Source organism: Podarcis gaigeae, assembly GCF_964106915.1.
Source record: "Podarcis gaigeae genome assembly, chromosome: 7".
Taxonomy (NCBI): domain Eukaryota; kingdom Metazoa; phylum Chordata; class Lepidosauria; order Squamata; family Lacertidae; genus Podarcis; species Podarcis gaigeae.
The window spans coordinates 66,680,394-66,823,629 of record NC_139683.1 but is presented as its reverse complement, the minus strand read 5'-3'; the positions used below and the strand labels follow the sequence as shown (position 1 = coordinate 66,823,629).

At 42.9% G+C, this 143,236-nt stretch overlaps 6 protein-coding genes across 6 annotated transcripts; all 6 read left to right on the top strand.

Moving 5' to 3' along the window:
* The first annotated feature begins 7,877 nt into the window (after positions 1-7,877).
* Positions 7,878-14,360, top strand: LOC310848350 (serpin B3-like). Its single transcript, XM_083747366.1, has 9 exons — positions 7,878-7,926; positions 8,113-8,297; positions 9,191-9,271; positions 9,661-9,786; positions 10,235-10,381; positions 11,710-11,827; positions 12,201-12,352; positions 12,846-13,013; positions 13,235-14,360. Exons 2-9 carry the CDS (start codon positions 8,130-8,132, stop codon positions 13,625-13,627), a joined length of 1,353 nt encoding a protein of 450 aa, XP_083603492.1. The 5' UTR covers positions 7,878-7,926; positions 8,113-8,129; the 3' UTR covers positions 13,628-14,360.
* A 12,703-nt stretch (positions 14,361-27,063) lies between these two features.
* Positions 27,064-34,874, top strand: LOC310848359 (serpin B3-like). The gene is given in 8 exon segments (XM_083747381.1): positions 27,064-27,234; positions 28,751-28,858; positions 30,551-30,697; positions 32,196-32,313; positions 32,728-32,756; positions 32,758-32,880; positions 33,624-33,791; positions 34,442-34,874. Coding segments are annotated over 8 exon segments (1,233 nt in total). The 5' UTR covers positions 27,064-27,066; the 3' UTR covers positions 34,814-34,874.
* Positions 34,875-38,980: 4,106 nt separating this feature from the next.
* On the top strand, positions 38,981-54,849 carry LOC310848361 (serpin B11-like). The gene is made up of 8 exons (XM_083747386.1): positions 38,981-39,293; positions 43,379-43,557; positions 46,412-46,468; positions 48,332-48,469; positions 50,286-50,403; positions 51,030-51,172; positions 52,376-52,531; positions 54,082-54,849. The coding sequence occupies exons 2-8, from the start codon at positions 43,396-43,398 to the stop codon at positions 54,478-54,480; spliced, it is 1,173 nt and encodes a 390-aa protein (XP_083603512.1). The 5' UTR covers positions 38,981-39,293; positions 43,379-43,395; the 3' UTR covers positions 54,481-54,849.
* A 9,757-nt stretch (positions 54,850-64,606) lies between these two features.
* On the top strand, positions 64,607-102,060 carry LOC310849404 (uncharacterized protein). Its single transcript, XM_083749564.1, has 23 exons — positions 64,607-64,656; positions 68,987-69,166; positions 70,411-70,524; positions 70,959-71,201; positions 71,827-71,961; positions 72,179-72,296; positions 73,389-73,531; positions 73,757-73,924; positions 75,118-75,516; positions 80,890-81,063; positions 82,099-82,146; positions 84,040-84,177; positions 85,336-85,453; positions 86,949-87,091; positions 88,249-88,416; positions 89,007-89,409; positions 92,296-92,772; positions 94,640-94,812; positions 95,035-95,172; positions 96,772-96,889; positions 97,002-97,144; positions 99,596-99,763; positions 100,965-102,060. Exons 2-23 carry the CDS (start codon positions 68,999-69,001, stop codon positions 101,367-101,369), a joined length of 4,302 nt encoding a protein of 1,433 aa, XP_083605690.1. The 5' UTR covers positions 64,607-64,656; positions 68,987-68,998; the 3' UTR covers positions 101,370-102,060.
* A 2,029-nt stretch (positions 102,061-104,089) lies between these two features.
* Positions 104,090-127,884, top strand: LOC310849403 (uncharacterized protein). The gene is made up of 13 exons (XM_083749563.1): positions 104,090-104,330; positions 109,886-110,063; positions 113,455-113,592; positions 114,096-114,213; positions 114,326-114,468; positions 114,731-114,898; positions 115,982-116,384; positions 122,536-122,711; positions 123,167-123,304; positions 124,342-124,459; positions 124,870-125,012; positions 125,967-126,134; positions 127,216-127,884. Exons 2-13 carry the CDS (start codon positions 109,896-109,898, stop codon positions 127,621-127,623), a joined length of 2,289 nt encoding a protein of 762 aa, XP_083605689.1. The 5' UTR covers positions 104,090-104,330; positions 109,886-109,895; the 3' UTR covers positions 127,624-127,884.
* Positions 127,885-135,323: 7,439 nt separating this feature from the next.
* On the top strand, positions 135,324-142,836 carry LOC310849506 (leukocyte elastase inhibitor-like). The gene is made up of 6 exons (XM_083749733.1): positions 135,324-135,603; positions 137,550-137,687; positions 139,240-139,357; positions 140,898-141,040; positions 142,014-142,181; positions 142,355-142,836. Exons 1-6 carry the CDS (start codon positions 135,436-135,438, stop codon positions 142,766-142,768), a joined length of 1,149 nt encoding a protein of 382 aa, XP_083605859.1. The 5' UTR covers positions 135,324-135,435; the 3' UTR covers positions 142,769-142,836.
* Positions 142,837-143,236: the final 400 nt, after the last annotated feature.

The following is a 143,236-nucleotide window of genomic DNA, read 5'->3' as shown; positions in this document are numbered from 1 at the left end:
CAAACATCATTTCCCTAATAAAATTCATTTTTGTATGTTGTTTCCACTAATATACACATTTTTGTATACACTAGTTGCCTGGTTAACTGCATTGCAAAATTCAGAGAAATGCAAATTTCAAAGAGTACCTGTGTTTTGGTTCAAATGTTGTTTCAGAAAGTTGGTAGGTTTATGTTTAAATGAGAAGCTTATCAAATTTCTCCTCCATTCCAACAGCTTAGCAAAATACAATAGGAACATTCCAAGTCAATTCATAATCTGGGCAACGTGTATCAAGCTAGTAAGAAATTTTCAGTCATGGCCGGGCGTGCAGTACTTTGATGTGGCAGAGGTTGGATCTGAGATCCAAATGCCAAGCTACATATTTGACTCAACATAGCACACAAAGTATCCATTTCCTAGAAGAAGGAACATTTTGTCATATGTGGTGGGAATGTAAAAAGATGAAAAGCTTCTGGGAGATGATATATAATGAAATGGAAAAAATGTTGAAATATACATTTATAAAGAAACCAGAAGCATTATTACTGGGCATTGCAGGAAGTGATATAAATAGAAAGGACTGTAAGTTGTTTTTATATGCAACAATGGCAGCAAGATTGTTATTGGCCCAAAAATGGAAGCAAGAGGAACTACCGGCGAAAGAAGAATGGAGGATGAAACTAATGGACTATGCAGAATTGGATAAACTCACAGGAAGGATTCGAAACCGGCGGGACCAGAAATTCACAGAAGACTGGAGTAAATTTACAGACTATTTGAAAAGTATTTGTGATGATCAGAGTATGCTTGTAGGTCTGCAAGTAGTTTTGTGAGGATTATTATTGGAATTATTGCAAAAATGGATAAGGGGAAGGATGATTAGTTAAAACAATTACAGGCAATATGAATTTAAGAAATGTGTAAAAGGTGGTCAAAACGGTGGATCATAAGAGGTCTGATGGAAGTCCAAAAAAAAAAACAAAAAACGAAAAAGATTATATAAGTGATGAAGTTCTGTGGTATGTATTGTAATTTATATGCTAAAATTAATAAAAATTATTATATAAAAAAGTATCCATTTCCCAGAAGTAAAAGTTTGTACAGAAACCCATCAACACCACCCTCCTCCATAGCAAACATTGCCAGACACCTGCCCCCAAATACATAAACAAACACAACCAGGCAACACTCCCAGACCCCTCACACAAAAGCTGTCATGTAACACCTCCCCTCTGCACAGAAATACCCCACACAACACAACTTGATAAAAATCACTCTGATCCACCCACAAATATAGCCAGCAACACCCACACCCACCCACAACACAAACAGATGCATGCAATACACACATTCAGACTCCCCAAATAACACACCCATGCAAATATGCATGCAATGAGAGACTCAGGCAGATTGAAGGGATGAGGCTAATAGTGGGGCCAACAGTCCAGAGGGCAGTTTCTGCATGTGCTGTAGAGGGAAGTGAGGGGCAGATGAGGCTCTTCAACCTGGGAAGGTAGTCAATCTAAGAGAAGAAGGAAAACTCTGGTTGTTTTGGAGGACATCTCTGGAAGGAGGAAAGGCTAAGGGGTAAACCCTACACAGATCTGGGGTGGAGTTCCTAAGGTGGTTGGATGGCACCTTGTAGGAACTGCTCCTGGGAACTGCTGCAGCCAAGCTGGTGCCAAATGCATTGCTCTGCTTTTCTTTGGCCCACATCAGCGAGGCCAAGAGGGGCAGCCCAGGACCTCCATACATTGCCCAGGCTTGTGCACCAGGAAGGGCACTTTGGTGCTGCTACCTCAGCGGTCTAACTTCACTCCCAGAGGCACACTCGAATGTCTCTCGAGACAGATGGATGCCAACAATGACAAACTGGTGAGCAATCTGGCCATTGCATTTTGCACCAGCTGAAGTTTCCAAACCATCTTCAGAGGTGGTCCCACGTACTGTGCAACACATTACAGTAATCCAGCTTGGATGTTACCAGACCGTAGGCCACAGAAGTTAGGCTATCCCTGTACTGATAGAGGAATAGCTGGACCACCAAATGAAGCTGACAGAAGGCCACCTGAGCCTCCAGTGACAGCAATGGCTAGGAGAGCACCCCCAAGCTGTGTACTCGCTCCTTCAGAGGGAGTGTAACCCCTCAAGAGCAGGCAGTTTTCTACCCATCTGGTCTAGGGAACCAACCACTAACAGTACCTCTGTCTTATCTGGATTGAGCTTCAGTTTATTGACTCTCATCCAGTCCATTACGAAAGCATGACACCCACTCATCCACTGCCACACCTGTAGATGTAAAAGAGAAATAGAGCCGTATGTCATCAGCATACTGCTGACAACACACTCTGAAACTGAATGGCTCCATTCAGCAGCTTCATGTAGATGTTAAACAACACAGGGGATAAAATTGAGCCCTGAGAGACCCCACATGGAAGGTCCCGTGGTGCCAAGAAACACTCCCCAAGCATCACCTGAAGACAACCATCCAAGTAGGACCAGAACCGCTGCAAGGCACTCACAACTCAGATAGCCTCTCCAGGGGGATACATTGGTTGATGGTATTGAAAGCTACTGAGAGGTCAAGGAGGATTTACAGGGACATATTGCCCATGTCTGTCTCCCAATAGAGCTCAGCATATAAGGTGACCAGGACAGTTTCTGTGCCAAAGCCAGGCCAAAACCCTGGTTGAAATGGATCTAGAAAATCCAAGAGCACCTGGGATCTGGTCAGTGCCCACCTGCTGAAGAACCTTGCCCAGAGGAGGGAGGTTGGCAACTGACTGGTAATTGGGTTCTTAGAATCTAGGGATGGTTTCTTAAGAAGTGGTCTTGTCTTCTTCAAACAAGCAGGAACCACCCCCTCTTGGCACTGACCACCTCCATGGCCTAGGCAGCTGTCTCCTCTTCCAAGAGGAGCAAGGGTCCAATCCAAGCACCTTGTCTGCACCTTCCAGCCTCATCTATTGAAATTTGCCCAACGAAACAGGATTAGATTTTGCATTACCCAGCAGTTTGTCCATTTGAATACAGAGGTACAGGGTTCGTCAATAAGGGCGGAGGTGTATCTACACCTGCACCACGTCATTGTGGGTGGCTATATGCCAGTATCGCAATCGCCACTTCCTTCTTCCTTCATCTGGGGCATAAACAGGAAGGAAAAGGCATGAATAAGGGGAGGGTTTTCAAACCTGCAATAAGCTACCACTCACTCTTGTGGAGGGTGGGATCTAGAATCATTCTAGACTGAAAGCAGCTGTTGAGGATGAGTATAAATGATTCTGGATTGAGAAAAAACTATGTTTTTGTACTACAAACTGGTCAGTGTGAATGCAGTCCGTATCTGAGAAAGAACAAAGCCGTGGGTAGGGGCAATTTTGATCACAAAAAAAATGTAAACCACCCATTTCCTAGTTATCACTGTCACCATCCACCGAGACTTTGTTGTTTTTTTATAATAAATTTTTATTAAGATTTTAAAGGTTACAAAAAATACAAAACACAATAAACAATCAAAGAAGGAAAAGAAAAAACAGTGCATATAAGCAAAAAACAAAAAAGATATTATTTCCTTGACTTCCTCATGCCTCCCATTTTTGTATTCTAATTCAATTAAATATTCCAGCAAATCCTTCCAACTTTGTTTTTATCCTAATAATTTATCTTAACATATTGTAATTTTACATTCTCTCATTCAACAATTCATTTTTACTTAATCCTTTATATCTTTTCTGCTAAAACCACATAGTTTTCTTTTCCCAACATCTCTCTAACAGTCCTTAATTTTACAATATTTTTGAAGATAAACTCTAAATTTTTTCCAATCTTCTTCCACCAACTCCATCCACCGAGACTTTGATGTGCCAATATAATATTTTTCTAAGTAAAACGAATTTCCAGTCATAGCTATGCTTCCAATCGTTTGCAAGAGGAGGAGGCTGAGACATCTTGGTGGTGCCAAGATATTGAGGGGAGTGGGTGTCAGGGCTTTTTCAGCCAGAACTCGCCCTCTCAGGTGGCAGCCATTACTATTATAAGAGAACAAGGGGTTTTCCCAGAACCTCTTTTTCTTGCAAAATAGCACTGGTGGATGTAGTTGAGATTTGGTGTCATTGCTCAGTGGCTTCTCGAAGTCCACAAACCATTTTCCTGAGATATTTTTAAAACCCCTCTTGGTGTGGCAGCGTTGCAGGATGGCAGAGGCTTCACTGGGGGCCTCGATGAGGGAACTTGAACTTCAGTACCCTTCCTGATAGGCAGTGGGGGCTTAAGCCCCTGTCCCCTATCAGGAACTAGAACCTAGCCTGCACCCTGCTTTGGCAAATGGGGATGCAGGCTGGGCCTTGGGCCATGCCAGGGGGTGGAGCCGATGGAGCAGGTAGGCTTCCCTCAGATCTGCCCCTTGCCCTATTTAAGCAGCCTACACCTGGGGCACTACCTGTTCGTTAAAAGTGATCTGGTCTGCAAATTTATAGAGGGGGGGGGGGAGCTGTTCAATGGTGGTCCAGGATATTTTGCCGTCAGATTTTCCCCCTTCTAGGTCAACACTGTAAAAAGGCTTGCTGTGTTTTTGTAGACCAATTCCTGCCTTCTGTTATCCCCTCCACCAGCGGCGGCTAGTGCTCAGTGGAACTGGTGGAGAAGTCACCAGGGGCGGAGAACTTTAAAGTATTAAGATCAGAAAGCGGAAAACATGAAAACAACGAGAAGAGGCAGGAACAAAGATTTGGAGATATGCTTCAGAGGTCCAGACTATGGGGAGCCCGGAAAAAATAATAATTACATTTTGGATTATAATTTGGTTGTTTTTTTATTTTTATTTTTTATTTTTAATTGGATTATGATTCGGATATCGGGATTGGCTGTTTTTATTCGAAAATCAATAAAAATGATTTTTTAAAAAGAGGAACTGGTGGAGAAGACAGGTAGGCAATTGGTTGATGGAGCCAGATCCAATGGTGAACAAAGCCAACTCATTTCTCATTCCCCCCACCCCCGTCCTCCTGGCTAAGTTGTACACAGGAAAGACTGGGACTAAAGAGGAAGAGCCTGGCAGGGCGTGCCACACCTGCACTGGTTGTACAAAAGACAGGTGAGAGCTGAGTGAAGGTAGACTGATTTTCTTGGAGCAGTACCCCGCTAGCCCTAGTAGGTGACCTCTCCACTGCCCTCCTTATGAGACCTACTTAAAAAGATTGCATTTAAGAAGTAACCCTGTTACAGCTGGCCAAGCTTACAGGCTAATAAAGACCTATATCAACATCAATATAGATGTCCCTACCTGCTCTCTCTATATCTCAAATACTACCATTTACATCAATAAAGAATGTAAAAACGGTGCAAGAAAACATAAGCTGGATATGATAAAAAGCAATTCAAAAACCGTAAGAATGGTAGAAGAGGGCAGGACTTGATTTCTATGCACACAGTGGTGTAGCATGGGGGGCAGAGTGCAAAATTCTGAGAGAGGGGCAACCAGGCAAACAGGCTCACTCATCAAAGCTCCATGGCTGAGCTCCTGCCACCCCCTGGAGCTGCATGGAGGCAAGCCGTGCCCAGGCCAGGCCTTTGGGGTTGGAGTTGCGCATCCTTCTCCTCATGGCCAGTGAAGGGATGCCTGTGTGCTCCACCCTTGGGCTGGCTGAGCCGGGAGGCAGCAGAGCCGCCAAGCCTAGAAGCCACATGGTCATGGCCACCAGCAGCGGCAGCAGCCGCAGCAGCCATGTGCCTCACAGGTTCGGTGCACATCCCCCAGCACATGCCTCCACCCCAACTGCCCAGTTCAACACTTGCCCTGTCCCGGGCACCAGCAACCCATGCTACACCACTGCATCCACACCCAACTGCTAGAGATCAAGTAATCTTTAAATTCAGCAATTCCTAATTCTTAAGTATAGGAACAGCATGAATTGAAAGCAGGCTGGGGCATCCAGTTCTTTGAAGCCTCCTTCAGAAATAATAGGGGAGGGAGCACACCTCCCGCTGGTGGTCCCCTGCTCGTGCTTTCGCTTGGTGGCAGTGGCAGAAACGAGTACATTTCCCACACTGCCCAGCCTGCCATGGAAGGCTTAGAGGACATCTTACTTAACGAAGTGCTTGCCTAGCAGCTTGTCTCTCTTAAACAAGAACTGAAGTGTAAGGAGAAATTTCTGACTCCCAGCTAGATATCAATAACTCCATTGCCACCTAGTGACTAAATCATATAATGACACCGTCCGAACAATTCAGGAAGTTAAGAGGGCGCTTGCTGACATAGACATGAGTTAACACTCGCTGTGCCCAAACTCCCTCCAACACTGTGCAAAGGTGTAGAATTAATCTGTTTTCAGTCAATTCCCATCTAAGTCAAGTGATTTCTTCCTTGATATAGATGTCCTTTTCCTTCCATAAAATGGGAAATGCTTCCAACTGCACTGTCACTGTCACTGACTAGTGATAAGTGATTGGTTATATTGGAAACTTCAATTTTTGACATTGTAGTTTTGCTTTTTTACCTTATAACATCATCTGTTGTTTGCTTATTGGACCTGTTTATATGAATTTGTAGTATTTGTATCTTGTTATTCTTCTCTTTACTTTTATTACTTTGTGCCCAGAATTGGGATTGAAAATATTAAATGAGGATCTTCAGAGCAGAAACATAAATGCTCCTCAGAGCTCCATATGTATTAAATAGTTCATGGCACAATGGATTATCTGGATGAATTCTAGCAGATCACAGAACAGCCTATTTATCCTAGTCCTGCCTGCTTCTCCTGACTGCTCTTTGGGACATTGGTCATATTTTAGATTTTTTTTTGTTCTAAGCCATGTGAATAACACACTACCCCAGGATGGATTGTAGTTTGTGAACCCTAAAAGCACATAGCAAGTGATGGCTCTCCAGATGTTACAACTTACAAAGAACCTAGATAGGTAGAACTACAGTTACATCTGATGCAGCCTTCTGTTTTGAACAATGTTCAGTCTGGTGTTTCTTGAAAGGTGGCATATATGTCAGTGTGGTGCATTGGTTAAGAGCGGTAGTCTCGTAATCTGGGGAACCGGGTTCGCGTCTCCGCTCCTCCACATGCAGCTGCTGGGTGACCTTGGGCTAGACACACTTCTCTGAAGTCTCTCAGCCCCACTCACCTCACAGAGTGTTTGTTGTGGGGAAGGAAGGGAAAGGAGAATGTTAGCTGCTTTGAGACTCCTTAAGGGGAGTGAAAGGTGGGATATCAAATCCAAACTCTTCTTCTTCTTCTCTTCTTCAAAAACAACAGCTCTCCTCTGCCACTCACGCTCAGCATCTTGAATTGTATTTGGAACTATAGTGCCTTTGGACTCGAACATTTCACTGAGCCGTTTTGACTGATAGAAACATTTTCCACGAATATGCCCAATCTATTTTTTAAAACATCTAATCGAGTGATCCTCACCATTTCCTCCAGTGGTGAATTCATACCCACTCTCCTGCTGTGTCATTTTCAATTTCTTACACTTTTTTTTTCAAGCAAGAAAGGAACCCTCTGCCTTTTCTGCCTCTAGGGACACACATTCTTTCAATGGAGTCTCTTGGGGGGGAAACTTGGTTTTAAGGGACAGTTTCAAGGGGATATTTGGAGTGCTTTGGGACACGCTGACAATACACCAATGCTGACAGGGTGTGTCACATTGTGCCTGCACTTTGCACTAGATGAAGTATACATAATTAAGCAAAGTCATATAGGGAGTATATGTGGCAATCCAAGATAATTACCTCTGATCATTAGAAATGTCCAGTTTTTGCATCGTACTGGTTTCATTATGTAAATTTGAATTAATCTAATTTTTTGCAGATTCAGAAAATACAAAGCAGTTTAATGGTTGTGGGGGTGTGAGATGATCAGTATAAATACCAGCATCTCACAGGAGGAGAGCATCACACTCACCTGCCAGACTCCTATCATCACAGCTGAAGCCAAGGTAAGCAGCTCTCCTTTCAAGCATCCATGAAGCCTTGTGTTGGGTGATGTGCATCTTTACAGCAGTTCTTTTATCATGGGTAGTTCTTCAGAACTGTGGGTTTGGTATTGCAGTGCAGAAGTAGGAACAAGTATATCTGTATTCTGAAGGATCCTGAAATGATGAGCTGTTTTGGTCTTCCCTCAGAGCTTTTGAATTCCATCATGACCACCCTGCCTGAAGCCAATGCTAAATGCGCTGTTGACGTTTTCAAAGTGTTGACCACTGAACACCCATGTGACAACGTCGTGTTCTCCCCTGCAAACCTCACCGCAGGCCTGGGCCTCCTCGCTTATGCATCTGGTTGTGAACAAGCAGCTCAGATTGAGAAGGTGGGTCTAACCAAGCAGTAGAGATGCAGCCTTCAGACTGGGCTCCTCATTAGCAGATACATTTCCATCACCGGTCATATTTGATACAAGTTGAGAAAAAGAATGACCTCACTGTGGCTTGATCCAGTAATAAGCCCAGTCAACGTCTCTGCACAAAATCCCATAAATGTGCAGAGATCAAAGAATATTGCATCACTAAGCATGGAGGAGAAATTTGGTTGAATAGAATGGAAATCTTCCAAATGGAATCTTCCAAATTTGTAGTTTTCAAAACAATGTATGAGCCAAAAACAGCTCTTTTTAAATAGATTTGTACTTACCTGTACTTGTTTTGTAAAAGTAATATTTACAAAAAATCATATCTTAGGGGGAAATGTGCATAAAAATGAAGATATTAGCGAAAGTAGCATAACATGCATTGTATTGGAGAAACTGCTTGCAAAAATGTGTACATTAGTAAAAGAAAATGCATCTGAAATGGGTTTGTTGGGAGAATTTCACACTAAAATGCTTGTGAATTTTCATGTGGATCTTTTTTAAAAAAATAAATAAAAAATAGCAAACTGTTGCAAAATGTGGAGAACTAGATTTAAGATTGGATTCCTTTAATTCTCATCCTATATGAGATTTGTTTCTATCATCTCAAGGCAGAACCATAGATTGCCTGAAGTTTGTATGTATGTTTGGATCATTAATTTAGCATGATTCAGATATCATGGGCCAAACATGTTGAATCATTTTGAAGAGTAGTATGCAGGAAGATATCCATCCTGCAAATGTCACATAGGATCTAAGAGTCATGTGAATCGTCACTAATATACATATCAGGATAATAAGTGCTGCTGTTATAATATTGCCTGTGCAACTGAAGCAATGTTCCAATTTCATTCAAGGTCCTGCATTGGGATGAAGTGAAAGAGTCTGACAAACCCAGAAGCAGGAGCCTGGGACATTCAACAACCAGACTAAGAAGGGTATGTAGAAGAACGCTTGGATAAAGGTGTATCCCTCCCCTGCCCAAAGAACCCAGCTTGCATATTAGTATTATCTCCTGTTATCTCAACATCAACTCCATGCCTGTTGGGCAAAAACATCTCTAAAGGAAGAAAAGGGGCCTTGAGCACTGAATCAGCTCTTAAAAGTGCAAATGTCATTTTCGTAAATATATTTGCAACAAAATATTTGGATGAAGGAGGATTAAAGCATCAATATATGTGTCTGATATCAGTGCAACATCAGAACAAGGATTGGCTGATGTTTGGAAAACTAATTTGGTTTCATGCCAACATTTCTTATTCCTTTATTGTAAATGGGCCGGAAATGAACTACCTATGGATGCAGACATTTTATAACTTCATTGCAGACCCAAGGTGCTGGTGTTGCCAAACCGAGACCACGTCCTGAACCTAAACCTTGTGACAAGAGACGAGTCATTCACCGCCCAGCTCCTTGCCCCGAGCCCGAGCCCGAGCCACGTTGTCCTAGACGCGTAAGTTGTGAAACATTTGGAGAGTTTCATCAAAATAATAATAATAATCACACACACACAAATAGACATTTAGGGGGTTATCTCTAAGTATTCTAAATGATACCACACAACTTGTGATAAAATCCACAGGAAAGTAGGAATGAAACCGCTAAATTCTTACTTAGATGTGAAGCTCACTGGGTGATGTTGAGTCAGTCACCAGTAACCCACATCTAACGTTGCTGTGAGCATAAAATTGAGTAAATCACAAGAAAGATGAGCTGGGCTGCCTGGAGGGATTCAGATGTGATAAATGTTTACTTCAAAGTAGGCATACCTGAGGTCGACTTTCAAGCAAGCTTTGTTGCTTAAGATAAGTTTGTAAGTTTTCTTTCTCACAAGATATACCCTTAAGAAGATAAGTAGCCAGGTGTTGTGAGAATTAACCTCCTTCTTTTTGAATCCTTAGGATGTTCCTTGCTATGAGTGTGAGAAGCCTGAAGGAATCCATACGGCATTCAGCAAAATCCTTGCGACTCTTAATGAGCCCAGCGCCAACTATACCCTGAGTTTTGCCAACAAGCTCTATGGAAACAAGGATATTGCTTTCATCCAGGTAACTCTAATTTTGGCCCCTATGGGTGCTCCACTGTACTGTGAGAACCAAGTGCACATTGCAACCTGCTATTGACTGTATTCTACCATTAATAATAATAATAATAATAATAATAATAATAATAATAATTTATTTATTATTTATACCCTGCCCATCTGGCTGGGCCTCCCCAGCCACTCTGGGCGGCTTCCATAGAAACCAAAAATACACTAAAATATCATATGTTAAAAACTTCCCTGAACACGGCTGCCTTAAGATGTCTTCTGAATGTCAGGTAGTTGTTTATCGCTTTGACATCTTCTGGAAGGGCGTTCCACAGGGTGGGCGCCACTACCGAGAAGGCCCTCTGCCTGGTTCCCTGTAGCTTTGCTTCTTGCAATGAGGGAACCGCCAGAAGGCCCTCGGCGCTGGACCTCAGCATCCGGGCAGAACGATGGGGGTGGAGACGCTCCTTCAGGTATACTGGACCGAGGCCATTTAGGGCTTTAAAGGTCAGCAGCAACACTTTGAATTGTGCTCAGAAACGTACTGGGAGCCACTGTAGGTCTTTCAAGACCGGTGTTATATGGTCTCGGTGGCCGCCCCCAGTCACCAGTCTAGCTGCTGCATTCTGGATTAGTTGTAGTTTCCGAGTCACCTTCAAAGGTAGCCCCACACAGAGCGCATTGCAGTAGTCCAAGCGGGAGATAACCAGAGCATGCACCACTCTGGTGAGACAGTCTGCAGGCAGATAGGGTCTAGACACAGATTTGACCTGTGCCTCCATGGACAGCTGTGAGTCCAAAATGACTCCCAGGTTGCGCACCTGGTCCTTCAGGGGCACAGTTACCCCATTCAAGACCAGGGAATCCTCGACACCTGCCCGCCTCCTGTCCCCCCAAAACAGTATTTCTGTCTTGTCAGAATTCAACCTCAATTTGTTAGCCGCCATCTATCCTCCAACCGCCTCCAGACACTCACACAGGACCTTCACCGCCTTCACTGGTTCTGATTTAAAAGAGAGGTAGAGCTGGGTATCATCCACATACTGATGAACACCCAGCCCAAACCTCCTGATGATCTCTCCCAGCGGCTGCATGAATGGATTCATCATCTACTGGTGTCTGTCAAACTTGTGCCTCATTCCCAGGCAACCAGAGAGATCTACTATGGTAATGATTATCTGCTCTATGAAAGTCTCCACCTGCAAAATTTAGTGTTCTGAAACTACAAAGAGGCACTGAATCTTTAAGGGAATTAGGCAGTACTCAAATGCGAGAGAATACTCTGGACATTTTCTGTTTTGTTATATATTTACTGATACATGGATCCAATGTTTTCTTGTTCAGAAATTCGTTTTCTGTGCTCTCAAACTGTACTTGACTGAAGTGGATGGTGTGGATTTCCATAATGCCCCTGAGGAAGTGAGGAGACTCATCAACCTTTGGGTTGAAACCCGTACACATGGTAAGACCACAGAATGCACTAATGACCTCTTCCTGACAGAACTTTCATGATAGGGAGGTCTCCGGTCTTTGTTCTTCTCATGCTGGTTCAAAAAACCAGTTAAATCTTTCTTACTCTCCAAGAATAAGCTAAGAGCCCACTGCTTTCCTTCAAACATGAGGAAAGGTAGGATTGATTTGTTGTAATAAACTGGTGCCCATACTATTTTATTTGCTTATAAAAACAGTTAAATGCTCCCATTCTGTTGCAAAGGACTACTTAGGGTATAATTAAGTACTTTATTCAAGCTGTTCCATTTATTCTCCATTAACCGCGAACTACAAATTGTATGCCCCCATTCCCCAAAAACCCATTGTAACAATTTCTTTGCCAGGTAAAATCAAGGACCTTCTCCCCAAGGACAGCTTTGACTGCCTTGTTCAGCTCCTGCTGGTGAATGCTCTCTTCTTCAAAGGACAATGGGAAGTGAAATTTGACAAAGAGCTCACAGAAGAAGCTCCCTTTTACCCTCATCATGCAGATGAAGTGAGTTAGAAACATATTCCTAGCTTCCTTGCTTCTTTTGTGCAGAGACAATGTACCTTGTAACTTCCAGAATACACGTTTAGTGTTGGAGTTGAGTTGCCCCAATGAGGTCTTGATGGAGGTCACTTGAAACTCTTGGTGCAAGGAAGGCTCTGCAATGCTGGACAGTCATCACCCCTTTTAGTTGAAGATGACGGCCCAAAACTAGAGTTAGCTGTCCTAGAGCCCCACTGCTAAGAATGGGGTTTAACTTGGCCACTTGATGCCAGTCCAATTGATTTCAATTTAGTAGGATTGTTGCTGAAATTACAAAAGAGAAGAATCTGCTGTCTCCCTTTTCTTTTTCTCTGGGAGGTGTTTTTGTTTTGTATTGTTTTTTGCAATGCCGAATCTCATGATATCTGAGAAAGAAAGGAAGAAAGAAAGAACTTCCCAAAGCAAACTAAGTTCCTTCTCTCTTTTTAAATATTTCCTTTTTTCCTTTTCTTCACAGAAGGAATGCCACAGTGTGCAGCTGATGCACAGGAGGGGTGTCTACAATGCAGGGACAATTGACCTATGCAATGTTCAAGTCCAAGTTCTTGAGATCCCCTACAAGAACAATGAACTGACCTTTGTTCTGCTGCTGCCAGTAGACTGCAGTGCAGAAGCTCTTGAACAGGTAAATGGTCTTTCCATCCCTATGATATTATACCCTATGATATATCATCCCTATAATATATCCCTATTATAGCTATTCACCTTATCCATGCCAGGCCCTTAATTTCAATAATACTGGTGTGGAAAAAGTCTGTTGATATATTTTTCTTATTGTATTCTCCCTTGTTTTGATTCAATCTGGGATTGGAATGATATCACTGTAACTTCTATGTGTTCCTCTAGCTAGAAGATGGACTTAGCCACGAGCATCTGCTTGACCTGTCCTGTCATCTGAAGGCCATTGAGGTGGATGTGGCCATTCCCAAATTCAGCTCAGAGAAGAGCATTGAAGCCACCGAATACCTGAATCTGCCGGATCTGACTGACCACGAAAAGGCCGATTTCTCCGGAGCAACCACAACAGAAGGCGTGGCTCTGACTCAGCTGGTCCATGATGCTGCTATCGAGATTGATGAGGAGGGTGGTGAAGAACCAGAGCCAGTCCCTTCCCCCAAGGATAGGCGTCCACGTCGGGAACCTGTGGAGATTCGGGCTGACCGTCCTTTCCTCTATTTCGTCCGGCACAATTGCACCCAGAGCATCATTGCTCTCGGTAGATTTGCTAAGCCAGAATAAAGGAAGAGTTCATGCAACAAAATCAATGGAAAATGGATACGGAAAATATTTTATAGAAGAATATTGTTTTCCCCTCTCCTCTTTACTCAGCAAGGCCAACCTTTGCATAGCTTTGGGCAAAGAGAACTTTCATTGGGTGGCGGGCCTAATTTTCATGGTATGACAACAATGTTTTATAGGATTGTTGCTCTACCTGCCTTCTTCTGTCATTTTACATCTTTTCAATAAGATGTTTGATAAATGACAATATTTGGTAAGTGCATTTTTCCCTGCACTATAGCACTGCGATGGAAGAAGCTACACTTCTTTGGGCCACAACTAAATTTTTCTAAACGGAACACCTGGCTGGAGACTGAAGTCAGGAAAATGTCACTATTCCGGAATCTGCTTCTTTATGAAAGTTGTCTTGTTCTTTCCTGATTCAAATCTGCCTAACTAACTGAAGCAAAATTGTATGCCTTCTACTGAATTATCTTGCCTGAAGTCAGCAGCATGAGGCTGCCATCCTAGATCTACTTACTTGGAAGTAAGCCCTGCTGAATTCAGTGGGATTTCTGAGTAGACATGTATTGGACCACACTATGAAACAGGAAACTGCAGTCTGGCTCTTTGAAATGAAAATCTTTCCATGTTGCTTGTGAGATTATAGCTTTTCTTTGAAACTTATGAAACCTTCTTGCATCTTTTGTGCTGAAGCTGCACAATATCTGAATAAACAAAGCATTTAATAAAACTTGTTTTGCAGTTTTCACTCCTGTGAGATATATTGTAGAGTACGAGTTCCCAAGGATTGCGATGACAAATCTTCCCCAGGCACCCAGACAACAATTTTTATGACTAAAGTCAACCCATAAGATAAGGATCCCCTCTTTTGCATTTCAAAAATTGAAGAATTGGTGTGCACAACATCACAAGATGAGTGGTATTTGGAGGTGGCTGCACAGAAATCAGTAACTTTCCCCCAAACATAGAATAAGGTAGAGGTTGAGTCTGAAACCCAAATGCCAAACCACGTATTTGACCCCACATAATGCAACAAAATATTCATTTCCTAGGAGGAAAACTTCTCACAGAAATACAGACAGGCAGCTCCAGTTGCCCCAGACTTTTCCTTTCCTTTCCTAAGAATGCCTCTGAAGGAAAGAAAGATGTCTGGAAGCTAGCCATTGCCTCTGGAAGAGTTTAAACAAGTGGGGCAGGGTTAGACTTCCTGATACACTGGATCAGGCGCAGGGAACTTTTCTGGACCCCAGTGCCTCTGAATCTAAACCACCAGACTCTCCCCAGCCCAGCTCTTAATGCTACATGTTATCCCTATTGTCACAGCAGTGTGAGATCCCAGGGGTTCAGGCGCTTACCCAGGGTTTGCATTTGCTTCAGAAATGAGGCACAGTGGACACTGTAGTGTCAATATGGTTTTATTTACACACACATATATAACCTTGGTTTACTGTGGAGGGAATTCCAGCATTACACTCTGCAGGTTCTGAAGCTTCAACAGGCAGCTTGGCAGAGACTTTGAAAGGCCCCAGCAGCCAAGAGATTGGTATGTGTGTTGTGCTCTATGTATTCCAGCAGCTCATGTATGTATTCTTGTGCTCTCTGCACTGTCTGGTGGGTCTGGGCCAGGAGGGTGCTGGAGAAGCTCCTGGAAGTATCTAACAACGGAGAAGGTCCTTTGCTCCTTTCATAGGTGCAGCAGGCTTTGGTCTAAAGGCAGAAAAATCCACGGTTCCATCTCAGTCTCTTTGTTCCAGCCTGTCATCCTCAGCTCACAGAGTGAGCTCCCTTCTCCCTCTCGCTGCTAACAGGCTCCATAGATCTCTCCCCTGTAGCGAAAACACAGCTAAGAAGCTCAAATCATATATGTGACTGACATTCTCCTTTGGAAATAAAACCAATATCCAGACTTTAACATTCAAAAAATTTACTTGCAGAAACTTATAGATGAATGAAAACATAATATTTAGAATCACATGCTTATCCAAGCATGGGCTTACAGTCTTTTATTCTAACTTCCAAACAACGGTATTTTTCCTCTCAGTTAGGCCATGCCTTGCAGCTCCTATGAGAGATTTCCACTTTTACCTTCTCCTGCAGCTTTGATCTCTTTCTTTCAAGCAGAGAAGAAGCACTCCAACACTCGATTCAACTTAGCAGTGTTCACAGTGGATTCTAAAATGGAGTCTCTCCTTCACTGGATACCCCCCCATGTGACCAGCGTTAGCCAATCACGTGCGAACTACCAGAAATCTCTCTAGAATTCACATACCAATCATTCAAATTTAAACTCATAATAATGCATACAAGCGTTTACAATTTCAGTGAATTAAATTACTACATTCAACACCCCCAGCCTACGCCATCCAAACCTGAAGCTCTGGACCTGGCTTTTGCCTCTGTTCACCATTCCCTGATGGGAGAAGAGGCTCACACTCCTCTGCTGTCCAGCCCAGAGTAACCGCTTCGTTAATTACTTATTGCTTTCTTTTATACTACATGATGGCTCTTCTCTCCAGGTGATTCCTGAGCAGGAAACTGATACTGCCTGCATTTTAACACTGCTAAATCTAACATTTGTCAACCAGGTTAATACTCCAAGCATTTTTTTTTTATTATTTCTAACATTTATTAACCCTATAAATTAGTGGTGTCTTGCACCCACAAACCCTGGCACCCAAAACCTGTAGCATTACCCTCCTCTAAGAAAAGCACATCTGCACCAGATGTGTAAAAGAATTACAGAAAAGTTAGTAAAGTCACTTAGAGTTGTTGTTGTTGTTGTAGTAGTAGTAGTAGTAGTAGTAGTAATAATAATAAAGCAAATCATAACACCATAACATTGTCGCAGCCTTTCCTACAGTTCCCTCTGTCGAGATGCCTCACCAGGCCTTCTTATTTCTTTTGCTTTCCTGCAGCGCAGGAGAACTTCTAAAAACACACAGCGCCCACAGAACAATTCCTAAAAATCATTTATCAGTTCAGTTTCTAAAAATTATCAATGGGTTCCCATCACATTTAAAGCAAAAAACAAAAACCCCCCACACAGTCCACAGTGTTTAAAAGAAACCTATTGCTAAGATTTGCTGGAAGGATGATTGTAGTAAACCAAGGGTCAGCAACCTTTTTCAGCCGTGGGCCGGTCCACCATCTCTCAGACCATGTGGTGGGCCGGACTATATTTTGGGGAAAAAAAATATATGAATGAATTCCTATGCCCCACAAATAACCCAGAGATGCATTTTAAATAAAAGCACACATTCTACTCATATAAAAACACGCTGATTCCCGGATCATCCATGGGCCGGATTGAGAAGGCAATTGGGCCGCATCCAGCCCACGGGCCTTAGGTTGCCTACCCCTGTAGTAAACAGTCTCCGAAAGCAGAACACAAACGCCTGCCCATCCCCCACACTGAGCAGCTTCCTCCATGGTGCTTTGCTTGGGATTTACACATAGTTCTCTGTTCAAGTAGCTATTCAAGGGGCAAACTCCCTGGTGATTTCAACCTCACCTGATTCTGCAGGGACACAAGCCTTGCTCTGTTCCTGGGTTTTTCCCACACTAAGAAAGGCACCACCATTTTCTCAAGCACACAGGGAAACACTCTCAGCACAATTTCTTTTTCCATCGCAAATTGATCAGGAGCCTGATGTTAGTATTTTCATTCTCCATTGCTGTTGGATTTCATGATCCACTGTTTACAGTCCTTTGTGATAGGAGTGTGGGAATGAAACTAGACACTGTACTTCCGTCCTATGGGCTTTTGTACTTTCTCTTTGCTCGCTGCTTTCGGACAGAACAGATGGGTGATGTTGCTGCTCATACTAGCCATGTTTGTTGTTTTGATTTGTAAATAAAGGAAGCTTTCGTGATGCCAATGCCTTCACAGCCTTGCTTCTTGCTGTTACTCTGCTGATGCATTAGTGTGCCCACAGCTGCACCGGAGGTGGGTCGCTGGACACCTATGTGAGCTCCCAGACCCAGACCTGCTGCTCCTCTGGCTTCTCCTGGCCATACAGGAAACCGCTGCCTTTCTCACAGGCACTAGCTTCCCCCCCTAATTCCTGAAGAACGAATTCCCATTCAGCAGGAGCTGAATGTTCCTTGTGCATGCTCTCACGGACCTCAAATTCCTCCTGCTCCCCAATCCCAGGGAGCCCGGTCCTTCTCTGAGTCATCGTCTTCCACTACAGCTTGCATCTCTTTGCAGTCTCAGCCCCTCTGCTGCTCGGCCATGCTCCGGACTTCCAGCAGGGCTCCTGGGTCACTTCCAACCCCTTGCAGCACTTCATAAGGCAGGGATCTCACCTCGCATGTAGTCACTTTCCCCTCTTCACTAGGCTTCTTCCCCATTCTGTCAGCAGTTAGCCTGTTTTATCAAACTACTGTAGCTGTTGCTGGCTTTGCTGCTGGAATATTTGCTCAAACCTCTGGCTCTGCCTTTTCTCCATTCTCTCAAGCTGCTCACTCTCTTGCTCCCTCATCCGTTTTATCTGTGTGGCTATTCTTGCTCCCATTTTTGTACTTCAGGCACACCTAGCTGATGTTGTATTGTGCTTTTACTATTTTTTTTGTTGGGAGCCACCCAGGGTGGCTGGGGCAACCTAGTCAGATGGGCAACATATCAATAATAAATACTCCTTCTTCTTAGCTCTCAGGTCTTTCCTCCAGGAACCACAGATCCCACTTCTAACACCAGTGTTGCACACCACCCCTTTCTCTACAGTGGTGCAAGATCTCAGGGGTCCAGGTGCTTATCCAGGGTTTGTGTTTCCTTCAGAAATGAGGCACAGTGGAGATTTTATTATATATGCCTTTATTTACCACGCACGCACACACACATATTTATATATGCAAAGAGAAAGAAAAAGAGAGAGCACATATTTTTGGTTAAAAAAATTAGGTGCCCATACTAATCTTTTGATAAAATTGCCATGTGTGCCAGAAATAAGTGGCTATCATGGGAAACAAAGAAAAAGTGATGGTACTCCTTACCAGTGAGTACTAGCACTAAAAATCACTGACTCTATACTTGTTATTATTAAATACAATAGCCACATGATTTAAAAGCAGACGGGAACATCCAGTTCTTTTAAGCTCACTTTAGAAACAGTAGTTCCCTGTGGTCCCCTGCTCATGTTTTCACTCGGTGGCAGTGGCAGGAGTGGGGATGTGGGAGCACAGGAAGCTGGCTGGGTGGCTGGAAGCTGATATTTACATTTCCCCCAACGCCCAGCCTGCCATGGAAAGCTTACATTACATAATGAAGTTCTTGCCTAGCAACTTGTCTCTCTTAAACAACAACTGGAAAAGAACAAGAAGACATTTCTGGCTCCCATCTAGACATGAATAACTCCATTGCCACCTAGTGACCAAACCATACAATGACACTGTCCATACATTGTAGGAAGTAAAATGGCAGCTGACTTAGAGTTGCCATATGTTGAGAATTTCCTGGACATATGCGGAATACTGCAGCTGCAAGCAGTGTCCAGTAACCAAACAATTTAACCCCTGTGTTGCAAAAAATAGTCAGTAACATCCAAGCAACACGATGACCAAATACAATGATACGATATCAATATACACTCTTTATATAATATGAAATATATGAAATCGCATAAACAGAAAACTTATGAATCTCTGAAAGTCACAAAATATGCACTCTTAATGGATTCTCTTGAAAACATAAAACCAAAAAAGCATAAGTCTTATAAGTCTCTGAAAGTCTTTGAAGACTATGCAAGTCTCTGAAAGAAGCAATAACAGTGATTCCGGATAGCAGTGTCCAGGCAGAAATTGTCGAAATGTCCAAGGAAATCTGGATGTATGGCAGGTGATGTTAGTGATTTTGCAAAACTTTTTGAAATATGGCAACCCTGAGCTGACTGGCACAGAAAAAAACTAACACTGGATGTGTCCAAACACTCTCCAGCAGTGTGTGGGATGTATAATGAACGCTTTACCAGTCAATTCCCATCTAGGTCAAGTATTTTCTTCCTTGATATAAATGTTGTCTTCCTTGTTCCATGAAATGGGGCTGCATCTTATCTTCAGAGGAGATGCCTAGTGTCATTCTGGGGCATTATCTAGAGTTGCAATACATCCAGGAATTCCCAGACATGTCCCCTTTTAGGGGCGCCCATCCAGGACGTGGGTGGCGCTGTGGGTTAAACCACTGAGCCTAGGGCTTGCCAATTGGAAGGTCGGCTGTTCAAATCCCCGTGACGGGGTGAGCTCCCGTTGCTCTATCCCAGCTCCTGCTCACCTAGCAGTTCAAAAGCACGAAGTGCAAGTAGATAAATAGGTACCACTCCGGTGGGAAGGTAAATGGCGTTTCCGTGTGCTGTTCTGGTTTGCCAAAAGCGGCTTAGTCATGCTGGCCACATGACCCAGAAGCTGTATGCCGGCTCCCTCGGCCAATAAAGCGAGATGAGTGCTTCAACCCCAGAGTTGGCCACAACTGGACCTAACAGTTAAGGGTCCCTTTACCATTCTACATGCCCATCCAGGAGGGATTTTACATTTTAAAGCAGATGTCCTAGATTTGGTTCAGACTCGGGCTTTCATGCAGGGGACCTGGGCACAGTTTCAGGCTCTGGCCCTCCGGGTGGGCAGAGGGGCGATTGGGCAATTGCCTTAAAAAAGCTCAACAACTTTTTGTGTCCAGATTTTTACCTCTTGAAATATGGCAACCCTAGCCACCACAATAAAGACTGGATAATTTACATGTTTCCGACTGTGCTGTCTAGTGCTAGGTGGATGGTTAAATTGGAAATCTTAATTTTTGGCACTGTGGTTTGGTTTACATTATGACAGAATTTTTAATTTGTTGTTTACTGGACCTATTTAGATGATGTTATATCTGCATATTGTTCGCCTTCTCTTTATTTTTATTATTTTGTTCCCAAGATTTACACTCACGTAGACCTAACTATGCAGACATTATTTCTGCCCCACCCTCCTTTAGGTAGCGCAAAACAAAATCAACAAATTGCAAACGAATCAAAACAGCTGAATAGCAACTAAAAATAATGTACAAATAGAGCAAACAAGGAATCCTGGCCAAATATACCCGAGTCCTCCTCGTCCAAAGGTCTTGGGGGAGGGGCAAGTCCCATTGTGCAAGTGGAAATCCTTTTGCTGACCAAACACATTAACTGAATACTGTCCAGTGTGTACAAAGCCCTGTCATTTTTCACAGCACCAGAAGGCATTCAAAGGGAATTTGGGGGAAGAGGAAGCAACCCTCTGCATTTCTAGCCTAAAGGGACACCTATTCTTTCAATGGATTCCCATGGTAAAATAATATTGGCTTTAAGGGATAGTTTTATAATGGGGATGTTTTCAAGAGTCATTATTTGGAGTTCCGTGAGCACACTGACAATCCACAAACATCTTCATTGCTGAAAGGGTGTGTTGTAATCCACTTGTTTGCAGCAGCTGAAATATATGTAATTATACAAAGTCATATCTGCAGCATATGTAGTCATCTGTGATGATTAGGTTTGATTATTACAAATGACCAGGTTTTGCCTCACACTGTTTTCATTATGTAAATTTGTTTTAATCAATTTTTTTGCTGATTTAGAAATGCAAATCTGTTTAATGGTTGCGTGGGTGTAAGGAGATCTGTATAAATGCCAGCAGCTCAGTGGAGGAGAGCATCACACTCACCTGCCAGCCTCTTATCATCGCAACTGAATCCAAGGTAAGTAGCTCTCCTTTTTACCCCAAGGCCAAATTAAAGTGGCAGGGAGGCTCTGTTGCAGTTCTCAAAACAGGGGTCCCCCTCCCCCCTCAAAAAAGGAATACATAAAATAAGGAACCAATATTATGCCCTTAAAGTCTAACAAATTTTTTATTAATAAGCTTCAATGGACTACAAAAAACAAAACAAAACAAAACAAAAATACTCTGAGCATGCTTAATTTAACACCAGCAACCAAGTACCGAAAAAAAACAACAACAACCATTTTGGCAGCCCCCCAAACAGAAATAAAATACTCCGAGCATTTGCAGGGGCGGTGCCAGGCTTTGGGGAATTTAATCCCTCCCATGGTGGCAGCCAAGAATCAGATAGACAATAAAAGTTCTTACCAATTAATTTATTCAATATTCACAGTGAGAGACAAAGGACTGCAGTCTCCCCTAGATAATGGCGTTGCTCCAAGTAAAATCCCACCCCCTAGGTCTCTCCTGTTCTACTTCACCCCTGCATTGGCCAATCTGAGCTTTCTGCCTCTGAGCTTTCTGTTCTACTACTCTCAATGCTTGCTTGGTCCTGGGGTGGTGGTGGTCAGGAATGCTCTCCAAACACAACGAGTCTGTCAGCTGTCTCTCCCCTGTTGCTTCTTCTTCTTCCTGCTGTCCCTCTTCCAATATTTCCCAGCTTCTCCCCTCTGCAGTCTTTGAACTATGCCCTTCTGCAAACCACTGTTCTAAATCTATACTGTCCTCCTGTTTTCAGGAAGGTTCGGGGGGCAGGGTGGCCTCCCACCATTCCTCCTCAGTCCAGCCCCTGACAGGCGGACTCTGGTCTTTCAAATTTTAGCAGTGCTTTGTATGAGGTCAAAATTTGGCACGCTCTGCCTCTTGCCTTCCATTCTGTGCGTGCTCCACATTATAGTTGTGGCGTCCCCCTCAGCTTGGGAAACTGCTTGCACTGCCCTAAATCTGCCTCTGTTAAACTTACTTCCCATTATATTTTTTCATTACCTAATTTGGGGTTGCCATAAGTCCGGGTTTTCCTGGACATGTCAAATCAAATATCTTTAATACGGTCAATGACCAGAAAGCAATTTATAAAAATGACATTATAAGTAGTATTGTGCTACAAATAGCAGTGGAGATATGGCCAATTCACAGAATTGGTGCTTATATTTATAACCAGGTTTCGGCTTTTAAGGTTTTAAAAATTCAGTTCAAATGTCACTACTGTTTATTATCGTTCCTTCGGTGTTTACAATTTGGACTCCGTTGCTGACATCATTGCTCGTCTTATTCTTGTTGCAATGTAACAGTACTTTGCCACAGGCCTGGTGGTTTCGGGTTCTTTGTCGGCTAAGAGGTGTCTGATATAGGTGTCGTCTGTACTATGAGGTATTTTCCTCAGAATCGGCTCGATCAGCTCTCTTCTTGAGTCTCGATAAAATGGGCAGTATAAGATGACATGCCCGATGGTTTCGATTTCGTTGCTGTTACAGGGGCATAATCTTTGTTCAATCGGTATTTTGTTGTATCTTCCCTCTAGGAGAGCTGAAGGTAGAGCGTTAAAGCGGGCCCTGGAAAATGCCCATCGGTGTTTAGCGTTGTATAGAACTTTGAGATAGTTTGCTAGATGGGGCCTTTGGGAATTGAATAGGAGTTTGTAAGTTATCGGAAGTTGATTAAAGTCATTTTGGGCTTCAATGTCCTTGAGTCTTTCTTTGATTATGTTCTTGGCCCTTCCCCTTTCTAAACTTAATAAATATTCTGGGGAGAGACCATATGTGGCCAATTTCCTGAGAGTGCCCTTCAACCAACTAGATTGGAATTTGTCAAGAAGCATCAGGGGAAGTAGTCCAACCGGCGAGTTGTTAAGTCTTAGCCAAGTGCATAAGGTTCTTATCCATACATCCATACTTTGGCTTTGATGCTGTATAAGCCCGCTTCTAGTCGTAGGGCGGCGTTAGGGACGCATTTAGGTGTTTGCAGGAGTGATCTAAGGAAACCTGATTGTATCCTTTCGTATGGTTCTAGATTAGAGAGGGAGACGAGTGGAGCGCCGTATAGTATTTGTGCTATTGGTTTTGCAGCGAATAGTTTGATTGTAGCAGGGATGAAATTTCCTCCCGTTGTACGATGGTATCTTAAAATTGCTGTTGTACTTTTTTGTGCTGTGGAGGAGCTGTAATTTATGTGGGCAGTCTTCTTCCTAGATGCTTGGAATATAACTCCTAGATATAACTCCTAGATATTTAAAGCATGTCACTTGTTCAATCTCCTGATTGTCTAATTTCCATTTGTATATTTTTCTTTTGTTAGAGAAAATCATGATTTTTGTTTTTTGGTAGTTCACTGCTAGTTTCTCATCTCTACAGTATTGGGATAAGCTGTTAAGGGCTCTTTTGAGGCCCTTCTGAGTCTGGGACAGAATAACCGCATCGTCTGCATAGAGTAGGATAGACAGTTTTTTGTCTGCTAATTTTGGGGCGTGTATATCCGCTCCTTGTAGGTGGTCTATTAGGGAGTTTATATAGATGTTGAACAAATAGGGGGCCAAGATGCATCCTTGTTTAACTCCCTTTGCTGCTCTAATAAAATTAGAGAGTTGACCTTCTTGGCTACATCTTATGCGTAGTCGTGTGTTGTTGTACAGTTTGAATATTAGTAGCAGCAGACGTCGGTCTATAGATGATTTGTTGAGTTTGTCCCAGAGTCGGGTTCTTGAGATGGAGTCAAAGGCTGCTTTAAAATCAACAAATGCTGCGAATAGGTGGTGATTATGATGCAACGTGTATTTCTCCGCTAGGTGCTGTAAGATGAGGCAGTGATCTATTGTGGATCTCCCCTGTCTAAATCCTGCCTGTGCATCGTCAAGAATCTTCGCTCTTTCTATCCATTCACACAGTTTCTCGCTGAGGTGTTTAGCATATAATTTACTTATTATGTTCAGGAGGCTTATAGGTCTATAGTTGGAGGGATCATCCCTCGAGCCTTTTTTGTAAATGGGAATAATGATGGAAATCCCCCAGTCGTATGGAATCTGTGCGGTTCTATCTATATATGTGAACAGAGAGGCTAGCAAGGGGGCCCACCAGGGCGCATTGGTTTTAAAAAGTTCTGCTGGTATACAGTCAATTCCGGGAGCTTTCCCGTTCTTTAGTTGGTCAATCAGCAGATGAGTCTCTGTTGTTGAGACTGCTGGCCATGGCTGTATCTGGTCTTCCGGTATGTCTAATGCACAGGACTCATCGCTAAATTCCTCGTAGAGATTATGGAAGTGTGTTTCCCAGGCTTTCATTGATATGCAGCAGGATAGTTGTGATAGGCCCCTATCCAGTTGTACAGCAACGATTCTCCAGAATAATGATGGGTTATTGGAATTGGAGGCCTCTATCAGTTGCTGCCATAATAACTTCATTGCGTACCTTTTCTTTTGTGTCAGGAGTTTTTTGTAACTCCTTTTGGCTTCAAGCATCTTTTGTCTGTTATCCTCTGTGGGATTATCCTTATGACATATAAAGGAATGGATCAATGATTTCCTGGAGGCTATGCACTCATGATCGAACCACTCCCTAGAGGTTTTCCTATGGTAGGGAGACTTGGAATTCGATTTTACAACAAACTCTTGAATTTTTTGTATAAGCATTTCATATGTTGTCATCATGTTCGGGGTGCTCTCCTCTATATCTAGGCACCCTTCCATGATTGCTTTTGAGAGACGGTAGCTCTCCTCAGATTTGTGCCAGTTAGATATCTGCTCGCTCACTTGTCCATTCCATCTGATTTTCTTGAGGCCTGTTCCAGGAGTTAAATCTGGTTGATATCTGTATTGTGGTTTGGGCAGATCAAAGGGTAGATCACACACGAGGGATAAAGGTAGGTGGTCACTTTCAGGTCTTGCTGCAATAGTGAATTTTGATATCCTAGGGATCAAATCCTGGGAAACAATGCAGTAGTCTATCGCTGACAATTTGTGTCCTGACCAATATGTATATTGACCAGGGTAATCTCCTTGTATAGCCCCGTTCAGTATATGTAGGTTCTGTCTGTAGGCCATCTGTGCTAGGTGTAAGCCTCCAATGTTGCATGTCTTGTCGTAGGATGATCTTATCATTAGGGGTGGGATAGTTTCCGTTTCTGGAGGCCATTGGTGAAAATGTGTATATAGGGCATTGTCGTTGGGGCCTACTCTTGCGTTTAAGTCACCAGCTAGTAATATCGTGGCTGACGGATGTTGTCTCCTCCATTGCACCACGTGGGCTTCCACTTCTTTCCATAGTTGTTCTACTTGAGCCTGCCGTCGATGTGTGGGTAAGTATAAGTTTATGCATAGCAGTTTGGTTTGTCCAAAGTCTAAGACTGCTGCTACAGACCATTCATCATTGGAGGGTAATTGGGTAATATTAGCTTGTATCTGCGTTGAGAAGAGTAAGGCTAAGCCTCCTTTGGGTCTGCCCCCTCTTTGGCTGGGTGTTGCTCTTTTTGTACACGAATGGTAATTATCCAGGTAGAGCTCGTCGATCGACCAGGTTTCCTGGATGAACAGGATGTCAAATTTAGTGAGGAAGTCCATTAGATTGGGATCTTTACTTTTAACTCCCCACCCTGCGATGTTCCACGAACAGGTGGCCAGCTTGTGTTTTTTGATTGGCAGGCATCTCAAGGGACAATCAAACCTATGTTTGTGGCCAGATTGAGATTTGTCATTCATTATGTCCCTTTTGGGGTGTGTAATAGGACAATTTGGCACCGTGTGTACTTGGTCATATTTTATTGTCCTGGAGGGGCGTCCTTCCCCCATGGCCTTACTTCAGTCATCCGTGTGAATAGTGTCTAGGGTTCCTAGGTTGTCCACAAAGATTGAACCGTTCTTGCCTGGTGGAACCGCTATTTCAGCTTGATGTGTTATTGTTTTCTTTGTTATAGATGGTTCCGTAGGTCCCAGTTCCTCTGGCGATAGGAATAGTCTTTGTATCCACTCACTATTGGATAAAGGTTTTGTGGAATAAGTTGCAAAGTTAAATTCCCTGGTGGCAGGTGTGACTAGAAGGGTAATAGATTTCCTTATGGATGCTAGTCTTTCAATTAGCACATCCTGAGCTTTATTTATTTGTTCAATAGTTGCTATGAAGCGGTTTTCATTCACTATACTGGAGCTTTCATCTGGGACGTGGTTTGGAGATAGGGTTTTTGGTCTTTTAACCAGCTGGTTTGGGGCTTTATCTGCCTCTAATTGAAGCATCTTACAGTTCTTGTCCATCATAGACTTTGTCGGCTTTATTTTCATCTTTTCAGTCTTGATTGTTTCGATGAGAGGAGTGGGAGTACCGGAGTCTTCGAATAGGCGAGTCACCTGCAATCCAACCGTTTGCAGTTTGTCCTTATTGTCTGAAACATGTCCTCTTTTTGGACATGTCCTGGACATGTCCTCTTTTTGGCGCCCAATGTGGCCCCTGGGCAGATTTTTTGATTTTACATGAATTGTCTGGGTTTTTTAGTTTGTTGAGCTGGGGGGGGGCATGCGCATACTCAGGAGGGCGCTGTGCCACAGCGGGGTCTTGCATGAGGAGTGCAGCCAGACCCCTTCACAATAATTCTTTTATCCTAGGTAGTTCTTCAAAATTGTTTTTGATGAACGGGTATAGTAGCAGGAACAAAACATACACAGTATGACAGAGCTTGTAAAAATTGACTCATTCTGGTCTTCCCTTAGGGCTTCTAATTCCATCATGACCACCTTGCCTGAAGCCAGTGCTAAATTTGCTGTTGACTTTTTCCACCGTGTGGCCCAAGAGCTCACAGATAACAATGTCTTGCTGTCCCCTGTGAACCTCATCCAGGCTCTAGGCCTGAGTGCTTATGCATCTGGAAATGAACAGGCAGCTGAGATCGAGAAGGTGAGAATAATCAAACAGAAGAGCTGCAGCCTTCAAACTAGGTTCGCTGGCAAATAGCTTCCCATCACTGGTCCACACCAATTATTACAGTTACAGTGGATCCTTGGGTTAATTGCCTTTGGGTAACGTAACTTTCGGGTTGTGAACACGGCAAACCTGGAAGTGTATACTTCCAGGTTTTGCCGCATGTCCATGCGCAGAAACAGTGCCTCTTCTTTCAGGGTGCACACAGACCCCCGGAACGAATTAAACTCATATCCGGAGGGTCCACTGTATTGTTATAATCACAATTCATTTGAATTTCCCCTCCCCATTTTCTTTTTCTTAATTAAACAAAAATTAGTATTAAACAAACCACCATCCACACATACAGAGGCACCAGATATCTATTTAATTACATTTAACTTTTAAGTCATTTCAGTTCTTAAACTGAATTATAGTGATTATAACAAATTATAGTGAATTATGGTGTTTATAACAAGTTTCCATGTGCACTTAGAGGCCCATAACTACTCTTGATGCTGCATATGTAATAAAACTATCCCAGGTTGATTGAAAAGCAGTGATTTTCTTGTCTGTTCAACTCTCTCAGACATGGGTTGTGTCAGTTTGTCCATTAATATTAGGCCCCATAGTTGTGAGATCCAGATCTAAACTGCATTTAGAGTCTTCCAGTCTTGCAATAGTAGGTAAGCAACTAGATCGTTCTGGGAAAGTTGTTGATCAGTTTCTGAAAATTATTCTAGAAATGCTGTTTCTGAATCCAAAGGGATTCCTCATATGTACTGAGCCTATTTGATTATTTTTTCAATCTGAACATTTACTTTCTCATTACAATCCTAAAGTAGCATCTTAAACAAGGATGCCTTAGAATGTGCATGCCTGGAAGAAAGGCTGTGTACAAATGCTGATAAATGTGTAGAAATGTAATCGCTTCATAGACGATATATGTAGGGCTGCCATACATCTGGAAAATCCTGGACATAGCCAGGATTCGTCCATTGAAAATGGTGTGCATGCAATCTGTTTCTCAAATAGGTCAAAATGTCTGGGAAAACCAGATTTTTGGGGGCCGAATTTCCCCCACCCAAAATAGCTAACAAACTTCTTTTTCTTTGGAGATTTTGCAGAAAAGAAAAAGGAAAGGAAACGTTTTGTGTCCGGATTTTGAAATATCGCAACCCGAAATATATGTATATGTAGAAAATATCCCTTTCCTCTGTTTCTCAATCCCAATGTGACTTGTTCCTATCAAGTGAATGTAATATTAACTCAAACTTCAGGTTGCCTGAAGCTCAATGGATGTTTGCATCATTAATTTGGCATGGTTCAGATATGATGTTCCAAACATGTCAAATCATTCACAAGTTTGAGATACAAGCAGAGATCTACCCTGTGTTTGATTGACAGTGACACCTTGTGGTGTATGAGACCTAGGAAACCATATATTTTAAGTTCTTAAGTGCTGCTGTTATTTTGCCTATGCAACTGAAGCCATGTTACCATTTCATTCAAGGTCCTTCACTGGGATGAAGTGAAGGAGAGTGACAAAACCAGAAAGAGTAGATATCTGGAAGCAGCCAAAAGTCTCAGACGTTCATCAACCAGATTAAGAACATCAAATGTACGTACAAGATTGCTTAAATAAAGTTTAGGAGTATTCTCCCTATCCCCTAAATCCAAGTGGCTTATTAGCATCTTCTCCTGTTTAAACTCAACATCAAATTCCGTGCCTTTTGGGGGGAAATATATTTGAAGGAAGAGTATTCAATCAATCCTTCGCATGAGAGTGCAGACATCATTTCCACAAATGCACTTGCGGCAAAATAGTCAAATGTAAAACTCAAGTGAAACAGGCACAAGAATATACAAATATCTGCATCTTCCTCTGCAGTATTAGTGCAATCTTGGGCAGTATTTAACTAAATAATTCCAGAAATGAAACGATCTTTGCTTGTGCACTGGGATTGCCACCCTCCTCCCCAGGCATATCCCAAATATGCCACCCGCAAACCTGCTCCAGAGGGTTAAAGCGGGGACCAGAACAGATTTGGTGGGCACAGGTGAAAAGAGGGAGGAAAGTTCCATGTGCAAGTGGAAGTTTTTCCGCTCATACAAGGAGATAATTAGCACTAAGTTGAATGCAGCCCTCGGTTTACGGGACGTTTTGAAAGGTTCATGTGTTTTTATGCCAATGAAGATTTCTTTTTAATCATTTTTATTGATTTTCCAGTAAAAAAACATCCAATTAATATATCCAATCACAATACTCCAATTAAAATAAAAAACTAAAATAAAAAGACCAAATTATAGTCCAAATTATAATTATTAATTTTTCGGAGCTCCTCACGGTCTGGATCTCTGAAGCATATCGCCACATCTCAGTCCTGCCTCTCCTCATTGTTTCAATATTTTCCACATCTCGATTTTGATGCTTTATAATTCTCTGTCCCTGAGTCCACGATTCTCAATCTTCTGCCAGTGAAGATATCTTATTCCTTTCCTCTAACTCAGCGATGTCCAACAGGTTGACCGCGATCGACAGGTGGATCACCTGCATGATCCTTGTCAATCACGGTTGATCGCGGGCAAGTAATGTCCCTGCCCCCGTCCCATATAAACCTCAGAAACTCTACAACTGTCCACTCCCCTCCCAAAAGAAGCTCAACAACTCTGGCCACCCCCCCCCCATGCCCACTCCTTCCTGCTCCAATGACAATGGGTAGATCACGGCCAGTTAATTTATACTGGGAGTAGATCACAGTTTCTTAGGAGTTGGATGTGCCTGCTATAACAGAACTGGAATTGAAGAACCTACTGACGGAGATGTTTCATTGCAGGCACAGAATAAAGATGCTAGCTGTCCGAATCTGAAAACCCATCCTAAACCATCACATTTAAAACCTTGTGACAACAGATGAGACATATGCCACACACCTCCTTGCTCTGAGCCTCAGCCACCTTGCCATAATGCCTAAGTTGTGGAATACTTGGGAAGTCTGATCTAGATCAATGTTACAGATATAGTGACCGACCCGAGGTCATCCGGTGAATTTCACTGCTGCGCAGGGATTTTAAATCTGGATTTGTGTATTTCCTTCCAACTTTTCACTGGATCTTATAGTAATACATTGTGTGAAATCATGTGAAACTCGTGCACATTAGGAGCTGATGACACTGAGCGCTTTGCCAATAAAGAATTAAAAATCCGGTCACTTGGCTTTGTTGGTTTGCATGTATTCAGGACACAGAGAAGTTAATAATGAGATTAGCAGCCAAGTGTCATGAGAATTAACCTTCTATTTCAAATCCTTAGGATGTTCCCTGCTATGAGTGTGAGGAGCCTGAAGGAATCCATACGGCATTCAGCAAAATCCTTGTGACTCTTAATGAGCCCAGCGCTAACTATACCCTGAGCTTTGCCAACAAGCTCTATGGAAACAAGGACATTGCCTTCATCCAGGTAACTCTAAATTTGGTCCCTGTGGGTGCTCCACTGCACTGTGAGAACCAAGTGCACATTGCAACCTGCTATTGACTGTATTCTACCATAAATGGGTTCATCATCTATTGCTGTCTGTCAAAGCTGTGCCTCATTGCGTGGACAGGCAGAGTCCCCAGATCCTGCGCGGTCCCCCCATCATGTGGAATAACGACTCAAGACAACGTGCTATGGGATTAAATTGGCCACAACTTTATTAAATTTCAAATGTGGGTAGACCTTGGCTCAGGCATTGGGCGTTCTTCCTCCCCAGTCCGCAGCCAGGGACCTAGGGAGCATCAGGGTTATCCAGTGTGTGGGGGGGGGATGGGCCGGCTCTGGAGAACATATGTTCAAGCAGAGATAGCCGCCCCTGTTACGCCGCCGCCGCAGGGGAGAGCAATGACGACCTTTCGGCGTACGGTCAAAGCCTCCCTTCAGAAACCCTTTTAACGGGGAACCCTGGTATTGCCGCCGCAAGGAGGAAGATGGACTAAAGGATTCCGCCCAAGGCCTAATACCGCCAAAGTTGTGACGTTTTGCTACGGGAAAGGCGAAACCTGCCAATGCAGGGAAATTCCTTTCCGGCCCTTTAACAGCGACCTTAACGTAGCACTGCCCGCATACCTGTGAAGAAAAGTTAACCTGCAAAACCTGTGAAGAAAAGTTAACCTGCAAAATAAGACATTAACTGAGGGTGGGTAGGGTGGGAGAAGCTCTGGAGCCAAGTGAGGATTCCCAGGTAAGATCCTCCCTCTATTGTGTGGGCAGGTAATCCCTCCCCTACCTGGCCTGGTCTCCTTGGCAACGCTTCCCCCAGGTGGGATTGGACAACTGACTGAGGTAGGCGGAGACCTCCAGGTATCCCACCTGAGGGAAGGCAAAGCCAAGCCTATGCTGTTGGGGCCGCTCCAGATCTAGGGGCTGCACGCGTCCACGCAAAGGGCGCCCCCCGTTTTAAGCGGGGAGCGGTCATTCCCAGGCCACCAGAGGGAACTATTACAGTAATGATTACCTGTTGCATGAAGTACTCCACAACTAAAACCCTATCAATAAAAATCTCTGCTGGCTTCCAGAAGGCTATCAATAATAACATTTCTATTATGCAAAACCTTTGAGGTCATGAAGCTGTACTTCTAATACAGTGGTACCTCGGGTTACATACGCTTCAGGTTACATACGCTTCAGGTTACAGACTCCACTAACCAAGAAATAGTGCATCAAGTTAAAAACTTTGCTTCAGGATGAGAACAGAAATCATGCTCTGGCAGCATGGCAGCAGCAGGAGGCCCCATTAGCTAAAGTTATGCTTCAGGTTAAGAACAGTTTCAGGTGAAGTACAGACCTCCGGAACAAATTAAGTACTTCACCTGAGGGACCACTGTAATCTCAAATCAGAGACCAACCTGGATGTTATAACCGATTTGTTATTCTTTTAAATTTACTGATACATGGATTCAGTTTTTCTAATTCTGTCTAGAAATTCATATTCTGTGCTCTGAAACTGTACCTGACTGAAGTGGATGGAGTTGATTTGCACAATGCCCCCGAGGAAGTGAGGAGACTCATCAACCTTTGGGTTGAAATCCGTACACATGGTAAGACCACACAATGTACTAACAAATTCTTCCTGACAACTTTTGTGAAAGGAAAGCTTCTACCTGTTGTTCCTCACTTGAGTGATCTAAAAATCAGCATCTAAATCTAAAATCTATTTTACTCTCCAAGAATAACCTAAGAAACCATTGTCGCCTCTGCTGTCCTCCAAACATGGTAAAAGGAAAACTGGTGCTCATGATATTTTATTTGCTTCTTAAAGCACCCCAAAGGACCACTCAGGGTATAATTAAGTACTTAATCTAATTAATCTACTCAAGCTGCTCCAGTTACCCTCCATAAATAGCTAGCATACATGTTGTACACTCCTTTTTATTTGAAGTCATACTATGGAATATAATATTTCAAAAACCTGGATATTTTTCTTAACCCTATTATATCCATTTCTTTGCTAGGTAAAATGAAGGATCTTCTCCCCAAGGAAATCTTTTGATTGCTTTGCTCAGCTCCTGTTGGTGAATGCTCTCTACTTCAAAGGACAATGGGAAGTGAAATTTGACAAAGAGCTCACAGAAGAAGCCCCATTTTATCCACATCATGCAGATGAGGTGAGTTGTAAATATATGTCTAGCTTCCTTGCTTCTGTTGTGCAGAGACAATGAGAGCAAGTAGGTGGGTCACCTTGCAACTTCCAAATTGCCTGATTTTCATGGGAGTTCAGTTGCCCCAATAGCGTCTTGATGGAAGTCACGTGAAATACTTGATGCAAGGAAGGCTCTGCAGTGATGAACTGAACGCTTTTTAGATGATGGCTCCCACACAACTAGGCTTAGATGTCTTAAAGCCCCATGAGTAACAACAGAGTTTCACTTGTCCACTAGCCACCAGTCTCATTATTTCAATGAAGGAAGAGGATAACTTATTTTAGCAGGATTGATGCTGAAATCTTGGAAGAGAAAAATCTGCTCTCTTCATTCTGGGAGTTTGATGGAATCATGTAGCCTTGCAAAGAACTAGAAGGCTCACTACTTCTTGCATTTTAGAGGGGCGATCCTAACCATTATATTTCTTCCAGATTTATTCATTCAGGATAAACAGAAGATATTGGGCCTCTCCCCTCAATCTTGCATATCTTCTTCCAAGGGGGTTTCTAAAAAAAAAGATGCGCTTGACAGATGGTGCCCATTTTATCCATCTCTCCCTTTTTCAGCAAACCAGAGGCAGTCTCTTGGGTTGTCAATCTCACCTTTATAACTTGGATATTCAAAATCAGGGGAAGGAAGGAACCTCCTAAAGCAAAATAAGTTCCTTTGCTCTTTTTAAATATTTGCTCCTTTTCTTTTCTTTACAGAAGGATTGCCATACCGTGCAGCTGATGCACAGGAAAGGTGTCTACAATGCAGGGACAATTGACCTATGCAATGTTCAAGTCCAGGTTCTTGAGATTCCCTACAAAAACAATGAAATGAGCTTGTTTGTATTGCTCCCAGTAGACTGCAGTGCGGAAGCTCTTCAACAGGTAAATCATATTCCTGCTCCTGTGCCGACAACAACAACAATTTATTATTTATACCCTGCTCATCTGGCTGGGTTTCCCCAGCCACTCTGGGTGGCTCCCAACAGAACATTAAAAACATGATAAAACACCAAACACTAAAAACTTCTCTAAACAGGGCTGCCTTCAGATGTCTTCTAAAAGTCAGATGGTTGTTTATTTCCTCGACATCTGATGGGAGGGCATTCTACAGGGCGGTGCCACTACCGAGAAGGCCCTCTGCCTGGTTCTCTGTAACCTCACTTCTTGCAGTGAGAGAACCACCAGAAGGCCTTCAGTGCTGGACCTCAGTGTTCGGGCGGAACTATGGGGGTGGAGACACTCCTTCAGGTATACTGGGATGAGGCCATTTAGGGCTTTAAAGGTCAGCACCAACACTTTGAATTGTGCTTGGAAGTGTACAGGGAGCCAATGTAGGTCTTTCAGGACCGGTGTTATATGGTCTCGGCGGCCACTAATATCCATGATGCTCTTCTCCATAACACTTATATGGATTTAATAATATTGTTGTGAAAGGACGTACTATTACCTACTTATCTATTGTGGTCACCATTGCTTTGATTCAACCTGGGACTGAAATGATATCACTGCCATTTCTGTGTTTGTTCCTCTAGCTGGAAGGTGGACTAAGCCATGAGCATCTTCTTGACTTATCCTGTGATCTGAAGCCCGTAGAGGTGGAAGTGGCTCTTCCCAAGTTCAGCTCTGAGAAGAGAACTGAAATCGACCTGGTTGATCGAAAAAAGGGAGATTTCTCTGGAGCAACCACAACAGAGAATGTGGTTCTGACTCAGTTTATCCACAATGCTCTATTTGAGGTTGATGAGGAAGGTGGTGAAGAAGCAGAGGCAGCCCATTGCCCCAAGGATAGGCGTCCACGTCGGGAACCTGTGAAGATTCTGGCTAACCATCCTTTCCTCTTTTATGTCCTTCACAAATGCACCCAAAGCATACTTGTTTTCGGCAGATTTGCAAAACCACAATAAAGGAAGATTTCTGATTCGTGGAACAAAGTCAATGGAAAACAGATATAGGAAATGCTTTATGTGCCTCATATTCTTTGGTCAGAGAAAACTCTTTTTGGTGGTGGGCCTACTTTTCATGGTATGTTAATGGTTTTTTAAAGGATTGCTACCCTGCCTCTTTGCAATACCTTCTTCAGTCATTTTACATCTTTTTGAAGAATATCTTTCCACCCAGGACTCAGCAAGACTGCTAGAGAAAAGGTGATATATATGTGTTGTGTGTGCGATATAGCATTGTGCCACCAGATGGAGGCCCGTGTTTCTCTAGCTATTTTCCCTTTTTAAAATTTACAACGCTTTAAACTGAAAGCCTTCTTTGGTGTTTCTAGATCCAGCCCTGAGCTCTGAATATTGCCCTAGCATTTGAACAGATGTCCAAGACTTCAGAGCAACCACCTAAACAGAAATGCCTATGTTCTGAAAGGAATTTTTTAAACAATGTGTTCGAATTTTTGCACAAAATACACTAAGAACTTAAAATATAAAACGTAAAAAATGTAAAAAAGAGATAATATATATTCTTTTCTTCTTTCACATATATATATATATATAGATTTGTGTGGCTATCACTGAATTGGAAAGGCCAAAGTTGGCATGAGGCTTCTGTCCTCGGCTCACTTGCCTGGAAGTAAGCTCTTTTGAACTCAGTGAGACTTACTTCTGAGTAGACAATGTATAAAAGTAACTCTGGGGCCAACTCTGGCCAATTCTGGGGTTGCGGCGCTCATCTCGCTTTATTGGCCGAGGGAGCCGGCGTACATGTGGCCAGCATGACTAAGCCGCTTCTGGCGAACCAGAGCAGTGCACAGAAACACTGTTTACCTTCCCGCCGGAGTGGTACCTATTTATCTACTTGCACTTTGACATGCTTTTGAACTGCTAGGTTGGCAGGAGCAGGGACCGAGCAATGGGAGCTCACCCCATCATGGTGATTCGAACTGCTGACCTTCTGATCGGCAAGCCCTAGGCTCTATGGTTTAACCCACAGCGCCACCCGCATCTCCTAGACAATGTATAGGATCACACAAATCAACATGGAACTGTAGCCTAGCTGCTTCACATGAAAACCTTTTCATATAGCTTTTGAGACATTCTCTGGCCATGTTTCAATAAACAAAGCATTTAATAAAATTGTTCTGCAGTGTTCATTTGCAAGGGAGTTCACTGTAGAGCATGATTTCTTAAGTACCCTTAGCTCAGGGAACTTAAATGGGCTAAGTGCTCTAAGGGTACTGAAGTAGACCAAGAGGATTAAAGTGAGCTAAGTTGGCTAAGAGGACTGAAGTGGGCCAAGTGTTCTAAGGGGCAAAGGGGAATTTAATGGTCTAAGGGGAATTAAGGGGACTGGGGTGGGCTAAGGAGACTTAGGGGGCTAATTGGGCTAAAGTGATTGAAGTGGCCTACGTCAGTCCACTTAGCCCACTTATGTCCCCAGTTAGACCACTTTTGACCACTTTAGCCAACTGAAACTTAGCCACTCACTTTTAGCATTAACTTTTTTCAAAGATATTTCTTCCAATGGAGAGAGCCACCAAGGTGTTTTCTGTTCCAATAAATTTTTATATTTCCCCCACGCTGAGTAAATTGATTTTCTCACCAAGTTGTTTAGGAAACCTTTATGCACTTTTGTTTTTTCTTACCGTAGATATGCATCCCAAACAAATCTATTATCATGACCTTCCAAGTCTAAGATATCCACATGCTTTAAGACAATTCACTCCCAGAACCAGCAAAGACAGGACACCTCATAATATAATCTCAAATCTGGCATGGAGAACTTTCCTTAGTCTGGCATGGAGACTTTCCTTAGTCCCCGTTAACAATTTATATTTTATCCTCGGTTTCTTCCTCTGCATGATTTGATTTTAAATGAGGCATACCAAATTCCCCCTCCCTAATCCCGTGATACCGAGTCAATTTACAGAGTGACCTGCCCCTCTGACGTTATCAAACATTTTTTTGGCCAGCATTGAAAATTCTGCAAGGGGATGCTGTTGAGAAGGGTCTGGAACAGAGAAGAAAAAATCTAGGCAGAATCATCGTTTTAAGAGTGGCGATTCAACCCAACCTTGAAAACTCAAGACATTTCCATTTCTTTCAGTCTTCCTTCATAGTCCTCAAAAGAGGACCAAAATTCCTCTTACAAAATGGGGGTGGTTTCTTTAGTGCTGAAAGCCCCAAAGAATTTACAACTTCCAGGTTTAAGTGTCACTCCTGGCAATTGTTGCAGGCTCTTTTAAGTTGCTTTCTCAAAGGAGGTGCCTCTCATCAGCTGTCACAAGAACAGGTTTCCCTTAGAGCCTCAAACCATGATTCATTGTAAACATGAAAAGTGCTTTGCAGTTCACCGCACCCTTCTCTGAGCTAGAAGCTGATGCAGCCCCAAAAAGTTTGGCTTGTGGGGCAGTGTGCCGAGTGCTCCCTGAAATCTGGGGTCAACCCTGCTGTGCAGCATGAACCCACAGCAAAAGCATAAGCCAGCTCACATTCTCCCCCATCCCTGCATCCCTTCGAAAGGATAAAATTTGAAGCAAACTGTTGGAAGCATCTGAAATCTTTCCGAACCTGGAATCTTGTTTAAAATCGTTTTTATTGGTTTTGGACAAGAGGAATATCAAACAAGAAAGAGACCAATGAAAAAGCCATAAACAATATTAGGTTTTGTGTAAAATTACTATGTGAGTGAGCACACTGGAGGGAAAGGGAAGCAGGGTCACCTAGAATTTGGCGAGTAAATAAAGCCTCTTTAGTGTATACAGTCTCTCCAGACAGAGGACTGTTTGGCACATGTTGCCTGCCAGTTCATTGATAAACAAGATGAAGGAGAACCGAACCAAACTTGTTAGGCTTGGCCATTCCATGGATCCATCTGTACTATAAAGTTAAAACAGTACCATACAACTTTATGTAGACTTGGTGTCCCCCAAAGACATCTGGGAATGTCACCAGTGGGCATCAGCAACGAGCAGTGATATTCTTCAGCTTGGGGAGAGGCAGTTGCTTGCTTAGATGGCTCCTATGTTTCCTCATGAAGTAATTCTGGCTTCTCTGACCTCAGGCTGCAAACATCCTGGCCCAACTAATTGAGCTTACTGTTCATTAAGACTTCTGGTATTGTGTCAGAGAGTAAATAAAGTGCTGGCACCATATTTCACCAGACAGTAGACGCCTTGGAGCTGGTGCATTCCAGCTACTTTTTGGACTACACCTACACAGCCCCAGTCAACAAAGCCATACTTCTAGAGACTTCTGGTATTCACCACACATTTGCCATGCTTTAGTGTGCGTCTCTGTGGTACACTTACTTGATAGAAATTAGATTTAGGATGGGAGTGCTAAGGGGGCCAGGCCTGCACAGAGCCAAGATGGCGGCCTAGTTTCCAGTCTCATGGCCCTGTAGCACCGTATACAAGCCAAAAGCCCTCTTGTCCATTCATTCAACATTATACACAAATAAAATGATACAGACATCTGATTTGAGATCAGCAAACCCCTTTCCCTGCCACCTCCCAGTTTGAATGATTGAATGGGGTTGGAGATATTTTAAAAAATCATTTAAAAATTGTTATATGTACATTTTTTCATTACTTTTGTATAAGTTAAGTTTGTTTTTAAGGGGAGAGGGTCAGGGCTTCCTCAGGAGTGGACCCTAGCCAATATAATGGCTGGGACAGGAACCACTGGGGCAGAGACAATGGAACACTCAATCTCAGTGATTATGGGCAGGAGGAAGAGCTACCCTAGGATCAGATTATGTTTTTACTGAGGAGTCAGGTTTAGTCACTATCTGAAGACTACCCTTGCCTCTGTGTCAGGTCTTGGCCAGGCAGATACAGGTATCAGCAAGGGTGTCCCACATGAGCTTAAGGTAGTGCTGTGCAAAGCCAGGTCAATGACTAGTAAGACCAACACCATCCATGATTTGATAATGGATGAGGGAATTGACCTGGCAGAATGCCTTCTCAGTCTTATTTTCCAAACCTTCCTATTTTCATGAGCCTTCTGGTCTGTTTCAACTTCTTCTGCAATTGATGTGCCAAGTAAGCTGAAATCTAAACCCAAATTGCAACACAAGTAGATTATTAACTGAGGAAGGGTTTTCTGTTTTGTTTTGGAAATGCTTCTCAAATGACCTTTTCGTGACAAGCTACACCTTCTGAAATTCTATTGAAGGCGCAGGAGCACCTGCCCCACCTCTATTCCCAAATTGCAACACTAATAGATCCAGGATTGCTGCTCTAGACAACCTGGCTTGCTATTGCAGATTCATTTGCAATTTCTGGCACCACAAACTCATTCTCCAGGAAGTTCCCAAATTGCACCTGTGCATAACAAAAACAATTCTTTGATTGATTTCCAGCTTTAAATAGTGGTGCCTCGTAAGAAGATGCATCAGCTGCATCAGCTGTAAAGCATTGGAATCACTCCCACAGAGGAAAAGGTAAGCTTGGTACAGAATTTTCTCTCTTCTGTTAACTGAGGAAGGGTTTTCAATCTTAGGACATCCATATTTACCTCTAAGGGACACAGGCTTGGGGTGGTGGTGGTACAATGCTAGGTTTCCATGGAGAGGAACCAGATTCAAGAAATGTATTTTAAGAGCACTTATTCTGGTTACCTCTCCATACATACTTTATAAGTCAATTTTAAAAATTATCAACACAGGACCCCAAAAAAGGTGGACATCACTTTAGCACAGATATTTTATACATAGGCTCAGCTATCTGCTTATTTGTATGGGGGAAGGGGGCAACATATGTAGCTCCCAAACAAGCTAACTACCCATTGCTCCTTAAAAAGGATCTCTCTTTTGGCAAACAGGCATTTCAGGGGCAATCCTATGCATTTCTGTTCAGAACAAATTCTTACTGAGTTCCCAGGTAAGTCTAATTAGGGTTGATTGCAGCCTTAGACCTTAGACGTACTTGGGGGAGTCGTTGAATTCAGTGGAGATATGTATAGGATTACACCAGGGTTGAGGGTAGAACAGCAGCAGTGTCTTCTTTGTGGTGGTGACACTGTGTTCCCCGGGAAGGGAATCAGGTGGGGTAATATGACAGTGAGGTCAGGGGGTCTCATTCACTTGTTCCTAAGCTCCAGGAAACCTATCTGAACTCTGTTTTTTTTGTGGTGAAAAATCGAGCCTGCCAGCCTGTTGTGATAAGATTTAAGGGGTTGTGATTAGTCCTTTCTAACCTCAGATTGTCAGTTAGCAGGCTCAACAAAATCCGATTCCTAGGCTGGATAGCAAACAGGCACTGAATACAATGGAGTGTAGGAGCAGGTCTGTCCCTTAGCCCGGGCATTCCCAAATTCGGCCTTCCAGATGTTTTGGGACTACAACTCCCATCATCTCTAGCTAACAGGACCAGTGGTCAGGGATGATGGGAATTGTAGTCCCAAAACAGCTGGAGGGCTGAGTTTTGGGATGCCTGCCTTAGTCTATGCTATATGTATGCTTTTGTTGTTGTTTAGTCGTTTAGTCGTGTCCGACTCTTCATGACCCCATGGATCAGAGCACGCCAGGCACTCCTGTCTTCCACTGCCTCCCTCAGTGGTCAAACTCATGTTTGTAGCTTCGAGAACACTGTCCAACCATCTTGTCCTCTGTCGCCCCCTTCTCCTTGTGCCCTCAAACTTTCCCAACATCAGGGTCTTTTCCAGGGAGTCTTCTCTTCTCATGAGGTGGCCAAAGTATTGGAGCCTCAGCTTCAGTATCTGTCCTTCCGGTGAGCACTCAGGGCTGATTTCCTTAAGAATGGATAGGTTTGATCTTCTTGCAGTCCATGGGACTCTAAGAGTCTCCTCCAGCACCATAATTCAAAAGGATCAATTCTTCGGTGATCAGCCTTCTTTATGGTCCAGCTCTCACTTCCATACATCACTACTTGGAAAACCATAGCTTTAACTATACGGACCATTGTTGGCAAGGTGATGTCTCTGCTTTTTAAGATGCTGTCTAGGTTTGTCATTGTTTTTCTCCAAGAAGCAGGTGTCTTTTAATTTCGTGGCTGCTGTCACAATCTGCAGTGAACATGGAGCCCAAGAAAGTAAAATCTCTCACTGCCTCCATTTCCTCCACTTCTATTTGCCAGGAGGTGATGGGACCAGTGGCCATGATCTTCGTTTTTTTGATGTTGAGCTTCAGACTATATTTTGCGCTCTCTTCTTTCACCCTCATTAAAAGGTTCTTTAATTCCTCCTCACTTTCTGCCATCAAGGTTGTATCATCTGCATATCTGAGACTGTTGATATTTCTTCTGGCAATCTTAATTCCAGTTTGGGATTCATCCAGCCCAGCCTTTCGCATGATGAATTCTGCATATAAGTTAAATAAACAGGGAGGCAGTATACAGCCTTGTCGTACTCCTTTCCCAATTTTGAACCAATCAGTTGTTCCATATTCAGTTCTACCTGTAGCTTCTTGTCCCACATAGAGATTTCTCAGGAGACAGATGAGGTAATCAGGCACTCCCATTTCTTTAAGAACTTGCCATAGTTTGCTGTGGTCAACACAGAAAAAGGCTTTTGCATAGTCAATGAAGCAGAAGTAGATGTTTTTTCTGAACTCTCTAGCTTTCTCCATAATCCAGCACATGTTTGCAATTTGGTCTCTGGTTCCTCTGCCCCTTCGAAATCCAGCTTGCACTTCTGGGAGTTCTCAGTCCACATATTGCTTAAGCCTGCTTTGTAGAATTTTAAACATAAGTTTGTTAGCGTGTGAAAAGAGTGCAATTGTGCGGTAGTTGGAGCATTCTTTGGCACTGCCCTTCTTTGGGAATGGGATGTAGACTGATCTTCTCCAATCCTCTGGCCACTGCTGAGTTTTCCAAACTTGCTGGCATATTGAGTGTAGCACCTTAACAGCATCATCTTTTAAAATTTTAAATAGTTCAGCTGGAATATCATCACTTCCACTGGCCTTGTTATTAGCAATGCTTTCTAAGGCCCATTTGACTTCACTCTCCAGGATGTCTGGCTAGATGTATGCTAGATGTATGCCAGAGTCCCAAATTAGCACCCATTGTATTTGCTTGTTAAACAGGGGAGGGGAACCCCTTTGACTTGACAGGCCAGCTCCTTTTAAGAATTTAGCTCGTGAGTCAAATTTGGCAGGTGAAGGAATCTGCTCACCTGTCACTCACCAGATGTCAAAATGGCATCAAGTGCTTTGAGTCTAAAGCCTTGAAGTTGGGATTTCAATGCAAGTTGCTGCTAAAACAAAGTCCCCATCCCCGCTACCGTTTTAGCAGGACTTTCAACGCCAGTCAAGTTTCAGTCAACAGTTCCAGTCATAAGACTCATATTATTTCCTATAGGTTAGTGTGAATGTTGGTGATTGCAGATAATCTGCATGGCAAACTTTAGGTGATATTGAATGCCAAAAGGGGGAGATACTGCTGTTGTCTGTGCATATGCAATGGCAGGGAAAAACTCATCTCTTCCACCTCTTTCAAAGTAGCTTTGTTTAGAGTTATATCTCTTGGTTCTAAGCAAGGCCAGCTCAAACCAAGAGAAGATCATTTCCACTTAAGTGTGCAAGCACGATGTTTGATTGGGTTGCCTAATAAGGACACAATTTAAAACTGATAGCCCTAATCATCAGGTGTGGTCAAGGCATACCAACTGTTTCACAACTCACTGTTGGAGCTGCTGGGTGGAGATGGAGCCAGGCAGAAGGCAAACAATTGCTTTTGCTTCGTTATCAGTCTTAATAACCAACAGAGTTGGTTAAAAAGTCTTAATAACCAACAGAGAATCCACTGGATGGGGGAGGACTTAAATAAATGTTCAATACATGGTAAAAACTTTAGCTAGAACTTTTGTTTGAAGGCTTTTACTTGTTAGTGATTTCAGTGGAACTTGGTTGATTTTCTTTTTTTTTTTTTACTGTTATGTTTCCGTTTTCTAGTTTTTGCAGTTCTGTTTTAAGTAATGAGATGCATTAGTACCTTGGTTATATTCTCTATCTTGTCAGCGCAGTTTGCCAGTCATTTGGGGTACCTCCTCCAGTCAGCAGTGCCACCCAGAAAATCTTCTCGATCCTTCTTCACAGTTTAGCTCTTCTCTAAACTCCTCACCCTTCTTAGAGTATTTGTTGTCAAGTTAACACTACAGCTTATCTAACTTATGTAACTACTGGTCTAATAAAGTAAAATAAAACTATATACAGAGAATCATTCTATCTCGCCCTGCTCTTCAGCCATCTTGGCCAGAGCAACAGCCTGTCCACCACACACAAACCTCCCCTCCAGAGCCTGCCTTATAAAGAAGCCTGTTGTTAAGGGCAAAACTTTTTCAAGGAACATTTCAAGTCAGTGTTTAGAACCTACACTGACATCAAGATTGTATTCTCTATCTTGAACTTTTTAGAAAGGTGGGGTGTAGGTGTTTTAAATAAAATTGAAGTAATGTGAATACCTTTCTATGGAGATATTCATCCTTTAGACAAAAATAAGACCAATAAAAAGGGATTATATACAAAGGAGTCCACCGGAAGAATTAACCTGACGATGTTTGTCCCAGATATCACAATCAGCACCATGTCTACCCTTGTGGATGCTATCAACAAATTTGCCTTTGATTTACACAAGAAGATTGACAGCACTTCAGGGAACATCTTCTTCTCTCCCATGAACATTGCAGCCGCTTTGGGCATGGTCTCTCTTGGAGCCAGAGGAGACACTGCTAAGCAGATGGAGAAGGTAGGAAACACCCCACCACCACCACTGTGTGTATGCCAATTGTCATATTATGCAATTGCCTACTGTTATGTACTGAAGTTCTCTCCCTGGGCCAGCAGGGGGATACTGTAGATAGTTTTCACTCAGCTAAAATGAAGTTTTCACTTCATTCCTTATTTGCACATATGCAATCAGTGATTGGATAGTTACAGAAAGTTGTTACTGTTGCTTTGTAGTTGAGCTCTATATAAGCAGGTTGGCTGAACCCTTCAGCTCAGTTCTGTTCGGGGCCTGTGAATAACCAAGAACTGTTTGAAGAATCGCTGTGTTGTCTGATATGTTCAACCACAACTTAACACCTCCTGTTTCAAAAGTCAGATAATACAATGGGTGGTAGCTGACTGAGGAGACCCATTTAAAGAAGTTAGGGAAAAGATGCCACCTGATTCTCCTGAACCATGTGGAATCTTCTCCTGCTAGTCATTCTTCCTCCTTGATGGCTTCAATTAGATTCCTTTGTGATAAAAAAAGAAATGTGTTAGTTTTGACTCAGAGAAAGAGTCTTCCCCCCCCCCCAAAAAAAATCTGAGGTGGGGTGAAGGACCAACTATTAGTTACCGTATTTTTCGCTCTATAACACGCACCTGACCATAACACGCACATCGTTTTTAGAGGAGGAAAACAAGGGAAAAAACATTCTGAATGAAACAGTGGATGTATCATTTTTGTGCTTCATGCTGTGGCCACAGACATGTGATCTGATGGTGAATTTGGGCTGACCCAATGCAAAGATCCTGAGGATCCATGTGGATCCATGCTTTGTAACCACGTTTTTTTGCACCATTGCAGCCCCAGGCAACAGTGGGTGCGTGATTTTTTTGATGCAGGCTGTAGCCATGGACATGCTATGTGATCTGATGGTGAATTTGGGGTGACCCAATGCAAAGATCCTGAGGATCCATGTAGATCCATGCTTTGTAACCACATTTTTGCACCATTGCAGCCCCAGGCAACAGTGGGTGCGTGATTTTTGGGGGGCAGGCTGTAGCCATGGACATGCTATGTGCTCTGATGGTGAATTTGGGCTGACCCAATGCAAAGATCCTGAGGATCCATGTGGATCCATGCTTTGTAACCACGTTTTTGCACCATTGCAGCCCCAGGCAACAGTGGGTGCGTGATTTTTGGGGGGCAGGCTGTAGCCATGGACATGCTATGTGCTCTGATGGTGAATTTGAGGTGACCCAATGCAAAGATCCTGAGGATCCATGTGGATCCGTGCTTTGTAACCACGTTTTAAGTGGGGAGGGAAGGAAAAATATAGAAGGGACAAGGAGCACGAGAGGGGTGTGCGGAGAAGCAGCTGGCTAAGAATGCAGGAGAGGGGTTTAAAGGGGGGGGAAGGAAGGCAAAAGTCCACCCACCCACTCAAGCCAGCCCTCTCTCTCTCTCATCTGCATGTTTTCCGCTGCCTGCCGAGTCCCCAGACGCAGCAGCAGCAGCACCAGAGCGGACGCTCTGCTTTCCTCTCTACTTGCCTGGAGGGGAGGGGTTGCCTGGAGGGGAGGGGATTTCACTGCTCTTTGTTCCGTCTGAGCAAACAGCAACCGAAACAGAACAGGGTGGGCAGTAAGACCCTGAGGCAGAATGCAGGAAAGCAGCAGCCTCCTCTCCTCCGTGACGGCACGATATGATTTTTGCCTGATTTTTGCCATGCACTTGGGACAAACGGCTCCAGGGACCACACATTCGCTCTATAACACGCACAGACATTTCCCCTTACTTTTTAGGAGAAAAAATCTGAGTGTTATAGAGGGAAAAATACGGTATATGGTCCCCATTGGCAGTTGTGGGAAGTGGTTTTCAGTCCAAGTGCAGCATTCCCTTGAGGGAAACTTTCTGAGGGGTTGCATGCCAGTGCTGGGTGTGGCCAGAGACAAAAGTGGGCGGGACCAGAGGGAAAAGTGGGCAGGGTAATAGATACGACTCTGTCCTCTGTGTTAGGATATTTCCGTTCCACCTTAAAAGAGTCAGGCATGATTGTTTTGTGTCACATGCCTGTTTACTCCCAGCACTGTTCTCGCTGGGAACTTCCATTTTGTATATAGCTTTTGTTCCGGCTGTTTTCCTGGACACGGAGGCAAGCAGTCATGTTTTTCCTTTGTTCTGATCTACGTTGAATAAAGCTGTAAATATGTATGCTCTCCTGTCTGCATCCTTTCGTTGTGGAGACTCTGCTGAAAGGGTGTGCACGGGCCTTGGAATGTCTCTGAGGCTCGTGTCGCTAATTGACTGATTCTGTTCCACGGGAGACCGGTGATCGTCTGGAGACAACTTGGAGGCCTTCCAGATGCCTCTGTCTCCCTGGCAGTATCCCAACACTCTGTGCTGTAGGCGATACTCCAGCCCCACAAAAGCCAGAGATTTCTACACAAACACACACATTTCTCCATGAAGCTAAGCAGGAGGTGTTATCACAGCTCAGGGAAACGTGGTTCCCAACCCCTGCCCTAAACTTCAATAAGCCCCCTGCTCAAATGAAGTGCTTTTGAAATATACTCAGAGTCTAGTGTGAATTTCATGCTCTTTATTCAGCTCATAGTAGCAATGAATAAAACTTTCCCCAAAACGTCTAGCTATATATACATTATTTACACAATGGGCCCCACGTGATTGGCTAATTCCAGGCTGCTTCTGCAGACCAATCGGGTTGCTGATTCATCCAGGAGCTGGATTGGGTGACCAATCAAGCTGTTGCATTCTAGGATTCAGCTCAGTACATAACAGTTTTCACAGTACTGGAGGAGGATGAAAAGAAGATGCAAAGTGACGTGGAGTAGATCTGCGGTTTCTCATTCCACATTTTGTGTTGCAGGTCCTTCACTTCAACGAGGTCACTGGATCTGGAAGCTCTCCAGGCTCGGCTGAAAAAGTACTGGCATATCATTTCTGTTTCACTAGGGTTGTTTTTTTTTGGGGGGGGGGGGAATAATATGGATCTAGCTTATTATCCTTTCAAAATGTGAGGCAATCTGAAATGATAAACAGCTACAGCCATAGCAGCCAACTCCTAGGGGCCGAGTGGGCTTCAGCCCCCCAATAAAATATTTGAGGGGGCACCAAAATTTACAGAGAAATGGTGTGCATGCACCATACCTTTCTCCCACCCCCCACCCCCAATATTTTATTCAAGTTGGCACCCCTGGGTGCAGCTGTGAGGCTCAGCTTTCTTGGAAGTCAAGCTGGTGTAATGTAGTGACTAAGAATTCAAGCTGCAAAGGCTTGTTCCAAATCTCACCTTAGCCAAGAACCATGGTTTAGCTCTTAGGTATGGTTCTTCCCATCTCCAGGCCCTACCCTCATCTGCAATGCAGAGATTATAACGCAGTTGAAATGGCTTCGGTTTGGATAACCAAAGTCATATATGAAAAGCAATTGTGGTCAGCCACATGCTGTTCCTGTTCACCAGATTGCTACTATATACCGAGAGTTAGAGGAGGGAAGGGAAGGAAGCGAGGAGGTGGGTGCTGTGCACCCAATAGTCTCCCCTCCCCCTCCTACCTAGAATCATAGAATCATAGAGTTGGAAGAGACCACAAGGGCCATCAAGACCAACCCCCTGCCAAACAGGAAACACCATCAGAGCACTCCTGACATATGGTTGTCAAGCCTCTGCTTAAAGACCTTCAAAGAAGGAGACTCCACCACACTCCTTGGCAGCAAATTCCACTGTCGAACAGCTCTTACTGTCAGGAAGTTCTTCCTAATGTTTAGGTGGAATCTTCTCTCTTGTAGTTTGGAACCATTGCTCCGTGTCCGCTTCTCTGGAGCAGCAGAAAACAACCTTTCTCCCTCCTCTATGTGACATCCTTTTATATATTTGAACATGGCTATCATATCACCCCTTAACCTCCTCTTCTCCAGGCTAAACATGCCCAGCTCCCTTAGCCGTTCCTCATAAGGCATCATTTCCAGGCCTTTGACCATTTTGGTTGCCCTCCTCTGGACACGTTCCAGTTTGTCAGTGTCCTTCTTGAACTGTGGTGCCCAGAACTGGACACAGTACTCCAGGTGAGGTCTGACCAGAGCAGAATACAGTGGCACTATTACTTCCCTTGATCTAGATGCTATACTCCTATTGATGCAGCCCAGAATTGCATTGGCTTTTTTAGCTGCCGCGTCACAGTTGGCTCATGTCAAGTTTGTGGTCAACCAAGACTCCTAGGTCCTTTTCACATGTACTGCTCTCAAGCCAGGTGTCACCCATCTTGTATTTGTGCCTCTAACCTTCTGGTTAGCAGGCAGCGATTCAGGAGACATCTGAAGGCAGCCCTCTTTAGGGAAGGTTTTAATGTTTAATAGACTATTGTATTTTAATATTCTGTTGGAAGCCGCCCAGAGTGGCTGGGGAAACCCAGCCAGATGGGCGGGGTATAAATAATAATAATAATAATAATAATAATAATAATAATAATAATAATAATTGGAGCTCAGGGATATACTGCCCTGCCAATCCCTACTGAAGGAAAGCACTTTGAACATTATTCCCCAACAGAAATATATACGCTTTCAAAGACTGCTCCAAGGCAGTCCTGGAGTTTTGGGAGAATTCAGTTTGGTTCAGGATGCCTTGGAGGGGGGCACGTGCTTCCACTCAGAAGAGCCCCCAATTTCTCCATTATCTGCTCACTTTGACTCCGGATTTGGGATTGGTCCACATAATGGTTTGGAGGGCGTTGGGAGCCATATTTACGAGAATGCCGATGTACTGTTAAACAGCCTTTGCTATTTAAAGGATACACAGTGTGACAGACCGGGAGGACCACACATCCAGTTCAAAGCACTCTTAGCAGCTATCAACCATCATGACAAAAATTTCGAACTGAGCATTGCCAATAGGCTTTATGGAGAAGAGAAATACACGTTTCTACAGGTAAGGAAGAACACTTTCTATGCTCCTCCCTGTGTAGACACATTGCTGTTGGATGAGCAGCAGAGAGCACATGAAATTGATAGCAATGCTTCCGCTTCCTTTTACTGATGCCTATTTAGGATCTCTTTTCTTGACAGTGGAGAGTGTTTTAAATGGTACATGGGAGCAGTTGTAGGGCCTTTGAAGTTTGGCCTTTAGTCAGTCAGTCAGTCAGTTTTATTGCACATAGCCAAAGGCTGCCGCAATGTACACAGAATCATTCAACAATTAAAAGAAAATACACTGAATTGATACAAAAAACTTAAAACATTTACATTATCAAGACATTACCTACTCTAAACAGAGCTATAAAAGTACCTTAATATACAAATTAAGACATTAAACAATAAAATTTATAGGCTAAAATTATCACATGGCCACTAATATATTAAACAATGTTAAATAATACAACGTGCAATTATATTCGGAGTTTGGTAATAAAGATAGAATATAGCTTGCTGTAGATAGGGTCAAATAAATTCATCTCCTTTACAGTTGGTGGCTACCTTGGCTATATAATTTGCTCTAATTTTCCTAGCGGCAGTTGCAAAGAGTGCTGCACGCCAGGTCACATACTTATCTGTGTCTGTGAGGAGATATAAAATCATGTCAGAGGGGTTCTGGCCAGGGGACCTTGCAGTTTGGTCTTTAATGTTTTATGTTTTATTTTGTTTTTAATATTCTGTTGGGAGCCACCCAGAGTGGCTGGGGCAACCCAGTCCGATGGACAACATTTGAAGCACTGTGGGGTAAACACAGCAGGGAGAGGAGACACAGGGGAAGTTATATTGTACAAATGAAACTTGTTGAGCCCATGCTCAACAGGTTTCTACCCTTGGGGAGAAAGGTGGGGCACAAATATAATAAATCAATAAATGAGTTCAGCTCCATCTTTGTCTGACATTTGACGTAAGGGGGGGAAGTATCATGAAAGAAAATGAAGGCTGACATAAGTCAGGAAGAGCACAGTAGCGTTTAATGGGGTGGCTCAGGTAGGGCAGCATTGCTCACCTGGCTTCTGAACACTGAGCAACATTGCTGGTTCCTGAGAGGGAGGGGAAGGCACAGAGAGCTTTGTGTGCAGCAGAAGAAGCAGAATGGACCTATGGCTTCACCACAGTGATCTCCATGTGTCTCACCTCCAGACTGTTAGTTACCAGAAGATCTGAGCAACGCTCAGTGTCCAGAAGGCACCTCCTTGAGGAACATTCTGGAAAAGCAAAGGAACCATCTACTGCTTCTGAATAGGGAAGTGGCTCCATAAATCCCACAGTATTAATCGTACCTTGGAAGTTGAACAGCTTAGTTTCCAAAAGTTTTGGCTCCCGAATGTCACAAACCCAGAAGTGTGTGTTCCGGTTTGTGAACTATAATTGGAAGCCAAACATTCGGAGGGGCTTCCATTGCTTCCGTTTGGCTGCAGGAGCTTCCTGCAGCCAATCACAAGCCACGCTTTTTTTTTCAAACGTTTTGTAAGTCGAACAGACTTCCGGAACAGATTCCGTTCGACGTCCAAAGTATGACTGTATTCTATATTTCTTTTTAACTAAGCTTTCTACTTCTCTTCAACAGCAGGCACTAAACAACTAGTAGTAGGAGAGCAACATGGGGAAATTCATATGCCATACCAAACAATAAATTCCCGTTTATTACATATATATGACAGCCATAGCTTCTGCTGCCCTGGGCTGATTTGGAGGAAGGGATGTCATACAAATTCAATGAAATTGTTTAAATAATAATAATTGCATTATTTTTTTATTATTATTCTATACAGCAATTCTTACATTGCACAAAGGAGATGTACCATGCTGAGTTGCAAAAAGTGGACTTTGAGAAAAAACCAGAGGAAGCTAGAAATGAGATTAACACTTGGGTTGAAAAGCAAACAAATGGTAAAGGAACAGAAGTTATGTCTCACTTATTTGGAAATGGATCAGCTAAGGAAAGGGATATGGGAGAAATTTGTTCACTTTACATTTTAATGTGAATTTACCTAATTCATACTTCGGACGCAAACATGTGGACCAGAAATGCATCTAACACTTGAAATCCACACATCTACAATTTTTTTGATTGCAGTTTTCCATTCCAAAAAATGCATACAAAAAAAAATATATTTTGAGGAAAGGTGGGCAAAAAAAAAAAAAGCATGTTAGTGAAAATGACATACAAGAATGTGTTCTATTGAAGAAAATTGCTTGCAAAAAAGTGTTTGAGGCAAAATTCCAAGCAAAAAATGTATACAAATGTTCATGCGGTCTTTTAAAAAAATAAATAAATCACAAGCTAAATGCTAAAATGGTGGGAAAGTAATTGAAGATTGAGAAACTGAATGGCATTGAAAGATTTGTTTCCCAGAAGAACTGAGCAGCCCACAGAATTCTAAAATATACAAAAGTAATGAAGCCTTTAATGGTGGATAAGCTTCATGTTTTAGATGTTACACACTAACACGGTTGAAAATTTCATTGTCATTTTGACTATTAAATATTTTACCTTGAATCTGTCTTTTAAAAAGGTAAAATCAAGGACCTGATGGCCAGTGGATCTATTGACGAAACAACTAGCTTGGTCTTAGCGAATGCTATATATTTTAAAGGAAACTGGAAGTCCCAATTTGATAAGAAACTCACCAAGGAAGCACCTTTCTGGATTAATGAGGTACAGTATGCCGAAAAGCTGGTGGAGATGGGAACACCATTTATTATGGCCAGCTATCTGTCCAAAAGGGACGCAGGTGGCGCTGTGGGTTAAAGCCTCAGCGCCTAGGACTTGCCGATCGAAAGGTCGGCGGTTCGAATCCCTGCGGCAGGGTGCGCTCCCGCTGCTCGGTCCCAGCGCCTGCCAACCTAGCAGTTCGAAAGCACCTCCGGGTGCAAGTAGATAAATAGGGACCGCTTACCAGCGGGAAGGTAAACGGCGTTTCCGTGTGCGGCTCTGGCTCGCCAGATGCAGCTTTGTCACGCTGGCCACGTGACCCGGAAGTGTCTCCGGACAGCGCTGGCCCCTGGCCTCTTAAGTGAGATGGGCGCACAACCCCAGAGTCTGTCAAGACTGGCCCGTACGGGCAGGGGTACCTTTACCTTTACCTTTATCTGTCCAAAGCTGTGGTTGCGGCGCTCATCTTGCTTCATTGGCCGGGGAAGCCGGCGTACAGTTTCCGGGTCATGTGGCAAGCATGACTAAGCCGCTTCTGGCGAACCAGAGCAGAGCATGGAAATGCCGTTTACCTTCCCGCCGGAGCGGTACTTATTTATCTACTTGCACTTTGACGTGCTTTCGAACTGCTAGGTTGGCAGGAGCAGGGACCGAGCAACGGGAGCTCACCCCATCGCGGGGATTCGAACCGCCAACCTTCTGATCGGCAAGTCCTAGGCTCTGTGGTCTAACCCACAGCGCCACCCGCATCCCCTATACACCTTTAGGCGCCAGGAAAGACATTCCTTTTTAACCAGGCCTTTGGTTGATCTGATTGACATCCTATGCCCTTTTAACATGTGGCTCTTTTTGGGGGGGGGAGTATTATTGCTTTTATTTTTATTTTATACACTGTGATCTTTTTATGCGAACTGCCCTGAGACCTCTGGGCATAGGGCAGTATAAAATTCAATAAATAATAATAATAATCCTGCCTCATTGGTGGGCCAGCTCTGACTATTGCATTGTACGTTGGGGATACAGAATACATTTGTGTTTTATACCAGAGTGGTCCGATGTTCGAAGGTGCTAAACAAAAAAGGTACAACACTGGAAATCATTGCAGCTATCCTACTATACTCAGTACTTCATATGGCTTATAGCCACCTCTTTTACACACACGAAAAATGACATTTTATGCTTAACTACTTGCTTTATTCACTACAGAATCAGAGCAAAAATGTGCCAATGATGAATAAGGAAGGTGAATTCAATGTGGCCTATATACAAAATCCATCACTGCAAATACTTGAGCTTCCCTATGATAAGAATGAGATGAGTATGTTCATTCTACTGCCAGACAAGAAAGGAGGTGCACACCAGGTAATTTGCTTTGATTTCTGAAAAGGATCAAGGAATTGAAGTCAACTTTGAAAACTTTGTAGCAGGCATACATACATACATACATTGCTTTTAAAAAAACCTGATCAATGAGAATAAATTGTTCAACTGATTAGTCAACTGAAGAAATCTTGGAGAAATATAGAGATATATGAACTGTAGCTTTTGTCCTGTCAGTTGCCAATTCTGTTTTATTTTGTAATTTTAACAGACATAGAGCAGGGCAATCCAGTAGGCCTGCATTGTCAATGTCTGCTAATACTAGTGTATCTTTGCATGTGCCCAGGGACACAGGTGGTGCTGTGGTCTAAACCACTAAGCCTCCTGGGCTTGCAGATTATAAGGTCAGATGTCCTGTATACCTGAAGGAGCGTCTCCACCCCCATGAGATCCAGCGCCGAGGGCCTTCTGGCGGTTCCCTCATTGCGAGAAGTGAGGTTACAGGGAACTAGACAGAGGGCCTTCTCAGTAGTGGCACCCACCCTGTGGAACACCCTCTCTTCAGATGTGAAGGAAATAAGCAGCTATCCTATCTTTGAAAGACATCTGAAGGCTGTCCTGTTTAGGGAAGTTTTTAATATTTAATGCTGTATTGTTTTGAACACTTGATTGGGGGCCACCCAGAGTGGCTGGGGAGACCCAGCCAGATGGGCAGAGTATAAATAATAAATGATTATTATATTCGAATCCACATGGCGGGGTGAGCTCCCGTTGCTTTGTCTCAGCTCCTGCCAACCTAGGAGTTTGAAAGCATACCAGTGCTTCAGTGGGAAGGTAAACAGTGTTTCTGTGCACTCTGGTTTCCATCATAGTGTCTCGTTGTGCCAGAAGCGCTTTAGTCCTGCTGGCCACATGACCCGGAAAGCTGTCTGGAGACAAACACCGGCTCCCTCGGCCTGAAAGCAGATACGAGCACTACACCCCATAGCCGAATTCAACTGGATTTCACAGTCCAGAAGTCCTTTACCCCTTTACCTTTACCATCTTTGTATGGGGCTGCAACAAGGGGACTTATTAACAACCATATTCTTGATTACTCTGCAACTTCTGTCTGATAGGTGGGACAGAGGGACACCACACCGTTGGCACAAAAGAGGTTTGGACTGTTATGTTTATAGTGCAATTTCATAGAATCCCATTGTTCTCCTTGGGGCTTTATGCCCTGGGAAATGTGTATAGGATTAGTACACTTTTCAATGACCCAGAATGTGCCCATTGTGTCTTTTAAAACAGAAGTTAAATCAAGGACTCTAAAGCAGAGACAATACATGCTGCTGAACTTAAGGATTCTCCTCTTCTCATTTGTGAAAACATTTCCACCGATATTTTTTTAAAGAAACCACAATTTTCACAGACAAATGTAATGGTTTTCCAAAAGATTTTTTGGGGGGAGGGTGTAAACAATATTGGAGCTTTTAGACATATTCTTTGCCTACGCTTTAATAAATAAACATTTGTCTTTCTCTTTTTTCCCACGTCTTTTTCTGGGGGCAGATATTTAATTGGCATTGATTATTATTTTTACTTGACAGGTTGAAAAGGAACTCAGCTACGCAAAATTTCAAGAATGGACCAGTTCGAAAAACATGCAAAAGCAAAGGATAAACGTTTATGTGCCGAAGTTCAAGCTGGAAGAAACTTATGAGCTCAACAAACTTTTGGTAGCTTTAGGAATGACAGATGTGTTCACACGAGGAAAGGCTGATTTGTCTGGCATGTCAGGAAGCAAAAACCTGTTTGTGTCCAAGGCCATTCATAAATCTTATATCGTGGTCAATGAAGAAGGCACTGAGGCAGCAGCTGCCACTGGAGTGGGCTTATCTACCACAAGCATGCCAATTCAATTAATAGCTGATCACCCCTTCATTTTCCTTTTGAGAAACAAGAAAAACCAGAGCATCCAATTTATGGGCATGTATAATTCACCTTAACAGGTGCTTAAATGATCACATGCATGCCCTTTGCATTTGTTGCAAGCCCAGGGTGTTAGAAGTGCCGAAACAAAAATCATATATTCTACTTTCTGTTTAGCTAATATTTCCGGGTTTTCATCTCCTAAAAAAAGTACAAATACCTAAGATGGACCTCTTTCAGCTTATGTAGGCAGACTCACTTTAATGTACAACATGGGGCTTTAAACAGAGGAAATGGGGAGAGGGAGATAAGGAGGGAGCAGCCTCGCTTCAAAAAATAAAAATAAAACACATATCCAAAAACCAAAAGAGAAGAATCTCAAAGTGTCGAAGAAGGAAAAACGAAACCCAAAGCAACAATCTAAATAAAGTGAGCTATTCAAAATATTTGGTTTTGTTGTGTGATTCCGGGTCCTTAATGAGTGGTGAGGTGTACAGAAATCCAGTGCTACCTACAGATTATTTTCAGTGCTGATTCTTTAATGTTTGCAGAAATGGTTTTCAATGGAAGAATACACCAAAAATATGCCAATTCCCTCTCAATGTTCCTCACTTTAAGATCTGTCTCCCAGAGCCAATGTTTTCACACGACTTTTCAAATATAGTGAGGGACTGTAGCACACACTGAACCATAAGCCACTGTGAGGAAAAAGAAGTCATCTTGATCTTCTGAAGCCATGTAGGTTTTGATTCCTTTACTTGGATTATTGTTGCATGGTCAGGATTTTTCTTCTGTTTACGGAGGTCCTGGACCCTGTAGAGACCCTTTGCTTCTCAGTCCTCATATTGCTGGTGTTTAAACGAATGCAGAAACCACAGGTGATCTCAAAAGGGAACCAAGAGGGAAGAGTGAGCTGTTTAGACTATTGTGCCCAGATTTCAAGTCCAGAAATGGATATTTTCTTGAGATTCTGTTTTGTGAGGGAGGAAAGGGAGGGCATTAGTGGAAAATATCCCTGAACTGAGTCCCAGTTCAACTGATGGGGTGGATTAATTGCTTGAGTTGGAATGCCTCATGATTTGGTTTTAAAAGAGGCATGCCAAATTCCCCCTCCTTAATCCCGTGATACAAAATCAATTTACAGAGTGACCTGCCCCACTGACAGTATCAAATATTTTTTGCCAGCATTGAAAATTATGCAAGGGGATACTCTTGAGAAGAGTCTGGAACAGAGAAGGAAATCTATGAAGGATCATCATTTTAAGAGTGGCGATTCAACCCAACCTGGAAAACCCAAGACGTTTCCATTTCTTTCAGTCCTCCTTCATAGTCCTCAAAAGAGGACCAAAATTCCTCTTACAAAATGGGGTGGTTTCTTTAGTGCTGAAAGCTCCAAAGAATTTACAACTTCCAGGTTTAAGTGTCACTCCTGGCAATTGTTGCAGGCTCTTTTAAGTTGCTTTCTCAAAGGAGGTGCCTCTCATTGGCTGTCACAAGAACAAGCTTCCCTTAGAGCCTCAAACCATGATTCATCGTAAACATGCAAAGTGCTTTGCAGTGCATTTCACCCTTCCCTGAGCTAAAAGCTGATGTAGCCCCAAAAAGTTTGGCTTGCGGGGCACTGTGCCGAGTGCTCCCTGAAATCTGAGGTCAACCCTGCTGTGCAGCATGACCCACAGTAAAGCATAAAGGTAAAGGTAAAGGGACCCCTGACCATTAGGTCCAGTCGTGGCCGACTCTGGGGTTGCGGCGCTCATCTCGCTTTATTGGCCGAGGGAGCCGGCGTACAGCTTCCAGGTCATGTGGCCAGCATGACTAAGCCGCTTCTGGTGAACCAGAGCAGTGCACGGAGCTTCCTGCAGCCAATCAGAAGCCACAATTTGGTTTTGGAACGTTTTGGAACGGATTCCGTTCAACTTCCAAGGTATGACTGCTCACAAAAGGCACTCATTCCTTCCATCCAATCTGCAGGGCCATAAATAAAAGAATTAGCCAACTCCACCCCCCACCCCCCAGACACATCACATGGGAAACGCTTGCTCCAAATCTGACACGGATGTCGCAAACGTATTCCACAACTGTCCTTGGACAGGCCCTGCCAGAAAGAATTGCATTGTTCCTTCCAGTTGGGAGTCAGTTACACCTAATCTTCTGCGAAGACCATCCCTTAGGCTGTGTGGGATTTATATTATTATTATTTAATAATATATCGAAATAAAGACATGGGTTCCTCCCTCAGGGTTACAAGAACAGGAACAAAAGGGAAGGGCAGTGGAAAGGAAAAGTAGATGAGGACTCCTCTGAATATTATGAGAGATAGACTAGTTGGAGCCAGATTGCTTTGAAGGGGAGATGGCCTTTCTGTAGCCACTAGTTCTCTGGCCAGTGATTGGGGCTGCGGGGTCCTTCCCCTCCCCTCAGCAGCCCCAGGACCAGTGAGAAACGGAACCAGATTTGTCTCTACAATGGAGAGAAAAGAATATGGTGGTCTGTTCTGTATTTCTCTGTGTCCATATAGACTAGGAGCAGTCAGTTCCATGAAAAGTGCTTGGCAGAGACTGGATGGCCAGTCCTTTCAATGCAAATCATCATCATCATCCCACCCATCTGGGCGCCTCCCAACAGAATATTAAAAACACAATAAAACATCAAAGATTAAAAACTTCCCTAAACAGGGCAGCCTTTAGATGTCTTCTAAAAGTCAGGTATATTTCCTTGACATCCGATGGGAGGGCATTCCACAGGGCGGGCGCCACTACCGAGAAGGCCTTCTGCCTGGTTCTCTGTAACTTCACTTCTCACAGCGAGGGAACCTCCAGAAGGCCCTCGGAGATGGACCGGGCTGAACAATGGGGGTGGAGACGCACCTTCAGGTATACTGGGCTGCATTGGCAGAGATAGCTGCTCTGCCACCTGTAGCAGCGTGCACCTGGGGTGTGGCTAGCCATCTGTGGGGGCGGGGCTAGCATCCCAGGGGCGGGGCGAGCGTCCCAGGGGGTGCGCATCTCAGGGGTGAGCCGCCCGCGATGAGCGTCCCAGGGGGTGGGGCAGCGATGTCACCCCCCTAAGGGATGACACCTGGGGCGGACCGCACCCACCTTGCTCTGCTGGGCCGAGGCTTTAGTCATATCCTACTTCACACACAAAAATGGACTATGGGGCAGAGTTTGACTGGACTATCAATGGCTACCAGCCAAAATGGGTATGTTCTACCCCTAGTATGCCTCTGAATACTAGTTGCTGAAAACCACAGGAGGGGAAAGTGCTGTTTGCTCAGCTCCTGCTTTCGTGCTGGTTGGTCACTTTGGGAATAACAAGTTAGACTAAGTGAGCTATCGGCTTGATCTAGCAGACTTTATTATGTTCTTATGTAGAGCCATGTTGAACTGAGCTCCAAATTCAGTTCTGGTAGTAAATGTACAAAGGCAGGAAATAATTCCTTGATGTGAACCTATCATGGCCTATTTTGATGCTAGAGTGGGGGAGGCAATACATAGGCAGACGTGGAAGAATTATGACGAGGGTTTCCTACCTTACTTTATTTTGTTACTAATCAGCAGATCTTCACAGCTGCTTTGAAGGCTAAAGGTGGCATTAGGGTTACGTCCTCAATGATACGCCCTCACTAGTTGCTATAAATTGCACCGAGCAAAGCAGGGGTCAGAAAACTTTTTCAGCAGGGGGCCGGTCCATTGTCCCTCAGACCTTGTGGGGGGCAGGACTATATTTTGGGGGGGGAAATGAACTAATTCCTATGCCCCACAAATAACCCAGAGATGCATTTTAAATAAAAATTCACATTCTACTCAGGTAAAAACACCAGGCAGGCCCCACAAATAACCCAGAGATGCATTTTAAATAAAAACACACATTCTACTTGTGTAAAAACACACTGATTCCTGGACTATCCCCGAGCTGGATTTAGAAGGCGATTGGGCCGGATCCAGCCCCCAGGCCTTAGTTTGCCTACCCATGGAGTAAAGCAGCTTTCATTGCAATCATATACATGTAGGGGTGTTGGAAAATACCAGTGTAAATGGAAAAGAAAAAGGAAATTTTGCAGTTTGCCCGCTTGCCTGTGATCAGGAATGGAAATCGGTCAAGCGAGTATGATTGGTTTTCATTCACATTGTCACTGTGTGCATTTCTTAAAGCCTGCAAATAAGATATAATTAATTGAATGGAAGTTATATGAATAATTATGGTGAGGTGAATAGCATAGAATTTGGCGGAAACCAAATTGCAGTGAAACAGAATCAGCGCTGCCTTGATTTTTTAAAAATTAATTCCCTCATTGATTTCCTTTAGTGTGGGGCTTGGAGAATGTTTAACATGCCTCCAGAATAAGCCCATCACCGAGACTTTTCACACACACCATTGCCTGGCTAAAGGGAGAGACAGAGAGAAAGAGAAAGCAAACTGCTTGCTCCACAGCGATGAGGTTCAGGTGGGAAATGAGAGACACGGGCTGCATCTACACTCACCTTTTGAACATTGTTCTAAAACATCCGGACATTTGGCTTCTTTTCCTTTTTCACAAGGTGAAACTACCCAGTTTCTGGAATGGGATAGCTCTGCAGCACCCTCTATTTTTTATTTTTTCAATTTTTTCAATTAATTTTCCACATTTATAACAAATAGAACATAGAAAAGACACAAAACGAAACACATTACAATACTAAAAGAAAAAAGGAAAAAAATAAAAAAAAACTAAAAGAAAAAAGGAAAAAAGGAAAAAAATAAAAATAAAAACACTTGTTACTTCTAAAATCCAAATTAACTTTCATTGTTATCTGACTTCCTCAAATCTCCTCTAACTGAATTGCATTGTGACACCTTTGTAGCAGTTCTCCAAGATCATCTTTCTAATATAAGTAACTCCTTCAATTAACTGTCTTCATCTCTTTTCTTATTGGCTTAACTCCATACAGTGGTACCTCGGGTTACATACGCTTCAGGTTACATATACTTCAGGTTACAGGCTCCGCTAACCCAGAAATAGTACCTCGGGTTAAGAACTTTGCTTCAGGATGAGAACAGAAATCGTGATCTGGCGGTGCAGCGGCAGTGGGAGGCCCCATTAGCTAAAGTGGTGCTTCAGGTTAAGAACAGTTTCAGGCTAAGAACGGACCTCCGGAACGAATTAAGTACTTAACCTGAGGTACCACTGTATTACTATACCACATTCTTATTCTAATCCTAGGCCTATTTGATACTTTCAGGTACCTTCTAATTATCTTATATTACAATGTTTAGCTAGATAATCTTTAAATTTCTTACAATCTTCTTGGTGTTCCACTTCTTTCTGATGGCAGATTCTCCCAGTCAGGACGGCCAGCTCCAAAAACACCAACATCTTCATCTGCCATTCTTCTACCGTTGGTATTTCTTGAGATTTCCAATTTTTAGCTAGTAGCAGTCTTGTCGCTGTAGTGGCATACAAAAATAATCTAACATCTTTTTTGGGCAATTCCAATCCTAGGTGTCACGTTTTAACAATGTATCGTTAACCTTGTAAGCGAAACATAATACTTATAACCCTTACATTTTGAAACGCTTTCATAACCCTTTCCTAGCGTTATAAACTACAAGTGTAGATTAGCCCATGGTGTCTCACGCTTTCCCCCTTACACATCCACCCTCTCTGTTAAGTTGTGGGTGAACATATCAGACGACACAGCGATTCTTCAAACAGCTCTTCTTTATTCACAGGCCAGAAAAGAACTGAACTGAAGGCTTCAGCCAGCCTGCTTATATAGAGCTCCACTAGAATGCAACAGTAACCATTTTCTGTAACTATCCAATCACTGAACGTCACTTTCAATCCCTTATTTGCATATGTGGACCTGAACTATCTACAGTATCCCCCTGCTGGCCCAGGGTGAGAACTTCAGTACATAACACTCTCCTTCTTTGAGCCTTCTCCTTAAGCATTGTGCACCTCTCACCTCCCCACCGTGTGTGTGGGGGGGGGGTATCCTCCCCCTCCCAGCAAATCTCCCACGTGAAGCAATGGTGGGGCTGCCAGTTTGGAAGACCCACTCCAAGGTCACTTGCAGAGAGCCAGAGAACAAGGTAGCTCCTGGGTCTGTCTCTCGCTCTCCATACCTTTTCTTTTTATTTCACCTTCAGAACTTGCCTGTGTGGCTTAACTTTGTCCTCTCTCCTCTCATGCTTCCATTAAACTCCCCCCCCCCGCTCCCTCCCACATTTCCTCTTCTCCCCATTTAACTCTTTCCTGCCTCCTTTTAAATCCTTTCGCACCTTGGAAAGACAATTTAAGTTATAATTAGAAAAATCTTAATACAGTGGTACCTCAGGTTACATACGCTTCAGGTTACATACGCTTCAGGTTACAGGCTCCACTAACCCAGAAATAGTGCTTCAGGTTAAGAACTTTGCTTCAGGATAAGAACAGAAATCATGCTCCAGTGGCGCAGTGGCAGCAGGAGGTCCCATTAGCTAAAGTGGTGTTTCAGGTTAAGAACAGTTTCAGGTTAAGAACGGACCTCCGGAACTTATTAAGTACTTAACCTGAGGCACCACTGTAATTATTCATAAAGGAAACAGTTTATAAGAAGTAAATAAGGAGGCCAGATACAGGATAAAGGAAGTCTTTTATTTCATTGTTTGTCTTGTTGTATGTTATGCTCACTGTATGTTATGTTCACGTTTAATGAGGGTGGATTGTGTATTGGGGTAGGTGGGGGTTTATGTTGTAAATAAAATTCCAATAACAATTATTTTAAAAAGAGAGAGAGAGAAAGAGGAACTTGCAGCACAATGCATGAACCACATGGAACTTGAGTTTAAAAGGTCGTAGTTAGGTTTTCTTCACTTTCCTGTTGATTTGGCCCATCATCAGATTGAGAAACAGTGAAGAGTTCAAAAGTAGCAGGGGTATGGTCAGCGAAAGGAGAAAAGGATTGAGGCATATCAGCTGAGTTCTTGGTGGGTGATTGCTTCCTGCTGAAGTAGCGTCTCTTTGCATCCTATGTGATCTGCTGATGTATTTGTAAATAAAGCAATTTCACAAATTTCCACTGTTGCAACATCTAATAAAAGCAGAACTTCTCCCCCACTTATTTATTTTATTTATAAATTTATATACTGCCCTTCACCCAAGGGTCACTTGGTGGTTTATAGTTTAAAAACACACAAAAATCATAACTTAATAACAAACAAAACAATAACCCCTCTGTCACAGCACACAGTTTAAAAGGTTATAGATTTTTTAAATAGCCAAAGACCTGGGAGAAGAGGAATGTTTTTGCCTGGTGCCTAAAGATATGTAATGAAGGTGCCAGGTGAGTCTCACCTGGGAAAATGAGGAGCATTTGCAACAGCAAACTCGGTCCATAGTGAAAACTGCATATGGACTGGTTCTCTCCATGTAAGCTCCCGACAGTTGTTGTTTTTTAAAATGGACCAGTCACACACTCAGTGAATCAACTCTGAGAAATCAAAATTAAATCTTATTCACACAACACGTAGGTTTCTGAAGCAGCATAGAGGCAGCTCTCACGAAGCCACACCTACAGAAATATTTGCTCAGGATTAGGAATGAGGTTTTGGTGCGTAAATCCTGCCTTTCTGTGTATGTATGAATCACAGAAAGCCGCTCAGAAAGCATATTAACAACATAGCGTGTGCATACTTTTAGTACTGAGGTGTTCAAAGTGAAAGTCAACCGGGCTCTGTCATGTTTCTTAGAGATGAAGAGGGTGCGATTTGGCCGAGACAAGCAAGGTGTGTTATATATGGAATGGAATGTGTCTTTCATGCCTGCTTGTTACCTAGCAACAAGGGAACAAATACTCTTCACATGAAAATCTGATTCTAAGAACCATTGAAACACATGTAAAATTACAGTATCATACCCAGATTTGAAACTCATAAAGATCGGGTTTGACTGATTGGCAGGTGTGTCAACTCTAGGTGGTTGAAGGCGCCTTGGGTCCCTCAGTATTTGATTTAAGGGGGCTGGACCCCCCTCAATCTTTTTTTTAAATAAATTTTTATTACATTTTCCACAGTGATAACACAAACCACAAAGCAAAAAGATACACAAAAACAGAAAAAGAAAAAGAAAAAAGAAGAAAGAAAAAAAGGGGGAACAATAAACAGATAAACAATAACAACAAACTTAATTCTTCACAAATCCAACCTTTTAAACATCTTGGTTGACTTCCTCAAATCCCTCCCTTCTGAGTTTCCTTGTAATTAAAAGTAACAGCTTTCCAATATCATTATTAAACTAAAACAATTTCCAATTATAATCCATCTTATTCACTTTTCTTAACATTCTAAATCCCATTTATTTAATTATAACTTAATTTAATCCTAGGCCTATTTGTTTCTTTCAAGTAATTTCTAATTTTTTATATTACAATATTTATTCAAATAGTCCTTGAATTTCCTCCAGTCCTCTTGAAACTCCTCTTCTTTCTGGTCGCGGATTCTTCCAGTCAGGTCAGCTAGCTCCTAAAAGTCCATCATCTTCATCTGCCAATCTTCCACTGTTGGTAGTTCTTGTGTTTTCCAACTTTTAGCAAGTAATATTCGGGCGGCCGTTGTGGCATACAAAAACAATTTAACATCTTTCTGGAACCCCTCAATCTTGAGGCAGCCCAGAGTGCATCATGTACACGACATCATGGGTGCTATGCATAACACACGTCACAGGTCCTCCAGAACGCTCCGCCTCCTCCATCCCATGCGCACCGTGTGTGATGTGCGATGGGCCCCCTCAATCTTGGGGGCAACTTGGCACCTCTGTTGAATGGATATTTGGGGGGCTTACCTCTGCAGGATTTATATCAGAAGTCAGGTAGGGTAGAGCTGCTAAGCTAGCTTCTCAGCAGGAGGTGATTTCTGTTTCCTGGGAGAGGGGAAGCAGGAAAGGGAGGTGGTCGGTGGCGAGGAGGCCAGCACAGAACAAGCACACTGACAGAGACAGCCCAATGCTACAGCTGTACCAGCTTTGCCCCTCCCCTTCCTATGAAGATGCAGAGACTCACCTGTTGGGAGGTCAGGTGAGCGCCGCCATCCCATCAAACTGCCTGCTACTGACTAGCCTTCAAAACATGTCCTACTCAGTCCATGGATTTCTCTCTTTAGTATGTCTAATTTATTTTCAGTTTTCTTTTTTATGTGAGCATAAGATCATAAAGATGGCTGATTGCCGAAGAATTGATGCTTTTGAATTACAGTGGTACCTTGGGTTAAGAACTTAATTCGTTCTGCAGGTCTGTTCTTAACCTGAAACGGTTCTTAACCTGAAGCACCACATTAGCTAATGGAGCCTCCTGCTGCCGCTGTGCTGCCACTGCACAATTTCTATTCTCATCCTGAAGCAAAGTTCTTAACCCGAGGCACTATTTCTGGGTTAGCGGAGTCTGTAACCTGAAGCGTATGAAACCTGAAGTGTATGTAATCCGAGGTACCACTGTATGGTCCTAGAGGAGACTCTTGAGAGTCTCATGGACTGCAAGAAGATCAAGCCTATCCATTCTGAAGGAAATCAGCTCTGAGTGCTCACTGGAAGGACAGATTGTGAAGCTGAGGCTCCAATACTTTGGCCACCTCATGAGAAGAGAAGACTCCCTGGGAAAGACCCTGATGTTGGGAAAGATGGAGGGCACAACGAGAAGGGGACGACAGAGGACGAGATGGTTGGACAGTGTTCTTGAAGCTATGAACATGAGTTTGACTAAACTGCGGGAGGTAGTAGAAGACAGGAGTGCCTGGCGTGCTCTGGTCCATGGGGTCACAAAGAGTCGGACACCACTGAATGACTAAACAACAATGACCTGTGAGAAATGTTCATATTTGTTGCATGTATTGACATATCCGTGTGTATTTGAGGACTGCCATCTCAATATTTAATAGGTGACAAATTCAAGAGATTTTCCACATTTCACAGAGGGGAAAAACTGCTTTGAAAGCTCTTGCTCAAAGACCCGGTGATACATTGTGTATCAGCCCCACAGCATAGCAGCAGGAAAACACTGATATTTCTATGACAGTGATGTCATGCTTGCATTTATTTTTTTTTAAGGTCACCGACTCTTGCCTAAGATGCTTCAATCATTCCATAGGATCACAGCCTTAGGACAAATGTATATTGCATCACACCTACTGAGGAAAGTTTCACTGGGAGTGGTGAGAAATCCTATATAATCAGCCTGACTTGCACTTAGATTTACACTTGAGTGAAGAGAGTGCCTGCTTTAACAGCTGGATTAAACGAGGTATGTAAAACTACAATTCTCATCTTTTCTCTGTTTTTGCTGAGGTTTATGCATGTCTTAAGATCAATCTGCGTCAGAGACAGAGTTTACAATCGAATCCAGTGCATATTTATCCAGAAGTAAACCCCACAGTGTTCAAAGGGACTTACTCCCAAGTAAATATGCTTAAGATTGCGGCAGTTCAACAGGGAACTTTCACAAAAACCACATCAAAATGTGATCTATTAGAGGTGAATATGACTTAGAAGGCAGGACTAGATCTAATGAGATTACACTGCAACAGGGGAGAGTTAAGTGGTGTTAATATGAGGAGAAAGTTCTTGATGGTAAGAGTGATATGACAAGGGAACCAATGGCACAGAGGGATAGTGAGCTTTCCCTCCACGAGCCTTTTTAATATTTGGTGGAAGCCGGCCAGAGTGGCTGGGGAAAGCCAGCCAGATGGGTGGAGTATAAATAAATTATTATTATTATTATTATTATTATTATTATTATTATTATTATTATTAAGTAGAGGGTGTGTATGGTCCATTTTCAGTCAGAAAAAGGCAGCAAGCCAAAGGTAACCTGCCTTTAGAAAGAGAAAATAGAAAATATATTATACAGTTGGGACCTTCAGCACAATGTACTCACTGACTTCTCCAGTCATGCCTTCCTCCATACTTTTCTTCCTTCTGCCTCTCACCTGGTTCTCCTCCCAGATAGTGAATATTCCATGCCTACTGAGCAATCTCAGTCCCCGTTGGGATGTTCTGGGATTCCTACACCTGTAGGGATTTCCACTAAATAAGCTTTGCACTTCTGCAAGCTTGGGTTTTCTGCCAAGCCTCCTAGTACTTATCTCTTGTATGTGGATGGTGTTTCATTTTGTTCTAGATAAGGTTTCATAGATACCTCAGATCTTTGGGGTTATGAAGCCTCTGTGCCCAGAGTCCTGAAGAAATGAACACACAGAGATGTCTAGGTGCAAAGGCTTCCCCACTCAGAGGTCCACACATGGATCATAGAATCATAAGAGTTGGAAGGCACCTAAGGGTCATCTAGTCCAACCCCCTGGATGTTGGGGTTCAGGGTGAGGGGGTCATATAGGAAAGTGTGTGGGTCAGTATTGCCAGTTTTGCCTATGCAGACTGGCAGCAGCTCTCAAGGGATTCAGGGCAGAAATCATATAATTGCAGAGTTGGAAGGGACCACAAGTATCATCTAGTCCAACCCCCTTCCATGCAGAAATATTTGCCTACGTGGGACTCAAACCCACAACTCTGAGATTAAGAGTCTCATGCTTGACTGATGGAACTATCAGGAGCTTTTCCTAGCCCTGCCTGGAGATTGTGGGGATTGAACCTGTGTCCTCCTCCATGCAAAGCAGATGCTCTACCACTGAGCCACACCCTAAACCTCATACAACCTCAGAAGCAGGGCCAACTGCACGTGGGCCTCCTTCATGCCATTAGCCAATAACAGGGGCTATTCCCACAACCATCTTACAAGACATAACCTGTGAAAGGTTGGGCAGAGTGCAATACAGTACATAGCTAGCTTAGTTGGGTGGAACTGAATTGTGAATGGCAAGACCTGTTGTTAGAAAACTATAAGGAGCGTGAGAGGCAAAACTAGACCTGACAGGACAAGAACAAGATGCTTCAAATGGATAGATAAGCCGTGAAACAAAGGAATCTGCCAAGCACTATGGATGGCAACACTTCTCCCAAAGCGGCCCAGCCCAAAGTTCTCCAGGGCAAATTCTGCTGAGAGCTTGGGACAACCTTTCTGGTGTGCCTGAGTTAAGTGTTTGTCAAAGGAAGGAACAGTGGCAAGCCGCCTGATATTTACAAAAGTGCTAGGTTCAAGAAGACATGTGTCCCAAGATGATTAAACCTAGGAAATGCTATCTTACATTAACAGGAAGTGTGTGGTAAGCAATTCTTTGCTTGATATAGTCATACAAAGGATACAGTTTCCTGTGGGCTATGGTCAGAGGCAGATTTAGGGGAGCATGACTGGTTCGGTCACACTGGGTGCAGTCTCAAGGGCATTGCAGCAGGTGCCACAACTATGATGCATAGCGGAAGGTGAGAGGCAGGCAGGTGCTAGATTTTGGCATTGTACAGGGTGCCACCAAAATTTGAGACCCCAAGGTCTGCCACTGCTGTGATTTCCTAACCCTGTGGCACAATTGCATACCCTGCCTCACAATCAGAGAAACACACATGGTGAGTAACCCCATCATTCTAGTCGTGATGGCCTTCTTCTGACCCCACTGTCTAAGGCAGTCTGCATCTGTACACTAGTTGTGGGAATCGGAGGAGTGCTGTTGCACTCAGGGGCTGTCAGGAACGTAGCCCCCCCCCCCCCAGAGCACAACATCGAGATGTCAGCCTCAGAAATTGAGCTAAGCGAGCAAGGGGCCGACTCTGCAGAGGAGAGCCGTCTGTAAGAGTTTAGAGAGGACAGCCCGGCCCTCCTCATTCCCAGGGAAGAAGCTACTAGCTACCAAGGAGAGGAAGAGTTGGATGTCGGCCTGAGCGTTGCCAGGCAACTAGCAGATAAGCCAGAGTCTGAGGCTGTGTCTTCTGGGAGTGAGGAGGAGACAGACCAGCCATTCAGTCCCCGTACTAGGAGGCAGAAGAAGCTCAGAGAATGACATAAAGGAAGGAGACGAAAGGAGGGATTTTGGCGTTCTTCCTGTGAGCCAGTGTGGTGTAGTGGTTAAGAGCGGTAGTATCGTAATCTGGTGAACCGGGTTCGCATCTCCGCTCCTCCACATGCAGCTGTTGGGTGACCTTGGGCCAGTCACACTTCTCTGAAGTCTCTCAGCCTCACTCACCTCACAGAGTGTTGGTTGTGGGGGAGGAAGGGAAAGGAGAATATTAGTTGCTTTGAGACTCCTTCGGGTAGTGATAAAGCAGGATATCAAATCCAAACTCTTGTTGTTGTTGTTGTTGTTGTTGTTGGGAGAGAGATGGTGAGTCAGACTGAGCAACTACTGTTAATGAGAGCACCCAGGAGGCCATGCTCTGAATGTGTGTTTTTCTTGTAAACAAACTTGCATAAAACTGACGAAGAATCGTTACTGCTTATCAGGCTGCTTGCTTGCCAGAGATTGTTATAGGTTCTGCTTGTGGGGTTCCCATAGGCACCTGGCTGGCTACTGTGAGAACAGAATGTGGGACTAAGCTGGCAGGCCCAGAGGAACTCCAGAAACATCACCACTGTCTGGAAAGCATGATCCTACCTTGAAACCTGACTTGACTGAGGAAAGGGAAGGGCCATCATTGAAAGGAGAATGTGTACCCAGTTGTTCAGGGAGATGACTGAGAATAATAATGCCATGAGCTTTCATTCATTATGCAGGAAAAGAACTGTGCCCTGGGGTTTTAAAAGTTTTTGAAACACTGGTCCATCTCTTCTTGCAGAGAGAATATGAACTTTCTAGCCAATGTATATTTTTCTCACCAAGATGGAATATTGGTAGGGTCATGATAGGGTTGCCATATTTCAAACAGTGAAAATCCAGACGGATAAATTGTTGAGCTCTTTTTTTGGGGGGGGGGGCAGGAATTGTTGAGCTTATTTTGTTTGCATTTTTAAGCAAAGTTGTTGAGCTATTTTGGAGACTTTGCAAAAGAAGGCATTTAGGACCTATTTTTAAGGGAAAGTGGCAAAAACGACACTCCCGACATGGGTTGCCATACGTTAGGATTTTCCAGGACATTTTTGCAATTTCTGCCTGGACACTGCTTCCAACTGTAGTATTCCAGATATGTCCGGGAAATATCTGCATATCCAGGTAGGGTTAAAATTCTGGAGAGCCACTGCCAGCATAGAGTACATAATACTGTGTTAGAGGGGTTCTATATTGCTAGCACTTGCTTGTGTAAGCAGTCCGTCACCAAGACATGTGGCAACAGCCCTTGACAAAATGTGCAGGAACATCTGGCATGCATTGTTCAAGTTGCATCCACATATATGATGTAATTAAGAACTGAACAGACAAATGAACTATTTGCGACTCTCCTAAATAGAAAGCATGGTCTTTTTAATTTCTCAAGTCAGGATCAATGTGCCATAATGAAAGACTTTTGGCACAAGAAAGACTTCAAACCACATTACTAGTATCTACTGCTACAAAACTAACGCAAGACAGGCAGGAAGACAGTTTCTGTGGTCCTAATGACTGATGGCTTTTTCCGGATTGCTTATCTTTCAGGCCAGTTGCCTGATCATCAAAAGCTTCCAGAATTTCTTCAGTAGGAAAGAGGCATGCACAACAGTCCCTGGTGAACATGTAAACAGTTTTAAAGCTTATTCTCTCTCTCTCTGTAACTAGGTTTAAATAGCAATGGAGGAACTGAGTACAGCCAATGGTGGTTTTGCCATTGATTTTTTCAAACACGTGTGCAAGGCTCAAAGCAACAAAAACATCCTATTCTCACCATGGAGCATCTCGTCTGTTATGGCCACACTGTACCTTGGAGCTAAAGGCCATACTGCAGAGCAGATAGCAGAGGTAAGCTTTGTGCTATTAATAACTTAAATCAGGGTTAGGGAACTGGGTGTGGTCAGTGAGCTAGAGTCTTATCTCTGTAGATAAGTTTGGGTCAAGTTTGACAGTGGGTGAGATTATCTCCACCTGCCATCCACTTGATCTCACAATGACATCAGGTGACCCATTGTGCAATGAATGGATAAGAGCCAAGTCCTACCCACCCCTCTAAAAAAGATGGGCACCTCCATTAAGCAAAGGGCTGGGTAAACAGAAAAATCTTAGCCCAGTGCCTAAAAACTGACAGAGATGGCACCAGGTAGATCTCCCATTTCATAGATGGGGGCCACCACTGAAAAGACCTGTTCTCATGTGGTCACCTTCCACACTTTTCTCATGTGGAGTGCACAGATTAAGACTGTAGGAAATGGGCTGGTTCATATGGGGTGAAGTGGTATATATAAATTACACACAAGAGAAATAGCTGCTCAACCTTGCTCCTGGTCCCCAGGGTGTAATGTCATTTTCTCTATGTACTCTCAAGACCAGAGGCCTAACTCAATCTGCTTGCATAGTTTCTGGAGCTTGTAAATCCTACCAGCAATGTTGGATCCCACTGTGCCTGGAATTGCATTGTCCTGCTTTGCACAGATTGCTAAGCCGTAGTTAACGTTTGAGGCTGGGGAGAAATTAGATTCAGTTTGCATGTACTGTACAGGCAAATGTATCCATTTCAACTTTCCATAGTAATGCGAGAGCCAATATGAGAACACAATGATCCTTTAAAATTTGCACTCATCTGAATTTTGTAGTCAACTAATTAAACTATAGTGTTTACAGAAATGCACATTCTAGGTTAAGGTCTGCTTTAAAATGCATATATTAGTGAAAACAATACAGAAATATTCTTTATACAGTATTAAGAAAATTGCTTTACAAAAATGTGTATATTCAGCAAAATTGCATACAAGAATGGGTATACTGGAAGAAATTTCACACAAAAATTCTGGGGAATTTTCAGGCAAACCCTGTGTTTAAAAATGCAAACCAATACAGAAATGTGAACAGCTTAATTTGGAAAAAGGAGACAATTGGAGATAAATAAAGCTGAGACATATTTAGCTTTTGGGAGGTGAACATCAACTAACGTTTATAAATCAACTTACAAACCACGGTTAATGAGTGCAATTGTAAGTACATGACTTCATACGCCTCACGTAACAACTTCTTATTGCTTATGTTTTTATTGGGTTTGTTTTAAATTGCAGGTGCTTCACTTTAACAAATCTGGGAGAAGTGAGGCTGCCCATGCTATGAGACACCCACGCGTGTACTCCAAAATGGAGGAGCTGTTGAATAACCCCTGCATCGCTATTCGGAAGGTAACTTTTGGAAAAACCAAAGTTCATCTCAGACAAATGTATGCAGGCCAGGTTTTTTGTTTGTTTTTTAAAACAGACTTTGGTGTTCACTTCTTTTCCAGCCTACTTTGTCCTAGTTCACTTGGCGATTTGGAAAGAATGTCCTTGTTGATACAAAGTTTTAGCTTTCAAAAAAACCAACACTTTAAACCATCAAGTATGTGGACAAGCACAGAGAGAATACTTATCACTCTTACGTGACAGAGCAACCATGACACATCTCCCCTCCCTTTAAAAATACCCTGCAATGTACATTCATTGGCAATTAAGTTACATGCACCTTGAATATATGGATGTTCACTGGCAAGCAAGATTGTAAGAATTTACTCCCAGCTAAATGTGCATAGGGAAGCAGCTATAGTCTCTTTTAACAACACTGCTTTGTTACTTGACAGAAATCTGGATGTCTTAGAGTCAACAGAAATATAAGCTGCAATAAAAGAACAGTGGAACTTAAGCATATATTCCCATTTACATCCATTGCAATGAATATGACTTGGGCATGCTTAAGTCTCTCCGGATGTATCTTGTCATGGAGAAACCTAGATATGGGTATCTGGGTATGCTTTTCTAGGATATATTCCAAGGGAAATAACTGGCGCAGACCACACCCCAGTTCCACGTGGAAACTTAAAAAGGTATTAACCTCCCCAAACAAACTTTGGAGAATTGTTTGCTTCATCTTGTAGCTAACGAGGAAAATATTAAGAGCCTTCACACAAGTGGAGCTGTTTGCATGTTAACACCCAACTCCAGCAGTGGTTCCTTATTGCATGTGTTGTGCAAACAGGAGAATCTATCAATTTTGGTTTCTAATTTTTTTCCAGTTTTTGATAAAGTTCTCCACACTTCTGCACCTGTTTGAGATTTTCGTGTCTGCCTCATCAGCATTCTCATAACATACATCTTTTTAGGTGCAGTTTTGCCTCTCACGTGCTTTTTTTGCAGGCAATTTCCCCTCATCCAATGCATCTTATATTATTTTTTACTAATATATGCATTTTAGGCAAATTTACCGCTGCTATGAACACTTCTTTGGTTGGAGAGGTGCATAACAAAATCCAGGGAAGTGTGAATTTCAAATTCTGACCACGGGAAAAGAAGGGGAAAGGGGAAAGGAGGCAAGATGTGTTGACAATGCGGGTTAACATAAATGTGTGGCCTAAGGGGGATAAATGAGAGGTAATGGGGGGACAAAACAAACTGCAATAAGAGGTAATGGCTGAATGTGGGATTAATCAGTGTTGCAATTCTCTGTTTAAGCCCCCTCCTGAAACATCAAGCAACATACATTCAAGATTCCTGGAACTTAGTCAAGAAATCAGCAAACCTACAAAGCATTTTCTGCTTCGAAGTGTCAACCAGCTATATGCAGACAAATCGGTGCCTCTCCAAAAAGTGAGTGGAGCCTGTAGATGTGACCCTGGAATCAGAGTTGATAATTTAATAAAAACATGGAATAACTGCCTATTACAACAATAGGAGTGTATTCATAGTTTTAATTTGCTTCTATGGGTGTAGTATCCTGTAGTGTAGTATCTTAGTATCCTGTAACTTTTGTTTCACTCTCATTGGCATGGCTGCAATGCCTTAAGAGTATTTTTTTACCTTTAAGGAATTCATATTGTCAATGAAGAAATACTATAACGCAGAGCCACAAACAGTAAACTTTCAAGAAGCTGCGGAAGAAGTCAGAAAAGAGATCAATTCTTGGGTTGAAAACCAGACAGAAGGTGAGCTCAAAATGGTTGCTCTGCTATAGGCCTGAACGATATATTGATATATCGCCCAGGACCGGTATGTGGGTACAGACTGTGATGAAAACTTCACTCAGCGGTATATCACTGGTGAAACCATAACTGTTATTGAGTCCCTCTGTCTCCAGCGCCCAGGGGACAAAGAAACTAGCCGGGAGCTGGAGGCAGAAGGACTCAAGAGCAGTGCCGGTTTCACCAGCAATCTACCACTGGTGAAACCGCCATTGCACTCTGCCGCCCTCGCCTCAGCCAAGCAGTTTTACAGAGCCACCAAGCCGCCACCGGTTCACATAAGCCAGTGGCGGGATGGGGGCTCCGTTCAAGTGCTCCCCCTCCCCGGCTAAGAGATCCCTGACCCCGCTCCTGCTTGCATGCGAGTAAGAGTGGGATTGGGGCTGCTCAGCTGTGAAGCATGAAGCCCATATAATCCAGCAGAACAGCACTCTCCCACTTGTGTTCTTGCTGGGTTTTTAAATTCTGGAGTTAGTATATAGTCAACATGACTAGAAGCCACTGGTAGCTTTTTCTTCCATAAACCTGTCTAATCCCCATTCAAAGCTATCTCCAGTGACTAGGGATGGAGAAACAACTTGTTCCAGTTCAAATTTAAAGACAAACCCACTTAAATTTGCATTTCTCAAAACAATAGGCGAACCAAAAATACCCATCCTTCAAAAGCCACACGTCTCTGAATTTTGCAGGGCAGTTCACCAGCCGAGTAATTATTGTTATTATTTATTGATTCACTTGCCAAAAAAGCTTCTAAGTGGTTTACAAGTATAAAGCCAAATACAAAACTATATCCACTAGTAATTAATAAAGCAATTCAAGTACGTACGAATATGGATATATGTACATAAAAACACGCATATTAGTGAAATAGAAAATGCATTCTTGTAGTGGGAAATGTTGTGCAAAAATGTGTATATTTAGCTAAACATTAGAAAGATAGGTTGGGGCAAGTCCACAGAAAGTTTTAAGGTAAAGTCACATTTCTTGTTCAGATATGTACAGCTGACAAAACATATGATGACTTCTTTCTCTCTCCTACTTCTTCTCCCAAACAAGGTAAAATACAGAATCTGTTGAATGAGGGGTCTGTCGATTCACTTACCCAGCTGATCTTGGTAAATGCACTGTACTTCAGAGGAAACTGGGAAAAGCCATTTAAGAAACAAGACACAACACAGCAGCCCTTCAGACTTAGCAAGGTAAATAATTTCATACTGCTGAATGAAAAAAGGCATTAAGGCACTCCAAGCTACTATAGTCCATTGCCATGCCTATGATGCTATCATGTACCTTGATCTGCACTGTGAAGTAATGTAAGGGAGAGAGATCTCTTCTCCAAATAGCATATATAAAATGCATTTCCCCCCGGTTCCACCATGAAGTTTAAGGCTCATGGACACGAAAACATATTTGTCATATTGCAGCGAACAAGTAAGCCGGTGAAGATGATGTTCCAGCACGGTAACTTCAATTGGAACTACATAAAAGAAGTGAAGACTCAGATTCTTGAGCTCCAATATGTCAACAATGACCTCAGCATGTTTATACTCCTCCCTGATGACATCACTGATGACACCACTGGCCTGGAAATGGTAAAGAAACAGTGCTTCTTTTGGCATATTTTGTAGGAAAATGACTGAATTGCTTAGGATATAGAAAGATATGGATTTGGAACTTTGTCTCGATTGAAAATGACCCTTGATGTGTTGGAAATGGGTTCATGCCATGTGGGGAATCACACAAAAGTCAGAAGAGAAAATGTATTTCTAGTTATCTAAAACCCAAGAACATTGAAAGAAAAAGCTTGCCTTCCCGAAGGTTTTGCAAATGAATGTGTTTTCATAACATTCAAGGAACATTTCTACACATCTAAAGGTGATGGGTGGATATGGATGTTGCACTCTGATTTCTCAACAGACGTTTGTGTGTTTGGTCCAAGAATACAGATTTCGTGTAATCATTTTGGCAGCCAGTGTAGTGTGGAGAAAGTTGAAAGGGAAACCTCCACCCGTATTACTTGAACCTGGGGGATCCAATGAATCAGAATGCTGGAAGATTTGGGAGAGACATCAGGAACACATGAAAAATGTCCCTAAACAGGGCTGCCTTCAGATGTCTTCTAAAACTCAGATAGTTGTTTATTTCCTTGACATCCAATGGGAGGGCATTTCACAGGGCGGGTGCCACTACCGAGAAGGCCCTCTGCCTGGTTCCCTGTAACTTGGCTTCTCGCAGTGAGGGAACCTCCAGAAAGCCCTTGAAGATAGACCTCAGTGTCCGGGCTGAACAATGGGGATGGAGACACTCCTTCAGTTTTCGGTTTTCAGACATTTCGGAACTCGAACTGTCTGCCGGAAAGGATTATGTTCGAAAACTGAGATACCACTGTATTCCATTGGGCTTGTTCAAGTGTTAGCCTCTCATCTAAATTAGTCATATCCTGCTTTAATAACCCCATAGATATTTGTAGATGAAAATCCTGTTCCATTTCACCTCTTTTTTTTTTTGCAGAAACGTATTTTTCATCTTGTGATATACTGTGTTGACTGTTGAAAACCTTTGACATTGCACTCCGTGCTAGAAAAATGCATTGCATCATAGCTGAAGGGATCTGTAAACTAGCTTGGACTTCAAAAAATAATAATACTTGCAGTGTTTTGCTGTTCATCAATCAGTATAGTGTATATTCCCCAAAACGACATTCAAACACAGTTGTACATTTAATTTAGCAAACCTGGATAACTTTTCCAACTTACTGATCATTTGATTTTCTTTGTGTCTGCAGCTAGAAAATAAATTGACTTATGAAGCCTTATCCAAGTGGACTAGCCCAGAAGAAATGGAAGAAATTGAAGCAAATGTGTATCTTCCTAGGACCCAGTTAGAAGATCACTATGAGTTAAAGGCAGATTTGACCAGCATGGGGATAACAGACGCCTTCACTGTAGGCCAAGCCAATTTCACCGGAATGTCTGAAAAAAGCAAGCTGATTTTGTCCCAAGTTTTCCACAAGTGCTTTGTTGACATTAACGAAGAGGGCACAGAGGCTGCTGCTTCGACAGGTGCTACTATAGATGGGCGAAGTACAGGGGGGGCGACTTTGTTTGCAGCAGACCACCCTTTCCTCTTTTTCATCCGGCATAATGAAACCAAAAGCATCCTATTCTGGGGCAGATTCTGTTGCCCTTAAAGTATTTCAGCTTTCGACATGACTGGAAGAATCCGCGACCAGAAAGAGGAGGAAACACAAGAAGACTGGAAGAAATTGAAAGAATATTTAGTGAGATACTGTAATATAAGCTAATTAGGAAATCCCTAGAAGTAACAGATTAGGCTAAGGGATAGAAAAAGATTAATAATAAAGATTATTATGGATGACAATTGGAAGAGAGGTTAAGAAGTTTGTAATGAAAGAAGATACTGATGTTATAAATATGAAATTGGGAACTGCCAAATATGTAATATGATGAAATCCAGATTGGAGGGTGTCGAGGAAGTCTTTTAGCAATGTGAATACACCAGGGAATAAGAAGGAAAAAATCTTCTTTTATTTTATGGGTTTTTATTATTGTTGTTAAGTTTTTATGTTGTGTCAAATGGAATGTTTTTCTTTTGTGTTTTTGTCTATGTGTTATAAGAGAAAACTAAAAATTTTTTTTTGAGGGGGGAATTAAAGTATTTCAGCTTTCTCTTAGCAAACAGGAAGGATCTTGCGGCAGCAGGAATGTGGCACAACAGAGGGACCGTTTTCCAAAGCTATGTCTAAATATGGTGTTCTCGCCTGTCTTTCCTTTGGGCTTGCAGGGGGAGTGCATACAGCCACAGCTGACATGTGCTCAACAAGAAGTCAACTCACTCTCAAACCATGCATAAGGTAGTCTCTAGGGTTCTTGTTTTTTTTGCTATGTCTCTTTCTAAATTGCATTGTTTGGTATACACAGGGTGTTGATGCAATCCTTTTCAACAATAGACTTGCTGATGGGAGAAAAATAAAAACTAGTCTGTGGCTGTCAGTGGGCCTGCACCCTAGTAATTATATATATATTTAAATTTATTTTATTAAATTTTTATACCACCTTTCATCTGAAGATCTTAGGGCGGTCCATAGCATAAAAATACAAGATAAAAGAACACAACACATAGGAGCCAACTCATTGGGGTTGAGGGGTCTTCAGCCCCCCAATAAAATATTTGAGGGGGCTGCCCCCCAAGTTAAAGAGCATTGCCATTCAAATAGTGTGCATGTGCTACATCATATGATTATGTGGGGCAGGGCTTACCTCTCCCCCCCCCCAATATTTTATTCAAGTTGGCACCCGTGAGACAGGGTATATAATAAAAACAAAAACAAAACAATAACCTCCGTTTTCTAAAAACATATTTAACTTGGGACTCGGCTACATTAGTAAAGAAACAACAATTTGAATGCTCTAACATGCAACACCAGGTGATGCCAGAAAGCAGGATTTTTTTATACATGATTTTCCATAGTTCCCCCCCCCTTTTGTTACAACTATCTAATTTCTGACTTATTTATAGCATCCCCCCTGCCCCCATGTAGATCCACCCATGTTATGGGATATTAATCAGCTAAACACCTGGTTGAGGAATGTTTTCACCTTGCACCTAAAGGTGTACAAAGAAGAAGAAGATTTATTGCATTGCATTCATGTATAAATGTTGCATTAAATACCATAAATGTAGGGTTGTAATTTATATTGTGTGTGGCGATCGCTTGTCAATTCCCCCCATGTTGCAATGTGTGCGTGTACATATATAACAGAATGTGTAATATAGCAAATAAAATTAATTTTACTACACCATCAGGAATGCAGAATGTTTCATGTCTGGTAGAGGTGGGAATTGAAACAAAATGGTGGATCCAAATGGCAGGTTGGTACTGGAGACGAGACTTGCCACTTTTCAGCTAAGTCATGCCTGAAAGAAGGGTGGTGTAGAAGAGGGAGATGAAACCACAGCACGCCAATGAAAACTGCATCCATCCTCTTCCCCTCTTTTCAGCTCGGCTCTTAGGAAACATTGCTGGTTGCTTAGTTTGCAGCTTGAACCCTTGCCTAACTCCATACATGTTTACAAACCAAACTAAGTTGAGCCTGGTTCTCCTTTTCATGAATGATTCAGAAATGCCAGACCGATTTGTGATACAAGCCACTACAGTACACAGAGGTGCCAACTTGCGCCAAAGATCGAGGGGGCTGGGTGACGTCACCCACATGGCGTGCAACGCGCGATGTCACATGATGTTTTGGGAGGAGCCAGGGGATGGAGCTGAATGCAGAGGCCGATGGCTCTTCCTCTCTCACATTATGCAGTTTTCCATGGCAGAAGGTGGAGCCAGTCACTAAAGCCACGCTCAACTCAGCTTCCTCTGCCCCGACAGTAGGGAACATTGGGGGGCAGCCCCCAAAATTATTTGGGGGGATGCACCAGCAAGCAAATAGCACACAAGGTTTGAATAGCAGGGAGCCATTTTCCATGCAGTAAATAGGAGTTCTATGAGCTTCCAAAGCTTGCTACCCAATTCCCATATTTCATGCAGTAAAGAAGAGTTCTATGAGATTCCAACGCGGGTGGCACTGGGGGTTAAACCACAGAGCCTAGGACTTGCCAATCAGAAGGTCGGCGGTTCGAATCCCCGTGACTGGGTGAGCTCCCATTGCTCAGCCCCTGCTCCTGTTCAGTAGTGGGGGTACTGCTAGCTGAGCAGGCCTAAGGCTGGCAGAGGGAAAACAAGTCCTTAAAATAGTGTTTGAGTTATACTACCTTTTTTGCCAGCTTAATTTACACAGGTCTTACCTGAATGGGCTTAGGATCAGGCCTAACCACACCCTCTCTGGTCCAACCCCAGAATGCCCCTTTCCCAAGCCTTATGCCATTTTACAATTTGCTTTGTCCCATCTGAGCTCAGAAGGAGAAGATATGCTGATATATCTCTCTGATTGTGCCAAGGATGAGGGATTTAATCTGGTTTAGCCAGGAACCTCCCAGGTCAACTGGATATTCACTAGATTCCAACCCTCTCATCCCAGCAGATCTTGCTATAGGATTGATCCCTAAATGTGTTGTTTGAAGAATTTTTCCTCTTTCAGACTAATGCAGAACTGCTCTTATAACAAACAAACAAACAAACAAACAAACAAACAAACAAACAAAATAGTTTAGTAATAGCTCTGATAATACAACGTATCTGACAGTCTTTCAGCTTCGCAGCAGACAATGTTGCCGGTTGATAGAGGCAGAGAGGATGGGCAAGATGTTGAAATGGAGGATATAGAAGAGGAGAAGTGAAGGTTGCTCTGTATTTATTGCTACAGAACTGTGTCTTCACAAACACCACAACCTGTCGGAGGAATCACCGAAAGCGTAGCAGCTGCAGGTACTGTGACATTTTAAGCGTGTATAACTTGTTTTGCCATGAAACCTTAAGCTTGGGTGAAAAGGGCAAAAGATTGCTATCTATAAATGTGAAAAAAGCAACGTTGCAAGTGTCAGATATTCCTTGTGCTTAGAATGGAAGAGCAGGATTTAATTTGCTTATTAAAAGTGCATAAACATTTGTCAAGTAGATAATGCTAGGCAAGGATATAGGGTGACCAGGATGCTTTGGGCATTATAAGTAGAAAGGTGAAACTTCAAATGAACAAAGATGATAGACAGACAGACAGATAGACAGATAGACAGATAGAGTGCTTTTTCTGGGGGGATGCAGGGGGATTCTAGGTAAGGGTTGACGGTCCTTACTGCAGCTTCCCGGATAAACATATGTGCCAAATAGGACCAAACAGCTATTTATGATATGCAACATACTGTTTTTCAAACTCCCACTAGTCTCTCAACACAATTTCTCAAACGACTTGAGAGGCTGCTGCTGTTCAGTAGATTGCAAAATGCGAGAACCTTGAGCTCACTGAACCAACTGCAAGGCTCTGTGTACCCTACTTCCCCACGCTGCACCCATGAGGCAAGGTGAGGCAGTTGCCTCAGGCAGCAGGATCCGCAGGGCAGCAGATCCCAACGTAGATCTTTATTTCCCCTTTGTTCCTGATGTAGATCTTCACTCACCCCTTCTTTCCTGGCGGGGGTGGGGTGCCATTCTGTGGTTTGCATCAGGTGCAAAAATGCCTCAGGCTGGCCCTAGCTGCAACTGCAAAGGAGAGAGTGTCTCTAACTTACCATATGGATCATCCACACCATGTAGGTTCTCTGTGCTACCACCAGAGGTTGCTGGTAATTGCTAATAAATAACATGGAAGTCTTGCTATATGGCTGAGGTCAACGACATTCTTTGTGCACACAGCAGGGAGAAATGACCAAGACGCTTATTTTATTTTCAGTCGGTTTTCAAAGGTTGTGGTAACACATATGGTTGCACTTTGCATCACCAAACAAAAGAAAGATTTTAACTGCTTCAGAACCTCCTTGATGAACTTAATGCGCTGTAATTCTATGTATTACAGACCAGGTATGTTGCTTCACCTCTCTTAAGGTATACTGCATTGAACTTGCAATTTATTTATTTATTTGTTTTGTTTATGCTTTTCAGATTTATAAATTTTACTAATTTTACAATCATTTTAACATTTCAAAACTTGACTTCCTTTCCCTTCTTTCTGTGGTTCCTTAAATTTATTTTTAATATCTTCTGCATATCCAAATTAACTCAATTTGCTCATTTATTCATCTTCCTTAAATATACAGTGGTACCTCAGTTTACAAACTCAATCCGTACTGGAAGTCAGTTCTTAAAGTGAAACCTTTCTTAAACTGAGGTGCGCTTTTCCTAATAAGGCCTCCCGCCGCCGGTGCCCTTCCACCATTCGGATTCCATTCTTAGACTGAGGTAAAGTTCTAAAACCAAGACACTATTTCCGGTTTTGTGGAATTTGTAAACCAAATCGTTCTTTAACCAGACTGTTCTTAAACCGAGGTACCACTGTATACTCATAAAACTGCAGGTTATTGCAATAATCCTGCCAATGTTCTTATCTGTTTACAATTTATCTGTAAATCCCCAATAAACCATTTCCATTCTTTAATAAAAAAGTTTGTTGTCTTGATTTCTTATTCTTCCAGTATGTTTCTGTATATTCCATACATTTTTGTATCTATTCTTCCTTTGTTGGGAATGTACTTGCAATTTATTAAGAGCATACAAATAGCAGGCACAGCACATAATATTTCATTGGGGCTGCAAACTTAAAAAATTGTTTGGGAGAAAATCCCACTGAACACAGCTGGCCTTTCTTCCTTGTTAACATACAGAGAATTGGGCCCTAAGGCATTAACATTGCCAAGTTATGTGTGGTAACAAATCTAGAGTTCAATGAGGTTTACAGAACATTAGGATGAGGTGACTTATACAGAGCACATGGATTGATTGGGAATGTATGGGGTGGGGTTATTTTTTATCCAGTTGCATGAATGCTTTAGCATCTAACGTTGGGACGAACTAATGAAAGTGCTATTTTTGTGGGAAAGAAAGAAACGCTTCTTTTGTCAGAGCAATGATTTGTCCTGTCTATTGCATTTTTCATAGGTTGCAGTAATGGACTCCCTCTCAGTAGCCAACGGCAGCTTTCTTCTAGATCTTTACAAAAAGCTGATCCAATCATCTGAAGGCAATATTTTCTTTTCTCCTTGGAGCATCACATCTGTTCTAGCCATGGTCCACATGGGAGCAAGAGGTAGAACTGCCAGCCAAATGGCTGAGGTAGGCTCTTGAATTTGTCTGCGACCACCGCACATTTCAATCTTGCACATAGTTTGGAGATATAATACAGTGGTATCTTGGTTCTCAAACTTAATCCATTCTGGGAGTCTGTTCGACTCCTGAAACCATTCAGAAACCAAGGCACGGCTTCCGATTGGCTGCAGGAGCTTCCTGCACTCAAGCGGAAGCTGCGTTGAAAATTCGGCTTCCAAAAAACGTTCACAAACTGGACAACTTACTTCTGCGTTTGCAGCGTTTGGGAGCTGATTTGTTTAACAACTAAGCGTTCGGGAACCAAGGTACCACTGTACAATAAATGCTGTTGTTACATACGGAATCTGTTAAAGTGCTTTACAGTGGTACCTCGGGTTACATACGCTTCAGTTTACAGACTCCGCTAACCCAGAAATAGTGCTTCAGGTTAAGAACAGTTTCAGGATAAGAACAGAAATCGTGGTCCAGCGGCGCGGCGGCAGCAGGAGGCCCCATTAGCTAAAGTGGTGCTTCAGGTTAAGAACAGTTTCAGGTTAAGAACGGACCTCCGGAATGAATTAAGTACTTAACCCGAGGTACCACTGTATTTTAACGTTGTGTCCCCGGATGTTATTGGACCACAACTACCATCTTCCTTAACCATTGATTAAGTTTTTTGGGGTTGATGGGTTTTGTAGGCCAGCAAATTCTGGGGACCCAAGATTGAAGAACACTGATCTGAAGAACATTGTTGTGTACATGAACAGGAGGAAGATGGGAAACCAGATAACCAACTGATACTAATAATGTCAACATGCATGTGCAAACAAATCTACAGAAGCTTAGCCATAAAAGAAAATGAAACTATAATTTGAAATTGTCAGAATAAAAACTATGATTTGAGAAAAACATTACAGTGTTGAAAGCAAGCTGGTCGTAATCTTGAATGCCATGCAAATATTTTATCAGTCTAGGTTCAATTGCCGAATTACTAATAAATTATTGTATGTATCTGTTTTATGTAATTATCTTAAAAATAAATCTTTACAACTCTGCTTACAGGTGCTTCGTTTCAATGCATCATCAGAAGAGTCTGAAAGGCCTTCACAGGTAATATCATTCTATAACAGGTTTGGCAATCCTAAACACTCTGGAAATAAGTTACGTTAACTTCCATGGGATTTACTGGTAAGGCAGCAATCCTATGAAATTTACAACCCCTCCAATATTTGGGTTTTTGTACACTTTGAAGAGCTGCATTGCAAAATTTGGAGACGTGGACATTTTGAAGGATAGCTGTGTTCAGGTTAGCATATTGGTTGGACAAGTGAGAGTCATTCAAATGCAAATAGAATTAAATTTCTCCATCTTCTTCTTTGCAATCACTTGTAACTGAGTAAGATTGTCTCCCATGGACGCAGTCTTAGCATAAGGTTACCAGATATTTTCCCAATGGATCCGGGAACACTTTTCAACTTCAGTCAAATTCAGTGGATTTTGTCAGGGGACTGATCTGTAAATCTGGGGACTGTTCCCGGGAAATGGGGATGTCTGGTAACCTTATCTTAGCAGTGATTCCGTAAGTGACTGTGGAGGCCAATTCTGGATCCACACGTCCTTCCACAGTAGGGACATAGGTTTCTGGGTGGGAGCTGATCACGGTGAGGGTTTGCCAAATGTGCCTTCTTCTTGGCATGTTTCTCCCTTGCATCCTGAGTTGGAGTGTCTTCAAAGCCCATGACACCTTTGGTAAAGGCTGTTCTCCAATTGGAGTGCTCACAGGCCAGTGTTTCCCAATTGTCGGTGTTTATATTACATTTTTTTTTTTAAATTGCCTTGAGTGAGTCCTTAAACCTCTTTTGTTGACCACCAGCATTGCGCTTTCCATTTTAAAGTTTGGAATGAAATAGTTATTTTGGAAGATGATAATCAGGCATCTGCACAACATGACCAGTCCAAGTAGAACATAACATATAACATATAACATATAACATATAACATATAACATATAACATATAACATATAACATATAACATATAACATATAACATATAACATATAACATATAACATATAACATAACATAACATGTTAATTAGATCATAATATAAATTATTGCATTGAGCATGCTAAAGTTTAGTCATTTTCCAAAGGAGGATGGAAGAAAAAAGCTAAACTCTGGGCAGCAACTAGTTTTGCATGATTGTCATTTTACAAAACAACAACAAATAAACCTATGGTCACGTAAAGCATCCTCAATAAACACACGAGATGTAACCGGCTGTGTTCTTAGATAAATAAGGTAGATAAATTTGTATCAAATTTCAACAGAAATAACTCATAAAGTTCAACAAACGAACAAAGCAGAAGACCCAGTGGATCAGATCATTCTCTAGTCAGTTCATGCATAAATATGGTCCATCCGTGTAATGGTCTCTATTCCACCTGTCTGTTCATAAAGTCCAAACAATCCACATGAAAGGTTGTTACAGTTCCACAAAATCCTTTCACAGAGTCTAGACAAGGATTTCCAGAATATTGGCCTTGTTTCGCCGTCCTGGGCTTCATCAGTAGTTAAAGCACATATGTGATATTACAAGACAGTGAATCTTATGGCATAGCAGTAGTTGTGGTACATTCAATTTTCCCCTGGCAACCCCCCCCCTCCCGCCAACTAAACTGCTACAGTCATATCTTGGATCTCAAACACCTTGGCTCCTGAACAAATCAGTTCCTGAACGATCAAAACCCGGAAGTGAGTGTTTCTGTTTTTGAATGTTCTTTTGGAAGCAGAACATCCAAAAGGGCTTCCACAGCTTCCGATTGGCTGCAGGATCCTCCTGCAGCCAATCAGAAGCTATGATTTGGTTTCCAAACATTTTGGAAGTCAAATGGACTTCCGGAACGGATTCTGTTTGACTTCCAAGAATGGTTATCTACCTATGCAGTACCATCAACTCTAATGCAACTGAGATTTTTATATGCAATGGTGTCTCCCTGTAAAGGAACCAGGACTCAGTAAAGATGAAACCATCAACAGTCAATTCCAGGAACTGTTTTCTAAAATCAACCAACCCAATAACACCTACCTGCTGAAAACTGCTAATAGAGTATATGGAGAAAAGACTTTCGATTTTAACAGCGTGAGTATTTTATACTAAGCTGCCAAGTTTCATTTGAAAATAGTTACATATTTAAAAATATACTTCTAATCACAAAGATTACTTCCACATAGCATAATTAGATAATATGGTGTTAAGAAAAACTGAAAGTGTTGTATGCGGTATATGATGCAATAATACTGAGCTAGAGGGTGATCATTATTAAATTTAATATACATTTTATTTTGTGGTGCTTATTTCTAGATCTGTTTTTCACAGTAATAATTTCACGAGGCCAAGTTAAACATTTGCTTTTATTCAACATGTTTGTACCCTGCCTTTCTTAGAAGGATCTCAGGATGATATATATGGATTTATTCGTTTTTTGTGTTTACCACCATTCTGTAAAGTAGGTTGGGCTTTCCAAAGACAATGAGTAGCAGCCACAAATGAGTCCGGATTCTAACCTGGGTTTCCACTGCAGTCTGATATCCTGCTCTGCGGTGAATCCATACGTGGATTAAAAAATGTTGCACACCACCCTAATCTCTGAGCGGTGTGAGATTCTAGAGATTCCAGGGGTTGTGTTTCCTTTGGTAATGAGGCACTGCAGAGACTGTGGTGTCTTTATGATATATGGTTTATTTACGCATATTGCAACCTTAGCCTAAAATGGAGGGGTTCACAGCATCAACGTTTCCCCCTTTTTAAGGAAAATTCCCTTATTCCGAATAGGATTCCTTGCAAGAAAAGGGAACAGTTGACAGCTATGCCCATGGGTCATGTTTTTCTCATAGCCGCAACCTTAGACATTTTGGTTTCTCTTCAGATTGTATAAAGCCTTTACTTTAAATTCAAACAGAAATCAAACATTGCTCTTGTCTCTTAGCCTTCTCTCAGCTTGCTGGTTTATATCTGGCCCACATCACTGCAGACTCTCAGCTCTCATCTTTGTCTTTTTCCATCAGCCAGCTGAGGGACGGGGGTGGGCACCCATTTGCTGCCTCACCCAAATCCACTTCCTTTGTTCCCCCAATGGCCCATCACCCAGACTATCACCTCAATAGAAAGCTGTCTTCTGTTTTGACACTTGCTGTTTTGACACATCCAGGGGTTAGAAGGGTCTCTACTTCCCCCTTCCACCTGCACAAAAAAAGAGAAACTCATAACAATTTATACTTTTGCCTCTATAATTTTCAGGAGTACCTTCAGCTCACTAAGAAGTACTATCATGCAGAACTACAACCGGTTGATTTTTTGAATGCTGCAGAACAAGTCAGAGACCAGATCAACGCTTGGGTTGAGAAACAAACTGACAGTAAGCTTATTTATTCAGCCACTGCAGACTGCAATTCCAAGTATTACTCTACTGTATGCTCAGTTCAAGACCTGCCCTTGAGTCTTAATGTCCTTAGAACCACTTAGGCAGTCAAGGGAATAAACCCTAAGCTACAAGAAAAGCAGAGAAAAGAGTTTTAAAGTTAATTAAAGATTTACAAAATCCACTGTATCTCCAGGCTTGAAAACCGGATTCTGATTTCTATAGAGGGATACAATGGCCCAGTTCTGGTACCCTGAAAATGCTTCATCACCTCTAGCCAGCATGTCCAATGGTCAGGGATGACATGTGTTTTAATCTTAAACATCTGGAGGATACCCTTGTTGAGAGTTATGAGAAAGGGCTACAGCGAATCTTGGGTTTGTCCCAGGGCTGTCTTAAGCATATGCAGCACCAGGGTGCAAAGATCCACCCGATGCCCCCCCCCCCAGGTTGCCCAGTCCCAGTCGTACAGGAGGGCAGATCCAGCCAGCCGCCTCAGTGTCTCGCTGGTTTGGTTGGCCCCGAACTCGCAGAGCAGAGCCGTGCGCAGCAGAAGAGCCCACCGTGGTGCTCCAACTGACGAGTGGGCTCTTCCCCGGACTCTCGGCCTGGCGCCCCTGAGAGCCCAGCGACCAGGTGCCCCACACCCCTAGCGCCTATGGGTAAGACGGCCCTGGTTTGTCCACCCCCATCTCCTCTGATGCATGCACCTGTGAGATCAGAAGCTTGAACTTCCAATTGGGACTAACCATGGGTTAGTGTGTTATCCAAACCCTGAACCATGGTTAATCTTAACTATAGTCAGCTGAAACAAATCAGCTTGAAAAAGGGCAGTTTATGTTTCAACTAAAGATCTCTGCTTGTCTGAGTTTAGTTGATACAGCAAGTTGCAGTAATCTAAATAAAAGCTTCTTAACTCCTCCTTGGAGGTACACCGGGGGCAAGGGAGGCGCATGAAACTGAGGTTTGCTAAAGCTAGTTCTACATCCAAATCGTCCCATTTGTACAGGAAACCACATGCAATTCCAATGTAAATGTGAAGTGGTATTTGAGGAACCGACACATTTTTCTGAGTTTTGAAAAATAAAGTGACTTTCTGGGCAGAATGTGCAAGCCTTAGCTGCTTAAATATTGATATCCATTTGGTCTATCTAGTTTCTCCCTGTAATAGCATAATAATTGGTTCCCATCATGCTAGCTGCTTCCCCTTTACAGCTCCAAGTAATATTCATGCAGGTGAATCAGCCAGCTAGAGCCTGGGTCTGGGAAAAGCAAGGTTCTTTAATGACAGAAATTCACTCTTCCATTTCACCTGAAGAACCCACAAGCCATGGGGAAAGCAGTCGTGAGATTTATAGCAGAACTGGGAAAGAGTTCAGATGAGTGACTCCTAGGCTTGACTCAGAACAACAGCATTCCTTTTAGAGCCATATCCTATTTGTATAGCAACACGGGTGCCAATACATTAACAACATCCTTTTTTTTTCAAAAGACAAAATCAAGAATCTTCTGCCTAAAGATTCGGTTGGTGCTCAGACAGCACTGGTCATAGTAAATGCCATTTACTTCAAAGGAAAGTGGGAGAAAAGATTTGAGAAAGCAAACACTACTGAGAAGCCTTTCAGACTGAGTAAGGTACGCATGTGTTAATAAAATAAAAGGTGTGTTTTTCCATGAATATGACACATTCTGCTGGTATCAATTCTCTGTAAAATTATTCAGAGCTCTGTGCACAAGGAAAACCACTAAATGTTTATATTAAGAAAGAGAATTGTGGGTTTATTCTTGGTTTGAAAGTGTTGTCGTTAATTGAGTGTATTTCTTGAAAAGCTACAGTGCAATTCTAAACATGTCTATCCAGAAGTAAGTCCTACTGATTTCAATGAGGGCTTGCTCCCAGGTAAAGCGTGTTTTAGATTGTGGCTTTATTCTTATTAAACTTACAAAGTTTCTACTGTAATGAATTCTGCTTAAATCTGGCATTGAGACTTATGCCTACCTTAATTGCTACTAATATGATGGTGAAACTTGGTTGGGGGGGGGAATAAACATGTGATGATATAGCACTCTGAATTAAAGTGGCCAGGAGCAAAGCAAAATATAGTGAAACAAGTAGGATTCAAACACAGAAGAACTGTGCACCAGCAGATGCTCTCATTGCTATCCAAAGAATTACCAGCGCAGCAGAAAACCCTGATGTCACCCACTCAACCACACTCCCTCTGCACCTTTTGGACTAATCTAAAGCCACCTCAGATTGCCCAGGGCTGGATCTACATCGCCCTGTTTAATGTTATTAGAATGATACCAGGTATATCATTCTAAAACAGGGCATACTTGTAAATCAAAGTGTTTCTTACCTTTGTCCCCCCACACCCCCCCATCAAAACACTGTCTCCCTACTGCTGGTTGTTCTGTAGTGCCACCTGGTGTCCCATTTTTAATAAAACATTATGAACATAAAAAGTAGAGTGTCATGTGTCCAAATACGTTAGGAAAACCATTCCTTAACGTTAAAAACCATGTGTGTAGATCTGCCCCAGGTTTAGATACGAGTGCTTGTTTTTAGCTTTTCAGTGCTGCCCCCTGGTGGAAACAACACTATTCCATTGTTCCCATTCTCATAACAACACCCCCCCCCCCAAGAAAAGTAATGAGGGGTGGGGTAGGAAGTGTTTGAGAGAGAAAGGCCCTTTATTTAGTTTTAATGCTTCAAGCTTCTTGGTCTCTGACACATCTGAATGGCAGTTCATTTCAGTTGGGAAAAGGATCGCATGTGTTTTTTATTACAGACCCAGTCAAAGCCTGTGCAAATGATGTTTCTAAAAGGTACATTGCCAACCTTCTACATTGATATCCTGAGGGTTCGTATTCTTGAGCTCCCATATGAGAACAATGATGTCAGCATGTTCATCATGCTTCCAGACGACATCGAAGATGAGTCGACTGGTCTGGAAATGGTAAAACACTTGCTTTCATGTCTCCAGAGACTGTTAGACATTTCATTTCATCCCTAAATAAATCAGGGGTGGGGAAATCTGTGACAACATTTGGACAGAGATGGTGGGGTGGGGGGTTGTAGTTCACTAGCACATAGAGGACCACAATTTCCTCACCCCTGATTTATATAAACAGAGATAGACGCACAAAACATTGTCTGATTTTTCCCGCACTGTCACATCCACCTCCATACATTTAAAGCACATGACTTTGAGGCATTCTCAAAGTAAAGGAAGGATTGAACTCTGATTAATAAGAGTACACACAGAGGCTTGAACCAGCAAGACTCTGGGAAGGGTGCGTATAATATCTGTCTCCACCCTTCAGCCCAGGTCCACAACCTTTCCCAGTCTTCAAACATTATTTTATGTCCCACATCACTTGCCTTTTCTCCTTGCATCACATTCCCTAGCAAAGTAAACAGCAGGCTTTGTTTCGAAAGCCCTCATAACTTTGTGGTGAGAAGAGTTACTGGTTGTAGGGTTGTTGTTTTTAAGAGTCACTTTTGTTTTCATTTTGCTGTCTAACTTGCTTTATTATACGACCACAGCTGGAAAAAGAACTAACATATGAGAGATTGTCGATATGGACGAGTTCGGATATGATGCAGAAAAGGAAGGTGGAGCTTCACTTACCAAGGATCAAACTGGAAGAGAGTTTTGACCTCAAGTCCACCCTAAGCAGTATGGGGATGAAGGATGCTTTCATTCCAGGCCAAGCTAACTTTTTGGGAATGTCAAAAAAAGCCGACTTGGTTTTGTCAGAGGTGTATCACAAGTCCTTTGTGGAGATCAATGAAGAGGGCACTGAGGCAGCAGCTGCCTCAGCAGCCACCATTGTAATAAGGTCATCTCAGAAGCCCATAAAATTCGAAGCTAACCATCCTTTTATCTTCTTTATCAAGCACAAGGCAACAAAAAACACCCTCTTCTTGGGCAGATTCTCTTCTCCATAGAATGTGGTTGCCAATGTAATGAACCTACCAGTACCTCCCATGGTAAACACACCCTCAAAAATAAAAAATGCATAAGAGAACTTCTTGCCCTTCCTGCCAAGTTAATGTTGACACTGGTTTTGCCTCTCTTTCTCTCCTCTGCCAACAACCATTTTGTGTCATGCCACACGCCCCATGGCAGCCATTTTGTGAATGTCGCCATAGCAGTTTCTCAAAATTCCAAATGTCCTCCTTGGCCCAAAAAGGTTGTCAATCTGAGTATAAATGGTTAGGAGCAGGCTGAAATGCCATAGGCCTCACATTTAGGCCTAATGCTGTTTTAGGCATAACCTATATAAGCTTTTCTGCCTTCCTTCTGTTGCCCAAATCTGTCTCTGTACATGACAAGAGTGTGCAGCATTACATTTTTAATTCTTCCCTGAATGCCAGTCATCATTGTCTGTAAAACATGCATTTTAAAGCAATAAATTAATTTTGGAAAATTACTGTACTTTTCCGTGTATTGGATGAGCTTTTCTTCAGATAAAAGAATCTCTCAAATTGGGGGCTATCTTATACATGGGTAGTGCTGAGTGGGGACATGGGATTGGTCACTGGCACAGAGCATTTCAGTGGCAATTTTGTCTGATGATTGATTGCTGCATCAAGGGCTGCTCTTAATTTGGTGCTGCCTTGTCAACTGGGCAGGTGATTTGCGGTTGCTTTTCGCCTGTGGGCAGAAGATTTATGTCTTCTGCGTGGTGCACGACTGTTTTTGTTGGACCAGTGGGTGAGCGTTTATCATTAACCCCCCTCTCCCAAAACAGCTTAAAAACTGTGGGCAATCCTCCCCCCAAAAAGCTCAAGAATTCTGGGCAATCTCCCCCCATTTTCTAAATTTTGAGTCCACCAAAAAAGGAGGCGTCTTATACACGGAATGTGGTATGTTTCCACTATGCATGGGGGTGTGTTATACACGGAATGTGGTATGTTTCCACTATGCAAAACAATAGTGTTTTAAAACGCTTATCCTCTCTCCCTGTGCTACATGACATGGAGTACAGCCCACTTGCATTAAAATAATTGAGAACGTTCCTATTTATTTCTTTAATATATATTCATCATCTCACCAGCTGGTTAATACAAAGAAAGAGCAATTAGATGGAACCTGTTCCAAACTGGAGGATATATTACAGACCATAGCTGTCAACTTTTCCCTTTTCTTGCGAGGAATCCTGTTCGGAATAAGGGAATTCCCATTAAAAAAGGGCTATGTTACAGACCAGTTGAGACAGTACGTATGCTGCACTTGGGAAATACATGCAAAATCCAGAGGCTTCTGGGAGAAACTCCTTTGACAAGATCTATTAGACTCAAGTCTCTGCTCTGCAGAAATGGTTCATATTCCTATACATATTTTCTTCAAGCGTCGTGATCTGAGTTCTCCTTCTGCATCACTGATAGGCACATTCTGGTACTTCTGATTCCTCACGGCTCGCTGGCATTTCAGGCATTAGAAGTTTGCCCTCTGCATTTATGCACCAACTGTCCATTATGCTTAACCTTACTCAGTTGCAACACAGCATCACCAGGGTCAGAATCCTACCTGGTACCCATCCTTGTTTCCCGATAGCAATGGTCTCAGAAACTATAGTGGGATTTCCTTCTCAGGCCTCAACATGGTTCTAACAGGGCATCATAATCTCAGCCAGGTAGTCTGACCTTTGTTTTAAGCATCATAATTGTGTGTATTGGGCAACAAATTGAAGGCATGAATATCGTTTATTGCCCAGGTTCCCCACATGGTTAACAACAATCTGGACACTTTCAGTAGATCAAATAGTGTCCCACAGTGCTTTCATTTGAAGAGATGGAACTCCTTCAACACTCCTCATAAACACACTCTTATGGGCAGGACATCCAAATCCCAACACTTCTCCGGAATAGTCCACAGATTAATTACCACATACCCAGAGATTCCTCTGACCTGTACAAGCTTACCCAATCTTTCCGGAGAATATTGCAGTCCTTAAAAAATCAGACTGGATGTTCCCATCTTTCACCCAGCATGTCCGGGAAAAAGATATTTCAACACTCAGTATGGTCAGAAGAATTCAAGCCTGCGTATCTAGAATATACACCTCAAAGGAGCTGATTTCACCCAAAGGTCATAGTGGTTCCTTTGTTTAATAATAATAATAATAATAATAATAATAATAATAATAATAATATCTTTATTGTCATAAAGTACATGTGTCGTCTCTTTTTTCAGGTTGTATTTTCTAGGGATCAATTCCATTTGTTGCTGGACATTCCTGTTCGTAGAATAACCCTAGGCTCCCTGCACACACAACCTCTCTCACCACCAAGGAAATGCAATAAATCAGTGTTATGCATTGGGTTTAACACATTTTATGTTACAAGGTGCATTCTAACCAATCGCAGAAGCGTTGGTAGACGAACACATAGCTGTCAACCTTCCCTTTTTTTAGCGGGAAATTCCCTTATTCCAACGCCGTTTCCCGCTGCTATCCGGGATTGTTAGATATCCCATAGACTGTCCCTGGGACAGGTGAGGTTGCTGATCCCTTTTTTTCAAATCTGAAAGTTGACAGCTATGGACGAATGTTCTAATGGCAAATAAGCACATGCTCTTTCAACTGTCAACGGTCAGTTCATGCTGGGGATTATTATCGTGTTGTCCAGTCAGTTTGGTTCTTGTGTTCCTATGAGTGAGCTGTTGTCACTGACAAATGCTGAATAAACTTACACTGCCTTGGGCTTCTGACTTTTTCCGAACATTTAACTATTAGCGAATAGAAAGAGGATCTATCCAAGCGACGCTGACACTAAGTAAAGGAATATAAGCTTCACCCTATGACTGCATTGTTTGTATCAATGTCAGGCTCCCCTGGTTTGCGCAGCCAGGCGCCGCTACTCGGGAGTAAGCCTCCGGGGATTACTTCTCCTGCGCCAACAACCCGCGAGAGCAGGGCGCAATTGCGCTTTCGCAGCGCCACCTTCCTGCTCCGAGAAAAAAGCAGGCGGCGATGGGGAAAAGGCGTGCCGCCCGGCAAAGGCAACGGGCAGCGGCTTCGTCTCCTCCTCCTGGGCATGTGCGGGCCGTTCTGCACATGCTCAGTGGCAATGGAAGCCGGCAGCAAGCTTGCGGGGATCGAGGCTGCGGTTCCTCCCCCCCCATTAGGTTCCCGGATAGCGGCTGAGTCAGGGGCTGAGTCACAGGAAGGAGCGCCTCCCCTGGCAGGACGGGATGGTTTCGTACCTCCTACTCGGGTTTCCCGTCGTCACTCGGTGCCTCTCTTTGCTCGCAGCCGGAGCCCTTCCTGCGATCCGTGCGTAACAGCCGCGCGCATTCCTCCCGGTACAGTCCTCTTTGGGTTGCCATTTGTATCTGTTGCGTGTCTTTTAAAGGAAAGGCGGTGGGTCCTGATGTTGTCTGGGACTTCCTTTGTTGAGGGAGTAATTAATCTGGGAGGGTCTCAGGGTGTTGTCACCTGTAGGGCCTGCACTTCTGTGCACACTTCTGTCCTTTGAACAGCTGCACGACACAGGCAGAAATTTAATAGCTGCGGCTTTCCATACTGTGTTTCTCTACTGGGAAAGGCTTCACCTGCAGGATTTCTGCCTGCTGCACTCAGCTGTTAGCGCACAGGAGCTTTGCAAGGGGGGCGGGCAGGAGAGATATTGTATACGTCCTTCCTTTAGGAATAGGCAGAAGGTAGCAGAAGATCTGAATTGCACCCACTGCTACACCTTTCAAACTGAAGCAGGTCTTGGCCGCATTCTCCCCACCATCTGTAAGAGCATCCAGATTCTGTCCAGAAGAGCACCCAGAGTACTTCAACAAACAATCCCTCTTCCCTGGGGACTTACGGTATTGTGTTAGGGTTCGGTTTGATGAAGTGAACATGCGACCAAAGTTGTTGAGCTTTTTATATTTAGGATGGAAGTTGCTGAGCTTTTTAAGGATTTTACCCCAGGACATAAACTGCCACAGGGGCCGCATCAGGCCCCCAACACAGACTTTGGACTTGCCTGCCCTAATGCATGTTGGTAGAAGGAGTTTTGAAACATTTGTACATCTTAGCATCAGTAGTCACAATATAGTTATAAAAGCATCAAACAGGACTTCATGCAAGCTTGATCCCGTTCTCAGGACTCGGTTTATCAAACATAGAGTTAATTGCAAAAGTCAGGCTATTATAGCTGTTGGCTTGCTAACTTAATTCTGCGACCTGAGGCTTTAATAGTCCTGTTTTTGAGGCTAGAATTCTGCAGTGGGGAGGGATAACGATGCTTTCCCTCCCTCTATTTCTTTTTACTGTATGTCCCAGAGGGGGTAATGTGGCATGTAAGATGCAATAGACTTTTAATTTAATGCTGATCTTCTTAGAAATCAAGTGAGGGCAAATGTTATTCTCCTCCTGGGCATTTTTGCAAATTACTGTCTGCTGGCCATTGCTTTCATCTAAAGAAATGTAGCATGTGATTGACGGTTCCTCTGTGGGCTGAAGCCCCACCACCAGAAAATGGTGGGTGGGTGGCATTTTGGAGAGCATGAAAATGGTCAAAAGTAGGAATTGCAGGTTGATATGTCATTAGGACGCAGGTGGCGCTGTGGGTAAAACCTCAGTGTCTAGGGCTTGCTGATCGCATGGTCGGCGGTTCGAATCCCCGCGGCGGGGTGAGCTCCCGTCTTCCGGTCCCAGCTCCTGCCCACCTAGGAGTTCGAAAGCACCCCTAAGTGCAAGTAAATAAATAGGTACCGCTTTATAGCGGAAGGTAACGGCGTTTCCTTGTGCTGCGCTGGTGCTGGCTCGCCAGAGCAGGTTCGTCACGCTGGCCATGTGACCCGGAAGTGTATTCGGACAGCGCTGGCCCCTGGCCTCTTAAGTGAGATGGGCGCACAACCCTAGAGTCGGACACGACTGGCCCGTACGGGCAGGGGTACCTTTACCTTTATGTCATTAGGACAGTGTTTCCCAACCTTGGGCCTCCAGCTGTTTTTGAACTACAATTCCCATCATCCCTGACCACTGGTCTTGCTAGGTAGGGATGATGGGAGTTGTAGTCCAAAAACAGCTGGCGGCCCAAGGTTGGGAAACACTGCATTAGGACACGTGTGGGATCTGAACACAAATGCTTAGGTTTGGTTTTTTTCTTGTAAAAGTGACCTCCGAGCAGACAAACTGGATGACTGTCTTCTCCGTGCTTGTTTCGTAGGTTATAAGAAATGGACCGCCTCACTGCAGCAAACAGTGCCTTTGCCCTCAATCTGTTCAAGAAGCTAAGTCAAAATGATAATACAGCGAACATGTTTTTTTCTCCTTTGAGCATTTCTTCTGCTTTGACGATGGTCTCTCTGGGTGCGGCAGGGAACACTGCAGCCCAAATGACAAAGGTATATCCAGATAAATACTATTAAGGGGAGGGGGGAGCTTGACTTTTGACTCCATGCATGGTGCTTCCTTTTCTTTGTAGCAGGTCAGGCTGAAATATGCATTTACAGTATTTCACTCTCTTGTTTGCTCAACTGATACAGTTTTTAAGGAGTACGTAGATAAATGTCTGTATTTAAATTACTCTACTGAACAGTATCCATTAACCATTTATCATCTTACAGGTGCTGTCTGTGACCAACGATGTCGAATTTCACCAGGGATACGGAAAACTTATTTCTGAAATCAACAAGCCAGACACCAAGTACTTGCTTAGGCTAGCCAACAGGCTATTTGGAGAAACATCCTATGAGTTTATTTCAGTAAGTTACACGGTTTACAAATATGCTAGAGAACAGGAAGTGGTCTCTGTTCAGATAGTGAACCGTGTTCTGTCGCAGATCAGAAACGCAGCTAAGTACTCACTATCTCTTCTGTACTTTCCAGTAAAACCTTCCATCAAACTGAAAGGGACATTTGAATTAGCAGCAGTGATCAGCTTGAGTCCAGGCGGCAGGTTGTACCAGCCAATCTACTTGGTGGATAGATTCATTTCTTTCTCTTTTTCCCTGTCCTTACTTGGCACCAGGACATTAGCTGGGATAATAATAATAATAGTAATAATATTTATTATTTATACCCTGCCCATATGGCTGGGTTTCCCCAGGCACTCTATGCAGCTCCCAGCAGAACATTAAAACAGAAGAAAACTACAAACATTAAAAACTTCCCTAAACAGGTCTGCCGTCAGATGTTTCTAAAAGTCACATAGTTGTTTATTTCCTTGACATCTGATGCAAGGGCGTTCCAAAGGGCAGATGCCATTACCGAGAAGGCCGTCTGCCTGGTTCCCTGTAACCTCACTTCTCGCAGGGAGGGAACCACCAGAAGGCCCTCAGCGTCCGGGCTGAACGATGGAGGTGGAGACGCTCCTTCAACTATACAGAGCCGAGGCTTTTTAGGGCTTTAAAGGTCAGCTCCAACACTTTTGACTTGTGCATGGAAACATACTGGGAACCGATGTAGGTCTTTCAGGACGGGTGTTATATTGTCTCGTCGGCCACTCTGAAGATGCACCTCTTTACCCTATGGCCTATGTGTTTTCAGGACCCAGGCCGTTGCTGTGACTTTTTAATATATGTAATACGTACAGAATTTTAAATTGTTGTAATCTGCCATGGGACCTGGAAGGCAAAGTGCCCCAGCGTTTGCACAAAGAGTTCACAGACCAGCACTGCGGCATTTCCCCATCTGTTTATGGGCCTTTGAATCCAGGCCATTATAGAGAAATGTATGTTAATTTTATGACATGCTTGTGAGCTTCCAGGGACAGAATGTTAGACTAAGAGGAGCTTTTGCTAGATCAAGCCAAGAGGATAATTACATTAAAAAAACAACTGTAATACAACAGGTAGTTGGCACTTTCCAAAGAGTAACCAAATTTGGAGACAAATAAGTATTGCTTACATAACGTTTTTCCTCCATAGAGGAATAGAAAGAGAAAACACCACATTGGAATTCATTATCCACCTGCATTGAGCAGGACTGATACAGGGGCAAATCTTGGTAAGCATTTAGCATCCTGCATATGGACCTTTCATGTAGGACTCTCATATATAAGAATAAGACAAGGATTGCTATGTGTATTCTTGAGCAAAAGAAGTTTCTTTGGGTCCTGTTCAGTTTATCTGTTTTGGCTGATAGGAATCTATTGCACATGCCATGAGCTTTTTCTTATCCACTGAAGTTAAATTAAGCATCTGCATACGTGTTTCACATCTTTCGGTATCTGAAAATGGAAGAAACATCCTTCTCTCCCCCTCTTTTCTGTGGAACAAAACCTTAATTAAATCAAAGTTTGTGTGTATATGATATATACAGATCCATATATAGCTTTTAATTCTGAAACATACTTGTTTAAGTCATTCATAGACTCCAGCCAGAAATTCTATCAAGCAGGTCTAGAGAAACTAGACTTCATTAAAGCATCAGAGGATTCCAGGAAATACATTAATAATTGGGTGGAAGAACAGACAGCAAGTGAGTAGGAAATTCTTGGGCTTCCATATTGTCTGAGTTTTACTTCTTAAAATACGACTTTGTGTCTGAAAAATAGCTACTTATTAAAACAGCTCTTTAATCCCTCTTCAAGGTAAAATCCAAAATCTGCTCGCCTCAGGAATAATTGACTCCAGTACAAGGCTGGTCTTGGTGAATGCTATCTATTTCAAGGGAAACTGGGCAAATCAGTTCCGCAAAGATCTCACTGAGGAAAGGCCGTTCAAAATTAGCAAGGTATGAGGTGGGAAATAATGTGAAGTACATCATTGATCACACAGTCTTTATCGGTTTGTTTGGTTTTTTTGGAAAAGTTTTTATTGTTAAAATAATTCAGCATTAATACACATATTGCGAATATACAAGCATACAAACATACATTTCATACAATCCTTAAAAATATTCAAACATACCTACATTCAGTCCCACGGATAATTCCTTTTCCCATCTCCATCCACCAGCCCTCACCCCACCTTTGTATTAGACTTCCAGTCTACTCAATTGCAATTTCTTTCCACTTCTATTACTTTCTTTCACACATCTTTAACCTAATTTCATGCTTTTTTTCTATTACACATTGTTATCCATCTTATTTAGTATTTGAGTATTTAAAACGGAACTTGTTTCTTTTAATAGGAGTTCTGATTTTTCAATATGGTTTTGCAAGTATCCTTTAAACACCTTCCATTTTTTTAAAAATAATATTTATTAAAAGTTTCCAATTACAACCAAATAAAAAACAAAAGATCCAAATTTAAAATCTTGTTTTCCATAACATCTTTCCAGGACTTCCCCTCCCCTCCCCCTCTTGTATTCCAATTCTTACTTATAAATTCAGCAATTTCTTATCCCAAATTTTGAACTTATTGTCATTGACCCAATTTAAAAATATTTTCCCATCTCCTAAAATCGACCTGTTCCCTTCCACGCGTTCCCCCCTTTAACATACATTACAGATTAGAATATAATGAAATAAAATATAGTTTAACACCCTTTGGATTCCAAATTTCCCTCCCCCTTTTCCCGGTTGCGTTCCCAAAATTTATCAACATCTGATGTCTTCCTGGAGCTCCCACAATTTATTTAAGCCATAGCCCTTTACCAGTCATCTTTAATTTCGAATGTCCAATCTTGGAAGGAGTCTGTCTCAAAAAGGCCCATTTTTTCCATCCAGATTTTTATACATTAGGAGTAAAAACTCCAATTTTATTTCTTTAAACCTTTCAGGTCTGGATGTCCCAAATGTTCCTTCTTTCAACTTTATCCAATTCTTGTTATTCTTGTTGTTCTTGTTGATCTCTCTCCTTTTCTTTCTTCCCCCCCCCCCTGTTTTCCTGCACAAATGTTCTAATTCCAAAAGCTTCAAATTCAGCTGCAGAGGCTCTGTTATTCAGGAACGAAACATAATGCCAAGTCCCTTCCATTTTTCAATAGATAAGTCTATTGTCTTCTTTAGTATGTCAGCCTCTGTAGTCAAAATAGTGTTCCATTTCTGCAGTTTCCCAGGAGATAGAAAGTTCTATTCAAATTCAAGTCAACAACTTGTAATATCCCTCGGCTCCTCTAGGTGGGTTGCAATAACTCAGTTCCCTTCCAGATCACCCCAATCAGTCCAAATAGCTTGTTATTCCTTGTTTTAAACAATTTGTATCCAATTTATAACAAATGTAACCGGCAAAGTCCTTGTAACAAAGTTCTCATTTTGTTCTTCTGCTTTGACAGCTCTTTGACAGCTGTCAAAACCTCTCTTTGTCTTCTCCCGGCGCTCTCACAAAACGCTCCCAGGGTTCCGGGGGGGGGGGGGGTACTTTTAAATCAATTCCACTTTTCTCCTCCAGCTCAGTCTTATAGTTTTCCGTCGCGAAATTAATATCTTTGTAAAAATAGGGTTGCACTCGATCTTAGATGTCAAATCCTTTGCTTTAACTCCTCTACAACAGGGGGGGGCTGACTTCCTTTTTGCGCCTCCCCCGCTCGCTCCGAATTTTTAAAAATTTGTCCCCCTTTTTAGTCCAGGTTCCAATGACTCACGGGTTATTCATTTAGGTCCAGATTTTCAATAGAAGAAGTCAGCGCTCTCCGTCGAATGGCATGCAGCTTCGCTCGGCAGGGGAAGCGGAGGACTCAAAGCACCACCCCCCCCCGTCACCCGTTCCGTAGCCTTTAAAAAGGCTCCTTCGCGGGCCGGGGGGGAGCGCAAAAGGTGCCAGCCGAGTCACCATGTCCATGGGTTTCAGCGCCCATGGTTTTTGAGGGTCCCCGCGTCGCCGGCGCGGTAGGACCCAGCCCCTGCCGAGCAGGCTCCCTCCGGAGCTCGGAGGGAGTCCGCCATTCGGCGATGGCACCAACCCGGAAGTCCCCTTTAAACACCTTCCAATCCCTGTCTATCTTCTCTTTTGAGATCCTTCCGATTTCTCCCATTGTTTTGGATATATTGTAGTACTCCAATAATATTTGGCAAGCCACTCTATTTTTGTTGGTATAATTAAATACACACATTCTGATATTTAGAGTGTTCCCTCCTGTTTTTTTCTTTCATCAGTTGACCAGTTGGGATTTCCTTTCCCACCATGTCCTAAGGACATTCTTTTGCAGAGACAATGGAGGATGAACAGTAAACAAGATGCAGAGCAGCTCAAGAAATAGAAAAGATTATATGCTTAAAACGAAATTCTTCTCCATTTGCAGAATGAAAGCAAACCGGTGCAGATGATGTTCAAGAAAGCTAAATTCAACATGACATGGATATCGGAACTTCGCACCAAAATTCTCGAGATTCCTTATGTTGATAACGAGCTCAGCATGATCATCCTGCTTCCTGATGAGATTGCAGATAATTCTACAGGCCTGGAAAAGGTGAGGCATTGTTGCTGAGAATAAAACCATCTAAATTCTCGCCCGTAAAAATTGCCCTTGTTGGTTGCTGTACATGACAAGAGCATGATTCTTGCAGCTTCTATGTGATTCTTCCAAGTGCCCAGTGTAACTTATTATATTGTTGGCATCTGTCTGTCTTGAGAGACAATGGAGTCTGCCTCCATTGGTGAAGTCAAACCACCACGCCAGCAGCGCCAAAGTGACCTACCTGGGGTCAGTGCCGGATTTACGTATAAGCTAAACAAGCTATAGCTTAGGGCCCCACTCTCTTGGGGGCCCCCAAAAAAATTGAAAGGAAAAAACACTGGATGTACATTTTCAAAATATAAGATAAAAAAATAAAATAAAACCTACATATAGCAACAGTATTTTGTGTTGTATAGGCTCCTATAATGTAAGTAATGGGTCCTGTCTGCTCCCTAAAATATCACTGGTTTGCTCATTTCTGTATATATGGTGCCTGCATTCTGCATGTGCAAATGGCTTTAGATACCTTTTAGGTCCATAAATTACTATACAGTGGTACCTCGGGTTAAGTACTTAATTCGTCCTGGAGGTCTGTTCTTAACCTGAAACTGTTCTTAACCTGAAGCACAACTTTAGCTAATGGGGCCTCCTGCTGCCGCTGCACGATTTCTGTTCTCATCCTGAAGCAAAGATTTTAACCTGAGGTACTATTTCTAGGTTAACGGAGTATGTAAGCTAAAGCATATGCAACCCAAGGTACCACTGTATAATAGTTTGAAGAATTTTCTTTATTCTTTCAACAAAAATATAGGTATTTATATTTAATTTTATAAACATTGTTCAACATGCTGACAGCTTCTAGGAGCCACAGGTGAGAGCTGAGTTCAGGGTGGGAACCAAAGGTGGATAAATGACCCAAGAACAAGCAATATGTGTGTAATACAGCTGTTTATATTTCTATAAGCACAGTTAAGTCTGCCAGTGTTCTGTCTTATTCAGAAAGATGGAAGGCATAAAAGCAAGTTGAGCAGAAAGGAATTCTACCCGGACAGACAGGGCAATTGTGAAACAAGTTTGTTTAAGCGATGTACATGGAGTCATTTGAGTCACTGTGAATCCAGTGAAAATGGTTTTATGTAAGAAATGTGAGGATTTCTATATGCAGCCAGGATTTCCTTTTTTCCTTGAATGCCTTGTGTTTGTCTTATTTTAGCTGGAGAGAGAAATGACCTATGAGAAACTCAAGGAATGGATTAACCCTGAGAAGATGCGCCTAACTGAAGTTGAGCTGTCTCTACCCAAATTTAAACTGGAGGAAAAATACGACCTGAAGCCTGTTCTGAGCAGCATGGGAATGGCTGAGGTGTTTGACCCAAGCAAGGCAGATTTCTCCAGGATGTCTCCCAACAATGACTTGGTTTTGTCTGAGGTTTTTCACAAATCCTTTGTAGAGGTAAACGAAGAGGGAACTGAGGCCGCTGCTGCTACTGCTGCTGTAATGACTAAGCGGTGTGCTAGGATTGTGCCCTGTGTCACAGCCGACCATCCCTTTCTCTTCTTTATTCGGCACAACAAAACACAAAGCCTTCTCTTCTATGGTAGGTTTTGCTCTCCCTGAAGCAAGCTAACTTCTCAGGAATGTGAAAAAAAGTGACTTGGCTTTGTCAGAGGTGTATCACAAGTCCTTTGTGGAGATCAATGAAGAGGGCATTGAGGCAGCAGCTGCCTCAGCAGCCACCGTTGTAATAAGGTCATCTCAGCATCCCATAAAATTAGAAGCAAACCACCCTTTCATCTTCAAGGCAACAAAAAGCACTTTCTTCGTTGGCAGATTCTGTTCGTCATAGAATGGGGTTGCCAGTGCAGTGAACCCACTGGTACCTCCCATGGTAAACTCTCAAAAATAAAAAATACATAAGAGAACTTCCAAGTTAATGTTGACACCAGCTTTGCCTCTTTCTCTCCTATGCCAACAGCCATTTTGTGTTATGCCACACGCCCCATGGCAGCCATTTTGTGACTGGCGCCCATAGCAGTTTCTCAAAATTCCAAATTTCCTCATTGTTCCAAAAAGGTTGGCAATCTGAATATAAATGCTTAGGAGCAGGCTGAAATACCACAGGCATCACATTGAGGCCTAATGCTGTTTTAGACATGATCTCTATAAGCTTTTCTGCCTTCCTTCTGTTGCCCAAATCTGTCTCTGTACACAAGTGTGCAGCATCACATTCTTAATTCTTCTCTAAATGCCAGTCATCATTGTCTGTAAAACATGCATTTTAAAGCAATAAATGTACTTTTGAAAATTATGTTTCCACTGTGCAAAACAGTAGTTTTTAAAAGCTCTTATCTTCCCTCCGTGTGCCACATGACACGGAGTGCAGCCCACTTGCATTAAAATAATTGACAACCCTCCTATTTATTTATTTTATATATTCATCATCTCACCAGCTGGTTACTGTAGTACAAAGAAAGAGCAATTAGACGAAACCTGTTCCAAACTGGAGGATATATTCTGGACCAGTTGGGATAGTATGGGAAATGCATGCAAAATCCAGAGGCTTCTGGGAGAAACTTCTTTGACAAGATCTATTAGACTCAAGTCTCTGCTCTGCAGAAATGGTTAATGTTCCTATACGTATTTTCTTCAAGCGTTGTGATCTGAGTTCTCCTTCTGCATCACTGATAGGCACATTCTGGTACTTCTGATTCCTCACGGCTCGCTGGCATTTCAGGCATTAGAAGTTTGCACTCTGCATTTATGCACCAACTGTCCATTATGCTTAACCTTACTCAGTTGCAACACAGCATCACCAGGGTCAGGATCCTACCTGGTAACCATCCTTGTTTCCCGATAGCAATGGTCTCAGAAACTATAGCGGGATCTCCTTCTCAGGCCTCAACATGGTTCTAACAGGGCATCATAATCTCAGCCAGGTAGTCTGACCTTTGTTTTAAGCATCGTAATTGGGTATATTGGGCAAAAAAATTGAAGGCATGAATATCGTTTATTGCCCAGGTTCCCCACATGGTTAACAACAATCTGGACACTTTCAGTAGATCAAATAGTGTCCCACAGTGCTTTCATTTGAAGAGATGGGACTCCTTCAGCACTCCTCATAAACACACTCTTATGGGCAGGACACCCAAATCCCAACACTTCTCCGGAATAGTCCACAGATTAATTACCACATACCCAGAGATTCCTCTGAGCTGTACAAGCTTACCCAATCTTTCCGGAGAATATTGCAGTCCTCAAAAAATCAGACTGGATGTTCCCATCCTTCACCCAGCATGTCCGGGGGGGGGGGGGGACAACAACACTCACTATGGCCAGAAAGATTCAAGCCTGCATATCTATATCATACACCTCAAAGTGATCTCACCCTAAGATCATAGTGGTTCCTTGGTTGACAGAAGTACGTGTATCGTCTCTTTTTTCAGGTTGTATTTGTTGCTGGACATCCGTGTTGGTGGGATAACCTTAGGCTCCCCGCACACACAACCTCTCTCACTACCAAGGAAATGCAATAGATCAGTGTTATGTATTGGGTTTAACACATTTTATGTTACAAGACACGTTCTAACCAATCGTATAGTGTTGGTAGAGGAAAGCATAGCTGTCAACCTTCCATTTTTTTGGCGGGAAATTCCCTTATTCCAGCACCATTTCCCGTTGCTATCCGGGATTGTTAGATATGCCGTAGATTGTCCCCGGGACAGGTGAAGCTGCTGATCCTTTATTTTCGAGGCTGCTGATCCATTATTTTCAAATCTGAAAGTTGACAGCTATGGACGGACGTTCTAAGGGCAAGTAAGCGCATGCTCTTTCAACTGTCAAACTGTCAACGGTCAGTTCATGCTGGGGATTATTATCGTGTTGTCCAGTCAGTTTGGTTCTTGTGTTCCTATGAGTGAGCTGTTGTCACTGAGAAATGCTGAATAAACTTACACTGCCTTGGGCTTCTGACTTTTTTCTAACATTTAACTATCAGCGAATAGAAAGAAAATCTATCCAAGCGACGCTGACACTAAGTAAAAGAATATGAGCTTTACCCTATAAACTGCATTGTTTGTATTAATGTCAGGCTCCCCGGGTTTGCGCAGCCAGGCGCCGCTACTCGGGAGTAAGGCTGCGGGGATTACTTCTCCTGCGCCAACAACCAGCCCGAGCAGGGCGCAATTGCGCTTTCGGAACGCCACCTTCCTGCTCCGAGGGGCTTCTCCGTTTCTGGAAAAAGCAGGCGGCGATGGGGAAAAAGGCGTGCCGCCCTGCAAAGGCAACGGGCAGCGGCTTCGTCTCCTCCTCCTGGGCATGTGCGAGCACATGCTCAGTGGCAATGGAAGCCGGCCGCAAACTTGGGGGGCTCGAGCCTGCGGTTCCTCCCCCGCCATTAGGTTCCTGGAGAGCGGCTGAGTCAGTCAGGGGCTGAGTCATAGGCAGGAGCGCCTCCCCTGGCAGGACGGGATGGTTTCGTTTCCCCTTCTCCGGTTTCCCGTCGCCACTCGGTGCCTCTCTTTGCTCGCAGCCGGAGCCCTTCCTGCGATCCGTGCGTAACAGCCGCGCGCATTCCTCCCGGTACAGTCCTCTTCTCTTTGGGTTGCCATTTGTCTCTGTTGCGTGTCCTTTAAAAGAAAGGGGGGGTCCTGATGTTGTGTGTGTGTGTGTGGTTAAAAGCTGCGTCGTCTTGGACTGTTGTTATTTTGGTAAGCTGAGGAAGAAAATCAATATCTGATCCTAACTTCCAGAAAGGTAGGCGTGCTGTGAGTGGCTTGCGCGCAACGAAAGTTCTTGGAGTGCCTTAAAGACTGCCAGCTTTATTGCGCGCAAAAAACTTCCAGGAACTTAATAGTCCATTACATCAAATATGCTTGCAAAAAAGGTTGTACCATAACTAATAAAAGCAGGTTCTTGCCTTCAGAAGTTGATGCTGCGGTATATATATGTCAGTGGTAACTACTAACTTAAGTCGTTGCTTACTGGATTGCAAAGGGCAAGCCAGGTGGATTGCTTGGCAGCAGCGTCTGGGCTTTACTTCAGTCTGGGCGCTGAAAGTAATCTGGGTGGGTCCAGGGTGTTGTCCAAGACTGGCACCTGTAGGACTGGCACTTTTGTGCTTTGAACAGCTGCACGACACAGGCAGAAATTCAATAGTTGCAGCTTTCCATACTGTGTTTCTCTAAAGGGAAAGGCTTCACCTGCTGGATTTCTGCCTCCTGTGCACAGCTGTTAGCGCACAGGAGCTTTGCAAGGGGGGCGGGAGATAAAACCCACCTTGGTGCCTGTTCTTGATTGGCATTTGTTGGGTTTGTTTGTTTTTATATTTGCACTGAAAAATTTAATCACCTGCAGAGCATGGAAGAAGTGGATTTTAATGAGTTTTCCTTGTGCATGTGCAGCAACCAATTCCTAAATCTCTTTTATTGGCTTGCTTATTAGGATGCAGCAGACTTCCTACCTGTTCCTTGGAAAGAAATTAAAGGGGGAAGTTCCTGGCGTTCCTGCCCACACCTTAGGCTGGGTTCTAAAGTGTCGGTTAAGCAGGGAGTCTCCTAGCAGCTAGGAAAGAGTGGGGTGCCTGGCAGAGATTGGCATGCCATGCTGTCAATTACGACACCCATCTGAGGAGTGTAGCAATGGCATTGCCAACGCACAGGAGTGAAGCAAATAGAGGAACCGACTTTGTAGCACAGGAAGGATGTGCAGCTTATGTGCCAACACAGAGCCATAGTTTTCCATTGTACGTATTCACCAGCCTTGTGAGGGTGGCTCCTCTTCTGTCCCTATCCTTCCCTGAGAGGCTGGGAAACTTCTCATTGTGTCTCCTGGTATCATCAAATACTACTATGACAAAAAAGCTGATCTTCAGACATTGGTGCATTTTCAAGGCAGGAGGGAGTAGTAACCGGTTGTTTTCTATTTCTTTTTGTTCCAAAATCCCTAAATAGCTGTGGAATGTGGAAGGAATGCTTCTGTTTTTAAATACACTCCATTTGTCAGAGTAAAAAAGAGATGAAAATCCCTTTATGGTACAGATACTATTTTAATCAGGCAGTTTTGAACTGGCAAGCATTGGATGGATAGTAATTAAGAGTTCATTTTTTTAAAAAAACAAACCCATCAACCATTTCTCATTATTTGTCTTGTATACTTCCCAGTCTCTAGGAATAGGCAGAAGGTAGCTTAAGATCTATTGGTAAGATCTCTAGGTTATTTGCACTAGGTTCTCTGTTTTAACCATTGCAACAGCAAATGACTGCTGCTGAAATGAAGATTGTCTCGTGGGCATCCATTGATCACAACCGAGCAAGGATTATTTCTGTAGCGTTTGGTAATAACGCAAAGCCTGCCTCTGCTGCTGCACCCTTCAAACTGAAGCAGAACTTGGCCACATTCTCTCCACCATCTGTAAGAGCATCCAGATTCTGTCCAGAAGAGCACTCAGAGTACTTCAACAATCAATCCCTCTTCCCTGAGGAATTCTGGCATTGTATCTCTGCAGGGAGCAGGGAATGGGGTCTCTTAGCATCCTTAACAAAGTACAGTTTTTTTTATTCTTGGAGATGGAAGCCATGGCTGTAATAATGATGATGATGATGATTTATTTATACCCTGCCCATCTGGCTGAGTTTCCCCAGCCACTCTGGGCGGCTTCCAACAGAATATTAAAATACAATAATCTGTTAAACATTAAAAGCTTCCCTAAACAGGGCTGCCTTCAGATGTCTTCTAAAAGTCAGATAGTTGTTTATTTCCTTGACATCTGATGGGAGGGCGTTCCACAGGGTGGGGGTCACTACTGAGAAGATCCTCTACCTGGTTCCCTGTAACCGCACATCTCGCAGTGAGGGAACGCCCAGAAGGCTCTCGGAGGAGGACCTCAGTGTCCGGCTGAACGATGGGGGTGGAGACGCTCCTTTAAAGTGTTATGCTACTGCTTTAAACACACACTGCAGATGGGGCCATTCACCTTGCTTCTTTTTTATCCATTTGATTGCTTTCTGGAGGGTTTTCTTTTTTTGCAAAACCTCTTTGTAGCTGTGTGGCTGAACTGGGTGTAGATCTTGATTGCCAAAACCAACCAACCAACCAACCAACCAACCAACCAACCAACCAAGTAAGGTAATTTGTTGAGGGTGGGAGGAATAACTTGAGGGATGTGTTTGGAGAGCTTTAGCTCTCAGTGGTTCTGTTGTTGTAAAATAACACCAAAAGTGTGGAGCCGTATAATGTGGCCCTCCAGCCATCTCTATATCTCGGCCCTCCCTCCATCAGTAGGCCAAGACCCTTACTGGTCCCACTCTGGACTTCTTCTTGAGTGCTTCTGCCTGGCTGGAATAGTCCTTAGACTGTGATGATTGATGCCTCTTGCCTGGACAAATGCATTGGGCGTGAGTGTAGAAATCCCTGTCACTTTGTGTGGCTGGAATGTAACCTACAGTACAAAGGTAAAAGTCACACCTGTTGCCACACCTACGTTTGCCTCTGGCTGCACCCAGCGCTGGCATGCATTCCCTGGAAGGATCTGCGTTCTGGGGAAGGAAGAAGGCGACCCACCCTCCTTCAATAATGGAATAAACAAATTTGGATAGTACCATTCCATGCCTGAAGCCAGAGTTCTTTCCAAGCAGAACTAGCACCACAGACCAATTCAGAGAACTGCTTGGTTGTGTATACACTAATATATACAAAGGGAGCGCATCCGTTCTTTCTCTGTCCCAGGCGGCCTCTGTGTAATCGGAGATCTTTCGTAGAAGGCATGGCTCAAGGCCGAGAAGATTGTCTCTATTACAACGCAAAGCAAACAGAAGACAGGGCTTAATGCCATGTCTTCAACCAGAGATACATTTTTCATGTTCATTTTTAAACAGTCCTCAATACAAATGTATAACAAATGTATAAAACATTGTGTCTCGTAATGAACAAAAGAGACATATCGTAACTGGAAACGTACCAAAAGAATTAGGAAAGACTGCTTTCAAAGGCATTGGACAAGAAGCTGGATTAACATAGCAAAGGATTTCACTTAAAAAAAATAAAATACAGCATAAGTATGTATTCTGTAACTCAAAAGCTCAAATCACACTGCGAATCTTCATGGTTCCCTCATTTGCGGTATTATAACCACTCAGAATTCACAAGGTGGTGTCACGTTAATTCTTCCACAGGTTCATATATAGATATTCTTTAGAATGTTAGAATTATTTTTTAAAGGAATCGGCATAAAGGAAGTCTGATTGACACCAACCCTGTGCAGGATCAGTGCTCTTTTCAAGTCAGTGGCATCAAGCACTGCGTTGCGGATTGTGTCCCAGTATGTTACAGGCTTATTCGTTGACTGAAGCAGAAGGTTTTCCACAACTGTACTTTTCTGTGGAAAATATTCCATGCCTAAAAATGCATTGTTTCGTACAGTGAATTAGCATTCTAAATAATGAATACAAGAGATTGCTTTTTCTCTTTGTCTAGAATAAAGAGATGACCTGTGGTGACTTGAAATTGGCAGTGTGGTAACTAAACGAACCTCCTCAGTAATCCTGATATTAGGTTGCTAAGTTTATACCCTTATGTATTTTAATTACAGTGAATCCTCAGTCATGTCTTATGGTAAAAAATATTATATATAACAGATGTGTTGTGTAGCTTTCATTACCTGCTTAGCCCTGTCTGTATGAGAGCTGTGTATTTCCCTGACTGCTAATGTTTTGCAGAGAGATCAGAGCCATTTGGGATTGCTTCCCTAAGGATTTTTTTTTCCTGTGCCTTTAAATAGGTTCACAGCTTGGAGCAGTTCTGAAGGCTTCACCTTCCTTTCCCCTGTGATGGGAGAAATAACACATGCCAAAATTCTGGTTTTAAATAACAAGGAAATGTGTGCTAGCTTGGCAAGAGTGTTTTGTTTTGTTTTGTTTTGTTTTGTTTTGTTTTGTTTTGTTTTGTTTTGTTTTGTTTCAAAAACAAGAAAACCTGGGCTTGGCAGCTCTGCCAGCCAGAAAAGAAATGGCAGAGTTCCCATGTCTCTGAACCTCCAAGACAGATGGGGCTGGGTTGATTTAGTGTGCCCAGATCTCCCCCCCCCCCTAATGCATATTGGTAGAAGGAGTTTTGAAACGTTTGTACATCTTAGTGTCAGTAGTCACAATATAGTTATAAAAGCATCAAACAGGACTTCATGCAAGCTTGAACCCCTCCAGGACTCGGTTTATCAAACATAGACTTAATTGCGAAAGTCAAGCTATTATAGCTGTTGGCTTGCTAACTTAATTCTGCGACTTGAGGCTTTAATAGTCCTGTTTTTGAGGCTAGAATTATGCAGTGGGGAGGGATAACAGACTCTCTCGAACGATGCTTTCCATCCCTCTATTTCTTTTTATGTCCCAAAGTGGATGATGTGGCATGTAATATGCAATAAACTTTTAATTTAATGCTGATCTTCTTAGAAATCAAGTGAGGGCGAATGTTATTCTCTTCCTGGGCATTTTTGCAAATTACTGTCTGCTGACCATTGCTTTCATCTAAAGAAATGTAGCATGTGATTGACGGTTCCTCTGTGGGCTGAAGCCCCACCACCAGAAAATGGTGGGTGGGTGGCATTTTGGAGAGCATGAAAATGGTCAAAAGTAGGAATTGCAGGTTGATATGTCATTAGGGACACAGGTGGCGCTGTGGGTTAAAGCCTCAGCGCCTAGGACTTGCCGATTGAAAGGTCGGCGGTTCAAATCCCTGCGGCGGGGTGCGCTCCCGCTGCTCGGTCCCAGCGCCTGCCAACCTAGCAGTTCGAAAGCACCTCTGGGTGCAAGTAGATAAATAGGGACCGCTTACCAGCGGGAAGGTAAACGGTGTTTCCGTGTGAGGCTCTGGCTCGCCAGATGCAGCTTTGTCACGCTGGCCACGTGACCCGGAAGTGTCTCCGGACAGTGCTGGCCCCTGGCCTCTTGAGTGAGATGGGCGCACAACCCCAGAGTCTGTCAAGACTGGCCCGTACAGGCAGGGGTACCTTTACCTTTACCTTTATGTCATTAGGACATATGTGTGGGATCTGAACACAAATGCTTAGGTTTGGTTTTTTTCTGGTAAAAGTGACCTCCGAGCGGACAAACTGGATGACTGTCTTCTCCGTGCTTGTTTCGTAGGTTATAAGAAATGGACCGCCTCACTGCAGCAAACAGTGCCTTTGCCCTCAATCTGTTCAAGAAGCTAAGTCAAAATGATAACACAGTGAACATGTTTTTTTCTCCTTTGAGCATTTCTTCTGCTTTGACGATGGTCTCTCTGGGTGCGGCAGGGAACACTGCAGCCCAAATGACAAAGGTATATCCAGATAAATACTATTAAGGGGAGGGGGGAGCTTGACTTTTGACTCCATGCATGCTGCATCCTTTTCTTTGTAGCAGGTCAGGCTGAAATATGCATTTATTAGCGGGCCCCTAAGGCTGCTAGTGAGCTCCTGTTGTTCGGTCCCAGCTCCTGCCAACCTAGCAGTTCCAAAGCACGTCAAAGTGCAAGCAGATAAATACCGTATTTTTCGCTCTATAGGACGCACCTTTCCCCCTCCAAATATTAAGGGGAGATGTGTGTGTATCCTATGGAGCGAATGCAGGCTCCCTGGCTTCAGCGATAGCAACGCAAAGCCTCCGAAGCCTTTGCTCCGGAGGCTTTGCGTTGCTTTCGCTGAAGCCAGGAGAGTCTGGTCTTTGAGGCTGGCGGTGGGGGAAAGCAGCACTTCCCCCTACCGCCAGCCTCACAGGCTCAGTCGAAAAGCCCGCAGGAGCCGTGCACTCTTAAAAGGGTACTCGGCTCCTGTGGGCTTTTGTGGGACATGGGGGAATTCCCCCACCTCCCGCAAAAGCCATGCGCTCTTTAAAGGGTGTCGGCTTCTGTGGGCTTTTCTACGAGGTGGAGGAATTCCCCCACCTCCTAGAAAAGCCCGCAGGAGCCGCACAGCCTTTAAAGAGCGCACCGCTCTTGGGGGCTTTTCCCCAAGGAGGGAGAAGTCAGTCCCTTCTCCCTCCTGCGGGCTTTTGCGGAAGATGGGGGAATTTCCCCACTTCCTGCAAAAGCAAACAAAAGCCGTGCGCTCTTTAAAGGCTGCATGGCTTCTGTGGGCTTCAGCATCCTTCCTGAGCCTCAAACTAGGGGAGGCCCGTTCACGCAATTAGTCATTTTAATGACTTTTAAAACTTAAATAACAGACCGAGGAGGCCCAGTCTGAATTGGAACACAGGTAGAAGAGCTTTTTTCATAGACAGACAGATAGAATCTTTATTTGTACCAGCTACTAGCCATAGCAATAAAATAAAATGTATTGAAGGTAAAAACTTAACTATAGAAACTTCATTTTGGGCGGTTTACATCAATAATCAAATAATAGATCTTATTCTAATTCCCCCAGCTAAGAACCTTGCTGTTTTTGCTGTCACCTGATCATCTTGATCTGCTAAAATAAAGGAGGCAGTAGCAATGGTTGAGCGAGCCGGCATGGACTGTAGTAGAGGGGTAATAACCCCACTCCTCAAATCTTTATAAAGAGTGCAGGCCAGAAACATATGAGCTAGTGACTCAATACTGCCATCTCCACAGGGACATAACTGTATTTCCAGTGGAATTTTTTGAAATCGACCCTCAAGTACAGCCGAAGGCAGTATATTCAATTTTCTGGAAGTGAAAGCACATCTGTATTTTGGAATTGTTAAATTTTGCAAATAGGGTGCCAAAGTGTCGAAATGACTAGGTAGAAGGACTTTAACTCTCTGCCCCCTGTGGAGGTTCCAATTTGAATGCACTATTTACTCTTAAAAAGCCATTAGTGCAATTCGTAGGTGTGCGAATGGCATCAAGTCTAGTTTGGCCCTAAAGGAGGACAGCTCATTGCGCTGAATCTAGAGAAAGCTAGTTTAGGATTGAGTGATTTAGACAGAAGGGGTTGGGAGGTGACACATACTATGATCTGAAAATGGTTCACTTTCAGCCTGTAACCATAGAGTCAAAACAGGCCTAGCATAGAGATGTGTGCTCAGAGCCTTCTGCAGTGCATGGTGTATTGATGTGGGCATGTGTGTGTTGTGTCTTTTAATTACAACGAATGTAAAAAAGGTTACATGCTGTTCCCTAATAGAAAATTCTGCGGAATGTAACACTGAGAAAGGGGACTTCCTACAGCTTTTGCTTGCTATTTATCAGACCACTGGAATGTTTATAACATAGGGAGTTTGTATTTTCCTACTCCACAAGTTATAATTAACAAGTTTCTCCACAAGTTGCAATTAACTCCGTAAGCCCGGTTCACAAATTACTCACATGTCAGGCACTTGCATGGTAAATGGGGAGCAGGGCCACATTTTTAGCTACTTGCCTGACATCATTTTACTTCCTGCAATCACCCTGCATTGCCTGTGTTTGTCTGAAGCCTTGATGCACAAGATTCTGGTTTTATGTGGATGTCCCAGTCTCGTGGAACCCCTACATCCCAGCAAGAGCTCATGTACGAAGTTGATCTGGGGAGTGTCTGCAAAAACGGGGGTGGAGCTAATAGCACGGCCCCATTCCCCAGTCACAATTGCCTTATATGCAAGTAACACATGAACTGGACTTAGGTCATGGTTCCATAGGGAATAATTCCTATTCATACAAAACCAAGTAAAAACCACCATGCTTTGAATTCTTGAATTTAGTTTGTGGCCGCCTATTCAACCAGGCCTGCACAGCCCACTTAAGGAAATGAAAGCCACCACTTACACCACTTACAATTGTATTTACAATCTCTTCGATAATCGCAAGTGGGGCAGTCCTGCTAAATCGACAAAAACAGTACCAAAGAAGGACTATGGAACATGTGGGCTTTCTCTTTCTTGTCTAGCAGGTATTACCAGTATAACGAAAAAAGAAAAGCAAATTTAGATTCCATGTTTTTCTTCCCCAGAACAAAGGACACTTAGTTTTGTAGGCCCAGTTTGTCGTGTTGAATGAAGTTGACTTATGTGAAAAGTATTTCTTATGTCACCCCAGAAAACCTTCCCGCTGCAGGGAGGTTCTTCTCTGTAATTGCAGTGGTTCTTTGGCCCCCTAGTTTTTCGTAGGTTACTGGCAGCTGTGTGCATCTCTTTCTGCTGTGACTGCCCCAAATGTTTCCTGAGCTCCTGATAAGCAGCTTGATCTTTAGCTATGGTTGGTTAGCACTGCCCAGAGTTCAATTCTCAGTGCATCATCAAATTTTAGTTACTCTGTCCTTGCGCAGAAGAACATGACCCATGCTGAAACATGACAGCCCAGTTTTATTTAGAAAGTTAAGTTAAATTGTTAGGGGGAAGATAAAAACCCAGCAATTTAGTATGTGGTTTTTGTTATTGTTTTTTGAAAAGAATATGGGAAAACTAATAGTCACTCTCTTTTGCCTGCTTCCGTTCTAACTGCTTCAGATATTTGTCTTGTGAAATCTTGAACAGGAACGGAACAATCTGCTTTCTGCTTCTTCATTTTTATTACTATCAAATCTCATTGTGATTTTGTTTTGTTTTTCCTCCTCAAATGGTAAGCCCCCCCCCAACAAATCATTGTCACAATGGTTGTTTGTTTTATATATTTTACTCTCTTGTTTGCTAAAAGACATGGATTTTCAACTGATAACGGTTTTTTAGGAGTATGTGGATAAATGTCTATATTTAAATAACTTAACATTATCCGTTAACCATTTATCATCTTACAGGTGCTGTCTGTGACCAACGACGTAGAGTTTCACCAGGGATACAAGAAACTTATTTCTGAAATCAACAAGCCAGACACCAAGTACTTGCTTAGGCTAGCCAACAGGCTATTTGGAGAAACATCCTATGAGTTTATTTCAGTAAGTTACATGGTTTACAAATATGCTAGAGAACAGGAAGTGGTCTCTGTTCTGATAGTGAACCGTGTTCTGTCGCAGATCAGAAACGCAGATAAGCACTCACTATCACGCCTGCATTGAGCAGGATTGATACAGGGGCAAATCTTGGTAAGAATTTAGCATCCTGCATAAGGACCTTTCATGTAGGACTCTCATATATAATAATAAGACAATGATTGCTATGTGTATTCTTCAGCAAAAGAAGTTTCTTTGGGTCCTGTTCAGTTTATCTGTTTTGGCTGATAGGAATCTATTGCACATGCCATGAGCTTTTTCTTATCCACTGAAGTTAAATTAAGCATCTGCATACGTGTTTCACATCTTTCGGTATCTGAAAATGGAAGAAACATCCTTCTCTCCCCCTCTTTTCTGTGGGACAAAACCTGAATGAAATCAAAGTTTGTTTGTATATGATATATACAGATCCATATATAGCTTTTAATTCTGAAACATATTTGTTTAAGTCATTCATAGACTCCAGCCAGAAATTCTATCAAGCGGGTCTAGAGAAACTAGACTTCATTAAAGCATCAGAGGATTCCAGGAAATACATAAATAACTGGGTGGAAGAACAGACAGCAAGTGAGTAGCAAATTCTTGGGCTTCCATATTGTCTGAGTTTTACTTCTTAAAATATGAGTTTGTGTCTGAAAAATATGTACTTATTAAAACAGATCTTTAATCCCTCTTCAAGGTAAAATCCAAAATCTGCTCGCCCCTGGAATAATTGACCTCAGTACAAGACTGGTCTTGGTGAATGCTATCTATTTCAAGGGAAACTGGGCAAATCAGTTCAACAAAGATCACACACAGGAAAGGCCATTCAAAATTAGCAAGGTATGAGGTGGGAAATAATGTGAAGCACATCACTGAGCACACAGTCTTTATCGTTTTGATTAAATACACACATTGTGATATTTGGAGTGTTCCCTCCTGTTTTTTTCTTTCATCAGTTGACCAGCAAGCATTTCCCTTCCCACCATGTCCTAAGGGCATTCTTTTGCAGAGACAATAGAGGATGAACAGTAAACAAGATGCAGAGCAGCTCACGAAATAGAAAAGATTACATGCTTAAAATGAAATTCTTCTCCATTTGCAGAATGAAAGCAAACCGGTGCAGATGATGTTCAAGAAAGCTAAATTCAACATGACATGGATATCGGAACTTCGCACCAAAATTCTTGAGATTCCTTATGTTAATAACGAGCTCAGCATGATCATCCTGCTTCCTGATGAGATTGCAGATAATTCTACAGGCCTGGAAAAGGTGAGGCATTGTTGCTGAGAATAAAACCATCTAAATTCTTGCCCATAAAAATTGCCCTTGTTGGTTGCTGTACATGACGAGAGCATGATTCTTGCAGCTTCTACGTGATTCTTCCAAGTGCCCAGTGTAACTTATTATATTGTTGGCATCTGTCTGTCTCGAGAGACAATGGAGTGTGCCTCCAGGGGTGAAGTGAAACCACCACGCCAGCAGCGCCAAAGTGACCTCCCGGGGTGCAAACCTGGGCAGTGTGTATAGACATCTTGGGCTGTCCAGGCAACAGGGGCCCCCTCTCAACCTTGCTGATGTCCAAAGGAAAGCAGAGTGATGTGTTTGGCACCAGTTTGGCTACAGGAGTTGCTGGAAGGAGGCGTGCAAGGCGCCATGCAACTGTCTTAGGGACTCCACTCTGGATTTGTATGGAGTTTACTCCTTAGCCTTTCTGCTCCCGAAGTTATCCCACAAGACAGTGGAGGTTTAGGATCAGAATTTCCCTTCTCCTAGATGGGCTACTTTCCCAGGTTGATGAGCCCCATCTGCCATTCATTTCCCTCTACAGCACTAACTGCCTTCTCGACTATTGCACCCACTATTGGTCTTCTCTGCTCAATCTGCCAGAGCCTGTATTTGCATGCAGGGCAAATCCCTAACACAGAGAGTTTGAGACCCATTGCCTACCATCACTTGGTTTAGCTGGCCAGTCCAAGCCATTTCCCAGATTGTGGCTTCTCGATGCCACAGGTGAGAGCTGCGTGAAGGTAGGAACCAAATGTGGATAAACTACCCCAAAAGAAGCAATATGTGTGTAATACAGCTGTTTATATTTCTATAAGCATAGTTAAGTCTGCCAGCATTCTGTCTTGTTCAGAAAGATGGAAGGCATAAAAGCAAGTTGAGCAGAAAGGAATTTTACCCGGACAGACAGGGCAATTGTCAAACAAGTTTGTTTAAGTGATGTACATGGAGTCATTTGACTTACCGAGAATCCAGTGAAAATGGTTTTATGTAAGAAATGTGAGGGTTTATATATGCAGCCAGGATTTCCTTTTTTTCCTTGAATGCCTCATGTTTGTCTTCTTTTAGCTGGAGAGAGAAATGACCTATGAGAAACTCAAGGATTGGATTAACCCTGAGATGATGGACCTAACTGAAGTTGAGCTGTCTCTACCCAAATTTAAACTGGAGGAAAAATACGACCTGAAGCCTGTTCTGAGCAGCATGGGAATGGCTGAGGCGTTTGACCCAAGCAAGGCAGATTTCTCCAGGATGTCTCCCAACAATGACTTGGTTTTGTCTGAGGTTGTTCACAAATCCTTTGTAGAGGTAAACGAAGAGGGAACTGAGGCTGCTGCTGCTACTGCTGCTATAATGATGCTGCGGTGTGCTATGATTGTGCCACGTTTCACAGTTGACCATCCCTTTCTCTTCTTCATTCGGCACAACAAAACACAAAGCCTTCTCTTCTATGGTAGGTTTTGCTCTCCCTGAACAATGGGTGTCCTGTACGTGCAGCAGAAACATTCCCCGCTGCAGCCTGCTGGCAGTATATCAAGTTTTCGATTTCTCATCCTATTATTTCAGTTATATTGTCTAATCCCAAGTCTTCACTGCTATGTCTCTGCTTGCGACAGCTTTTCCCAGCACCATTCATATTTGATTAACAGTTGTGCATAAGGGGATCACATCTTAAAGTGGGCCAGCTGAGAACTGTGGCCTTTCTTAAACCCTACTCCTAATGCACATTGATGCATTGTGTGTGCCTTAGTATAGGAGGCACTTGTATCACAGACCATTAGCAATATTGGTGAAGATGAAGCAGATCGTATTAACTGCACACCTCTTCATCTTTTCCATGCTCTTAATAAAAACATAGAGGGCTCATTTTTTTTTTACCAGGCAGCTTTGCTACAAGTGCGAATATTTGTGAGGTCCATTTTGTTCTGGACCTTTATTTTCACAGGATACTTCAGGGTGGGGGGGTGGGGAGGTGGTTTTGTTCTTAAAGGGATATTAGCAACCACCAAAAACAGCTTCTATCAAAGGAGATCCTACCATATAACCTCATGTGCATTTGATAAACAAACACAATTGTTTAGTACCAGTTTCTGGCCTTCACACCAGCATATAAATTTAAGATCTTGCTAACCAAAGTGAAAACGAAGAGCCTTATTTTGTTACTGCAGCGCATAAAATGTGCAATGATTTCTACAACACAGAAAAATTTGGCCTTGCAAAGAATGCAGTGCATAAGCAGAAGTATGAATGATGTTCAGTCTACAGTGTATTATTCTTTGACATTTCATGCAAAAAAAAAGTAGTCACATAATTTTGACTTGGCAACCTGTAAGTGACATTTATGTATGAACGGTTATCGATTCATGTATTATTGGAATTAAAATAAAAATGAAATTGTTTTGTGTTCTGATTGTACTGCTACTGAATTCATTAAACAGCAGCTCAGGGCGAGATTTATTCTGACCCCATCGCTCCAGCGTCACCAGTCTCTTCCCCACTTAAGACACTGGTTGCCAACAACATGTGTAAACAGTCAGTCAGCTAATTTCCGCATGAGTACAGGTGAAGTCGTCTCTCTGGGTGTGGCATTTGCCAATCCATTCAGCTTAAGCTGACTGTGCTACAACTGCCAACAATACTTGGCTTATGCTGCCTCTTCTCTAGCACGCAAGCAATTTCCTATGACCTTTGAGATGCACCCACTTGCGGGAAAATGAGACGAGTGAAGCACTGCAGAAACATTTCAGCAGTCTGCTTATCAGGGACAATCTCTGTACCTGGTACTTGTCGCTGGCAAATTGTTCTTCAATGTGACTCTGTTTTAGTCTCCTGGGAAAGTTTAGTGGGGTGCCTCCCCCACAAAAAATGTGCTAGCACGAATTGGATATGTGTAAAAGCACACAAACAACATTGGTGCATTCTTCCAAAACAAGTGCAGCTGAATGGGTTTTGAGTTGACCCATTTCTGTCGTAGAATATACTAATCAATCTCTGTCTTAAGGGTGCTTTTTAATTTTTCTAAGTTAGTAACGTTGCCCTCCTTTGGAAGCTGTGCTGAAAGAACTGTGTAACACACTGGAAGAAAGAATTTCATTGCACTGTTCAATTCAGTAATGTGAGCACACTTTATTTCACCCAATACATTTAGGCGCATTATCGCAGCTTTCGTATTGTGACTACAGCTTGAAACTAAAAAGGAACAATGGTCCAATGAGGCCATTAATTGTTTTCCTTTTATTTTTTTTGCAAGTGAGTGGGGAAGAGATGTTGCTCTAAGTGAAAAAGGAGTTCTAAAAAAGTCCACAGTAATTGAGAGTGAACGATGTAACATAATGAGCCTCACTTATGTTACTTCTACAAAGCCTCGTTTTCAGTTATCATCAGGTTGACAGATGACAGGCTGATCAGTGTGTTTGTTCCATTGGTGATGCCTTGCCAGTCAAAGGCTTACTACTACCTGAAAACTAGATGACCAGCCCTTCCTCCTTGCTGAAGGTGTCAAGTTAGGCAACAACCCACTTTAACCTACCTGTAATTCTATTCCCTGTTGTGGCTGTGAGTGGGGAAATGCCCTGTATACTGCATAGTAAGTGGAGGAATTTGGAGTCAGTGCATTCCACCAGTAATCAGCAAAACTTGAGTTGTACTTTTCCCCTTCTGTGTCTGGATTTCTGTTCCTGAAAAACACTGGCTGTATTTACCTGGTAAACCCTTGGCACTGACCTGTGCAGGGCTGGATTTAGGTTTGATGAGGTCCTAAGCTACTGAAGGTAAGGGGGCCGTTTATAGGTCCAGCTGTCATTTTGTCAACAACAAATTGTCGCTGTTTTTATGTGTTGAATATATGCTATATGATAATTTATGGACCCATTACTTACATCATAGGAGCCTACACAACACAAAACACTTGCTGTACGTACCGGTAGGTTTTATTTTATTTGTTTTTTATATTTTGGAAATGTACATCCAGATTTGGGGGGGGCAAGAGAGTGGGGCCCTAAACTATAACTTGCTTAGTTTATAGGTTAATCCGGCACTGGACCTGTGTCACAGTGTTTTACACAATTGTCATAGTTAATAAGGATCCAGGTGGAAATCGATTCTGAACGTGATTGTGCAAACTATGGTATGTCTTGATTTAAGGTTACCAGATTTTTTTCAATGAATCCGGGGACACTTTTCAACTTAAATGGATTTTGTCAGTGGACTGATTTGTAAATCAGGGGACTGTCCCCGGGAAACGAGGACATCTGGTAACCTTATTTTAATTTACCACGTCGTCAGACAACCCTAACGATCTCTGACAAAAAGTTTTAAAATGATGCGCTGTTTCTCACAAGGTGTGCCCACCAATTATATTCTTCAAAAGTCTTCCTTGTACAGGGTGGCATGGCTTCTGTTCCAAATAATCTCCTGGTACCAAAAGCAAAATGCAAAGTAACACCAAGTTTTAAGCCTTGCAATAGTACACATACAAACCCCTGCGCCCGCAATTAACACATCTCTTCAGTTCCAGCACTTTTCTCCTAATTCCTGCAGGCAATTTAGAGTGCGTCATTTTAGGGGCAGAACATAATATTTGCAAATTTCTTCATGGTGGGGTCTTGGAAAACATGTATTTGGGTGTGAGGAATTAAGATCTATTATTTTTGCTTGGTATGCCTACGTCTGATGAGTAGGGCTGTCATATATCAAAAAGTAAAAACCAGGACATCCCAAAGGTTTTTGAGCTTTTTTGGACATGCCCCAAAGTTGCTGAATTTTTTCATGTTTACAAAAACACGATCTTGACTTGCCTAAGATCCAAGACAAAACACCATTCAGAAATCCACCCCCACAATCAATTCTGCCTTTGATGAAGCTTTTGGGAAACAAAAATTATAATTTTGCCTTCTGGAAATGTCCGGTATTGATATAGAAGAATAACTCATCATACTAATAATATGTAATATAACTGCAAGGATTTGGCCATCATTTTTAATGGTTTCCATGCCATTTTACACGCATTTTCCTTACCGAGCAAAACTAAATTCATAGAATCGTAGTTTGAAGGGATCATCAAGGCTCATCAAGCGCAACCCTCTGCAATGCAGGAATAAATCCCATTAATTTAACCAAAACAGGTCTTTCGAATTCCCAAGGCACAGTCGCAGCCTTTGACAACCCCTCATTTTGGGGATCTGGAAGCTGGAAAAAAAAAATCGGCACACCCATGCGACCAGGTGAACGAAGGAATCTTTATTTGCGTAAATAAAAGAAATAAAAAGTCAATGATATAAAATAAATTTTAGGTTTTGAATCCATAGTCAAATAGTGGATCTTATTCTAATTGCCCCAGCTAAAAACCTTGCAAGCTTTGCTGTCACCTGCTCATCTTGATCAAGAGAAAGGTTCTTTCTGGTCTCCCGCACCGTTGCACCTGTCGAACGCCCTCCGGGTTCCCCCCGTCGAAGGGCGGCGCCTAAGGCGCTGTTTCGCTTTCTATCTCCCCTCGCAGCTTTAGACCCGCCCGGGGCGCTTCCCTCCGCCCTGCCTTCCAGCCTCTTTCAGTAGAGCGGGGCTCCCTCGACGGTGACTGACGCTCCCGGGAAACTTGGCTCTGGGTCCAGGTAAGAAAAAGCACAATTTCTGGCCTAGTCGTGGCAGGAGGAGAAGGGAGCACAGCGTCTTTGCCTCGAGGGGCGCGGCGCGCTCCGAAGGGCGCACAGCCTGGACGGCTGCCACATTTCGCCCCCTCTCGGCGCTGCAAGACGGGAAAGCTGTATTTGGAAAACTCTTGCAGAAGAAAAGCAGGGATGCATTGGGCGGAGCTGCTGACATCCGATCCTCGGGGGCTTGGGATTTCCCAAGAAAGGGATGGAGGAAGGAGGAACAGAAAAGACAAGCTCGTCGGCAGGGTGAAGCTGCGCTTTGGGGCAGAGGGATGTTTCGTCGAATGGTGGAATTGGAAGGGGATTCCCCTAGGGCAGGAATGTCCAATAGGCCTGTCGCGATCTACTGGTGGCGATAGATCGTGGGCTCCTTTTCCTAGAGCTTGCAAAAGAGCATCCTGCCGTGCGCCCCCCCCCTCCGCTCCGTCCTCCATTCGCGCATGATCCTTATTGATCTTTGCTGAGCGACCATTTCCATTTCCTGCCTAAAATCAGGTCAACAAAAACGGGGCTTTCCTCCCTAAGAGCGCAACAACTTTGATCTGAACCCCCCAATAGGGGGTAAATTACTGCCAGTTTTTAATTCTGTGAGTAGATCGCAGTCTCTTGAGAGTTGGACGCCTCTACCCTAGGGTCATCCAACCCCAGGAACCTGGGCGACTGCGTTATTCTGAGTCATCAAACTCAGTACTGCAGCCCTTGGGCGTAGCCAGGATTTATTTATTGGGGTGGGGGGAGAGACACGTAGCCAGGATTTATGTTTGGAGGGGGGTTCAGACACCCACCAGCCATCACCTTCTGTCTGGCTCTGTCTAGCAGGTTCGGAATGAAATGTCTCAACAAGTTGTTTATTTTTATTATTATTATCATTATCATCATTATTATTTATACCCTGCCCATCTGGCTGGGTTTCCCCAGTCACTCAAATTACTTTCTTTTGACCCCAAGTGCTGGGTGGGGGTGGAATCTGTCAAAATCTTTCCACAATTTCTACTTTTGGTTAGGTTTTTTTATTTATTTACTTGATTTTGGGGGTGGGGCAAATGGTCCCCCTGGCTATGCCCATTCTGCAGCCTACACTACCTGGTAGTGGATCTGAACTGGAGGCTTTCATATGGCCTGAATATACTAGTGATTAAACCTGCAGGCAGAGATTTTTTTTATGATTATTATGATTATTATTAATTTTATTATTTATACCATGCCCATCTGGCTTTCCCCAGCCACTTTGGGCTGCTTATAGCACATATAAAAACATAGTAAAACATCAAGCATTAAAAATGTTTTTAAGATCCTGCAGAGATTTTATGGAGAAGAGCTCCCGCTGTTGATATCTTTTCCCCATAATACAGCTGTTTAAAAACACAGAAGCTTCTGTCAAGGAAAGAGCTGGGAAACTTGGGTGTCTGTGTTTGGCAGAAGGAGGAGTCCAGAGTTTAACCACTTTAACAAAACCAGCAGGTGGAGTTTTTCCTCTGGGCACGAATGAGACAAGCAGAACTTCCTTCTTCTCTGGCTGCCAGGCTGATAGTAAAATCCTAGAACCATAGAGTTGGAAGGGAGCCTACAAGGCAGCTTCCTCTCCTGAATTGCCGCTCACCTGTGATGTCTGTGTGCCTGGAAGGTGCATTTAGAGGCGACTCAAGACAGGTTGCTGAGCTTCCCAAAGCTCAGTCATGTGGATCTAGCACTTGGTGGTTGCAGGGAGATTTTAGAAAGTTTATTAACTTGAAGAGAATTTGGGGGAAGAGTCCTTTTTGCACATACCAGGCTGCTGCCCCACGGCACTATCACAAAAAGAATGGGGACAGAGGCAGAGAGAGACCATAACTATATTTGTTATTTTGTGACACGTCTGCCAAAGTCAGGTTCCTGTTTTCCTGACTGCATATAGATTGTGTGTATGGGTTGGTCAAAAGTAATAAGTGTAACAACATGACATGGTTTTTCTTTCCTTTTCATGCTTTTCAGATTCCACCATGGAGAAGCTGGCTAACGCAAACACACATTTTGCTCTTGATCTCTTCCAAAAGTTCAGTGAAGCCAACAAAACAGGCAACATCTTTTTTTCGCCACTTAGCATATCTGCTGCAATCGCCATGGTTTCCTTGGGGGCTAAAGGTAACACGGCCGCACAACTCTCAAAGGTCAGCAAAAATCTTTTTTTAAAAAAATCTTTTCAGGTTCTATCTTGATTTCTGGTTATTTTTCTAAGGTGGTTAAACTTTAACTATTCAAAGCACTTTACATTTAGTATCCCACAAAGTAGGAGCAGTTTTGTTGAGATTTAATTAATGCATCAGAATATATTCTGAATGTTGCTGTTTATAGTCCATGATTTCATTGCAGTGGTGTTTTTCCCACACCAGGGAAATAAAGCTCATTATTTTCCTTCCATTTCCTAAAACCTTTTACTGTAATGTATTAAAAATATTAAAATACTGTAATACATCAAACATTAAAAGCATCTGCCTTCAGATGTCTTCTAAAAGTCTGGTAGTTGTTGTTCTCTTTGACATCTGGTGGGAGGGAGTTCCACAGGGAGATTTATTTGATTGGTCCTAGGGATAATAAGCTAGGACTTCTCTTTTCCCTTGTGCAGACATTTCACTTTGATGTCGTGGAAGACCTTCACTCAAGATTCCAGGCACTGAATACCGACATAAACAAGAGCGGAGCACCCTATACATTGAAGCTTGCTAATAGGCTGTTTGGAGAAAAGACCTACGCTTTTTTGCAAGTAAGTTAATTGCTGGGATATCAACAAAACTCTGCAAAATTAACTGGCCGAGAGATTTCCTTTTTATTTCCCTAGATGTGGAACTGGGCGTGGTGGGGTTGTAATTCTTCATTTGGGAGAATTGGTATGCTATGAAACTGCTGCATCAGAACATTAAAAGCCACAAATGTCAAGCTCACAAATGAAGTGCTGCCTCATGTAGATTGTGGGTGTTTTCTTTTTGCCAGCTTTATTGTGTTGGACATTCCTGGATAAAGCTAAACATTCAAATTTGTTTACAACATCACATTCATTTGTGTTGAAACAACTTTTATAGAATGCTTTCAGATTGTATCTTCTGTGTTAAGCAGAGTAGGTAGAACTTTTCCACACGAACGTCTGCACAGAATGAGGAAAAAACCCAAACTACTACTACTGCTCAGCGCCTGAGGGCCCCAGTCCTGCCACTCACCACCTGGCCCAGGGCGGGGCCTGACGGGCTCTATAAAGGACTGCTGCTGCCGCTGCTGCTGCTGGGCAGAGAGGGCTCCATTTTGTTTTTGTTTTTTTGTTTAAATTGCTGTTATTTTTTACTTATGTCATTTTAAACTGATATTAATGCTGTATTCTTAGCTTCAGATTTTGATGGTAATTGTTTCCCATTTGGTTGTGTATTTTCTTGATGTGGTTTATTTATTGTTTGTGACTTTTGTAATTATGTAAATCTTGTCATGCTGTAAGTCGCCTTGAGCATTGTTTTTTTTAACTGTGGAAAGACGGCATACAAATAAAAAATGATGATTATGATGATTTATACTCCACCCATCTGGCTGGGTAAACCATCAAATGTTAAAAACTTCCCTAAACTGGGAATGGAGTGTTTTTACTAATTGGTGCATTATGAGATAACTGGCATTCTTTCAATAGATTGATGAACGATGCCAACAAAAGTAACTGTCACCCCCAGCCAGGAATGGGAAGACCAATTTATAGTCCACAGATGGGTGATACCCCCCTCCCCTTTGTACATTGATATCTGTCTTCTGTGATTTCTCCAGGATTTCTTGGCTAGCACCCAGAAGATGTATGGAGCTGAGTTAGCCACAGTGGATTTTCTCAGTGCTTCAGATGATGCACGAAAGCAAATTAACCAGTGGGTTGAGAATCATACAGAAGGTGAGTGGTGCTTGGAAAACTCTCAACTTAGAGAATCGTAGAATCATAAAGTTGGAAGGGACCACGGAGACTTGAACTCACAACCCTGAGCTAAGTGTCTCATGCTTTACTGACTGAACTACCTCAGTTTCTTTAAAAAATGATTAGGAAGGACTACCAGGGTTTGTTTTCTTTCTTCCTTCCTTCCTTCCTTCCTTCCTTCCTTCCTTCCTCCCGCCCTACCTTGTCTCCAGTCAGATCTTGACTTAATAAGCCCAGGATATGCATGAGTTTCAGGCATATTCACACGCTTGCTTCACAAAAGCAGCAAAACAAGCCACTGAGCCACAGTTATCCACAGCCTCCTGTCATGTCTGAACCAATGTCTTGATTCTTACAGAGCTAATTTGTTCTGTAACTTCAATTTCCAGGTAAAATACGTGACTTGTTATCCGAAGGCTCACTGAATGAACTGACCAAACTTGTTTTGGTAAATGCCATCTACTTCAAAGGCAGCTGGGCAGAGAAATTTCAAGAGGAGGACACTGAGGAACTCCCTTTTAGACTCAGTAAGGTAACAAAAGGCCTTTATTCCATACATTCCACTGTCCTGTTATTAAAGGTAAAGGGACCCCTGACCATTAGGTCCAGTCGTGACCGACTCTGGGGTTGTGGCGCTCATCTCACTTTATTGGCCGAGGGAGCCGGCGTACAGCTTCCAGGTCATGTGGCCAACATGACTAAGCCACTTCTGGCAAACGAGAGCAGTGCATGGAAACGCCGTTTACCTTCCTGCCAGAGCAGTACCTATTTATCTATTTGCACTTTGACGTGCTTTCGAACTGCTGGGTTGGCAGGAGCAGGGACTGAGCAACGGGAGCTCACCCTGTCACGGGGATTCGAACTACCGACCTTCCGATAGGCAAGCCCTAGGTTCAGTGGTTTAACCCACAGCGCCACCCGCGACCGTCTTATAAAGAGTTGTATCCAAAGTAGCGCTGAGTAGCCCATCAGCGCAAGGATTTCTGTTTTGTGCAACAGGACTTCCCCACTTGTCCTCCCCTCCCTTGGGCCCCATAAATTTGTTCTGGGGGTTTTGGAGCACATCTGGGGAGGGTATGGGGTATGTGAGGAGAGGAGGGAAATCCTTACACAGAGAACAAATTTGGTTTTAGTAATTCGCTTGCTTGATTATCTTTGCCTTTAGATGACAAAAAGCAATACTGAGTGTGCCATGAACTGATTACAGCGGTGTCCAAATTTTTTTCAAAGAGGGCCAGATTTGATGAAGTGAGGGGCCGTGGGGGCCAACCAGATTAAACCGGCCAGATTAGGCCCCCAAAATGGACTTTGTACATGCCTGGATTAGAATGTGAATGGTTGCATTCCTCTGTAACAGCACAACCGTTAACATAGTTTTGGATAGAACCTTTTTCTTTGCACGAACTTTTTGGTGTCTAAACATGCTCTTTTACTTGCAATATGTTTTTGCATGCTCATAGTTGTGCATTTTTTAAAAACTACCCAGAAGGAAAAGAAGACGGTGAAGATGATGTTTCTGAAAAAGGAGCTTCCTTTGGGATATATCCCTGAGTGTAAATGCCGTGTCCTGGAACTTCCTTACAAGGGGAACAAACTTAGCATGATAATCCTGCTGCCTGATGACATTGAGGATAACTCCACTGGCCTGGAACAGGTAATTCTGATTTCTCCCTTTCTTTCTCTATAATAATTTTTTCAAATGGCACATTACCAATAATTTTTTTTTGTTTAAACAACAACCTATAGTAGCAGTGCTCATGGTATATGCATGTGAAATTGAGATCAGAATTTTTGAACTATATTATTACTATTATTATTACAGCTGAGTTTTCATAGAACTGTAGCGTTGGACGGGACCCTGGGGTCATCTAGTCCAACCCCCTGAAATGCAGGAACATGCAGCTGTCCCAAACCTGCAACCTTGGCATTATCAGCACAGCACTCTAACCAACTGAGCTATCCAGTTGATTGTCGAAGGAGTATTCTTGGATAACACATGAAGCAGCCTTGCAGCAATCCTCTCTTTTGTAGGAACATTTTACTTTTCAGGATCAAAGGCTGTGTTGCTGGGAGGATGGAGATGTATCACAGGCTATCATCACCGCCCCAGAGAAAACCAAAGCCTGGCTTCTTCAGCACATGCTCTGAATTATCTGCAGATCGATTCATTTGCAGACTTGAAATCAAATAGGGACAAGTTGGACTTTGTTTCAAAATAAATGCCTTCAATACGTTGCTTTGACACAATTTTCCTACCGTTCCACAGTTTCTAAAGACCACTGAGTACACAGGAGTGGCTAAATGCTTTTGGGAGTATTTCCGTGTGGAATTTTAGATTTTATAAAACTCCGCATCAGTCTCTCTTTGTGTCTTATACCTGCTAATGTCATTTTTTTCATACACGAAACCCCATTAAAGCAGGAGCTCTTCTACAGACAAAGTTTCCTTTTATGGGACCAATGGTGCGTTGAGTATCGTATTATCTCTTCCAATAGATAGTGATTTTCCAAGGTCTTGGGTAGCAAACTGGTACCGGGTACCATTCTGAGGTGGAGATAAACGAAGTTAAAGTTGGCATCCCCTTCTTGAATATTTATTTCTCTGTTCTCTACAGACGCTCCCTAGCTTTTCATTCTGGCTTTCTATATAAGCACTGCTGTTGTTGTACATGAAGTAGATATATTTGAGCTGCGATGGCATAAGAAATTCATCCTCTCTCTCTCTTTAAATTCTAGCTGGAGAAGCAGCTCACCTTAGGAAAGCTCCAAGAGTGGACACACCCAGGAAAAATGTACAGCAACTCTGAAGTTAGGGTGCATCTGCCGAAATTTAAGCTGGAGGAGACCTATGATCTTAAAACTCCCTTGGCCGAATTGGGAGTGCTGGATGTCTTTGACAGTGGCAAGGCAGATTTGTCTGGAATGTCAGGAGCCCGGGACCTCCATGTGTCCAAAATTGTTCACAAGTCATTTGTAGAAGTAAACGAAGAGGGGACAGAAGCAGCAGCAGCAACCGCTGCTATGGTAATGCTATGTAGTTTGCCTATGGAAGAGGATTTCAACGCTGACCATCCCTTCCTATTTTTTATCCGCCACAACCCAACAAAAAGTATACTTTTCTTGGGCAGATTTGCTTCTCCATGAAAAGTAAAACAAATGGATGAACCAAATGCCCTTAGAGCTGCTCCTCAAAAAACACTCTTTGTTATTTTGCTTTTTTGAGAGGGAGAGAAGGAAGAATCATTACTGGGCACCAGGTTTTTCAGAAACCGATTTATAAGAGAAGTGGCTTTTCTTGTATTCGTTTGCTGCCTGTCATTAGCTAGCTTTTGGTTTATTACATTGTGACACGCTACTTAAAATGAAGCCATTGTAGTAAAACTATGCAATATATATCTGATTTAATAGAGGTGTTTTTTTTAAAAGAAGGGATGTTGCTCCAAAGCTGGATATGAATTAATTTGGGTAATCTGTTCAATCTTTGTGTATCATGGTGCCCCTTGTCTTCTCCTGCAGCCTATCTTGCTCTTTGCATTTGTTATACTCAAACCAATTGAGTATAACAAACAGCCGAAGTTGTTCTTGGCTAGTCTCATTTCACAAAGACACTGCTTTTACAGACATACTAATCCATGGGTAGGCAAACTAAGGCTCAGAGGCCGGATCTGGCCCAATCGCCTTCTAAATCTGGCCCGCGGGCAGTCCAGGAATCAGCATATTTTTACATGAGTAGAATGTGTCCTTTTATTAAAATGCATCTCTTGGTTATTTGTGGGGCATAGGAATTCGTTCAATTCCCCCCCCTCCAAAATATAGTCCGGCCCCCCACAAGGCCTGAGGGACAGTGGACCAGACCCCTGCTGAAAAAGTTTGCTGACCCCTGTTTGACATCCACAACATCCTGGGATCCAGCAACACAGTTCTTAAAGCATACACTTGGTTAGTCTATGAGGAGTGGATGAGATGAGTCTGCTTTACAGTTTGCATCCCTCCCGCCTTCCAAATCCTGGATTTCAGCTTCCTACATAGCAACCCAGTACAATGCTTTGGACTGTACAACATTTATCCACATCATTGGTGCTAAGATTCCCGACTTTGATTCCCTCTTCCTCTCCCCCAACTATCTGCCAGATTATTTTCTGATAGAATAGTTGCTGAAAGAGCCTGTCAAGAGCAAAAAAATATAAAGTATTCTTGTATTCAGATCCATTTACAGTGATACCTCGGGTTAAGTACTTAATTTGTTCTGGAGGTCCGTTCTTAACCTGAAACTGTTCTTAACCTGAAGCACCACTTTAGCTAATGAGGCCTCCTTCTGCTGCCGCGCCGCTGGAGCACAATTTCTGTTCTCATCTTGAAGCAAAGTTCTTAACCCGAGGTAATATTTCTGGGTTAGCAGAGTCTGTAACCTGAAGCGTATGTAACCCGAGGTTCCACTGTATGCTATTGAATAACTATTGCACCCAACCCACCATCAGGAAGAAATTGCTAAGAAGCCCATTCCCATATCCATCACAGGCATGTGCATCTTGTCTCTGATGCTGGTGAATAATTCTAGGAACAGGTAGGTAGCCGTGTTGGTCTGACACAGTCAAAATAAAAATTAAAAATAAATAAATAAATTGTCCAGTAGCACCTTATAGACCAACTAAGTTTGTTCTGGTATAAGCTTTCCTGTGTCCGAAGAAGTGTGTATGCACAAGAAAGCTTATATCAGAACAAACTTAGTTGGTCTATAAGGTGCCCCTGGACAATTTTTCAAATTTTTATTTTGAATGCTAGGAACAGACCGCATTAGCTATATGCTACCTCCAGAATCAGAAACAGCAAGTCTCTGAATACAAGTGACTGGGAAACAACAGTGGGTAAGAGCTGCATTCCCAGAACACACCCAATTATCTGTTTTCGTAATTATTGAACCACCCGCTGCATGGATCCCTCCACCCCTCCCTCCTGGAGAAGTATCCTCAACACAACAGGATATCTGTTCATTCCCCAAGGAATTGGCCCCTTGTAAAGGAATGTTTCCATCTCCTTCCCTGAGACTCATGCTTCCTCACAGCAGGTGAATTACCACCTTAGGCTAAAGCTGATGCTATTCTAGGCTGCATCAGCAGAAGTGTAGCGTCCAGGTCAAGGGAAATCATAGTCCTACTCAATTCTGCTTTGGTCAGACCACAGCTGGAATACTGTATCCAGTTCTGGGCACCACAATTTAAAAAGGATATTGACAGGTTGGAACATGGGCAGAGAAGGGTGACCGAGGGTCTGGAAACCAAGCCTTATGAGGAACAGTTGAGGGAGTTGAGTATATTTAGCCTGCAAAAGAGGAGACTGAGAGGAGATACACTATTCATCTTAAAATATCTAAATGGAAGATCACATGGAAGATGGAGCAAGCTTGTTTTCTCCTGCTCTGGAGGGTAAGACCCAAACCAATGGCTTCAGGTTACAAGGAAGGTGATTCCTACTCAGCTCCAGGAAGACCTTTCTGACAGTAAGAGCTGTTTGACAGTGGAACCTTGGGAGGTTGTGGGCTCCTTCATGGGATGGTTTTTTTTAGCAGAGGTTGGATGGTAATCTGTCATGGATGCTTTAGTTGTGATTCCTGCCTTTCAGGGGGTTCCAGCTCTACAGTTCTATGATTCTAGGAGCAGGGCACATCTATAAGGCTCCTAAAGGCCTCATCCACCAATGTCTCTGCCTCTTAGATTTTTTTCAGGTCAGCCTTCAACACAAGAGAACAAACATGTTCACAGCAGCGCATTGCACCCCAGAGGCACCCACAACCTCTGCCCAACAAGGAGATAGTACTACATGTGACAGAGAGTTCAAAACACTAGAAATCCTTCACACTCCTGCTGACATTCTACCTGCAAAATTGTTTTTGTAGTTTTAAGTTACTTCACTAAGAGCTTGGGTTTTCTTTAGGTCAAGGAAAGGAGGGGTAGAGACCTCCTCATATGGTCTGCTTAACACACTTTGACACTTGGTCAGCTGGGGCCGAGATGCTTCATCAGCTGGGGCTCCTTGAAGCTCATGGAATCGGCCTATACAGTATGTTGTTACCCAAAGTATCCTCCCCCTAGGAGCGGGTGGCACTGTGGTGTAAACAACTGAGCCTCTTGGGCTTGCTGATCAGAAGGCTGACAGTTCGAATCTGCGATGGTGGGGAGCTCTGTCCCAGCTCCTGCCAACCTAGCAGTTTGAAAGCACGCCATTGCAAGTAGATAAATACATAGGTACCACTGCAGCAGGAAGGTAAACAGTGTTTCCATGCACTCTGGCTTCTGTCATGGTGTTCCGTTGCGCCAGAAGCGATTTAGTCATGCTGGCCACATGACCCGGAAAGCTGTCCGTGGACAAACACCGGCTCCCTCGGCCTGAAAACGAGATGAGCGCCACAACCCCATTTGACTGAACTTAACTGTCCTTTACCTTTAGCTTTTACCTCTCCCTCTAGAGAACCTCATACTTGCCCCATTCATAAGACTAAGGGTGTGTGGATTGAGACTATGTTATGATTCTGTATGTTCCAACTCATTGTTCCAAAATAGGGAGTATGGGACCAGTGGCGGAGCTAGTCGCCTGAGCATGCCATGCCCCTGGGGGTGGGGCGACCCGCCCACACAGCAGCGTGATCTGCCCTGGAGGGATTTTGTAACCCACCTCTGGGATCACACCCGGGGCGGATCCCTACCGCACCCCCCTTCCTACACCCCTGCACAGGACCCTTAATTCCAGCTTTCAGTTTTATGTGGGCTTAATGGGTGAGTACAGTTTAGTCCACAAAAAGTGTCTTGGCTATCCTTGAGCACACATGCTGAAGACAAACACAAAGGGTGGAATTAGCAGTAAAAAAAAAAAGGTATTGTTTAAACAGTAACTTACCTATAAATGTGTTTGCTCTGACTCCAGTAAACATCTGCCAACAGGGAGCACACAGCTATCCTGTGCAGCTTTTAAACACCTGCTGAAACCTTTTCTTCTAACAGGTGTATGTAAGTCTATTAAGAAAACATCCTTCCTGAACAACTCAGATTTGCAGAGCAGAGAACTTAGAAGTCACATTACAAGCTAAGACAATTAAACAATAATAATAAGAGGCATGATTGCTAGACGCCTCACAGGCACAATGATAACTAACCAGTACAAATTTGGTTCTGGGAAATAGCTAGATTAAAAAGACCAGGCATAGGCAAACTCAGCCCTCCAGATGTTTTGGGACTACAATTCCCACCATACCTGACCATTGGTCCTGTTAGCTAGGGGTGATGGGAGTTGTAGTCCCAAAACATCTGGAGGGCTGAGTTTGCCTATGTCAGAAAAAGACTTACAGATGATGTCCAGAGGACAAAGTAGGAAAGACAAATTTACTTCTGGCTGGCTTGATTTCATAATGAAAGCTAGTGTCTTGAAACATGAACAAGTCCTTCCTATGTACTGTCTGGTTAATTAGCTGTAATTATCGATGTAACAATATCTCCACTTGTCTCATGTATTGTATCCTTCTTATGAGTAAGACAATAAGAAAAGCAATTGTCATCTTAACCCCAATACCATTATTCATAATAGGAAAAACCACTACCACTTACCTGTTCTGGGAAAGCTCAGATGAGTGAGGCCACCATATCACACCCCTTCATGGATTCGCCTTGTTGTGGCGAAGCGGCTTGAATAACTCCAAGAAGCTCTGAGCTATGCCATGCAGGGCCACCCAAGACGGACAGGTCATTGCTGAGAGTTTAGACTAACTGTGATCCACCTGGAGAAGGAACTGGCAAACCACTCCAGTATTTTGCCAAGAAAACTCCATGGACATAAAAAAGGAAAAGCTTTGAGAAGAAAGTGAGAGTTTCCAAGGCATTCTCTGGTTCATGGGGTCACGGAGAGTCGAACACAACTAAGACGACTAAACAACAACCATGTCACAGCTGCATGGATGCTTTGGGTTTTAAAAATCTTTCACATTTTGCATTTGATCAAAAGCTTTGTATCCAAAAGTCAATACTTTGGATAATGTGTTACTCACATGCTCTTTGTTGGGCTATATATGCAAGATAACTGACCGTTTATTTTGTTTATGGTGATTTTTAAAAAAATCCTTCCACAAGGGTTAACTGAGGTCTGATGTTAAGCTTTGAATGGTTTTTACTGGGTAGTTTTGTGTTTTTATTGCTGCAAGCCACGTTGATATATTTTTAATTACACAGCAGTGTACACACACATACAAAAGGTGGCCCTGAAAGAGCAATAAAACACACCTAGGCAATTTCTGAAGCTGTTTCCTCCTTCCCTTTTTAGTATTGCATTTCCTCTACCCCAAATTCCTGCTGCCACACCTGCCAGGGTGAAGCCACCCCATTCCCTCAGTGGCCTTTGCCAGCCCTCCAGCACCTGAGATACAGCTCAACCTTCCCAGGTCTCTGGAGAGAGCGACGCTTGCTCCCCAGACCAACCCCAACCACTTAACAGTTTGCCGACCCACAGCTGCTTTCTCCCACAGGGCTGCTTAAGCAGTGACCGGCTACGAGGACTTTTATTCCTGTCGGCCAGCCAGGTAAGTGCCATAAACAGAGACGCCGTGCGATTCATCTGCGCCACACGAGTCCAGTGCCGGATCAAACCCTGTGGAGGCCCCAGGGCAGTCAAAATCTCAGGGACTCCCTCGCAAATTATCTCCTAATACTTGATTGCAATTTTCTTTTGAGATCAAATCAATAATGCTTTATCTTTTGTCGTGGGGTCCCGAAAAGATGTAGGGTCCATGCGCCTGCTCTGCCTGTTTGGTAATCCAGCACTGCACCAGTCCATGCTGCCATCATAGGGAGCAAAAGTGCAGTGAGGCACTCGCCTGTCAGAAGGGTTGGCGTGACATTGATGCCGAAATCCAGCACCACCTGAGCTCTGTGAGTGCGGCTTTCTCCCGATTGAAGTGCAGAGTGTTTGAGGATGGGGACATTCACAGGGAAACAAAATGCTTTTTTACAAAGCTATGGTACTACCAACCTTACTGTATGCTTGTGAAACATGGACCACTTATAAACACCATCTTCAACTCCTCAAAAGATTCCATCAACGGTATCTCTGAAAATTTTTACACATTACTTGGGAAGACAGGCAAATTAATACCAGGGTACTGGAAGAAGCAAAGATCACCAGTGTTGAAGCAATGATTCTTCAACATCAACTTCGTTGGACTGGTCATATTGTGCGGATGCCTGATTATTGTCTTCCAAAACAACTGCTGTATTCCAAACTTAGAAATGGAAAGTGTAATGCCGGTGGTCAACAAAAGAGGTTTAAAGACTGTCTCAAGGCAATTTTTTTAAAAATGTAGTATAAGCACCAACAATTGGGAAACACTTACCTGCGAGTGCTCCAATTGAAGAACAGCTTTTACCAAAGGTGTCATGGGCTTTGAAGACACTCAAACTCAGGATGCAAGGGAGAGACGTGCTAAGAGGAAGGCACGCTTGGCAAATCCACACCATGATCAACTCCCACCCAAAAACCGATGTCCCCACTGTGGAAGGACGTGTGGATCCAGAATTGGCTTCCACAGACACTTACAGACTCATTTAAACCGTGTTTATGGAAGACAATCTTACTTGGCTACGAGTGATCGCCAAAGAAGAAAAAGAAGCTTGACTGTTCCTGTGTGACCAACCTGAGGAAATATTTCGTATTCTTCTTTGGCGGCCCAATCGCCTTCTAAATCCGGCCCATGGACGATTCGGGAATCAGCATGTTTTTACATGAGTAGAATGTGTGCTTTTATTTAAAATGCATCTCTGGGTTATTTGTGGGGCCTGCCTGGTGTTTTTACATGAGGAGAATGTGTGCTTTTATTTAAAATGCATCTCTGGGTTATTTGTGGGGCATAGGAATTAGTTCATATATTTTTTCAAAATATAGTCCATTTCCCCATCGCCATTGGTCTGAGGGACGGTGGACTGGCCCATGGCTGAAAAAGGTTGCTGACCCCTGTCCTAAGTGGCCACAGTAGAATTTTAGGAATTTATTAACTTTTAACAGAATTTGGAGTGGGGCCCCTTCCTAGGAATAAGAAGCAGCACAAACACCAAGTTGCTTCCCTGCGGTGTTAGTGCACGCAGCTGTGGTATGTGAATGTCTCAATTGCACGTGCAAAGCTCTTAATTGCATTTGTCTTTCCCATCCAATCTGTGCCCTTCTTTATGGCAGCATTCCATTGGTGAGGGGAAAGCTTTGCCAACCAAATGGTGATGCTTAGACACGGTCAATGCAGTTGCACAGGATCGCTCCATAGCCAAGCGACTCGGTGTGAGAGATTATTATACGTGAACCTCTGGACTGCCAGTATTTTTCAGGAAGGATTCAAGCGCAGACTGAGAAATTTAGGTCTGCACAGCTAAATTAGTTTAAAGCACTCTGTCTACCCTAGTGCAACAAAGCCACTTTTAAAAAGAATTTGTGTGCATGGGAACACAATGGGGAAATGACATTGAAAAGTGTAGCATGAACAAAGGATTAATGGAATACCTAAAAACTGACCAAGATGAATGAAACAGAATAATTGCTCAATAAAGACCAGATTTAGTATGAAAATGCTGGCTGCATTAAGATAAATTCAACAGAGCAAATAATTGTTGATGGATGTTAACAGTGGTCAACCGATTGGAATAGTTATTGTAAAATATGCAGGGATGTAAGATATGCAAAATGAACCATGGAAAGAGAAGAAGGGAAGTCATTGGATATGTTAAAGTATGTAAAATGTTTGTTGGAAATTGTAAAACAGAAAAATTAATCAAAATTTTATATATATATATATATATATATATATATATATGAATGAGATTTAGTGTAACCACCACATATGCTTTATGTACCCTTTGTGTTTTTGTCAATAGTCATATCTAATAACAACATAACAGAAGTTTTCATTTGATTTCAATCTTTCAGAATTTCACCATGGATGAACTGGCTAATGCAAACACACATTTTGGCCTTGATCTCTTCCAAAAGTTCAACGAATCCAACTCAACAGGCAACATCTTCTTTTCACCCTTTAGCATATCTATTGCCCTAGCTATGGTTTTCCTGGGGACCAAAGGCAACACAGCAGCACAGCTCTCAAAGGTCAGCAAAGCTTTTATTTCTATGTTTTGTGTGACAGCGGTTATACGGATTTCTGGCTATTTCGTTAAGAAGGCTAGATTAGAAATCATTAAAAACCCTTTACATTTACAATATCCCAAATAGAAGGAGAAGGGTTTGTTTGGACTCAGATGCGTGTCAGAAGATATAAAAAAATATTAATAATAAATAATAATACATTTTTATTTATACACCGCCCCTCCCGGTTCAGAGAACCGGGCTTAGGGTGGCTAACAACAAATTTAAAACATTTAATTGTAATACAACATGGAAGCAGCATAAAATACGGTATAAAAACATGAATAACAATAAAATTCAAAGTTCAAAAATCAATTTGGGGGAAATCCATCCAATAAGCATTAGATAGTCACCAGGGCTAGCTGGCTGAATTAGTCCTACTTGGGCCAGCGAGGAGGCCAGGGGAGAATTAGCTGTGGGGTCTCAGAGTGGGTAATCTTCATAAAAGGAGAGGGGGAAGGAAGAGAAGGGAAATAAAAGATCAGGCTGAATTCAAATTAAAGGCCAAGCTGAATAGCTCTGTCTATCAGGCTTGATGGAAGGAGGTTAAATCCTGAAGGGCCCTAGTCTCATGGGACAGAGCATTCCACCAGGTCGAAGGCATCACTGAAAAGGCCCAGGCCCTGGTGGAGGATAGTCTGACTTCCTTAGGACCCAGGAGCTCTAAACTATGGTTATTCATGGACCTTAAGGTCCTCTGTGGGGCACACCAGGAGAGGCGGTCACGTAAATACGAGGACCCTAAGCCACAAAGGGCTTTAAAGGTCAAAACCAGCACCTTGAACCTGACCCCACCAGGAGCCAGTGCAACTGGTAAAGCACTGGGTGAATATGCTCCCATGGCAGGGATCCTGTGAGGAGCCTCGCTGCTGCATTCTGCACCCGCTGGAGTTTGTGGGACAGTTTCAAGGGCAGCCCCATGTAGAGCGAATTACAGTAGTCAAGCCTGGAGGTGACTGTCGCATCGATCACTGTGGCCAGATCGGGGCGGGAAAGGTAAGGGACCAACTGCTTAATGCAGCGAAAATGGAAAAATGCTGCCTTAGCTGTTGCTGTAACCTGCGCCTCCATGGAAAGGGAGGCGTCAAGGATTACACCCAAACTCTTAACGGAAGGCACTGGCACTAATTGGGCCCCCGCAAGAGAAGGGAGTTAGTTCCTCATCCCCATGCCATCCCGAACCAGGCAGAGGAGCTCTGTCTTTGAAGGATTTAGTTTCAATTGGCTCCCACGAAACCATCCAACCACAGCCTCCAAGCATCTGGTCAGTGTGTTTGGGGCCGAGTCAGTGTGGCCATCCATCAGCAGATAGAGCTGAGTGTCATCAGCATATTGGTGACAACCCAGCCCAAAGCTCCGGACAATCTGGGCAAGGGGGAGCATTAAGATGTTAAAAAGCATCGGGGAGAAGATTGTGCCCTGTGGCACTCCACACACCAAGGAATGGCACGACGACATCTCCCTCCCTAGTGAAACCCTCTGTCCCCGACCAGAGATAAAAGAGCACAGCCATTGTTGGGCTGTGCCCTGTATCCCCACATCGGTGAGGCAGTGGTCCAGAAGATCATGATCGACCATATCAAAAGCTGCTGACAGATCTAAGAGAATCAGCAGTCCCGATCCACCTTGATCCAGTTGTCTACGGAGATCATATGTTAGGGCGACCAGAGCCATCAAAGTCTTCTTGTATTTCTGTTAGTAAAAGTTCCATACAGCCCCCTCCCCTTTTAAAAGAACTCTAAAAGCAGTAATCATTTCTCTGGCAATGGTTCTGCCACACAGCAACTGTACAGTACACTGTGTGTGTGTCATTAGGAGACCAGAAAGTTTGTTATGCAGTCTGCTTCTTCATCGGCATCAGTTTAAATGGCTGTCATGCTGATGACTTAGAATTTCTTTCTTCCATGCAGACATTTCACTTTGATGATGTTGAAGACCTTCATTCAAGATTCCAGGTACTCAGTACTGAGATTAATAGGAGTAGTGCACCCTATATATTGAAGCTGGCTAATAGGCTGTACGGAGAAAAGACATACACCTTTTTGCAGGTAAGTTGTTTGCTGGACTGTAAAGGAACTTTGAGAATTTGCTTGGCCACCAGAATTGCTTTCTATTACCCTAGATTAGCTTTGCCCAATCTGGTACCCTCCAGAAAGAATCAGACAGGTACAAGGGTGTACCTGGTACAGGGGTGATGGGATTTGTAGTCCAAAGTATCTGGGTGTCAGCAGGGTGGAGAAAGGGGTTCTAGACTCTGTTATTTAATGAACTCATCAATACAATTATTCTTGGTTGTTGAATCTTCAATAAATTCAAACGAAGTGACTTTGTTTGTTGCAGTCCAGTAAGCTGATAGGTCCACTCTAAAACATCTGTTCTTTGAATGCTTTTTTTTTAAAAATGCACACACAAATGTTGCTGTTCCAACAAGGATAAGGCAGTGGAAGCTGGTCCATTGAGATGAACTCCACTAACCTGTCTGCCCTCATCCAGTCCCCACCTGCCTGCCTTCTAACAAGGGAGTGGCACTTCCAATCAGCCTCCTCCTCCTCCTCCTCCTCCTCAGTATTGCGCCTTGTAGGGAAGGGAGAAAAACTAGACTTTTTTGGCTCTGCCGCCACTGGGATATGGATACCAATTTTATTGTGGTTGGCATTTTTGGATGCATCTAAAAATTCATCATGTTTATAATCCTTATTATGACATTATCTTGATTTCATGAAATAGACTTCCCCTAATGAACATTCTGTCCAAGGTTTCAGTTCAGTCATAACTAAATATAATGCAGACCAGTCTTGGAAGGTGCGCATTCACAGTCCGTTCACTATTACTGAAGGAGCGTCCTTGTGTATAGGCCTTTTCTACAGGGCTGTATTGTCCCAGAATATACTTATACTTCAGGAAAAATGTTTAAGAATGAGTAATGATGTATAAGTATTGATGTTTAATTTTGGATAAGTTAAAACTGGTTTTTAAAATGGTCTAAATTAAATGAAAACAAGGTTTGCAAAAATAATTGAGGAAATGGAAGACAGAGGAAAAGTAAAATAACAACGTGTTAAAATAAATTATTAAGTCAAAGTTGAGAAATAAGTAATAAGGACTTGCTGAGTTAACAATTTAAACTGGAATACAAGAAGGGGAGGTGTGAGGAGGTCTGAGAAATAAGTTAAATGAAAATAAGTAACTGAAATTTTATGCGTTTTTAATTGTTTTTTAAGTTTTGGATTTTTGGATTTTTGTTATTTTTTTTCTGTCTATTTTTGTTTTTGTGTGGTTTTTGAAAATGCCAATAAATATTCATTAATAAAAAAAAACAGAGTACAGTATACTTATTTTTTGTGGTGGAAGGGAGGCTATTGCTGATTTCTCAGTGTTCTTTATCTGTTCCGTACATTATAAGAGAACCAACATTTAGACAGTCCCATTAACTTCAGTGGGTCTTCTCGGAGTAAGATTAACTACAGTTCCTTTCATAATCTCCATAAAATAATTACTCTTTCCATTCCGGAATGGGAGGATTAATTGCATCTTCCAATCCAATTGGGTGACTAAAAGGTTTTATTGCCCACTGACAGCTATCCTCTATGGTTTCTCCAGGATTTTTTGGCTGGCACTCAGAAGTTCTACAGAGCTGAGTTAGCCACAGTGGACTTCCGATATAATTCAGACAATGCACGAAAACAAATGAACCAGTGGGTTAAGGACCAAACTGAAGGTGAGTGGCTCTTGAAATATCTCAGCTTTCCAAACCTTTTACTAAGAACAGCCAACATCACTTTTTTCTCTCTTGCAATTTGCACTATGTTCCATTGCTTGTCAACCTCATTTGCCATGATTTCAGCATCCGTGGCAAAAAATTAAAAAAACACAACAGCATTAAATTAAAACCCCTACACACACACACACACACACACACACACACACTCACTCCATTACATGATTTAAGAGACTGTGTTGTAGAGGCCTTCACTGTCGGGAACAGCAACTTAACCAAGGTTGCAATTCTGTGCACATTTACCTGGAATAATCTATTGTGAACACCATGGGATTAAATTTTGAGATGAACGGGACTGCTCTGGAAATAAAATGCCACTGAAGTAGCAGGCTGGCTGCTGTTGGAAACCAAAATCTCAACTAAATATAATCCAGTAAGACCATTCTTCACACTTTATTTAACCTTACCCAGGCAAAGTAGAAAACCTTTAGGACTGCTTTGTACTGAGAGAAATCTGGCAAGGAGTCATCCCCATAGCATGTGTGGAGAACATTTGGCCTTCCAGATTTTGCATACTCACAACTTCCAGCAGCCCAAGAAGCATGACTAGGGATAATAGGATCTGTAGGTCAGCAACCTTTGGAGAGCCAAAGGTTTCCCACACCGCACCTGCTTTATTGTGTGAATGGGGACACATGTGATACTTGACTTCCTAATGGAAGTCCTCCATTTTGATGGCATCCAATTTGAGTTCGGTGTTCCTGATTCAACAGAAACCTGAGCCAAAACCCCAAAACCCAGGTGATTGTCAACAGCCAGGGAGTAAAAGCAGCCCTGTTAGGTAGAACAAGTGCCACCACTCCTCTTTCGTTTCCTGTTTCGTTTATTCATTTATTGCTTTATTAAGATGAAAAATTACCGTATTTTTTGCACCATAACACTCACTTTTTTCCTCCTAGAAAGTAAGGGGAAATGTCTGTGTGTGTTATGGAGCGAATGCCTGCGGGTGGCGGGGAGGATCTGCTGCAGTCGTGAGCAGAGGATCCATGGTTCCCCTTCCTTCCCTCCTCCGTGGTTACAAAGCACGGATCCACATGGATCCTCAGAATTTTTGCATTGGGCTACTCCAAACTCACTGTCAGATCACATGTCTGTGGCCACAGCATGAACCACAAAAATCATATATCCACTATTTCGTTTAGAATATTTTTTTTCTTGTTTTCCTCCTCTAAAAACTATGTGCGTGTTATGGTCTGGTGCGTGTTATAGAGCGAAAAATATGTATTTCAAAGTGCAAAACTACTTGAGATCGGGGGAGGTTTCTTGAGGACATACAATTCTGCTGTGCACAGCGTCAATTTGTTATTTCAAACTTGTATAATTTTATTTTAAAGAGGTTGTCCATGAAAAGGAAAGGGTAGATTTGGGGGCTGAACAAAATAAGGGTGACTCCAGCACAATCCTACTCCTCTAATAATAATATTGTGTGTGTATTGGCTCTTAATAGCTAGATAATTTGTTATGCAACTTTTCCTTCAAGGTAAAATCTGTGACTTGTTACCTGAACATTCAATTGATAAATGTACGAAATTGGTTCTGGTGAATGCCATCTACTTCAGAGCTGACTGGGCAGAGAAGTTTCAAAACAAATTCACTATGGAGATGCCTTTTAGACTGAATATGGTAATTGAATGCTTAGTCTAGACAGATTTTTTCTTGTACCTCCAACTTGTACAATGTACAAGGTATATATAGGACTAAATATGTAATGGTTGAATTATCAGCGGTGAAAGGGTTAGTACCACTGAATCACATGAGCTCAATTGAGCTGTTGGGTTGCATCCAAGTTAGTTAGGCTAAGGATAGATCTATTAACATTAATGGACATTACTAAATTAATACTCTTAGGTGGAATCTAGACACATAAAAAATAACTTTGTGAAAATGCCTTTTAAAAAAAGGTTTTGAAAGGCTCACCATCGCCATCTATTGTCACATTTGTATAATGCACTTTACAACACACTTAAAATGTTTTATTTGCAGCTGTATAGCTGAGTCTTAGAAGAGCTTAGTTGGATACACCTCACAACCAAACATATAAAAGGTTGCTTGTTCATGACTAGGCGTAGCAGTTTGTGATTGGCATACTTCTGGATCCCCATCAAATTTTAACCAAGAGCAAGCATTTATTGAACTTTCTGGACCAGTTTTCCATTGGCCAACTTGAAAGCAAAGCACTGGCTAACAGGCTTTGTTTTAGCATTTCCCTGTCATTATTTTATTGGCCTTGCCAAAGAACAAACAGCTGTGCTGTAAATTGATTATGCTGTTAACGGCTGCAATCCTGTGCACACTTAGCCCTGGGAGTAAGTTCCAATGAATTCAGTTTGACTTTCTTCCAAGTAAGATTCCTCTGCCATGGTATAAAGCACAGCTTCACTCTTAATATGTTTTTTGTGTGTGTTTTTTTTACAAGATCCTCCTTCTCTGTATGAACTCTTGCAAATAAATACAATACAATACAATACAATACAATACAATACAATACAATTAACATAACATAACAACAACATAATATAATATGATGGAAGTCTTTGCTTACATTCTCTTTTTATATGATCATTGTGTATTTTTTTATATAAAAAAAACTATCCAGAAGGAAAAGAAGATGGTGAATATGATGTTTCTGAAAAAGAAGCTTCCTTTTGGGCACATTCCTGAGTGTAGGTGTCGTGTGCTAGAACTTCCTTACGAGGGAAAAGAATTTAGCATGCTGATCCTGCTGCCTTATGATATCGAGGATAGCTCCACTGGCCTGGAACAGGTGATTCTGACTTTCTGTTTTCCCCCTTTCTTCCTCTAAAATAACCTTTCCAAATGGTGCATTGCCAAAATGCTGTAGTTGCAGTGCAAGCGGCACAGCAACAATACAGTATGTTCAATTCATTCTCTCTCTCTCTCTCTCTCTCTCTCTCTCTCTCTCTCTCTCAATTGCAGCTGGAGAAGCACCTCACCTTAGGAAAGCTCCTAGAGTGGACACACCCGGCAAAGATGGAAAACACTGTCGTTTATGTGCATCTGCCTAAATTTAAACTGGAGGAGAGCTATAACCTCAAAAATGACTTGGCCGCCTTGGGACTGCTGGATATCTTCAACAGCAGAAAGGCAGATTTGTCTGGAATGTCGGAAGCCCGGAATCTCTATGTGTCCCATATTGTTCACAAGTCATTTATAGAAGTGAACGAAGAGGGAGCAGAAGCGGCAGCGGCAACTGCTGTGGTTATTACAACAACATGCACCTCTACACATATTATGGAAGAGGATTTCAACGCTGACCACCCCTTCCTGTTTTTTATCCTCCACAACCCAACAAGAAGTGTACTTTTCTTGGGCAGGTTTGCTTCTCCATGAAAAGTAGAATAAACGGTTGAACCAGATAAATTGATGGACAAAATACTGTTGTTTGTTTCCTTGTTTTATTTTTTTGCAGATACTTAGAATCATGGAATTGTGGAGTTGGAAGGGACATTCTAACTGCTTGCGATGCAGCAATCCTGCCCATGGCCTTCCTTGGTTCTTATATTATTATTATTATTATTATTATTATTATTATTATTATTATTATTATTATTGGTTTTTAGAAGGAATGTTCTCTATTCTGGATATGGATTAATTTGGGGAAATTATTCAATCTTTATATATCACGGCGTGCTGCTCATTCAGCTCCAGTAATTTGTTTGTTATGCTCAAACTTGATAAGGTTCCGCCCCCCTCTAGCTAGCTTCTTCTTACAGAGACTAATTTGTTTGACATCTGCTTCAAGAAGTGTTCAATGAGGGCCTACAGTAAAAGATAAAAAATGCTTAGAATAGGCTACTA

Coding starts and splice junctions, on each gene's coding strand:
- LOC310848350 (XM_083747366.1), top strand. CDS start 8,130: ATGACCACCCTGCCTGAAGCCAATGCTAAATGCGCTGTTGACGTTTTC. Junction 8,298..9,190: donor AAGCAGCTCAGATTGAGAAG/GTGGGTCTAACC, acceptor ATTTCATTCAAG/GTCCTGCATTGGGATGAAGT. Junction 9,787..10,234: donor AGCCACGTTGTCCTAGACGC/GTAAGTTGTGAA, acceptor TTGAATCCTTAG/GATGTTCCTTGCTATGAGTG.
- LOC310848361 (XM_083747386.1), top strand. CDS start 43,396: ATGTCTACCCTTGTGGATGCTATCAACAAATTTGCCTTTGATTTACAC. Junction 43,558..46,411: donor CTGCTAAGCAGATGGAGAAG/GTAGGAAACACC, acceptor TTTGTGTTGCAG/GTCCTTCACTTCAACGAGGT. Junction 46,469..48,331: donor CTCCAGGCTCGGCTGAAAAA/GTACTGGCATAT, acceptor TGCTATTTAAAG/GATACACAGTGTGACAGACC.
- LOC310849404 (XM_083749564.1), top strand. CDS start 68,999: ATGGAGGAACTGAGTACAGCCAATGGTGGTTTTGCCATTGATTTTTTC. Junction 69,167..70,410: donor CTGCAGAGCAGATAGCAGAG/GTAAGCTTTGTG, acceptor TTTAAATTGCAG/GTGCTTCACTTTAACAAATC. Junction 70,525..70,958: donor CCTGCATCGCTATTCGGAAG/GTAACTTTTGGA, acceptor GTTACTTGACAG/AAATCTGGATGTCTTAGAGT.
- LOC310849403 (XM_083749563.1), top strand. CDS start 109,896: ATGGACCGCCTCACTGCAGCAAACAGTGCCTTTGCCCTCAATCTGTTC. Junction 113,593..114,095: donor CATCCTATGAGTTTATTTCA/GTAAGTTACATG, acceptor TATTTGTTTAAG/TCATTCATAGACTCCAGCCA. Junction 114,214..114,325: donor GGTGGAAGAACAGACAGCAA/GTGAGTAGCAAA, acceptor TCCCTCTTCAAG/GTAAAATCCAAAATCTGCTC.
- LOC310849506 (XM_083749733.1), top strand. CDS start 135,436: ATGGATGAACTGGCTAATGCAAACACACATTTTGGCCTTGATCTCTTC. Junction 135,604..137,549: donor CAGCAGCACAGCTCTCAAAG/GTCAGCAAAGCT, acceptor TCTTCCATGCAG/ACATTTCACTTTGATGATGT. Junction 142,182..142,354: donor GCTCCACTGGCCTGGAACAG/GTGATTCTGACT, acceptor TCTCAATTGCAG/CTGGAGAAGCACCTCACCTT.